Genomic DNA, 113,627 nt, shown 5'->3' on the forward strand with positions numbered 1-113,627 from the left:
TTCTGTGAGGAAAGTTGAAGGATATTTGCTATCGTAATCCACCGACAACGCCTGACAACAAGCGTCAGCGCATTGTCAGTGCATGTGCGAACATTACGGAAGGCGAACTACTCGCTGTTGAGAGGAATGTCGTTACACGTATTGCCAAATGAATTGAGTTTGATGGACATAATTTCGAGCATTTATTGCATTAATATGGGATTTACAGGTAATCACGCTGTAACAGCATGCGTTCTCAGAAATGATAAGTTCAAATGGTTCAAATGGCTCTGAGGACTATGGGACTTAACTTCTAAGGTCATCAGTCCCCTAGAACTTAGAACTACTTAAACCTAACTAACCTAAGGACATCACACACATCCATGCCCGAGGCAGGATTCGAACCTGCGACCGTAGCGGTCTCGCGGTTCCAGACTGTAGAGCCTAGAACCGCTCGGCCACCCCGGCCGGCAAATGATAAGTTAAAAAAATACATGTATCACATTGGAACAACCGAAATAAAATGTTCAAACGTACCTACGTTATGTATTTTAATTTAAAAAACCTACATGTTACCAACTGTTCGTCTAAAATTGTGAGCCATATGTTTGTGGCTATTACAGCGCCATCTATCACAAAGCGAAAAAAGTGGTCCAACTAAAACATTCATATTTTTTTACGTACTACACGAATATGTAATAAAATATGGGGGTTCCTATTTAAGAAGACGCAGTTGATATCCGTTTGTCCTATGGCAGCACCATCTAGCGGGCCAACGATAGCGCCGTCTGGTTGCCCCCTTCAAGCTAGACGAGTTTCGTTCTTGTAGTTTTTTTCGTTTGACGCTTATTTCGTGAGATATTTGGCCCGGTCACTATCAGTGGACCACCCAGTATAACGAGGGTGAACGACGGCTGCGGGGATGTGTACGGGCGAGCAGGCGTGCGACTGTTGAGCAAATAACTACTCAGCTGAACCAAGGGGCTACCAACAATGTCATCAACGCACGTTCAGCAAACGTTGTTAGGTATGGCTGTTTCGTTCATGCACGCATACTGACTGCTGTTCATTGGTTACGAAGGCTGAAATTTGCAAACCATTACCGCTAATAGAAGCATAGTGAATTGTGTCCCTTAGTTTAAGTACAGTACAAATCTGTCAGCGAATGTATTAGAAACTTTACACGAAATGTGTACCTATTATTTTACCGCATTTCAATGGTCTTGTAGAGGAAATATCATTCTCACTTTAATGTAAAAAGCTGTTATTTAACACAAGCAAGGCATAGTTCTTACATGCCTACTTGTTCCTGGTCGCTCGAGCCTGTACCTTTAAACAGTTGGCCTTCGGCTCTGGCGCGGTGAATACTTAAGTTATGCAAATATTGTTATAATTTTATATTGATAAGAGCCTTTACCAGTGAGCGAATACATTTGTGCGTTTATTCTGACGTGTGCTGAATGTTATCTGGCTGCTGTCTTAAGCCAATGAATGTGATATTTCTGGTTTTTACGAGGGTCGTCCACAAAGTAAGTTCCGCTTCTATTTCTATCCGCGGCACCACGGGGCAGCCTTATGGAAATGCAGAAAACCTGAAGTATTAGAGGCCAACTATCCAATGAAAACCGACTTACAACGTTTCTAGGAACAGTATTAAGTGAGGAAGCCACAAATATACTATAGCTCCCTACTCGCTTCTCCCATAGGGTCGCCAGAGACAATGTCAGGCTAATCACGCAGCGTGCAGATGTATTTAAGCAATCATTCTTCCAGTCTTCTATACATGAATTTCACTGAAAGGAACAATGGAAAGTACCGTCTGATAAACATTTCTCAGTAGTTTGTAATAGATGTAGATGTAGACTTACAGTTAATTCCGTTAGATAATTCACACTTAGCGATATTCACAGACAAGCCTGTTCAATAAAAAGTGTCTTATCTGTGTAATACACAATCCACCCAAATTCGGACAGCTCTGTAGCTTTGAATTCACACTCTCAGGTCTTGAACCTTCCTGCCAACACATAACAGAAGCCGCAAATATTAACACGTTTCATAAGCAGCGGTCCTACAGTTTAAAAATTCAAGCATATACGTTCCTTACACTGCTTCACACTGGGGCTAACTCATCATATTGCAGACACTCATATCTCTGTCGATATTTTCGCAACCAAGTCTCCAAACAGGATAATTCGCATTGATCGAATTTCTGCACCTGGCTTATCTACTCATGATGAAATATTAGTTATTCGTTGCAATCTCCAAATAACAAACTACGAGTGGGCAGACAGAGGATCTAAATGAGTATGTCGGCACGCATATATCACTACTTGACCAATGCACAAGGACGCAAACCATCGAATCCCTTGAAGTATCTGCGGTCGGTACAAACGAAAAGTTTTCTCTGCAGTCAGTAAACCTCAACACAGTGAGGAAGTCAATTGCGCGGATTCGTTTTGCAGCTGCAGGACAGCTGTATGTAGAGACACCAAATCTGGACACCTAGAAAACATAGGCATTGCCTGCCGGAGACACAGCGACCGTTTTAATGAAAATTCAGATAAAACAGCAACTGGTCACACTCAATTTGATAAGCTATTATTGATTTTGCTAATCATATATGAGAATCGTCACATGTTTGGAAATTACAGTATTTAACAACGGCGTCAGATAAAATCGATCACTTAAAGTCACAGTATGATAACTTACAATATTTGCCGTGATGCCCGCATCTGATGAGCTGTTTCATGTGAATATCTACTCACCAACGATGAAGCCACTCTTTCATAGTATAGTAACTGAAATATTTATTTTTATATAATTTGAGCGTTTTGGACGAATTATGTAAGAAATGAAAGGAATAAACTTATGAAAGGGAAGAGAAGGGTAATCAACCTCAAAAACCTGGAAGAACATTCCTCGAACATTCCTCCAAAGCAAGATCCACGTAACTAAAGATGGTGATTTGGCGGAAATGATTGTTTCAAGTGCACAAGATGTCGGTGGCCTATCCCAAAAAAATAAACAACCAAAGAAATTCAGGGCCAAAACTGAAACCCTTTTACAACAGAGGAGAGAAATGAAAATCCAAACCGATCGTGACATGGTAGCGTATTCCGAACTACGTAAGGCAGTGCGAAGAGAAATGAAAACTGACATACAGAAATTCACTGAAGACACCTTACGCTCAAGCTTGGAAAACACGACAAGTTTAAAGTCGGCCAAACACAAACTCACAATCGGTAAAAAGCAGATTATCGCACTCGACGGAAATGACAGTCGAATCACTGAAAAGGAGGAGGTTTTGAAGTTCATCAGAGACTTTTATAGCAATTTGTATAGCAATCCAAGGGAAAATTTGAGTGTATCTAAATTGAATGATGTACCTAGTGTTCCAGATATACTCCCATCGGAAGTCAAGTGTGCTCTGGATAGCATGAAGAAGGGAACAGTGTCGGGTGATGATGAGCTCAGTATTGACATCCTCAAACTGGCAGGAGAGGTAACAATAAATCACTTGGAAAAAGTATTTACTTCCTGCCTGCACTATGCTTCAATCTCACTATCGTGGAACAAGGCTAAGATTATTTTGATACACAAGAAAGGAAGTATTCACAATATTTAACTACCGTCCTATCAGCTTGCTCTCAATTTTGTACAAAATTTTCACAAAGATCTTGTTAAACCGAATTAGTTCCACCCTAGAGTCACCCCAACCTATAGAACAAGCAGGATTCCGGAGCAATTTTAGCACTATTGACCACATTCTGACCGTTAGTGAAGTGATAAGCAGAGCGAATGAAAACCAACTGCCTCTCTGCATTGCCTTTGTTGACTTTGAAAAGGCATTTGACTCCGTTAGCCATGTAGCTGTCCTCCAAGCTTTGAGTGAGCAAGGAGTGGGAGCAGCATACATTGATGTGCTCAGGAAAATCTACGAGAATTCTTCAGCTTATGTTAACATCAGCGAATCAACTCAAGAATTCCGTATCATGTGGGGTGTCAAGCAAGGCGATCCCATCTCCCCAAAACTGTTCTCTGCTGTATTGGAAATGGCTATGTCAAAGCTGAGCTGGGAATGTAAGGGAATTAGAATTAATGGAAGAAAGCTTACCAATCTGAGATGTGCTGATGATATTGCCTTACTGGCCAAAGTCTTCGCAGATCTTGCATCGGAATGTCAGCTGGTTCGCTTGAACACCAACCTTCCCAAAACAAAAGTAATGTCTAACAAATGGGTACCCGCTGGAGATGTGAAAGTCAAGGACAGTCTACTAGAAGAGATCAGTGAATATGTCTACCTTGGCCAGATTATAATTATAAAGGGAGACATAAGGCGAGAAATCTATCGACGCATCAAGCTTGGCTGGCAAGCATTTGGGAAGAATTCAACAGTATTCAGATCAAAAATGCCAGTAAATCTGAAGAAAGCAGTATTTGATCAATGCATTCTTCCTGTGATGACGTATGGCTGCGCGACATGGACACTGAACTCATTTACAAAAGGGAAACTTAAGACAGCGCAGAGAGCCATGGAGAGATCAATGTTGGGCTATACAAGAAAGGATAGGAAAAGGGCAGATGACATCTGGTCTGTGACGAAGGTTAATGGTATCTTAGAGGCAGAAGGTCCCTTGAAATGGCAAAGGGCTGGCCACGTCGCAAGAAGAAAAGACAACACACAGACGAAGCTAGTACTGGAGTGGAGTCCGAGAGAGCAACTGAGGCCTAGAGCAAGACCACCAGACAGATGGGACAAAGACATCAAGAAGACCGCTGGTAACACCTGGCAGAGAACTGCCCAAGACCGTCCCACTTGGAGAAGACTGCTGAAGCCTACCTGAATCCACGACTCGAAGAGGCCACATCATTCAATGATTGAATTGGCTGATGATGATGATGATGAGATGAGTTATTACGTCAATTTTTGTTTGAAATAACAAGTAGATGTTGCATTATTCAATGTTTTGTTTTTAGTAGAGTATAAGTTGATGTTTTAGGCCATAGCGAGATCTTCGGTTCTGTAAGCTCTCTCCCAGTTAGAATCTCGGGTACATTTATGTTTGTTGTTGAAAAGAGTTATTTGTGAAAGTTTCGTTTCGTAAGAGTTACGAATAGAACAGAATCAAAAGTAATTTCTGGTTCAGCTTCGTTATTTATGGAGTTTAATATGTACAATTATTGAAGTGTTGCGATTTTGCATCTAAGGCTGATTGGTTTAAAAATACTAGACTGCAATTACTATAATTTTGAAGTCAGTCTAAAGTCAACAGCAGTTAAACAATTTTCATGCAAAAGTTGACTTCCGATCGCAGCACAGAGCGATCGGCTGACTGTCATTTATTTAAAGAATTTCACCAACTACATTTCAGCAACCTGAAACTTCCTGACAGATTAAAACTGTGTGCCGGACCGAGACTCCAACTCGGGACCTTTGCCTTTCGCGTGCAAGTGCTCTACCATCTTCATTTTGTTCGCTTTAGTTCGTTGCATCTGCTCGGGGCGGAGATCGTAAGACATTCATTTAAGTTCGTTGTTGATCTGTTAACTCAGTTTTTTTATTACAAAGGGCGCATTACCCTCTGACCGAACACTCTGAGCTACCGTGCTGGCTGTCCATCTGAGCTACCCAAGCACGACTCACGACCCGTCCTCACAGCTTCAATTCTGCCAGTACCCCGTCTCCTACCTTCCAAACTTCACAGAAGCTCTTCTGCGAACCTTGTTGAACTAGCACTCCTGGAAGAAAGGCACACAGTTTTAATCCGTCAGGAAGTTTCATATCAGCGCACAATCCGCTGCAGAGTGAAAATCTCATTCTGGAGACATCCCCTAGGCTGTGGCTAAGCCATGTCTCTGCAATATCCTTTCTAGTTCTGCAAGGGTCGCAGAAGAGCTTCTGTGAAGGCTGGACGGTAGGAGACGATGTACTGGCAGAACTGAAGCTGTGAGGACGGGTCGTGAGTCGTGCTTGGGTAGCTCAGTTAGACGCCGGCACGGTAGCTCAGAGTTAATGGATCAACAACGAACTGAAACGGCTGTCTTTCGACGTCCGCCCCGAGCAGATACAACGAACGAAAACGAACAAAATGAAATTTTAAAAAAAGAAAAAGAAGTTAGTAGAGCACTTACCCGCGAAAGGCAAAGGTCCCGAGTTCGAGTCTCGGTCCGGCATACAGTTTTAATCTGTCAGGAAGTTTCACATCAGCGCACACACCGCTGAGAGCGGAAATCTCATTCTGGATTCCAGCAACCTCTCTGACTTTTAGCGTGTAATCTGACGTGAAAACTTAATTACGACGACTATAAGTTGTCAAGACATTTATTTTCAATTCTGAGTGCTTGAAATCAGTTCTAATTAAATACAAATAGTGTTTGCTCACCGAATTAGACTGACCTTGCTTAAAAACATGGCTTGTGAATAAACAATTTACGACGATGTCAAGGTACGTTACGTCCACTGTCATTGTTTCAAGAGATTTTAATAAAGTTTGTGACTCGTCCTCTCAGCTTTAAATAAAAGTAAACGGAACACGGCCCTGGAGATCGAAGACATCGTCAGCCGCCAACTTAATAAACTAAAATTTAGCATCCACGAAAGACTACAAAAACGAGGAGGAACCACAACCAGGATAAACACTGGTTCGCTTCCCAAATGCCTCCTGTCGCCTTTGAATGAACACCCCGTCCACGGCCAGCTCCTTGTCTGCTGCAGCTGGACACCCAGAAGCTGAGGACGCTGGTGGCCGCATCGTGGGTGGCAGTGCGGCCTCCCAGGGGCAGTTCCCGCACCAGGCCGCCGTCTCCATGGACAGCTCCCACCTGTGCGGCGGCTCGCACATCTCCACCTCTGCTGTCATCACCGCGGCGCACTGCGTCTCTGGGTGAGTTCGAAGACCAGTGACCCGACACTAGGATCAATAAGACGATCAAGTACATCCTAAATATGTCCCGTTTACATTCTCTGATCAAAAAAGTGAAGCACCCAGAAGACACGATCAGACGTCAATGTAACTTCGCATGTTGTTGTTATGGTCTTCAGTCCTGAGACTGGTTTGATGCAGCTCTCCATGCTACTCTATCCTGTGCAAGCTTCTTCATCTCCCGGTACCTACTGCAACCTACATCCTTCTGAATCTGCTTGGTGTATTCATCTCTTGGTCTCCCTCTACTATTTTTACCCTCCACGCTGCCCTCCAATACTAAATTGGTGATCCCTTGATGCCTCAGAACATGTCCTACCAACCGATCCCTTCTTCTAGTCAAATTGTGCCACAAACTTCCCTTCTCCCCAATCCTATTCAGCACCTCCTCATTAGTTACGTGATCTACCCACCTAATCTTCAGCATTCTTCTGTAGCACCACAATTCGAAAGCTTCTATTCTCTTCTTATCTAAACTATTTATCGCCCATGTTTCACTTCCATACATGGCTAAACTCCATACAAATACTTTCAGAAACGACTTCCTGACACTTAAATCTATACTCGATGTTAACAAATTTCTCTTCATCAGAAACGCTTTCCTTCCCATTGCCGGTCTAAATTTTATACCCTCTCTACTTCGACCATCATCAGTTATTTTGCTCACTTAATTCGACTACATTCCATTATTCTCGTTTTGCTTTTGTTGATTTTCATCTTATATCCTCCTTGTCCATTCCGTTCAACTGCTCTTCCAAGTCCTTTGCTGTCTCTGACAGAATTACAATGCCATCGGCGAAACTCAAAGTTTTTATTTCTTCTCCATGGATTTTAACACCTACTCCGAATTTTTCTTTTGTTTCCTTCACTGCATGCTCAATATACAGATTGAATAACATCGGGGAGAGGCTACAACCCTGTCTCACTCCCTTCCCAACCACTGCTTCCCTTTCATGTCCCTCAACTCGTATAACAGCTATCTGGTTTCTGTACAAATCGTAAATAGCTTTTCGCTCCCTGTATTTTACCCCTGCCACCTTCAAAATTTGAAAGAGAGTTTTCCAGTCAACATTGTCAAAAGCTTTCTCTAAGTCTACAAATGCTAGAAACATAGGTTTGCCTTTCCTTAATCTAGCTTCTAAGGTAAGTTGTAGGGTCAGTATGGCCTCACGTGTTCCAATATTTCTACGTGATCCTAACTGATCTTCCCCGAGGTCGGCTTCTACTAGTTTTTCCATTCGTCTGTAAAGAATTCGTGTTAGTATTTTGCAGCCGTGACTTATTAAACTGATAGTTCGGTAATTTTCACATCTGTCAACACCTGCTTTCTTTGGGATTGGAATTATTATATTCTTCTTGAAGTCTGAGGGAATTTCGCCTGTCTCATACATCTTGCTCACCAAATGGTAGAGTTTTGTCAGGACTGGCTCTCCCAAGGCCGTCAGTAGTTCTAATGGAATGTTGTCTACTCCCGGGGCCTTGTTTCGACTCAGGTGTTTCAGTGCTCTGTCAAACCCTTCACGCAGAATCTCCCATTTCATCTTCATCTACATCCTCTTCCATTTCCATAGTATTGTCCTCAAGTACATCGCCCTTGTATAGACCCTCTATATACTCCTTCCACATTTCTGCTTTCCCTTCTTTGGGTTTCCGTCTGAGCTCTTGATATTCATACACGTGGTTCTCTTTTCTCCAAAGGTCTCTTTAATTTTCCTGTAGGCAGTATCTATCTTACCCCTAGTGAGGTAAGCATCTACATCCTTACATTTGTCCTCTAGCCATCCCTGCTTAGCCATGTTACACTTCCTGTCGATATAATTTTTGAGCCGTATGTATTCCTTTTTGCCTGCTTCATTTACTGCATGTTTAAATTTCTCCTTTCATCAATTAAATTCAGTAATTCTTCTGTTACCCAAGGGTTTCTACTAGTCCTCGTCTTTTTACCTATTTGATCCTCTTCTGCCTTCACTATTTCATTCCTCAAAGCTACCCATTCGTCTTCTACTGTTTTTCTTTCCCCCATTCCTGTCAATTGTTCCCTTATGCTCTCCCTGAAACTTTGTACAACCTCTGGTTCTTTCAGTTTTTCCAGGTCCCATCTCCTTAAATTCCCACCTTTTTTCAGTTTCTTCAGTTTTAATCTACAGTTCATAACCAATAGATTGTGGTCAGAGTCCACATCTGCCCCTGGAAATGTCTTACAATTTAAAACCTGGTTTCTAAGTCTCTGTCTTACCATTATATAATCTATCTGATACCTTTTAGTATCTCTATGCTTCTTCCATGTATACAACCTTCTTTTATGATTCTTGAACCAAGTGTTAGGTATGATTAATTTCTGCTGTGTGCAAAACTCTACCAGGCGGCTTCCTCTTTCATTTCTTACCCCCAATCCATATTCACCCACTACGTTTCCTTCTCTCCCTTTTCCTACTACCGAATTCCAGTCACCCATGACTATTAAATTTTCGTCTCCCTTCACTATCTGAATAATTTCTTTTATTTCATCATACATTTCTTCAATTTCTTCATCATCTGCAGAGCTAGTTGGCATATAAACTTGTACTACTGTAGTAGGCGTGGGCTTCATGTCTATCTTGGCCACAATAATGCGTTCACTCTGCTGTTTGTAGTAGCTTATGCGCACTCCTATTTTTTTTCTTCATTATTAAACCTACTCCTGCATTACCCCTATTTGATTTTGTATTTATAACCCTGTATTCACCCGACCAAAAGTCTTGTTCTTCCTGCCACCGAACTTCGCTAATTCCCACTATATCTAATTTTACGATATCCATTTCCCTTTTTAAATTTTCCTACCTGCCCGATTAAGGGTTCTGACATTCCACGCTCCGATCCGTAGAACGCCAGTTTTCTTTCTCCTGATAACGACGTCCTCTTGAGTAGTCCCCGCCCGGAGATCCGAATGGGGGACTATTTTACCTCAGGAATATTTTACCCAAGAGGACGCCATCATCATTTAACCATACAGTAAAGCTTCGCATACTGACACATAATCAGCGGATTCGTGAATTATTAGAGTTGCTCTTTTCTGTGACTCGTAGAACGGCCGCTAGAGTTCATTAGTGTTCTTCGTGTTCAGTGTTGTTACCAGGTCTGGTAGTGTATATAAGAGTCGTGAACACCGCCACACATTGAGTCGTCACTGTGAAGGATACCGAGATTCCGCCTACTCGCCTGAGGTAGTATCATTAGCATATGACAGAGTCTCAAAGGGGAATCACTGTGGGTCTCAATTCGGCCGGCTAGTCGAATCGTGGAATATCCAGATTTCTGGGGCATTCGTATGTGACAATGGCCCAACGTTGGACTGCATAGGAACGTGAGGGCAGGCAAACAATCTGTCAACAGTGTCTTACTACCACAAGGTTCAAAATGGTTCAAATGGCTCTGAGTACCATGGAACTTAACATCTGAGGACATCAGTCCCCTAGAACTTAGAACTACTTAAACCTAACTAACCTAAGGACATCACACACATCCATGCCCGAGGCAGGATTGGAACCTGCGACCGTAGCGGCCGCGCGGTTCAAGACTGCAGCGCCTAGAACCGCTCTGCCACACCGGCCGGCACTACCACAAGGGAAGATGACCATTATATGCCCCAAAAACATCGTAACCATCTGCAGCCGCCATCCGAGAACAAACAGTGTTTAACATTTTTTTAAATGTTCGGATAATAAGTTGCCGTCTCTTTATCTAAGAACAGATGATGAATGGAGCTAGCCGCTATCTCTGTGTAATGTCTTGTCTGTATAGACGTGAAGCTGTTGCCTTTAAGATCCCTTCACCTTCACACATAAATCTATACAGTAAAGTAAGGCCTCTTGGCTGATCCGTGATAAGACAGGCGAAAAATTAGACTAATGGAGGATTATTAGTATTATCTCTATTTTCATTCGCTCTCTCTCTCTTTCTCTCTTTTATCTATGTACAGTTTTTAGTATAATATTTCATTACGTGAAATCAGCCAAATAGGATCTTTGGTGGAATCCTTCGTCTTGGTAATCAGCGGCTGGCTGGCTGTAAGAGATCCTTACATTTATTATTACTGTTAAACACTGCAGTCTGTCGGGAGAATCAATCGTTTGGACAATTTGTTCCTTTTACGAAAGATTGCGAATTCCAGATGTGTACGAAGCCTTTTTGGACGATTTATCACAGACTCAGTGATTGCAGGCTCTCTTCGACACAGCTGAAACTTCCCCACTAATTACAGGGCCAACGTGATCATCAAATGATTCAGGAAAATCTCATTCGTTCATTCACTCCAGAACAAAAAAGTCACAAACCTTATTTATGGAGGCAATTGTGTATTAAATCCATCTCCATTACATATCCAGATCTCCGGTGATTCCACGCCTTAATTATTTTCCATTTACAGTCTCTTTCTCCTCAAACAAACCGCTAGCGACACAAATGTTAACGGGCTCGCTTTAGCGAGAAGAAAAGCAGAATATGTATCTCTCAGAAACACGTCAATCCCTCAACAGATACTCCAGAAGCTGTCCTAGTTACCACTCTAACAACCATGGAGAATGTATATATGCATCTCTGTTATTTGAAAGAATAAACGCACTAGAAAATACTTTGGCGTCGTCGAGCTGTCGCCGCATATATTACGAGAAAATCAGATCAGATAACTTTTCCAAAGTGAATGAATGTGGATGGTTTGATTGAAAATGATTAATTGGTGCGTGGTAGAGGGTATTTTCTGTGGGGACATTACAAGTGGACTCCTTACAACATTCTGTATCATTTCGCACCATTGGTTGGAGACTAGAAGCAGCCAGACTAGGAAATTAACGTCGCATGCGTAGGCTGCCATTAACACCACAACAAAAACTGCTGTTTTCGAAATGGTACCATGACCAGGAAGCATGGATTGCTGATGAATAGTGCCGCATCGTGTTCAGCGATAAGTTGCCGATCTGCAGGCCTTCAAATATGGCGACTACCTGGGGAGAGATCTCATTCTTCCGAAGTTCTGACAGGCTCAGCGGTGTTACTCTTGGTATGGGGAGCCTTCGGATACGACTTCAGGTCACGGCTGGCAGTTATTGAGGGAACTCTAATCACACAACAGTATGTAGCGGATATCCTCATATGTTACCTCTCATGTGACAGTGTAGTTATGCCAATTTTCGACAGAGCACATGGGACGTGTCTCTATGAACAGTCTGCGTGCTTTCGAGTGACTCCCGTGGTCAGCAAGACCCCAGATATGTCATCGTTAGAGCTTGTGCGGGGCCAGCTCGGACGTCACCTTAGTCGAAGTGCCAGTTTTCGGGGTACTACAGGTACAACAGTCACAGCCTAGCTAGCCTCAGTATGGGATGTAACGCCTTCATGGTACCTTTCCCAACCGAATCGGTACATGTATCGCGGCCAGAGGGGCAACGTTATACTTATAAATGAGCTCCAACTGCAAGTTCTTTTTAAATTTGCCTCGATATTGTCCTTACCGAAATGGCATCACACACCCTCTCAACCCACGAAGTTTCATTTTTTTCTTCCTCCTGTTTTAGGTGCTTCAGTTTTTTTCACGAGGCAGTATGTTTGCAAATGTAGACCTTGACGCCAAATTTCGCTGACAAAATCTTCCCGTGTTATTAAGCTTATAAGTGTTGTTTTGTAGGGACGTTCTGGCAAGCTTCCTATTCATCAGTTTCAGGAGAAGGCTAGTTACCCTGTATGAGATCATCTTTAGTATACTATGAAGCAACGCAACACTGTGCTCTCCACCCTGAGATACAGAGCTTGAATATTTGCAACGAGAAGCGCCTATCTAACGAGCTATAGCTCGTCCGTGACGCCTCCCAATAAAATAACTGTTGGGAGATGTAAACGAGAAGTTTTCTCCCGAGTAACAGCAAAATTAAAGACATCAACAGCCGACTAGGTGTTTGCGATATTTGTTGTGCATGCATTAAATGGTGATCTGTCTTTTGCAGTACTGTATGTGTTGTACCTGAAGAGTTCCTTGCGACCGATGTTGTATAATACAGAAACAATGACAGACTCGTGTTCAGTTCAGCTTGAAACACATGAAGGTACTTTGTAGTCTTCTGTCTTGGGTTCTTCGGCTGATGTTTCGTAGCACGAGTAGCTAGCATTGTCGAAACTTCATCCTCCACCGCTGGTGGCGGACTGGAATCGAGCTCGCGGCCACAGATTACATGTACCTGGCGCGCCAACGTCCGTGGGCTTTTCCGTGATCATTACTGCTGTGGTTTACCCCTTACTATTTGCAACTGTCGTTCGCTGCAGCCAGTAATCCAGGATCTGTTAACCTCGAGTCTTTTTTCTTTCTTGTTGAAGCTACTATTTTTGTAGATTTCTGTACGGGGGTGTGCTACCTACTCTCCACAGCAAGTTCCTCAATGTCGGCGAATTTTCTTATGTGGTCCCTCTCATAAAGCGCGTACTGCGCCACGGCCGAATTCTCCACCTGTACCAACTGCGATGCCGCTTATATTCGGTAATTTTGGCGTTCATAGATCGTCCAGTCGTTGCAGAACAGACTCTCCCACATGCACATGCTGTGCGGTATATTCCCAAAATTGCAAGTGGGCACCTTTATTCCTTTCCCGATCTAGACACTCTTTGACCTGCTTTCCTGATTTAGGCCGTGTTTGTGCAATACGTCACCGATTCTGTACGTCACTTTAGGAATGTGTGGCAAGAACACCGCATCCAACACGCGTTCTTTCGACGTGTCATTTCGTTCAATGTTTGATTACGTGACACTTCTTATGTAACTCGTGCAGTATCCGTCTCTGCTTAGAACACTTTTTAGGTGCTGAAGCTCTCTTATACGTCTTGCAAGCAATACGATTGTATTCAAATGAAATGTCGTGTGACTAGGGCCACTCGCCTGGTAGACCTGTCGCCTGGTGCAAGTCATTTTAGGTGACACCACTTCGGTGACTTGCGCGTCGATGGGGATGATATGTTGATGAAAGATAACACAACTCCCAGTTCCTTAGCGGAAAAAATCCCAACCCAGCCGGGAATCGAACCCAGACCACCTTGCACGGCATTCCGCCGCGCTGATCAGTCCGCTTTCGAGGCGGACATGATAGTATTAATCACACCTCTTTTCTGGAGCGGGCAGTGATTTCACGGTTAGAGTAGGTGTCGATCAATGCGTTTCGCCGACACTGAAGTTCTTGCTGTGGAGAAGAGCTACCACACCCGCATATGCTGGGAAGATATAGAAATACACAAAAATGACAATAACTTCAACAAAAAAGAGGAAAGCCTCAAGGTGAAAGGATCCTGGCTTCCCGTGCTGCAGCGAACGACCGTTGCAGATAGAAAGGGGAGAGTAACAGCGGTAATGACCTCTCCAGGAGACACCGCATTAAAGAAGCACTGTCCGTGTGGGCGGAGAGGTTTGCGTGTTCAGATGACACTATTTCGGCAGTAGTGTAGCTACTGGCAGGGCCTCCCAAGTCAGACAGGTCTCAGTCGATGAACCAGACGAAGTGTGTCTCACAACGACCTATCTTTCCACTCTTTGTCCTTCATCGTTTCACATTTGTAAGAAAAGTGGAGATGAAACTCGACAGTTGAGGAGAAAGTAATTAATCGAGGGGAAGGTTACCCCAAAATCAAATACTCTGGTCTTCCAGGTTGAGGGTTGGCGATGGGTTACCACTCCATCACGGAAAATTTGTCCATGGTAAACAGACTAAAAGGAATTTGGTAATACAAAATAGACGAAAATTGAGAGAACAAGGTTTACGATTTAGAAGGTGGAATATTCGTAGTTTATATAAAACAGGCGCCGCAATCAATCGAGTCAAGGAGATCGAAAGATATAAGATGGATTTTGTCGCTTTGCAGGAAGTCCGTTGGGAGGATACTGCTACCCAAGATATCGAGAAGTACACAATCTTGCACGGAGGCTGTGAGACAGGACACAAACTGGGTATGGCATTTTGTGTGAATAAGGCACTGGCTGCTAATGTATCTGGATTTGAGGCTGTGAGCCCTAGAATAGCAGTTTTAACAATAGACGGAGAGAGATGTAAAATATCGTTTGTGAATTGCTTTACACACACAGAAGAAAGTACATTCCAAGTGAAGGATGAATTCTACGCGGAACTGGAGGTAGTCATAGATGCCATCCCAAATAATAATTGTAAAGTACTACTGGGAGACATGAATGCTAAAGTTGGAAGAGAGAACGTATTCCAGTCAACAACCGGAAGACACAGCCGTCATGAACTCAGCAATGACAATGGCATCGGGTTCATAACCTTTGCAACATCCAAAGAGATATTCATAAGCAGCACGAATTTCCAACGGAAGGACATACATAAAGGGCATTGGGTATCGCCAGATGGTAAAACAGTTAATCAGATAGATCACACTGCAACAGATATCAAAGCAAAGAACTGGGTGAGGAATGTAAACGCAGCAAGGGGTGCAGAGTGTGGGAGTGATCATTTCCTCGTTAACAGCTGGCTAAAAGTACAAGCCAAAGCCAGAGTTAGAAACAACCTTACAAAAACTGTACATTACCATATCGATGCGCTGAAAAATAACACAAAGAAAGAAGAATTTCAGCTCAGCAACCGCTTTGAAAATCTACAGGAAGAGGTTTCACAACAGAACCCAGATCAAATGTGGAAAGAAGTTAAGGATGCCGTAAATGATGCGGTGAATGTAGTCATCAAGAAGCGGATCAGAGGCAAAAGGATTTGGTTTGGGGATGAATACATTACGGCATTAGCAAAGAGAAGAGAAGCCAAGGAGAGCTGATCACAAGGGGCTGATTTTGTTCAAGGCAAAGCACAGTTCGAAGAAGTTGAAGAACTACTCAAGCAACCCCGAGAAGAGCAAAGAGAATGTACGTTAAAGGACTGGTAGATGAGGCTCAACAAGCTTTCTTGGGGAAAGGCGCGAAAGATGTACCAGAAAGTAAAATTCTTCAAGAAGGAATATTAAAGCCGCCAAAAATTCATTAACAACAATAATGGGCGCATACTCGCAAGTGAGCTTGACATTGCTGAAAGGTGGAAACAATACTTCAAGAGACTCTTCAACTGTGATTAACCTAATGATCTGTTTGAATTTCAGTTTCCTGACATTCCAGATTTAGAGTATCCTCCACCCACACTAGCGGAAATAAAGAATCAGATAATGAAGCTACAGAACAACAAAAGCCCGGGAGGAGATGGAATCCAGGCAGAAATCATTCAAGCTGGAGGGGAGGGACTCCACAAGAAAATCCACCAATTAATCAAGGGGATCTGGATTTTGGAGGATATCCCAGAAGATCGGAAAACAGCTGTCATATGCCTTATACACATGTAAGGTGTCAGGCAAATACAACACTTTCCATGAAAACCCTGACATGATAAGCAAATCCAGTAGTATGTCACATAGCTCCAAATAAATCGCGACATTAAATTAAACAAAGTAATACGAGTAACGAGTGAGCAAATGGAATACCACAGATTAACACAAGAATGCTTAAATGCATGTCATACCTTCCCACCGTGTGACAGACGCAGTTCCGAGGGGAGAAACGAGAACAGAAGCCGAGAGCAGAACCGTGTTAAGCTGGAAGGCCCTACGATAAGGGACGGACGGACACCCACGTCGCCAGCTAACCGCTAGGGCTACACCACCCGCAAGTTTTAGCTTGAGACCTTTTTCGCGTCTCTATTACGTTAGGACCACCCCCCAGCCCATGTTAAAAGATAGAGCCCTCCAGAAGAACAGTATAGATCTTACGATAACCCTAAAAGAACCACACCAGCTGCAAGTTTTAGCGTAAGACTTTTTCGCTTCTCTGTTACGTTGCAAACTTTAAAAACATTGCCCCACCACGAAAAGTATAAAGTTTCTCATTGGATGGACAGAATTTTTGTAGGCGGAGCTTAAGGTTAACATTGAGACCCTGATTGGTCAGATGAAAACACAGCCAGATAGTTTTTTTTTAAATCAACTTCGGTAAATTATAGTAAGGAGAAGTTAGGAGAGAGTCGCTAGGGAGTTGCTTCCGAGACAGCGAGGTGAGCGGAGCTGTGCTGCCCGCCGCCCCCTGACGAACACCGACAAGGTGACGAACGCACGCGATGCCGCATTTTTGAGCGCATAAGGCTTCACTCAGAACTGCAGAAGTCTCATCTGTTACATCCCCTTTACGTAATACTAGTGTCGATCGTCAATTAAAACTCATGGTGTTCACATTTGCCACTTGAAGTAAAAATCTGAAACGCGATGATTTTTCTGTTATTTAGTTATTGAGAAGCCACATTAGCCACTGTAATTTATGACAAGTTAGATAAGTAATTAAAGATAATTGAGGGTCACTGTAGACCATTTTGATAGTTTTCTCTTTTGTGAAACTTAATTTAAACCTAGATTATAGATGTTATATGGCATAGTTCATCCTTCGATCCATTGTAGAACTTGGAAACCCACTCAGGGAATATTCGTTCACATTTTTGTTGAACGCAGTTGGTTTTTACCATCCTGTATTAAAACATTTCCTTTTATCAATAGTGCAATTTATAAACGATGTTTTGTGAGTAGAATAAAATTCCCAATGGTAAACTTAATGCTTTTTCGGCGTTATTTTACCGGCTAACTAAAAATAGGAAAGCCTTGAAACCCTTCCACTAAATTTAATTAGTATTAAGATTCTGTTACAGGGAGTGCAGTGGAGCTGACGCTGAAATCATTAAGTATTTGGTTATATCATCGCTCGTCTCACTGAACTCTTCTGAATTCTACATGTCATGTGTGGTCTGACGTCTCCTTACCAGCAACAGGTCCCAGGTTCAAACTATTCAGTTCCCTAAAAAACACCCTCAGAGCATTATTGCGCGAAAGTGGTAGGGAGACACGATATAGAACAAACAGACACCATGCAGAATGTTTAGAAAATGGCGACCCTGCCAGGATGGTAAAATACCATGATTGAAGGTCGACCACATGCCTAACTAGGTCAGAAAAATATCCTGTTGAAAAATTTTCGTAGTAAAAAATTTATTTTTCCTAAAGTTTTAAATACTCTAAAACAGTAGCTGCAGTGATAGATAGTAAGAAAGATTCAGAGACAATAGCATAATTAAGTTGTGAATTTTAATATTGTTAGAATTAAGTTTTCTCCTCAATGCAAGTGCACAGGTGGCGGATACATCGTTGACAAGTTGGTTCTGACCCAACAAGTAAGTGAATGGATTGTCAGTCTTGGTAGCGTCAAGTCGTGTGAACAAAAATTCTATGAAACGCGTGAGATCGTATGAGCGCATGTTGACTCGAAGTAGGGCGCGTGAATTGCTTTTAAAACAGAAAATAAGGGATTCGGAAAGATTAGCAATGGCAGATCGAGACCTTGACCGAATTGAGGTAGAGACCCAGCATGAAAATGGTCAGAGAATAGAGGCCAGTTCAACAGACGATGCAGTATCGCGAGAAATAGGACATATAACGCACCATAACGAGTATAATGTACGCCAAGGCATAGAAAACGTAAGTCAGCATACGACAGAGGAGCAGGAAAGTAGAGAGACAGTCGATGAGGATTCTAACTTGCGTCTTGAATACGTAGAACCCATAGTACAAGTAATCAGAGCTCCCTCACCACAGAGTACAAGGAATGCGAGCAGAAACGTGTCACCGCACAGTTCAATGCAATCGGTTGCAAACCAACAATTGGGCGAAAACACAGAGCGTAGGACGTCGGAAGAAAACGCAATAGGACCCAACAATCTGGCAGAATTACTACAACAAATTACGGAAACCATGACAAGACATAATAAAGACATAGCGAACCAAATTCAAATTCAGAATGCAGAAACCACGAGACAAATGCGAGAGATTAAAGAACAAAACAAAAACAAAAATCAGTTACACCTAAGTCATATTGAAGGCGAGGCAAAAGAATCTCGAGAAGTGATAGGAAACTTAATAACAGGTTACAATCAATTGAGAACAGACATTGACAAGGTACAAGTGGACGTACAAACATTGCGTAGTGACACTCAGGACGAGATCAAAACATTACGTAACAACACCCAGGGAGAAGTCAAGAAACTAGAGAAACAGATAAACGTAATTACTAGACAAGCAGCAGGTACAGCGCGTGAAATTGTTGAAAACATTGTGTTACACAAACGTATGACAAAAGCAGCGCTGAAAAGATGTGATAACCGCATAGTCGAAATAGAAGCGCAAACGAAGCGACAATTTCAGAAATTGCGAACAGAGTTGTTGCAAACCATTGAAGAGAGTAGTGAACAGGACCGAACAAGCACAGAGTCTGCAACCACATCCGTATCTGCAACAGCACCGGAAAAACAAGCAATTAACGAAGATATCATGCATTTGCGATTCCAATCACAGGCGGAAAGTAACATACGTGACAATGGAAAGCCAGGTCGCGAAGAGTACAGTGCAATGGATTCAGCTACACGTACACAACCGATGGAAGAAAATTATTGCGTACCACTCCAACGATACTCCGCAAGGGTAGGCGAAAGTTACAGTGGACAATATCCAATGGATCTACCACAACCGGAAAGAACGACGGGAGAAATTATCAGAAACAAAAGTGGCGAAGAATCGCGAATTTCATATGGAACTATGACGAAGTACGACAACGAGCATTTCCTCACAGTCAGAAAATCTCAACACTTTCGAGAAGGAAACTCATTACATCCACGAACTTTTATTGATCAATTCCGAGTAGGATTACCAGAACACTGGACGCCAGCACACAAATTAGACTTTATATGTGCACACATGTCAGGAACAGTCGCAGAAACCATGCAGAATGTTGCAGCGACATGCCAATCGTACGAAGATTTCAGAGAGAAGTTTCTCTCACGATATTGGTCCAGCGAAGCACAGAACAGAGTGAAGTACGAATTATTACAGAACCCATATCTTGAAAATTCAGGAGACAAGAGTCCCGTGAATTTTTTCGAATTAATGGCAAAGAAAAATCAATGCTTAGATGTACCATACAGTGACGGAGAGTTGATTAAATTATGCGCGATGAAGTTACCATTGAAATACCAGCAATCATTAGTAGGTTGCGGAGGCAACGACGTCGAAGTATTTAAAGGTATTCTAAAGGAACTAGAGTTCATATTTTCGGAAGATGACGCAAGAAAAAGACGAAGCGCACGTGAAAACGAAAGCAAAAAGCAGTGGAATCCACAAGACACATTACGAAGAAACTATAATTACGAACGATGTGATAACTTCGCACCAAGAAACGACAATAGATTTCAACAAAGAACCGGTTATGGATTTAGAAGAGAATATGGCAATAACTATAATTCACCCAGGAACGGCAACAACTATTACAGAGGGAATAACGACAACCGGAAAGGGTACTGGAGAGCCAATAGACCGACAAATTATCAAGAAAGAAACCACTATCAACAAGCTGAACAAGAAAAGAGAATAAAGATAGAAGAGGTGGAGGTAAGACCACCAAACCCCGATAAACGTTCTATTTGACAGCTAAGTGCCCATGCCAAAGAGAATGACGCACCGACCCAGGACAATTGCAACAACTTGAACAGATAAGTAAAAATCTTATCACGAGAAGAGAAGAAGGAAGAAACAAATCCACAGGGACCAGATGAAAACGAAGACAAGAAAATAACAATATCGTGTTGGGACGAAATTAATTGGGAGAATACTGACGAGGAAAATGAATTACCAGAGGCATGCACAACGAATGTAGGAGGAAAGGACGAAGTAATGAGTATTGCAGACCTATTTGAGATGGAAACCAGGGAAAGCGAATTCAATGAGGATAATGCGCAGTCGACAGAAGTTGAAAATAAGTTACGAGTGGGTCCACAACCCGACGTATATAATGAAGGAAGTTATGAAGCGATAATTAGAGCATTTAGATGCGATTATGTAGAAGTAGCGACGAAGAAGGAGAAGATAGAGGATGAGGAAAAAGCAGAGGATGTTGAAGAAAGCGTAAATGAAGGAAGAAATAGAGAAGAGGAAATAAAAGAGAGAGAAGTAGCAGTCGAAGCTTATCCTACAGAAAGTTCGAATTCACAAGGGAAATTCCTAAAAAGACTCATGTATGATTCAGTGGAGGATTCGTTGATGCAAGAAGAAGAAGAACAGGACCAACCCTTTCAAATTCAACCAATTGTGAAGGCCATGGAAAAGCATATCCCAGTCAATATTGTAATTGATAGCGGAAGTGAACTGACTGCGATCTCAGAACATTTATTCATGCAGTGTAATGCCAATGAGGAATTGCCAGTTCTGAAAACACGTAAGATTAAAGTAAGAGGTCCTATTAGAAACAATGCTGCGGAAGTTACGAGAAAAACAAGGTTAACTCTTTCGTGCCGAGGTCAAAAGATCGAAGCCAACTTCGTGATTATACCTAAACTAACTATAGATTTGATTATAGGTGCAGATTTTTTAAATGAGAGACGAGCGATAATAGATATGGGGAAAGGTAGCGTAACATTCGGGAATGTCACACTTCTCTTTGAGCAAAAGCTAAAATTAGAAGAAATAGCAGTTACAAACAAACAATTAAGAATGACGCGAGATAAAGAGGATGAAGAATTAGAATGGTATGCACAAAAGGCGGACTCGCCTCAACTCATGTTAGAAGTCCATAAAGAAATCGACGAAAAATTGCAAGAAGTTCAAGTTATTTCGGAACACAGTAAAAGAGAACTAGAGGGTACTTTACGAGATAAAGCAGAGGTATTTTTACCTAAGACTGGCATTATTAAGCACTTTCAGTACAAGTTTGAAGATTAATTTTATTACTGGTAAATAATCAGCACAATATTTCAAGATTATGTTGCAGATAAGATCGTCAGGAGAAAGAAGAATGAAGAGAGAGAAAGGTGGGAAAAAGAAAGTAGTTTCAATAATAACACCAATAGTACCATAGATTAAGGTGAAAGGGTAAAGCGTAGATAGTCTAACAGCATGAAATACTAAAATGCTATACACCACGACACTACACAAAAATAAAAAACAAATTTGAGGTTTCTTGTATAAGTTAAGACTCAAAATATCTTAGAATTGTAACATGGAAAGGACGCCAAAATTTGTAAAGCTTTTTAAGAAAGTGTAAAATAATGTAAGTACTAGACATACGTCAGATGATTATAAGTAAAACTTTTTGTAAGAACCATTGTAAAAACTCCAGCAAAGACCAGATGCAATGACCCACAAGTTGCAACGCGAGAAGTATCAAGAAAGAAAAGGACGTAATTAGCAAGACACGATTCCTACAAGGCAGAAGCGTCGAGAGAAGGGAAAGGACAGCAAGACCAACAGAGGGCCCTCCTAGAGTGGGAAATAAATTTGACCACTAGGCGGAACCCTGCTGGGACGGAACACGGACCCGCACAGTAGCGGAGCCCTGCAGAGATGCGACGGGACACCAAACGCCGGAAGGGTCTCCGAGCACCCCCACTCAGCGGAGGGAGCAAAAAACGGCACAACCAGAAGACCGCTTGGGCAAGCCACCACCGGCAAAAAATATGTGTAAAAGTCACACTACCGCTATTAAACAGCACGCTGATGCACAAAACTGAAGAAAACATACACAAAGTAGAAATATCATGTCCAAACCATTTATCAAACTGTTACTAGGAGGAGAACTTCAAAGCGACTAGTTATCAATAAATATTTCCATATCCTGCCCAGAGAAGAATCAAGAATCAAGTAAGAAGCAGAGAAAAAGCAGGAAGAACAGAAGTTGAAGATTCGCAAATTGAGACCAAGAAAGAGTATGGGTGAAGAATAGACGACATACCTTCCCAAATCCCTATCCTATTGTAAACTAGTCGTCTGCAAAGTATTACAACGAAAAACGACCGCTTTCAGCGACACATAACGATGACTTTCACGCATACAAAGAAAGTAAACCACGAGATTCTGCACTCACAGCTCCATTCCATTATGGGACCTCCACAACAGCAACACACATTTGCAAAGCCAACAAGGAACGACGAACGAAGCTGTACATCAAATACTTGCTGACATCCATCTCGCTCAAGTCCATCACCTTCGTGCAAACGCATTCGCCAACCTCATGCTTAAACATTCGTAGGATTGTGTGAATGTGTGAAATCAAATTATGTGATGTAGGAATTGTGAAAAAGAAATGTGTGAAAAACTAAATAAGTTAAGCACAACAGACAGCTAATAAACTACAAAATAACAGTCATTGACTATGGACTTAAGTAAAAAATACACTATCGATAAAAATAAGTCATTAGTTCTGAAATGGACAGTATATAAAGAACAAAAGTAAGGCATAATAAACACTAAAACTATATGCCACTTATTTTCTCCTCATAAAAATAAAAGAATAACTATATTTTACTTATTTTCTTCTTATAAAAACAAAGAATAAAAAATTATCTTGCTGGATGTTTTCCTTTTTTTTTAACATTTGTACCATTTGTTAGGATAATATCTCAATACTTGTGTATGTGTATTTCTTTGTCAAAGCAATTCTTGGAAATAATTCTTATTTGTTAGTGTAACAATGTTGAAATGAGTGTCCAGAAACAAAAACACTTTACTTGTACATGATATTTAGAAAATGTGTTAGGAATAGATTTTACTTAATTACTACATTTATAAAAACAATATTTATAAGAAAATCGATGAGAAAGACTCATCACTTTCAATAACAAACTTTTAAAAAAACAAACTTCACACTTAAATAAAGAAAGAAAATAATTAAAAAATTAATAATAGCATAAAAATGTTCTTCTCTTGTCATTTTTAAGAATAATATGGAAGAATATAAAAATATAAATTAGTAATACAAACTAGCATAGAACAGAATAACGTGGCCGAACAGTAGGCAACAAAACTTAGACAACAGAATAATTTTTGACTGACTTACACATCGATTCAATTATTGCCTAAGTTCAGCGCAAAAATTAAGTTCGATGGGTGGTGATATGTAAGGTGTCAGGCAAATCCAACAACTTCCATGAAAACCTTGATATGATAAGCAAATCCAGTAGTATGTCACATAGCTCCAAATAAATCGTGACATTAAATTAACCAAAGTAATATGAGTAACGAGTGAGCAAATGGAATACCACAGATTAACACAAGAATGCCTAAATGCATGTCATACCTTCCCACTGTGTGACAGACGCAGTTCCGAGGGGAGAAACGAGAACAGAAGCCGAGAGCAGAACTGTGTGAAGCTGGAAGGCCCTACGATAAGGGACGGACGGACACCCACGTCGCCAGCTAACCGCTAGGGCTACACCACCCGCAAGTCTTAGCATGAGACCTTTTTCGCGTCTCTGTTACGTTAGGACCACCCCCCAGCCCATGCTAAAAGATAGAGCCCTCCAGAAGAACAGTATAGATCTTACGATAACCCTAAACGGACCACACCAGCTGCAAGTTTTAGCGTGAGACTTTTTCGCTTCTCTGTTACGTTGCAAACTTTAAAAACATTGCCCCACCACGAAAAGTATAACGTTTCTCATTGGATGGACAGAATTTTTGTAGGCGGAGCTTAAGGTTAACATTGAGACCCTGATTGGTCAGATGAAAACACAGCCAGATAGTTGTTTTTAAACCAACTTTGGTAAATTATAGTAAGGAGAAGTTAGGAGAGAGTTGCTAGGGAGTTGCTTCCGAGACAGTGAGGTGAGCGGAGCTGTGCTGCCCAGCGCCGCCTGACGAGCATCGACAAGGTAATGAACGCACGCGATGCCGCATTTTTGAGCGCATAAGGCTTCACTCAGAACTGCAGAAGTCTCATCTGTTACATCCCCTTTACGTAATACTCGTGTCGATCGTCAATTAAAGCTCATGGTGTTCACATTTGCCACTTGAAGTAAAAATCTGAAATCCGATGACTTTTCTGTTATATAGTTATTGAGAAGCCACATCAGCCACTGCAATTTACGACAAGTTAGATAAGTAATTAAAGATAATTGAGGGTCACTGTAGACCATTTTGATAGTTTTCTCTTTTGTGAAACTTAATTTAAACCTAGATTATAGATGTTATATGGCATAGTTCATCCTTCGATCCATTGTAGAACTTGGAAACCCACTCAGGGAATATTCGTTCACATTTTTGTTGAACGCAGTTGGTTCTTACCATCCTGTATTAAAACATTTCCTTTTATCAATAGTGCAATTTGTAAACGATGTTTTGTGAGTAGAATAAAATTCCCAATGGTAAACTTAATGCTTTTTCGACGTTATTTTACCAGCTAACTAGAAATAGGAAAGCCTTGAACCCCTTCCACTAAATTTAATTAGTATTAAGATTCTTTTACAGGGAGTGCAGTGGAGCTGACACTGAAATCATTAAGTATTTGGTTATATCATCACTCGTCTCACTGAACTCTTCTGAATTCTACATGTCTTGTGTGGTCTGGCGTCTCCTTACCCGCAACAGGTCCCAGGTTCAAACTATTCAATTCCCTAAAAAACACCCTCAGAGCGTCGTTGCGCGAAAGTGGTAGGGAGACACGATGTAGAACAAACAGACACCACGCAGAATGTTTAGACACAAGAAAGGTGACGAAATGAACTGCACTAACTACAGAGGAATCGCCCTACTGAACGTCTACTACAAGTTCTTGTCCAACTGTATACTGGTTAGAAGAAGTGATTGTTGAATATCAGGAGGGGATTCAGAAAGGGCCGTTCAACTGTCGACAACATCTTTACGCTGCGACAAATCACCTAAAAGTTGTTGTAGTATGGCGAAGTACTTCATGTGCTTTGCAAAGATTTTAAGAAAGCGTATGACTGCATCCACTATGAGTGTCTGAGGAACTGCCTAACGGAGTTTGGAATACCTAAGAAACTCGTAAGCCTAGTTGGAATTTGTCTCACTGATTCAAAAGGCAAAGTGAAGCTCGGGAACCAACTCACGGAGAGCTTCAACATGAACACAGGGTTGAGACAAGGAGATGGTGTGTCACCGGTTTTATTCAACCTGACACTTGAAACGATAATGAGAGAAGTCTCTCGTTAAAGCTTCAAGGTTGTAGAGGGTGAGAAAATCACACGTCTCGCGTTTGTTGATGATGTGGCCCTGTTGTCCAGATCTAAGGAGGAACTAATGCGGATGAGCGAAAGTGTAGAGGCGGAAGTAAGCAAAATTGGGCTCGTTGTGAATGAATCAAAGACGGAATATCTGGTGATGAGCAGGACCCATGCTTATTCAAGAGACACACTCCAGCCTTTGATAGTTGGAAACCGACCCTACAAAAGTGTTCGTGAATTTAAGTATCTGGGGTAATCTTTACAGAAGATGCAGCATGTGAAGCAGAAATCAAAGCGAGGATCCAAGTCGCCAACCGATCATACTTTGGTCTCAGTCAACTTCTTGCATCGCGTGGTCTCTCTAGGAATTTAAAACTCCAGCTGTATAAAACAATGATTAAACCCATAGTACCGTATAGTTGTGAAACTTGGAGTGTCCGGGAAACAGATTTGAACAATCTTCTTGTTTTTGAGTGGAAAGTCTTAAGGAAGATCTTTGGTCCGGTACAAAATGAGGTCACTGGAGAATGAAGGATCAGACATTATTGTGAACTAGACGAAATGTACAATAGACCAAACATTGTAGGACTGATGAGAAGCCGGTCGTTGTGGCCGAGTGGTTCTAGGCGCTTCTGTCTGGAATCGCACTGCTGCTACGGTCGCAGCTGCGAATCCTGCCTCGGGCGTGGATGTGTGTGATGTCCTTAGATTAGTTAGGTTTAAGTAGTTTTAGGGGACTAATGGCCTCAGATGTTAAGTCCCATAGTGCTCAGAGCCATTTGAACCTTTTGAACAGATGAGAACCAAGCATCTTGTATGGGCAGCACATGTCAGTCGGATGGATAAATGCTGATGGCCTTTGAAAACTATGGATTATACTCCCTGGGGAAGACGCCCATAGAAAGACCAAAGAAGAGATGGAGGGATGGAATCTATGAGAACTTGCTGCAGATTGGAATAGAGAATGATTGGCGCCAGGAGACACAAAATAGAGCCCAGTGGAGGAAGAACCTTTTAGCAGCGCAGGGTCTTCTGGGCCTGATCGCATAAAGTAATGTAAGTAAGTGCTGACCACGGAGAAGCCATCGGACGTTGGCGTGCTAGAAGAATACCGCTGTGGTTATAAACTTTGCAGCTACTCATGGAGGTACAGTGTGGGCTGTATTTATCATATATCAGCGAGACTTGGTAGATATGCTACTGTGTTAATGTGGAACCCATTTACGCTGAAAAAAGATTAATTCCAGTTTTGGCCACCAGGTTCAAATCTGGCGCTGTACACGATTTGTATGACGGTATAACATACATGCTAACATTTGACAAACCGTAACGTGAGTGAAGAGTATAGCTATCGAGAAGAGAGGCCGTACACTGTTAGTGAAACTGTTTGACATGGATGGCAGCAATTACATTGCTGCATTGAGAGAGTATCGTCAACTGAAAGGTCTGAGGAGACACCCGATGTCATTAAGCGGTTAAAAGAAGATGTTAACGAAATTCGAAAACACACGTCAGCTTGATAAAGCACCTGAAAGAGGAAGGCGTCCTATCCCATTGGAAGTTGTTAACGAGGTTCCTGTTGCTGTAACTAACCATTCAGCACATGTCCCAGGCGGTACTAGTGCTCGTACAGTGTCACGAGAATTGTCCATCCCGTGATCAATAGTACGGAAAGTTTTGCGGTGTGTGGCACAATGCTAACCGTACAAAATCTAAACTGTGCAGCAACTCAAACCTCATTCTGAATTTGCTCTTCGGTTTCTGATACGGATCGAGTTTGATGGCATGTAGCTGGACAATATTAAGTGGAGTGGTGGGGCACATTTTGCACTACAGGGAGCAGTGAATACACAGAAGTGCCGAAACCGGGCTACTTTTAAGTCGCGTGTTATACATGAAGAGCCATTGCAGACGCTCTATGTGACTGTATGATATGGATTCACAAGCATCTTTGTTCACGGTCCGTTGTTGTTTGAAGAGGATACCGTGATGTCTGTGTGTTGTCGAGGCCTTTTTGTGCAGCATGTGATTCCAGCATTGAAAGAGCGCAACTTTGTGGTAACCACTGTTTTCATGCAAGATGGGGCGGCACCTCATGTCGCTTGCCCAGTGAAAGATCTGCTTAACGCAATCTTCAATGGACGTCTTAGCTCTAGATGTTTTTCAGATGCATGGCCTGCAAGATCACCTGATTTGAATCCATGTGATTTTTGACTTCTGGGTATCCAAAAGAATACTTTTACCAGGAAACGCTCGGTCTTTGGCTGATCTGGAGAACAGAATGCAAGAACACGTTGCTCAGTATCTACCGGAGCTGCTGTGAGCAACTGTTGATCACGTTTTACAGATGAAGCATCTGTCGACGTCTCCAGCGCTCATATTGAGCAAATTGTTTAACTGTCGGCTTATAACAAAATCAACAATACACCTTACTCATTTTTTTGACCTTTTTTGCCCACGTCCAGTTCCTAACCCGTTACATATGGAAACATTTCTGTGCGTTTTCTTGCATTCGCAGGGAGAAATTTGAACCTCGTGGTCAAAACTGGAACAGTTTTTTTTTCTCTCTCCAGCGAAAATGTGTTCTGCATTAACGCATTAGTGTATCTACTAAGTTCGACTTAACACGATAATTACAGCCGACACTGGACGTCTGTGAGTAGCTTCACTTCAGATACAACCACCCGCCACAATCTGCATGAGCGAGCTCGATTCCAGCCCACCACCAGCAGTTGAAGGTGAAGCTTTGACAAAGCCAACCACTCGCGCTGACGAAACGTCAAAAAAGTCATCAAACCATTGTTAGCTGAAGAACCCGTGACAGAAGCGAGCAACTAATTTGTCAACAAATGGCCACGAAAATCTTAATAATTTTGTACTTTACGGTGCCAGAGGGTTTTCGGACTGTCATCAAGAAGACGCTGGAAGCAACAATAGACGGCTCTCTTGTCAAGTGATACAGTAGTTATCACCAGGGTTTCCAATAGGCATTCGGCAAGAGCTACATCGGCCCAAAGCGACACTGGCATCGGGCGGTTTGCACTATGAGCCAATGTGACCCATACTACCTTACACTCGTACACCTGTCGGATATTTCGTTATTTTCTATCCTTCTCAGTGTTGCAGTTATAATTGCGACCAATAAATTGAAATATAGATAAGAACAGAAACTTTTTCCTCTGAGTAGTTTTCTACGCTTGTTTAGGCAAATAGGCTGGTTTAGGCTCGTTTAGGGTCGTTGGGCTGGTCCCCAATTTCCGCCTCAGAAAACGCAATACAAAAACAGTTGGAATACAATCTGACGCAGGACAAAGTTTACACGATTCACGACTTCCTTCGCTTGGGGGGACGTGAAGGGTATCCGGCCGCAAAAGTCAAATAAATATAAACCCGTTAAATTTTAAAAATCTGTCAAATTTTGACAGCCGAGTCCGAACTAGACGGGGCTAACGCTAACAAAGAAGAAGAATAAGACAGAAAATTCTAGTGATTGCTGAGTACGAAAATAAAAAGTACATTTTTCCTTCATCGATGCTCATCTGTAACCGTAACGAGGCCTTCCGCTGCGACAGGTTCAGCACGTGGGCGGTGATCCTGGGAGGCATCCGCCGCAGCGGCAGCGAGTCTGGCCGCGTGACCATCAACACCAGGTCGACGACGGTGCACTCCGGCTACAACGCCAACACGCTCAACAACGACATCGCCGTCATCTTCCTGGGCACCAACGTGCAGCTCAGCAGTAACTCCACACGTGTGGCCATAATTTAGCGTACACACAAATAAAATTGAACTGTTTTTGACACTGCTTAAGAAAGAATATACATATATTGTCTGGTTTTTTGGACACGTCTAAAGAAAGACAGACACAATTTTTTGATCCAGCAGCCACTATGAATTAAGACGCCAAGGAAAGAGGGACATTGGCTGCAAGCGGGCATTGAGTTAAACAATGGGGAAAGTTGAAAATTTGTGCCAGACTGGGATTCAAACCCAGGTCTCGTGCTTACAAAGGCAGATGAACTGACCACTGCACCATCTGGACACAGTGGTCACACCACACGCCAGACCGAAAATCTCAACTTACACACCCACTACTCATGTAGTGCCAGTTGCCTATTATCCTCACTACTGCGGTATTTCGCTGATTCTTGGAAGAGTTCAAGTCTGGTATAAATCCACACTGTAGAGATTGTTGGCGGTTCTCATCTTAATCATAGATACGTGTTTTCTATTCTTCCTGACAATGATCTCTTAACAGGAATCGGCAAAATGCCGTGAGTAATGAGGGAAACGGGCAAGGGGCGCTACATTAGTAGGGTGTGGAGAAGTAGAGACTTTGGGGTTGACGGGAGGAGTTCTAGCGTACTCCGTGCAGCTGAGCTGGCTAGCTCTGTGTGCGGATGGTGTGGTGATCAGTGCATCTGCCTCGTAAGCAGGAGACTCAAGTTCGAATCCTGGTCCAGCACAAATTTTCATCTTTCCTCTTTGATTTAAATCAATTTCCGCTTGCAGCCAATGTCTGATTCCTTTGTGTCTTAACTACTTAAGAATGTTCCGAAGTGACATCTAACGTGTGCCAAGCAACCTATAATTATTATATTTAGTTCTGTACGTGGACATAAGAATAACACAGTGAAAAGTGCTTAACACGAAACTGAAGGGGTTGAAAAATCTTTTGGAGTTAAAGGAATTCCCTGTTAAACGATGAAACAAAAGAAACATTGGAGTTTAATGCGTGATCATTACAGATAGAGCATGGACTCGGATTACAGAATGAAATCGACAGTGCCCTTTTCAAAGCAACCATGTCGACATTTGCCTGGAGCGACTTTGGAAAATCACAGAAAACCTGAATGTGGATGGCCGGACGCGTTTTAGAACCGTCGTCTTCCCGAATGAAAGTCTACTGTGCTAAGCACTGCGATATCTTGCTCGTCAGAAATTCGACTTCCTGCTAAAGTTTACTCTTGTAGGTGCAAACTGTTTTTTGAAAGTTTATAGTGAGTATGTTACTGAATTTTGAAGTATCATTTCCAGCATCAAATTTTCCACGAATTATTCGATATCGTCCATCGTTTTATCCATTTCGCCACTCTAAAGAGCTTTCAAACAGCTAAGCATCTTTTTAATGATGTTCTGCGTTTATGATATGTTTGAGACAGGAACTGCGGTATTAATCGTCAAATTCGTTGCCGTCCCCTTAAAATCCTCCACGGTGTATTGCTTCATCATGTTACAAAATACTTAAAATGCTAAAATAGTAAAGTGTGAGACGTTTTGGATGTGATGTAGCGGCCTACCTCAAGGCGTTGATTCCTTTGAGAGGTGACTGCTTGTGTATGTTACGTTACTGAACCTATCACGATACCACCGAGGTCAAATTTCTTAGATTATTTGACCCTAAGACAACACTGCTCTGTTTTAGGAGTGACGCGATGGAAATGTATGCAGAACTGGCTTCGTGTTTCCGCCAGTCACAGCGGGGAAACGAGGTTCCCATCTACTGCATCAAGTTCATCGAACAAGAATGTAAATGTCATGTGACATTGTTGATTGGGAAATTCAGCCGCCTATCGACAAAGGTATTGTTAGGCTACATCGGCAAAGTTCTGTGAAGGTTCTTATCCGCCTTGGCTGCAGGACTACTGCAAAACCACTCCCGCCCCAAGGATATGGTATAATTCCCAAGAACAGCCTGCCAAAAATACGAACCCAGTGATCGCTTAATACTTCCTTTGCGTGTGCTGGCCCCGTTTCTTGCGGATATGCGAGTTGTGTGTGTATTAGTAGAGTGTTGGTGAGTGTAATGGTGATACTGAACGCCCTTGCCGGCCACGGTTCTAGGCGCTTCAGTCCGGAACCGCGCGATTGCTACGGTCGCAGGTTCGATTCCTGCCTCGGGCATGAATGTGTGCGAAGTTCTTAGGTTGGTTAGGTTTAAGTTGTTCTTAGTTCTAAGGGACTGATGACCTCATATGGTAAGTCCCATCGTGCTCAGAGCCATCTGAACCATTTTGTACGCCCTTCTAAAATATTTCCCAAAATATTTCATTAATTGTCTTTCACGTTAGTAACGTCCATTGAGATCGCAACATACGTAATGCACCCCCCCCCCCCTCCCATTTCACTGATGGAGAATTCTTGTGCTTCGATACAGCTACAAGTAAGTTTTGTGTAATGCCTTGATCGCGCGATTGCGGTTTTGTGTTCCTCGTAGGCAATACAGAGACTGCTCAGAAACATTCTGAAAAGCCTTTAAGCGCGTTGCAGGGTATTTGTGCTGTGAAATAACTGTTACGAAAAGAGATTCGATACGTTGCTCGTTTACAAGTTAATTAGCGTTGAAGTTAGACAATCAGGCGCAAATTCAAGCGGCTCGCCAGATACAATAATTAGTCGTTCTAAAGGCATAGGTTATAGCGCACTATACGGCTCAGCCTTTGGTTCGGGTTTGATCCTTACTACCCACGTCCAATTTTTGTACAGCTATCCTAATCGGGTTCAGGAAACCAAACGAAGAACATATTTAACGACATCGTCTCTGGCGGGCCCCTTTAATCTACGCGGGCAACGGACCGACAGGCTAACTTCATTGCTAATTAACTCGGAAACGGCGTGAGGTACCGGACTTCTTTCTAGACAGTCAGTTGCCAGCATAAGCTACCCTACAACACCCTTTCAAGTTTTCTATACTGTTTCTGCCCATCCTGTACAAGCTCTATAGCTATTAATTTAATATCGTGATGTTCTGGACTATCATCAACCATAACTATGACTTAATCTTTTTTGAAAGTCGAATTTGGAAATCCAGTCTGTCAATATAACAACCACCATCCACAACGTTTTACTGGTCTCTTATTACTTAAACATAATGGTTTTAAACTTGTCTCATGGAAAATTACTACCTTTTTGAGAGCCATCCGAATTGCATCCTATCAATACCATAGACCTATCTTTAAAGAGTTTTCTTCCCCGTGAATGATGGCTTTATCGGGTGAATGATTGTAAATGCAGCTCCTTTCGACTGTGTTGGAAACATTTTTCGCTTCATATTTGTAGTTGTAGTAAAAATTTTGAATACTGTGGTGTTCACTTTCTTTTACAATCTGAGCAGCCTGCATACGCAAAAAATTCAATATTAATTTGCTACACTAACTAATCAGCTTTATCCAGCAAAAAAGTGGTCTGATATGGGTGCATTCTGCGACCTAACGTGTTTGAACGAAAAAAGCAACACAGCGTGTTTAGCAGTTCTTATATTTCTCCTCCATGACTGGAATGGAAAATATTGCGCTCAAACATTGCCTTAATTTGATTTCTGTTCTTTTTAATTAACGCTGACAGTGTGCAGTTAACAAAGCCAATCTCTTTTCTCATTTTCTTTTCTGACTCTCATCTTTCATCAGTTGCCTTTGTAGCACTATTCTCATTTCAAGCAAAATTTCGATTTGTTCTGGCTCGATTTTCTACAATTGCGAGTGCAAAATAAAATTATAGCAGCTGTATACAAAAACAAATAACATGAGCAATTCTGACACAAAATTCATTGATTTCAACTCACAAAACATATAAATCGCCGAATTCTAAATGCTGTAGCAAAGGCAGTACCTAAAGACAAGTGATAACAGTAACAAGAGGAGACATCGTTTACTTCGTTCTGCCTAGCGAAAAAAAGTCAAGAACTCTGAGTATCGTCGCGACTGCAGAAATAAGGTGAGACTATATTTGTTCATCTGAAGATGAAGAGTTAAAAAAAGTATGAAATTACTCCGTATTTTGTCGTGAACGCAGTTTTATTTCATGCTAACTGATTTTCCGTGTTAAACATATTTGCGTAAACCTTTTTTCGCTGAATTTTAACTTTCAGAGAGCACACTGAAATCCAGAAGATCGTATGCAGAATCTTCCAAATGATTTTTCGTAATCGCAACACAACCAGCACTGTGTTTCGTTGCTAATACAGAGCGGTTCGGGAACAGTCTGAAAACCTTTTAAGGGTTCAAATGGCTCTGAGCACTAAGGGACTCAACTGCTGAGGTCATCAGTCCCCTAGAACTTAGAACTACTTAAACCTAACTAACCTAAGGACATCACATACATCCATGACCGAGGCAGGATTCGAACCTGCGACCGTAGCGGTTTCGCGGTTCCAGACTGTAGCGCCTAGAACCACACGGCCACTCCGGCCGGCGGGTTGTAAGGGTTTTGAAGGGAAGGTTGTGCTAAGAATTGTTATGAAAAATGCTATACGTGGCGCCGTTTCCGAGTTAATTGTTGGGTAAGTTAGCCAATCGGTCCGTTGCGGGGCGGAAATTCAAGCAGCCCACCAAAGACGGTGTTGCTAAATGTGTTCTTCATTTGGTTAGCTAAAACCGAACAAGAGAGCGATACAAAAATTGGACATAGGTAGTAAGGATAGAACCCAAACCAAAGCCTGAGCAGTCTCGTTCGCTATCATCTACGCCATGAGGACAACTGGCACTTAATTGCATCTGGCGAGCCGCTTGAATTTGCGCGCTCAACGGCCTGATTTGCTAACATCGATGATAATTAATTCGCAAAAGATGCGGGTGTCGAACTTGTTTTGTTCACAATGATTTTTCAGCACAACCTACCCTGAAACACCCTTAAAAGATTTTTAGACTGTTTCTAACCAGCCTGTATAAGAAGTCGTATGTTTTTGCTGCCACTATATTAAAAATAATGAAGTAAATTGTAATATTGTGGCAATATTGCTGGATAATAAAAACTCTGATTGAATATAAAACACGGATTAAATAAGTATCAAATGCCTTGTTACCGAGAAAGGTATAGAAAATCACTGAATAATTGACTATAGATATACTACGCACATTTCAAGAAAACTCGCCATATCTTACAGAAAACAGCTACCAATGTAGGCAGGAAAGACAAAGAAGCGTCATTCTGCACTTTTACAGCACCCAAACAGTCACTTTATAGCGCAGTACTCGATTAACACGTTAAGATGCTTTACTTCTAACGATAACGGAGCGTAGATAATTTATACATCTACCTCTTCTTTCTAGGATGCTACTGCCACCCTGCCACGGAAATCAGTTTCCTTTGTTGGTTGATACTTGAGAGTACTTTTACATCAGTTTTATAATTTTCAGCAGAGCATGCAAATTTAAGTGTTATTTCTCACTTTTTAAAATGTGGAAACTGAAACATCACACGGCACAAATTTTGACTTGTCACTAATAGATTGTACATACATCTGTACGTACTACAGGTGACGTTCAAGGAATTCGCAATCTGCGAACAAATTTCGTGACATTTAATACAGCCGTGGATTGTCAGCATTGCCTTTTCCTTCAGACATGCAAAACAAAATAAGGATTGCGTGTCTAGATGGGCTAAAAACTACGACAATAGCGTTGCTTTCTCCATGTTGCGGGAATGACATTATGTGCGTTAGTGATTGTTGACAGTGTGGCATAACGAGGTTTAAGTTCAAAAAATGGTTCAAATGGCTCTGAGCACTATGGGACTTTACTTCTGAGGTCATCAGTCCCCTAGAACTTAGAACTACTTAAACCCAACTAACCTAAGGACATCACACACATCCATGCCCGAGGCAGGATTCGAACCTGCGACCGTAGCGGTCGCACGGTTCCAGACTGTAGCGCCTAGAACCGCTCGGCCACCCCGGCCGGCTGGCAGTGGTCACAATGGTCTGGCTGATTAGTTTGTATCTACGAGTATATCTTGTACACCTGACATCAAACAAATTGGCAATCTGAGAACAAGTGTCGTAATGTTTCTATTTGAGTTTATTGTACCTTTACTCTATAATATATGCCTTTTTTGAAGAAAAAATTCTGATTCCTATGTCTTTTTCGTTATGTATAACCAACGAAATTCTTGGTTTGAGGCGTAATCCTTTTATTTTTGATGCTTGTCTTAAAAACATCGGCCTGCACTTGATTTACAGGTTCTGAGAATCATTGCTTATATTCAAAAAAACATTTGTCTTTTTCAGCAGATTTTAAAGGCTCATCTCAGTGTAATTGGTCTTCACGATTGGTTTTGACGCCCCTACATAAACAGGTCCTTCATGGCTATTTTTAGCTTTGTCCCTTGTTTGTTGGAATCCACTAACAGGTTCAAATGGCTCTGAGCACTATGGGACTTAACATCTATGGTCAGTAGTCCCCTAGAACTTAGAACTACTTAAACCTAACTAACCTAAGGACAACACACAACACCCAATCATCACGAGGCAGAGAAAATCCCTGACCCCGCCGGGAATCGAACCCGGGAGCCCGGGCGTAGGAAGCGAGAACGCTACCGCACGACTACGAGCTGCGGACAATCCACTAACAGGCACTGATTTTTAGATAGTTTAGCTGATCTAACTGATTTACACAGAAGTTCTATGAACATGAAGCTATTCTTTTAAACGAAACATCCAAGCTATGTCTTTTGCAGGAATATCAGTTACAAGAAATAGCACGACAAATGTCCATTGAAAATGCATCGTGTCTTTTAATTCATATCGTTTTATCATCTACAGTTAAGGTCGAAATAAATGGCATAGGAAATTTTCTGGACTAGTACTTCTTAAAAAACAGAGACCGTGCGCGATGGTTTGCACTTAACAGTATTTATTTAAGTAGTTAAAAAAGTTTGGTTTCTCACAAACTGTGAGTTGAGTGCTGACATTTTTCGAATTCATTGTAATTATTCCGATCAACGACATTTCAAAATCAAGTATATGCCGTACGTTTATTCAAGTACTAAATTCATCCGTATGTGTTGACTGTTTAGGTATTTTCATCACTAGAGATGTTTTCAACAAAGTATTATCATAGATTTTGGGAACTGATTTCTCCAGGGGTTCTAAGTATCGATTCTTCCAGGGGAATATTTGGGAATGTAAAAGCATTTTTAAACTTCCTGGTAGATTAAAACCGAGTGCAACGCCAGCACTCGAACTTGAGATCTTACCCTGTCGCTTGTGTGCCCTAGCGACTGAGCTATCCAAGTACGACTCACGAGGCCCCCCTCCCCTCACAGCTTTACTTCCTCTAGAACCTTATCTTCTACCTTCCAAACTTCACAAAAGTTCTCCTGCATACACTGTGGGACTAGCACTCCTGTAAGAAATCCGGGGCATGCGAAAGGAAACTTCCTGGCAGATCAAAATTGTGTGCAGGACCGGCTCGCAGTTTTAACCTGCCAGCAGTAGCCCACATTCCGCTACAAGGTGAATACTAATTCTAAAAAGATTTTGTTTGAATCATTTCACTGTATCTGACAAATTTTTCTATTCTTGCAGGTTACATCGCTCTGGTGAACCTGCCTTCTCGCTCACAGGCGGGCAACAGCTTCGAGGGCCAGACCGCTACGGTCAGCGGTTGGGGTCTGACTGCCGATTGTAAGTACACACTCCCGTTCACAAGTGGCGGCTTCTTGTATGCTTATACTTCATTACACCTCACCACTAAAGTCCTTGCAGAAGAATCGTAAGGCAGTTAGCGACAATAAGTCTGTAAATGTAAGACTACGTTACAACGTGTAAAATTTTGAGTGATCTGAGTAAAAGTAGCACGCCTCTGAGTAACCTCGTCAGTGCCACAAGTTTGCTTGAGGTACCTTCTGGATCAGCAAAATCAATGAGGCCCGAGAGACGAAATGTACTACTACGGTACCAGAAAGATACTGTACTCAACCTGCCGCAATAATTACAATCAGCTAACGCTAGGAACCACCACATGATCAACTGGACATGGCAGTTTCATAATTTGCTGACTGTATAAACCTACAGAAAAATACAAATGAATACTCATGAGGTACTGGCAGATAGCCAAGAATAAGTCGGAATTTGCATTTCAAAATTGATTAATAAAAAAACGTCACGTATGTAACAAGGAATACTACAGTCAGAATTGCGAAGTTTATAGAATACGGTACAGAGATACATGCTTAAGTATAACTTCTGCAAAAACTGAGTAAAGCTAACTAATATTAAATAGCGTGTAGGAGAGGTGCAGTTCATGAATACTGCCAGTTAACTTTTTGTGGAGAAGGGAACGGCGAATGCGAATTCACGCTCCAGTCAAGAATACAATAGTGTCATTGAAGAGGTATGAAGGTGAGATTCTTCTCCTAGAAGAAACTATACATGTAGTATGTGTTTTTTCGGCATAGTTATGGAACGTCTGAAGCAATTTGCACAAAATTTGGTACACATATGGCTATGTATGAGGAGACAGTTACCGACAGGGTGTAAAGTGATAACGTTTTAGTTCAGGAAATTTCAAACCAAGCTAGATACGAATAACTCATTATTTAAAAAATAATGCTGTAGCCTAAAACACGCGTAGGGCAAGGGTGTGGATCTTAAGGGGATGACAGGAAAAAAATAAAAGTAAAACGAACGAGACTAGTGTCGATACCACAGTTTCCGGGGTTCCTGGACTGATTGGTGACATTCTGAACGAAAGTTGACCATTGGAGTTGGGGGTAGTAGAAATAAGTGACTTCTGTAGCTCTGAGAAAATTCAACTAAACTTATGTCTTCCTATATCAGTAAAAAAGACCTGTGATACCAGGATGCCCCCATAGTTCTCCGGGTAAGACATGAACATCAGAGTAGTGGAATAAACTGTAAGTAGAATGTGACGATTGTAGTGTCTAGGGTGAAATACTGGAGTTGTAAGGTGGAAGCAAAAGCCACATTAGCATATAGAAGGAATCTATTAGTGTCAACAATTAAGCTAGATTTGGAGAAGACTGTTCTCAATAGTGCTACAGTTTAACTTGTTCATGTAAGACTGCAAAGAAAAGAACCATTAATTTTTTGTAGCAGGTGCCTCATAAGGATGTTACAATTTAAGTTAACAAATGAAATAGGTAATGAGGACGTGTTAGAAAGGATAAAAAACAACGAAATAAATCTGTAGAATATTGATAAGAGAAGAATCGTCGGATGACAGAACATGTGATCGGGCATTATTAAAATGTAAAAACTGAGGAAAATTGGAACCTTCAGCGCTGACTGTTGATAAAGATCGGTAAAACAAGAGTATACAGAAACAAAGATAAGAATATGAAGACTGCGTCCATGTAAGGCTTATGACTGTAAAAATGAGATACTAACCACTGGTTTTGGCTTTGCGGCTTCAGTGTACACATCGCATCTACTTCGTGCTGCTTATAGAATAATTCTTTTCTGGAAGATGCAGTGTACATTTCGCATTGGAAGGTCATCAGCTAGCGTAGATTAACCAGCAATCTTTAGCGGATAATCGCCTCTGTTTAACACATGAGAGAAGTTTATATTGTATATTCGAACTCGAACTCAAACTTATGATTCTCTGTTATTGCACTACCAGTTCAATAACAAGCCTCATACCTTGAACTTGTCATTATTGGTTCTGTTAATACTCACTTAAATGTTAGATTTGTGAATAAAACCTAATATTATGTGACCCCTGTTGGTCTAATAAAGCAATACAAACAAATTATGTATGTGATGGGAAATATATAATATGAATACATCACATTGATTTATTGACTGTGTTGGGCCCGCTAGCTGCTTTGCATTATCTGTGAAGTTTCGTGACGTAAAATCATAAAGAACTTATGTAATAAAATGGAACACTTGCAGACGTCCATTCGATGTTATTTATTGTGTAATTACCAGTTTCGGTGATTCATTATACCATCTTTACGCCTTAACTGTGTAAACTCCAATCCTATACACGAACCCATCAGTGGCCAACATCTACGAACTGTACAGACAGCGATGTTGTGTCTGCAACTAATAACTAAGTTGTTGGCTGGAGTCACGACATCGCTGTCACAGAAGTCTACAGTAAAGGGTTCATAGATGTTGCCCACTGAAGGGGTCGTGTGTACGACTGGAGTTCACACTCTCAGAGTCAGTTACGGTCTGAATATGGTGTATTGAATCACCGAAACTGGTAGCTATATAATAAGTAACATCTAAAGGACGGATGCAAGTGTTCCATTTTATTACGTAAAGCAAACCTCCAATCAGAAGGACGGACAGACAAAAACCATAAAGAACTGTCTTGGCAACTGAACAGTCAAACGGCAGCTTGATGCCACTAGTGAGGCTATCACCTGTGACAGCATTCGGGAAGGGTAAGAGGAGGCCGTGTGGTGTGTTTCCAGACGGCAACACGGCCAGCACGCTGCAGTACACGACGCTGAGCGTCATCTCTAACTCGCTCTGCCAGCAGTTTTTACAAGCTGACTTAACAAGACGTTTTCGATTACCGTTTTCTTATCAAGTGCCTTAAGCAGCCCCATCTTTATTTTAAGCGAAATATCAATTTATTTCGTCCCGATTTATTTCGAACTGCACGCAGAAAACAAATTTACAGTGCCTGCATCCAAAAACAGAAAGCACAAACGATTTCAAAATCCACTGATTTCGACTCACAATTTACCGACATAAACACAGTAATAGCGAATTTGAAATCAGAGTGAAATGTTTTGATAATGGCAGTACCCAACGACAAGCGCTAACAGCAAAAACAGATGCGATCATTGTTTACTTTGTTCAGCCTTATGAAAAGAAAAAGTCAATCTGGGTCTCACGATTGCAGAAAAAGAGTCTGTCAGCATATCACAAAAATTTCCCTTTCAGAGTTAAGAGAATGTGTGAAATTATTTCGTACTTTGTCGTCAACGCAGTATTCGTTTATGCTAACTAAACTGATTTTCCGGGGTCAGCATTTTCTCATCATTGTATTTTAACTCTTCAAAGACAGGCCCACTACTGTGAAATGCAGGTGATCTTATTTACAGTCTTAGTCACAACACTACCAGCGCCGCCGTGTGCTATTAATGGCGCTTTCTTAAATCTACAGGGTGTTACAAAAAGGTACGGCCAAACTTTCAGGAAACATTCCTCACACACAAATAAAGGAAAAATGTTATGTGGTCATGTGTCCGGGAACGCTTAAGTTCCATGTTAGAGCTCATTTTAGTTTCGTCAGTATGTACTGTACTTCCTCGATTCACCGCCATGATTTCATACGAGATACTCTACCTGTGCTGCTAGAACTTGTGCCTTTACAAGTACGACACAACATGTGGTTCATGCACGATGGAGCTCCTGCACATTTCAGTCGAAGTGTTCTTACGCTTCTCAACAACAGATTCGGTGACCGATGGATTGGTAGAAGCGGACCAATTCCATGGCCTCCACGCTCTCCTGACCTCAACCCTCTTGACTTTCATTTATGGGGGCATTTGAAAGCTCTTGTCTACGCAACCCCGGTACCAAATGTAGAGACTCTTCGTGCTCGTATTGTGGACGGCTGTGATACAATACGCCATTCTCCGGGGCTGCATCAGCGCATCATGGATTCCATGCGACGGAGGGTGGATGCATGTATCCTCGCTAACGGAGGACATTTTCAACATTTCCTGTAACAAAGTGTTTGAAGTCACGCTGGTACGTTCTGTTGCTGTGTGTTTCCATTCTTTGATTAATGTGATTTGAAGATAAGTAATAGAATGAGCTCTAACATGGAAAGTAAGCGTTTCCGGACACATGTCCACATAACATATTTTCTTTCTTTGTGTGTGAGGAATGTTTCCTGAAAGTTTGGCCGTACCTTTTTGTAACACACTGTATAGCGGTAAATTTTCTTGTTGTGAGCCTGTTGCTGGATAATGCAAACTCTGCCTGACGACAAAACGTGGATTAAATAAACGTCAAGTGGCTCATGTCTGAGAGACAATCACAAACGTAATTGGTGCTCAGTTGACTGCAGGCAGATACATATTTCAAGCGTGACATCTTACAGAAAATAGTTACTGCCGTGAGCAGGAAAGAGAAGAAAAGGTTATTCGAATTTACTCAGCAGTCAGGCAGTCACTTAGGTCCGCAGTTCTCGATTCCACCACGATTATATGAAAACCTTTGTTTTTGCATTTAGAGGGAGTTCTCAGCCAAATCGCTGGGGCACCGCCTCCGTGCCGCTCGTACCCAGCCTCGGTAAGCTCCGACATGTCTGTTTCTCTCACTTGGAGTGCTGCTCTCAAGTTTGTACTTGCCGTGCTGCTAGTGTTCTCTAGTTGCGTTAGCATCACCCCTCCTTCTGTTGTGCAAATAAATTCCTCCTTTGCTTTTCTAATCTGTTGAATTACTCTTCGGTGTAGTAGTTAGTATGATCGCAAATAAACAGTGCTAATAAGACCCCTGAATTCCATGAGTCTCCGGCTGCAAGTATACTGTCAGGCTATAAAATCGGCGTCTCTCGTAGATGCCCTGTGATAATGTTTGGCGCTGATCCAAAGCATCAACCTGCCTTCACTGGGAATTTGTCTTACTGCATACGCTGGGAAATTGCAGACTGACCCTAGACCCCCTGCCTTCCCTCTGTCCTGTGTCAGGACACGACAATTATAAATGAAATAACGCATTACACTGATGTGATATTCTATACTATTTATCACACCGTCTGACGAAAAACTTGAAGCACCCAGAAGGAGAGCAGCAAACGAAATGAAACTTCACGGATCGAGAGAGTATGTGACGGTATTTCGATGATTACAAAATAGTCAAAAAGTACGAGCCTACGTAACAGTATGACGCTGCACCCACCCTGGCCTGGTTGCACGCACTCATTCATTTGGGAAGCCATTGTACCCTCCCCTGGGGTACGCTGCCCCATAATTGATGTACACTATGTGATCAAAAGTATCCGGACGTCTGGCTGAAAATGGCTTCGTGGCGTCTTCCATAGGTAATGCTGGAATCCAATATGGTGTTGGCCCACCCTCAGCCTTGATGACAGCTTCCATTCTCGCAGGCATACGTTCAGTCAGGTACTGGAAGGTATCTTGGAGAATGGCAGCCCATTCTTCACAGAGTGCTGCACTGACTAGAGGTATCGATGTCAGTCGGTGTGGCCTGGCATGAAGTCGGTGTTCCAAAACATCTCAAAGGTGTTCTATAGAACTCAGCTCGGGACTCGGTGCAGGCCAGTCCATTACAGGGATGTTATTGTCGTGTAACCACTCTGATACAGGCCGTGCGATATGAATAGGTGGTCGATGGTGTTGAAAGATGCAATCGCAATCCCCGAATTGCTCTTCAACAGTGGGAAGCAAGAAGCTGCTTCAAACATCAATGTAGACTTGTGCTGTGATAGTGCCACGCAAAACAACAAGGGGTGCAAGCCCCTCCATGAAAAACACGACCACACCTTAATATAACCGCCTCCAAATTTTACTGTTGGCACTACACACGCTGTCACATGACGTTCACTGGGCATTCGCCATACCTACACCTTGCCATAGGACCGCCACATTGTGTACCGTGATTCGTCACTCTACACAAAGTTTTTCCACTGTTCAGTTGTCCAATGTTTACGCTCCTTACACCAAGTGAGGCGTCGTTTGGCATTTACCGGCGTGATGTGTGGCTTATTAACAGCCGCTCGACCATGAAATCCAAGTTTTCTCGCCTCTCAGCTAACTGTCATAGTACTTGCAGTGGATCCTAATGCAGGTTGGAATTTCTGTGTATGGTCTTCCTATTACACGTTACGATCCTCTTCAACTGTCGGCGGTCTCTGTCAGTCAGCAGATGAGGTCGGCCTGTTCGCTTTTGTGCTGTACGTGTCCCTTGACGTTTCCACTTCACTATCACATCGGAAAAAGTGGACCTAGGGATGTTTAGGAGCGTGGAAATCTCGCGTGCAGACGTTTGACACAAGTGACATCCAATCACCTGACGACGTTCGAAGTCCGTGTTCCGCAGAGCGCCCCATTCTGCTCTATCACGATGTCTAATGACTACTGAGGTAGCTCATATGGAGTACCTGGCAGTATGTGGCAGCACAATGCACATAATATGAAAAACGTATATTTATGGTGGTGTCCGGATACTTTTGATCACATAGTGTAAGTCGTCCTTGATATCCACTGGGTCAGAGTGGACGTCCGAGCTGGTCCCATACTTGTTCTATCGGGGGAATATCTGGGGATATTGGTAGTCGCGGGAGTACCTCAACATCACGGTGATAGTTCATAGAGATACGGGCTACGTATGAACGAGCATTGTCCTGTTGCAAGAAATGGTATCACGATAAGGTCACATGAGCGGTAACACAAGTCCGTGGCGTACTGTTCTGCCGGCAGAGTTCGCTCGATCACTACCAAATGTGTCCTGAAATCATAGGCAATTGCTCCCCACATCATGACGCCAGAAGTAAAACCACTTTGTTCCCCAGTATGTTGAAAGATAGGGGCCCCTGCCCAGGTCAAAATCATACTCACCGGCAATGGTTGTCTTGGGTAGTGGATGACCACAATGCGACGCTGAACATAATGAGGCGTCATTCATTAGCAGTCCATGATACCCGGTCATGACACCACTCCAAAACCGAGCCGTTTGTGTTGTGGTGTTAATGGCAGCCTACACATGGGACAAGAATTCCCTAGTGCGACTGCTGCCAGTCTCCGACCTATAGAGTGGGATGAGACAGAACGTTGCAGCGGGTCCATTGCTTGCTCTCGGACCGCAGTATTTAACGAAACGTATTCTGAAGTATAAAGTAATTACGCATAATATATTTTGTGCAACTAATTTTTTTCTTAAAACAATTGTTTTAATTTTTCATGTAGTTTATCATTTCATTTGTCACATATTTTACCTAAGTTAAATGGTTTTACATGGTATTTTACGGAAAAACTTCTCTGTTTTTAGTGCTAAATCACATATTACCAACTGTCATCCTTGAAAACAAACTTAGATACTCGCTAGATACACCACACTTCAAATATTTGACCTTGCACACCACACGTATTTACGCATGTACCTGACAATAGAGTAACAGCCGAAAATCGATTTGTATGACAATAAATACTATGGAATATTACACCATTGTCGTCGATTATTACCTACAGTTATAGACAGCATAATGTATATTTCAGCCGATTTTAATGGCTCGTTTTCAGTATAATTGAACAGTACGATTAGTTTCGACTTCTCTACTTCAGCAGTTCCTCCACGGCAATTTTTAGCTTAATGTCTTGCTTGTTAGAATGCTTTTCTATGCATAGATTTCTGCATTATTTGTGTGAGCCAAGTCATTTGTACAAAATTTCTCTAAACATGAAGTTACTTGTTTTAACGAAATATTAATATTGTTTTTTAGCGGTAAGATCGGTCACAAGGAGTACCAAAACGAATGTCTGTTGGGGGCATCATTTGTCTTTGTCGATAATATTCTGCGATTCACTGATAATATCTGAGTAAATGCCATGGTAAATTTTCGGCAAAAGCAGTTCTCTACAATCAGATAGGGACCACACACGGTGGTTCGCACATAACTGTCTTAATTTTACCGCCAAGTACACTTGGTTTCTCAGAAACCGTAGGTCGAGTGCTCATATTTTTGAAGTCGTCGTAATTATCCCGATCAACTATGTTATTGGGACGTCCGTTCATTTACGTACTAAATTCGTCCATATGTATCATGATTACTAGAATCGTAGTTCAGAGAGTATTTACATTGCTTCTGTGGCTTCATTCTTCGAGAGAGTCCTACGTCTTGATTGTTTCAGGGATATAACGAGAAATATAAAAATATATGTTTCTATTTTTACAGCTTACATCGGACTGGTGAACCTGCCTTCTCGTTCACAGGCGAGCAACAGCTTCGAGGGCCAGACCGCTACGGTCAGCGGCTGGGGCCTCATTACCGACAGTAAGTACACGCGTTCTACGTAGGTGGTGACTTCTTTTTAAACTTTTTATTGATTCCGTCCCATCCTAAAAGTTGGTGTAAGGGAATCGAACGTTGTTAGCGGTAATACGTTTGAAAATGTGAGTCTGCATTTATTGTATAGGTTGTCTCATGTCATACAATACGTCAAATTTTGCACGATCTGAGTAAATTTAATATAAACTGAGTACTGGCCTCAACGCAACAAGTTTCATAGAAGTATCTTCTGAATCACTAAAATCAGTGGCGTATGAGATATGAAACGCGCCGTTAGGCTTCCACGAAAGCAATGTACTCATACTGCGGCAGAAATTAAAAGCAGATAACGCTAAGAGCTACCACATGATCAACAAGGCATGGCAATTTCATAAGATGCTGACTGGATGCACCCAGTGAAGAATAGAAAAGAATGTCCATCACGTAGCGCTAGATAGTCACGAGCTATTCGGAATTTACATTTGAATATCTATCTTTAAAAAATCGTCATATGTGTCAGCTGGAATATGATCTTCAGAATTATGTAGATAACCAAATGTAATACAGCAGAGACGCTTTAGTCTAATATCTATCGAAACCGCATAAAGCTAACTGAAGTTAGTTTGTAAAAGAGTGCTACAGCTCATTAACATTGCAGCATAAATTTTTTGTGGATAAGGGAAAGACGAACCTCAATGCAAGTTCCAATTAAGAAAATATAGGTGTCATTTATGAGGTTCGTGGATGACAGTCTTGTCCTACGAGATATTTCACATACTGCGTTTGTGTCCTGTTCGAGCATAGCTCTGGAAGGCCTGCAGTGCTTTATAAAGACTTGATACATATGAGTTAGTACAACGGGACAACTACCGTCTGAATATGAAGACACATGCTTAGCACTGGATCGTCTGCAAAAAGTTCGAACCAGATTTGCTACATGTGATTTATCATTTAGTTGAATTTGCTGTGGGGTAAGACACCCCTAGGGCAGAGCCGTAGGTGGTTGAGGAAAGGACGTTAAAAATCCCGAAAATGATCTATATTATTATCAAGTCCATAGTTTTCGAGATTTCCGAATGGTGACACTTCCAGTGACAGTTGACTCCTAGAGGTAGAGGTGGCACTAGGCAAAATTGACATGTCATGCTTATCTTCGAAACGCTTCGAGAAAATTCCATAACATGTGACTTATTGTTGTTTCAATCTTCAGTGGCAACACTGCTTTGATGCAGCTCTCCATGCTGCTCTATACTCTGCAAGAATCTTCTTCTCCGAATAACTGCTGCAACCTACATCCTTCTGAATCTGCTTACTCTATTCATCATTTGGTCTCCCTCTACGATTTTTATCCTCCACACTCCCCTGCAATAATAAACTAGTGATCCCTTGGTGTCTCAGAACCTGTACTCTCAACCGATCTCGTCTATTAGTCAAGTTGTGTCAAAAATTTCTTGTCTCCCCAATTATATTCAGTATCTACTCATTAGTTACGTTATCTACCCATCCAATATCCAATAATTTTCTGTAGCACCACATTTAGAAAACTTCTATTCTTTCTTTGTCTAAACTGCTTATCGTCCATGATTCACTTCCACACATGGCAACACTCAAGGCAAATACTTTCAGAAAAGGCTTCCTGATGTTTAAATCTATACTCGATGTTAATAAACTTCTCTTCTTCAGAAATCCTGTCCTTGGTATTTCCAGGCTATACTTTATATCCTCTCTACTTCTGCATTCCTCAGCTATTTTGCTTCCCAAATAGCAAAACTCTTCTACTAGTCTAATTTCCTTAGCATTACGTGATTTAATTCGACTACATTTCATTAACCTTGTTTTGCTTTTCTTGATGTTCATTTCATATTCTCCTTTCAAGACAATGTCCACTCCATTCAACTGGTCAAGTAATTTGCTGTCTCTGACAGAATTACAACATTAATGGCAGACTTCAAGGTTTTTATTTCTGCTGCCTGGATATTAATTCCTACTCAAAATTTTTCTTTTATTTCCTTTACTGCTTGCTCAATATACAAATTGAATAACGTCGGGGATAGGCTAGAAAACTGTCTCACTCCCTTCTCAACCACTGCTATCCTTTCATGCCCCTCTACTCTTATTACTGCCTTCTGTTTTCTTTTGTAAATAGCCTTTCGCTCCCAGTATTTTGTCCCTGCTACCTTCAGAATTTTAGGGAGACTATTCCAGTCAATATCGACAAAAACTTTGCCTTAGTCTACAAATACTATAATCGTAGGTTCGTCTTTCCTTAACCTTTCTTGTAAGTCATAGGGTCAGTACTGCCTCGCGTGTTCCTACATTTCTCCAGGATCCAAACTGATCTTTACCGAGGTCGGTTTCTTCCAGTTTTTCCATTATTGTGTAAGGAATTCCTGTTAGTATTCTGCAGCCATGACATGAAACTGATAGGTCGGTTATTTTCACACCTGTCAGTGACTGCTTTCTTTCAAATTATTACATTCTTCTTGAAGTCTGACGGTATTTCATCTGTCTCATGCATCTTTAACACTAGATGGAAGAGTTTTTTAATGGATGACTGTCCCAAGGCTATCAGAAGTTCTGACGGAATATCCTCTACTCCCGGGGTCTTGTTTCGACTTACATCTTTCAGAGCTGTGTCAAGTTCTCGCAGTATCATATCTCCCATCTCAACTTCAACTACGTCCACTTCCATTTCTGTAACATTGCTTTCACGTTTATCTCCCTTGTACAGACCTTCTATGTACCCCATCAAACTTCCAGCTTTCCCTTTTACGCTTAGCACTGGTTTCGCATCTGAGCTCTTTATATTCGTACAGATGCTTCTTTTTATCTGTAATGGCCTCTTTAACTTTCCTGTAGTCGGTATCTATTATTCTCGTAATGAAATAGGTTTCTAAATACTTACATTTGTCCTCTAGCCATACCTGCTTAGCCATTTTGCACTTCCTGCCAATCTGATATTTTAGAGTTTTGTATTCCCTTTCGCCTTCTTTATTTGCTGAATTTTTATATTTTCTTCTTCATTAATTATATTCAATATCTCTTGTGTTATCCATGGATTTCACTAGGGTTTGTCTTTTTACGTATTTGATTCTCTGCTGCTATTTCATCTCTTAAAGTTATCCATTCGTCTTCTACTGTATTCCTTTCCCTTGATCTAGTCATCCGTCGCCTAATACTCCCTCTGAAACTCTCAGCAATCTTTGGTTTTTTCAACTTATTCAGGTGCCATATCCTTACTTTCCTACCTTTTTCCAATACCTTCAGTTTTAATCTACAGTTCGTAGCCAATAAATTGTGGTCAGAGTCTACATCTACGCCTGGAAATGTTTTACAGATTACAACCTGATTCCTAAATCTGTCTTGTCATTACATACTCAATCTGAAACCTCCCGGTGTCTCCAGGGCTCTTCCACGTAAGCACTCTTCTTTTGTGATTCTTAAACCAAGTGTTAGCGACGAATAAATTATGCTCTGTACAAAACTCCACCAAACGACTTCCTCTTTCATTCCTTTTCCCCAGTCCATATTCACCTGCTGTTTTTCCTTCTCTTCGTGCTTTCGAATTCAAGTACCCCAACACTATTAAATTTTCGTCTGAATTTTCGTCTGAATAACTTCTTTTATCTCGTCATACATTTCTTCAATTTCTCCTTCTTCTGCTGAGCTAGTCGATATATAAACAACTTCTACAGTGGTGGGTATGGGCTTCGTGTCTATCTTGGATACAATAATGCGTTCACTATGCTGCTCATAGGAGCTTACCCGAATTCCTACTATCTTATTCACTGTGAAACCCACTCCTGCATTACCCTTATTTCACTTTTTATTTATAACCCCGTATTCAACGCACCAGAATTCTTGTGCCTCCTGCCACTGTACTTCACTAATTTCCGGTATATCTAACTTCAACTGATCCATTTCCCTTTTTAAATTTTCTAACATACCTGACCGATTCAGCGCTCTGACATTCCACGCACCGATTCGTATAATATTCTCCTGATGGTGACATCCTCCTGAGTAGTCTTCGCCCGGAGATCTGAATGGCGGACTATTTTACCTCCGAAATATTTTACCGAAGCTGTATGAGCACGGGAAAAATTACAGCCGTTCGCAGTACTAGCACAGCACGACCGTTTAGGTTGATGTTACAATGCCAGATCGGTCAATCATCCAGACTGTTGCCCCTGCAACTACTGAAAAGGCTACTGCCCCTCTTCAGGAACCAAACATTTATGTGGCCTCTCAACAGATACCCCTCCGTTGTGGTCTCACCTGCGCTACGGCCTTCTGTATCGCTGAGGCATGCAAGCCTCCCCACCGATGCCAAGGTCCATGGTTCACTGGGTGATATGACTTATTATCCCGATAAAACTGTGGAACCAGGACGTCCCCTAGTAATCCTTTGGGTGGGGTGACACGCTTTTTCCTATCTTTTTTAGGGTTTCATTCATCAGTCAGTAAAAGTGGAGCCCTTATAGCATTGTTTTCTTGTCCGTCTGTCGTTCCGATTCCTAAGACACCTTTTTGTCTGGAATGGATAGATGTATCAAGTTGAAATTTATGTCACATACTAAGATCTACGGTCCGTCGGCGGTGTAAAATATTTACACTTGCAAGTCAAAGAAATCAGAATATGCGGCCATTTATGTCATAGATTTAATATTCGTAGACTCACTCATCAAAACCTTAGGGCTACTTTCCGTTGACCTAGAAACATGAAATTTGGCAAGAAGCAAGGTTTCACAGTACAAATAAAGGAAAAATCCTAAAATTGTTAAACTGTAATTATATCACATATAAAATATCTTTTTGTCCTTAGAACTTACATTGTATTCATCATCCGTTGAAAAATAATAGAAAAATATGACTGCATTCAATATAAGATGTGGGTCGTTTGTTTTCTTTCTGAAAAGTTGTTACAAGTTGACCTCTTGTGTAGGTTATTTTGCAAGATGCCATCAATGGCGTTGGTAGTGCATTCATAGGTATCTGACTCTGGCTTTGTTTTTCGCGACAACACTGAGGTATTCTTGGCATGAAAAATTAATTTAATTGACCGTTCCATTTATATCTATTCCTTGTCTAGTGTATTCAGAGTGAGAATAAGGACAAAACCCAGTTGAAGAGAATTCTATTAATGAATGTTTAACTGTAAAATAAAAATGAAAGTGCAAAACACACAACATGAAATCCTAACAAATATACAATTATAAATCCTACTATTTACCCTATCCAAGACTGGCACAACACTTAGCGGTCAAAACGCGTCCCCTGTTACGTTCGTTAAGAACACTGCAAAGGTTGATATTGTAACCCTTTTGTTAGTTCTAACCACCACCTAAGCTGGCGTAGACAACGAAAAACTCAGAGACGAATTAGTGGGACTGCATGTATGTGAATTTACTCTTCTCTCTTGTTCGATGCGCAAATGTTACCCGAGTGATCAGCAAAGTGTCGATCTTCCGCGTCGTAGAAGACTGGTGGCGCCTTGGAGATTCAGTGTGACGTCCATAAAATAAATACGGCTACTCAATGGACTTATTACTGCGTCGGAAAACTCCTATGATTGAAGATACTCAGTTATCGCAATCGTTTAGGAGACTGCAGTCTCCTTGCCTACTCTGGCCAGGAACAGAAGTATGTCTCTAGTGCTCGAACATAAATGAACACTTCTCAATACGAACAGCGCCGCAATAAAGTACCAAACCGTTCCTCTGTTAAAACATGAAGAACATCTCCCTAAAATCTGGGGAAACAAGGTGGACAGATTACAAAACCTTAGAACTCTAACCACATTCGTATCAATGTCACTTAAAACGGAGGGCAGAACTGCTGGCAAATCTTCCGCTGCCCTCTGGCCCGAAGACAAAACACAGTCTAACAGAATGTGGCGTACAGTGATCTGTACACCATAAGCGCCACACACTGGAGGGCCGCCGCGCTGGAGCAAGAAGCCAGGCGTGAGAGGACTGTGGCCTACGCGAAGACGAGCAAGGAGAAGCTCACCCCGTCTTCGTGGCTGAAACACCGCAGCGTAGTGCGCTTTACTAGATGAAGCATGTTACCTGTCACATCCAGTTACTCCCATCGCGGCATGACTCAGTACCTCAACAGCGAGGCTATAGTGTGCAAGGGGACGGCACAGTGAAATAACTGAGGATCACGACATGCCTCCTTCGCTGCTACATCTGCGCTTTCGTTGCCCGCAATATTCATGTGCCTTGGTACCAAGAAAAAAGACCTTCCGCCACAGCCATTGTACTTAGAGGAAGGTGTCTTGTATATTCTGTCCTACTTTCTCTGCTGGGTACAAGCATTATAGAGAATGACGATCGCTCAGAGAAACTGAATAGACAAGGAATTTTGCACTTGAAGCAGCACCTCATCTGCTCCAGTGCCCGCAAGATCGTATGAAATTTGACGTCGAAGGCAGTTAAGTCCCGAGGCTTCCGGACCTTGAGGACTCGATCAACAGAGCAACCAACGCAGTCCTGTTTCGACGAATCCGCAAAGACAGCTGTAGAGTTGTGTTGCCCAGTTTGCAATGTCATAAAATGATGTGGTTAAAAGCATATGCAGGAGTGCAAACAGTCCTGTACGGCACTAAATCTAAAATTGTTCTGGGCCTCTGTAGTAACCGTGGTGGCAATCGGATAAACCCTGGATTTGTGGTTGTACATGCTCCATACGTAGTGACTGCAGCACAAGCCGCGCACGAATGCCAATTGGTCATTGCGCTCGTGGGCGCTTGGAGAGAAGGTGTAATCAGTAACCAAAAGTCGCCAAAACATCACTACAATTGCAAATGCAATCATTTTCTGTATATCTGGTTCCAAACTTCCTGCACGTTTGACCCACATGTGCAGATTGATTGTAATTGTAATCGATACATACTAGACCGACTATATTTATCAGCGTCGGTATTATGTCTTCCAAGTCTCTTCCGTATTGTGTTGTTTTTACGGTATCTTTAGCATACTGCCTAGTCAGTTGCTGTAAGACATTAAGTGCCTTTTGTTACTTACTATTTGCTGACAGTATGTGAGTAATGTTGCCTATCTCCCTCTCTCCCTCTCCCCACAACCTCCCTCTCTCTCTCTCTCTCTCTCTCTCTCTCTCTCTCTCTCTCTCTCTCTCTCCCTCTCTCTCTTTCTCTTTCTCTGTTTGCGTTTGTGTGTGTGTGTTTTATGTCTGTTGTGTTACGTGTTCGCTGTTTTTGTATTTTCTTGTTTATTTTTTCTGCTGGCTTTGCATCGTACCGATTCTCCTGTGCAGTTCATTTTATCACGTTCAGTTCTTCTGTGTAGTCACGTTTGCTCGTAGATGTACTGTTCAGTCTGTGTAATAATTATTTGAAACTGGCTTCTTTGTAAGTTATGGAGTGATTCGATTGGTTTTGAAGGCTTGCGCTGGTGCTTATAGATTTCATATAAATATCGACCTCAGCCTTATTGTTTCTCTTGTGTATGGAGAGGTTTAAGACATTATGCTTTTGATTTGTTTGCGTTTCAATGGTGATTCGTATTTGTGGGTGGATAGTGTTTATGACATTATAAAGTTCTTCCTACGGGAGTGTGATTCATCTTTTAGGCAAATTATGTCATATATAAACGTTCACCCTGTAAAATTAAATTCTCTTCCCCATACTCAAGACCATTCACTCTACTAGCTACCCATAACTCTCTCACTTCCACCCCGCTCTCTCTCTCTCTCTCTCTCTCTCTCTCTCTGTCTGTCTGTCTTTGTGTCTGTCTCTGTCTCGTTTCGCACGCGCGTGCTCACACGCACACACACACACACACACACACACACACACACACACACACACACACACACATGACATAAGAATCACGAACGTCAACGAAGCACGTCACGCCCAAATAAATGAGCACTACACAGCCACAAAACGTGAAATGGCGGTAGAAACTCTGACCTTGGCAAACGAATCATACAAAACGCATGTGTAACGACAGCAGCAAAGAACATCACGCAGAATCCGCAGTTTTGAAGCATTATATCAAAATAAAGGGGGATTAGTGGATCACTGTTGTCAGCTGCAGCGGGATGTTACGCGGAATCAGCGCCGACGAGCGAAAGTAAAACGACACTTATCGCCGCTGATTCCGCGTAACATCCCGCTGCAGCTGACAACAGTGATCCCCCTTTAATTTAAGAAATAACTTCGTTTATACGACACAAACGAGATAAAAAACTCTTCAACATTAAAAACCGTAACACGCCAAATAACTCGATATATATCGATTTCCCAGTCGGAATAAACAACAAACAAAGAAAATAAAAAGCCGTTTCGTTGTTTGCAGATGAAAGTTGTAGATTGTACAGTAAATTTAAAGCTACCGCCATACGCAATTAATAGCTTCGCGTGAGGTATGTAAACACATGTACATATTTATGTTATTTCCAAATTTACTGTCCGCAGCTCGTGGTCGTGCGGTAGCGTTCTCGCTTCCCACGCCCGGGTTCCCGGGTTCGATTCCCGGCGGGGTCAGGGATTTTCTCTGCCTCGTGATGACTGGGTGTTGTATGCTGTCCTTAGGTTAGTTGGGTTTAATTAGTTCTAAGTTCTAGGGCACTGATGGCCATAGCTGTGAAGTCCCATAGTGCTCAGAGCCATTTGAACCATTTGAACCAAATTTACTATAAAACTAAAATCTTTATGCATACAGTAAATGAACAACTCCTAAAGTCTCAATTCTGTGATATACACACATAAAAAAAAAGTTTTTCATCACCTCGATTCCGAGAGTTCCGGAACCGGTACAGAAAATTGGAATAGTGCTCGACATAAACAACATTTCTGACCTTGTTATTGTTCATGAAAACCACACACTGCATGTTGTACCACCATGCAGCGCGACCTCCAGAGGTGGTGGTCCAGATTCTTGCACACACCAGTACCTATAATACCCAGTAGGACGACCACTTGCATTGATGCGTGCCAGTATTCGTTATGGCATACTATCGACATGTTCATCAAGGCACTGTTGGTCCAGATTGTCCCATTCCTCAACGGCGATTCGGCGTAGATCCCTTAGAGCGGTTGGTGGGTCACGTCGTCCATAAACAGCCATTTTTAATCTATACCTGGCATGTTCGATAGGTTTCATACCTGGAGAACATGCTGGCTACTCTACTCGAGCGATGTCGTTATCGCGAAGGAAGTTATTCACAAGATGTGCATGATGCGGGCGCCAGTTGTCGTCCATGAAGACGAATGCCTCGCCAATATGCTGCCGATGTGGTTGCACTATCTGAGGATGGCATTCACGTAACGTACAAACCGTTACGGCACTTTCCATGACCACCAGCGGCGTACGTCGACCCCACTAATGCCACCCCAAAACAGCAGCGAAATTCCACCTTGCATGCACTCGCTAGACAGTGTGTCTAAGGCATTGAGCCTGACCGCGTTGTCTCCAAACGCGTGTCCGACGATTGTCTGGCTGAAGGCATTTGCGGCAGTCATCGATGAAGAGAACGTGATGCCTATCCTGAGCGGTCCATTCGGCATGTTGCTGAGCCCATCTGTACCGCGCTGTATGGTGTCGTGGTTACAAAGATGGACCTCACCATGGACGTCGGAAGTGAAGGTGTGCATCATGCAGCCTATTGCGCAAAGTTTGAGTCTAACATTACGTCCTGTGGCTGCACAAAAAGCATTATTCAACTAGGTGGCGTTGCTGTCAGGGTTTCTCAGAGCCATAATCCGTAGGTAGCGGTCATCCACTGCAGGAGTAGGCCTTGGGCGACCTGAGCGAGGCATGTCATCAACAGTTCCTGTCTCTCTGCATCTCCTCCATGTCCGAACAACATCGTTTTGGTTCACTCCGAGACGCCTCGACACTTCCCTTGTTGAGACCCCTTCCTGGCACAAAGTAACAATGCGGACCCGATCGAACCACGGTATTGACCGACTAGGCATGGTTGAACTACAGACAACACGAGCCGTGTACCTCCTTCCTGGTGGAATGACTGGAACATATCGGCTGTCGAACCTCCTCCATCTAATAGGTGCTGCTGATGCATGGTTGTTTACATCTTTGGGTGGGTTTAGAGACGTCTCTGAACAGTTAAAGGGACTGTGTCTGTGATACAATATCCACAGTCAACGTCTGTCTTCGGGAGCTCTATGAACCTGGGTGATGCAAAAATTTTTCGATGTGTGTATGTCTCAACTCTGTGCTGTATGCAAACTAATGAAAAACGATTGACACTTATCAATCGCTCCTTTTACAAATCTAAATACATTTGTACCAGAAGTTCAAATAATCCTCTTGAGAGGTTAATATGAAACAATACTTTTTCAGAAAGAAAATAAACAATAATCCACTGAAGATAGCACAAAAGTGCTGAAGCATTTTTGGGTAAAAAAACTATAAAGCAGTGTCTTGAATAACGCGGAATTCGTCTCCAGTTTTTCTTCCAGCACCCAAATAAGAACTGCAACATCCACAAGATCACTACACAGCCAACGTCTTTCAGTTTTCTTAATTCTTCACTGCCACATTAACATTGCCCTCTTGAACTTTTGGCTTTACGGAGGATTTTTGCTGTCCGCTTCAGCACTTCTTCGTATTCTGAGAGCTTATCTCTTGTTTTGTCAATGTCCAATGTTTTACAAGCTACTTTTATTCGGCAGACTGCCTTATCACAGTCTTCAGTCCACCAAGCATGTTTACATCTCCTTTGTAACGCTTTTATTTCCTTTTCTGTAGGTACGTATTTTTTCAGGTATCATGCTAGATTCCTGTTTCCCTCTGCTGTAGCAGCTTTTGAAAATTAGCTATGCCTGAGCTTTTTCATAGTCGTTTCTTATAACTTTATTCACAGGCAGTGTTTTCTTATTTAATGATAGAAGTCTAACCTTACACGGGTCAGGAAGTGATAAATTGGGAATTTGAGGTAAGTTCCTTTGGGACCAAACTGCTAAGGTCATCGGTCCCCAGGCATACACACTACTTAATCTAAATTAAAGTAACTTACGCTAAGGACAACCCACACACTCATGCCCGAGGGAGAGCTCGAACCTCCAATGGGGGAGGCGCGCAAACACTGGCAAGGAGCTTTAGACCACCCGGCTACACCGCGCGGCAGAAAGTGATAGGTTAAAACTGCCACATTTCCTGACTTCTACATTCCCTATTTCCCTAACATCGCGTTTAGCTATTGCGACATAGTCCAGTTGAAATTCACCAAAATATTTTTGTGGAGAGCGCCAAATTTTCTTTTTCGTGTGAAGTCTTTTGAAATCAGTAGACACAAGTATAAGACCAAACGTGTCACAACTGCCAGTAAGTTTTCTGACATTTAAATTTGTTCTATTGTGAACAGGATAGTTCCCAGTCATATTCCTAAACTGTCGTTCCTTCCAGTTTGCGTGTTGAAACTAAAACTGCGAGTTGAGGTCCCTTGTATTTCACCCTCTAGCTGGTTCCAAAGCAAATCCACACTTTCAGGGTTTCTTTGGTTCTCAGTGCGTGGGCACTGAGCAATCTGCACATTTTCTTCGCACGTTTGGATGTTAGAGTAGAGAGTCTGTCAGAAGGGGAGCTGCAGTCTGTTGTTGTTATTGTGGTCTTCCATCCCGAGACTGGTTTGATGCAGCTCTCCATGCTACTTTATTCTTTGAAAGCCTTTTCATCTCCGAATAACTACCGCAAGCTACATCTTTCTTCATCTGGTTACTGTATTCATCTCTTGACCACCTTCCAGTTCTAAATTGGTGATCCCTTGTTGCTTCAAATGTCCTATCAAACGATTCAACTTCTAGTCAAGTTGTGCCACAAATTCCTCTTCTTCCCTATCCTGCTCAGTACCTCTTGTACCCATCTAATCTTCAACATTCTTCTGTAGGACCACATTTCGAAAGCTTCTATACTCTTCTTGTCTAAACTATTTATCGTCCATGTTTCACTTCCGTACATGACTACACTCCACACAAACACTTTCAGAAACGACTTCCTGACACTCAAATCAATACTCGATGTTAACAAATCTCTCTTCTTCAGAAACGCTTTCCTTGCCATTGCCAGTCTACATTTTATATCCTCTCTTCATCGACCATCATCAGTTATTTTGCTAACCAAATTGAAAAACTCATTTACTACTTTAAGTCTCTCATTTCCTAATCTAATGCCCGCAGAATTGCCAGATTTAATTCGACTACATTCTATTATCCTCGTTTTGCTTCTGTTGATGTTCATTTTATATCCTCTTTTCAAGACACTGTCCATTCGGTTCAGCTGCTCTTCCAGGACCTTTGCAGTCTCTGACAGAATTACAATGCTATCGGCGAACCTCAAAGTTTTTATTTCTTCTCCATGGATTTTAATCCCTAGTCGGAATTTCTCTTTTGTTTCCTTTACCGCTTGCTCAATATACAGATAGAATAACATCGGGGATAGGTTACAAACCTGTCTCACTCCCTTCCCAACCACCGATTCCGTTTCATGCCCCTCGATTTTTATAACTGTACAAATTGTAAATAGCCTTTCGCTCCCTGTATTTTTCCCCTGCCACCTTCTGAATTTGAAAGAGAGTATTCCAGTCAACATTGTCAAAAGCTTTCTCTAAGTCTACAAATGCTAGAAACGTAGGTTTACCTTTCCTTAATCTATTTTCTAAGATAAGTCGTAGGGTCAGTATTGCCTCACGTGTATCAACATTTCTACGGAATCCAAACTGATCTTCCCCGAGGTGGGCGTATACCAGTTTTATATTCGTCTGTAAAGAATTCGTGTTAGTATTTTTCAGTCGTGGCTTATTAAACTGATAGTTCGGTAATTTTCACATCTGTCAACACCTGCTTTCTTTGGTATTGGAATTATTATATTCTTCTTGAAATCTGAGGGTATTTCGCCTGTCTCATACAATTTTTTCACTAGATGGTAGAGTTTTGATAGGCCTGGCTCTCCCAAGGCTGTCATTAGTTCTAATGGAATGTAGTCTACTCCCAGGGACTTGTTTCGACTTAGGTCTTTCAGTGCTCTGTCAAACTTTTCACGCAATATGGTATCTCCTATTTCATCTTCATCCACATTGTCCCATTTCCATAATATTGTCCTCAAGAACATCGCCCTTGTATAGACCATCTATATACTCCTTCCACCTTTGTGCTTTCCCTTCTTTGCTTAGAACTGGGCTTCCACCTGAGCTCTTGATATTCATGCAAGTGGTTCTCTTTTCTCCAAAGGTCTCTTTAATTTTCCTGTAGACAGTATCTATCTTACCCCTAGTGATCTGCGCCTCTACATCCTTACATTTGTCTTATAGCCACCCCTGCTTAGCCATTTTGCCCTTTCTGTCGATCTCATGTTTGAGACGTTTGTATACCTTTTTGCCTGCTTCATTTACTGCATTTTTATATTTTCTCCTTTAATCAGTTAAATTCATTATCTTATCTGTTACCCAAGGATTTCTATTAGCCCTCGTCTTGTTACCTACTTGGTCCTCTGCTACCTTCACTATTTCGTCTCCCAAAGCTACCCATTCTTCTTATGGTGTATTTCTTGCCCCCATTCCTGTCAATCGTTCCCTAATGCTCTCCTTGAAGCTCTCTGCAACCTCTGGTTCTTTCAGTTTATCCAGGTCCCATATTCTTAAATTCCCACCTTTTTGCAGTTTCTTCAGTTTTAATCTATAGTTCATAACCAGAAGATTGTGGTCAGAGTCCACATCTGCCCCTGGAAATGTCTTACAATTTAAATCTGGTTCCTGAATCTCTGTCTTACCATTATATGTGTTGTGGCGTAACAAGCTTGCTACGCCACACTGGGAAGGGAGCCGAAAGAAAGGCACGCGTACACACACGCCGACTGGCGTCAAGTCTGGAACAGGATAACTATTGAATGGTAGCAAGAAAAGTACGTAGCTGCTTTATACTTAACTTTTATTCTTTGATAATACAGCGTTCTTCTTGAGACATTTATACGATAACTCTCAAACTAGGTAAGGCTAATGGCGCCTTGCTAGGTCGTAGCCATGAACTTAGCAGAAGGCTATTCTAACTGTCTCTCGGCAAATGAGAGGAAGGCTTCGTCCGTATTGTCGCTAGCAATGTCGTCCGGACAACTGGGGCGAGTGCTCTATCGTATATCGAGACCTGTCTTGTGGTGGCGCTAGGTCTGCGATCACACAGTGGCGACACGCGGGTCCGACGTGTACTAAATGGACCGCGGCCGATTTAAGCAAGTGTGGTGTCTGGCGGTGACACCACATTCCTCCCCCACAAATCGGCGAACGGTCGTGTGATAAGGCTTCCGCCTGCCATGGGGAGGACCCCATGTTGACATATGCGATGAGGTGCGGAGCCTAACAACAGGCGACGCTGTGCCACCCGCACCCGGCCATTCGGTCCGAGGGGATCTAGGAAAAGCCTGAAAACCTAGTCCAGGGTGCACGTCAACAGGCAGTGTATGCGCCCGTAATGAGACAGGAGGGGCCGAAGGGTCGACCTCCATTGCGTCGGGGTACCCGACGCGCGATGACGTCATGTGGTCCGGAGCGGGCAAGAGGTCCATGGCGGAGGACGGCTGGTCACGGGAAGCGATCGGCGGGGCGTGACCCAGGGAGGCGCTTGGCGGCTGCAGCGAAGCGTCGAATGCGGGCGGCGCCGGCGGGAGAACAGGCGGCGGCGGCGGCGGCGGCTGCTGCGGCGGCGCGTCGCCATGGGGCAAAATGGAAGGCATCGTCGGTAACACCTGGGGATGAGGCGAGCCAGTAGATGGGTCCCCAGGGCGCTGACCAGACGGCACCGTCGCTGAAAGCAGACGGGGAGCGGCAGAACCCAGGCGACGACAGAGGCACAGCTGATTGAGATGCCGACGCACCTCACCAGCGGCCCCCAAAACCAAATACATCGCGCGGCCGAGGCAGCGAAGAATGCGCCCTACGAGCCAACGCCGTGAACCTCGATAGTTGCGATAAAATACAACGTCGCCTGGAGCAAAAGCAGGAGTCTGCTGCTGCACAGGAACCTGATGCGGCGGATGCAGCAAAGACATCAAGGTTCGATGAGGACGACCGTGGAGCAACTCAGCCGGCGAGCGACCATCTCGGGGCTGAGAGCGATACGAAGACAGAAAGAGCAACAATGCGTCCTCCCGAGAATGCGACTCTTTCAATTTCAACATCTGTGACTTGAAAGTCCGGACCAATCGTTCAGTGGCACCGTTTGACTGAGGCGAAAACGGCGCGGATGTCAGATGTTGAATACCATTGGCCTGGCAGAATGACTGAAATTCTGCAGACATGTATTGTGGGGCATTGTCGGAAACAATAGTCTGTGGAAGACCTTCAATGCAAAAGATAGCAGACAACGCTTGGATGGTGGCGGAGGACGTCGTGGAAGACATCCGGACAACAAAAGGAAAATTACTGAAGGCATCGACCAGAACCAACCATCGAGCATTCCAGAACGGACCAGCAAAATCGATGTGCAATCGTTGCCAAGGGAAAGTGGCTTTTGGCCATGCAAAGACTTTCCGCGGCGGTGCGGATTGTTGTTCGGCACACGCCATGCAAGAAGAACACATATTCGTAATCGCAGCATCGATTCTGAACCAAGTACAGTGCTGACGAGCAAGTTGTTTCGTTCGCACTATACCCCAATGTCCTTGGTGAAGAAGCCGTAAAACAGAGGACTGTAACGAACGTGGGAGCACGACTCTGGACTGATCATTATCAGAACGCAACAACAAAACACCACGTCGAACAAAAAGTCTCTCCCTATGCGCAAAAAATCGGCGAACCAACGGATCCTCGATCCACGACTTTGACAAAGGCTATTGCGTAGCAACAAAACGCAAAACGGTAGCAAGGACAGGGTCAGCAGCGGTGGCTGTAGCTACACGACGAAAATCAATCGGAAGCGATTCGACCACTTCATCGGTTTCCGAATCAATGAACATGCAAGCAAGTTCGGAAGAATCGAATGCTTTATCCTCAGCAACAGGCAAACGGGACAACGCATCAGGGTTGCCGTGCTTAGCAGTGGACCGATACAAGATATTGTAGCGGTACTGCGAGAGGAAAATAGACCAGCGAATGAATTTCTGCGCTGTACGCGGAGGTACAGGCTTGTTCAGATGAAAAAGCGACGTCAAAGGTTTGTGGTCTGTGATGATGGTAAAGTGACGACCATACAAGAAATCATGGAACTTTGTAACACCAAAGACGAGAGCCAAAGCTTCTTTCTCTATCTGGGAATAATTTCTTTGCGCAGACGAGAGCAATTTGGACTCAAAGGCAATAGGGCGATCATGCGAGCCAACTTTGTGCGCAAGCACAGCACCGATCCCGAAATCCGATGCATCTACCGTCAACAAAAGGGGTTTCCGGGGATCGAAAGGCGTAAGGCAAGTATTAGAAAGCAACGCCGATTTCAACTGGCGAAAGGCGCGTTCGCATTCTGTCGTCCACAGAAACGGAACACCTGTACGGCGTAAGCGAGGAAGCGGAGCTGAAATGGAAGAGGCATTGCGCACATTCACTTACACCTTGTGATTCTATATCCTTTAACGGTCGTGCGACCGCATCACGCAATGCGTGGGGAACATTGCGCGCTCGGAAAAATTTCGGTTGCGCGTGGACTTTCAGTTCCAATTGTGCTTCATAGTTCTTAGCGCAACCAAGGCCCGTTGCAAAAATGTCTGCAAATTCGTCACATAACCTAGAAACACTGTCTGAAGGCACAGCCTGATTCACTGATAGGACCTGATTTACAATAGACATGTTAAACAACTGAAATAAATCTAAGCCAAGCAAGTTCACTGCAGTAGAAGAATGAAGAACGTAAAATGACACAAGTTTTGTATGTCCCTTGTATGTTGCAAGAAGAGTGCACTGTCCTAACACAGGGATCGGCTGTCCTGAATAACTTTTTAGCGTAACATTTGTGGCACGCAACGGAGGTTTGCCCAGTTGTTTGTACGTGTCGTGATTGAGCAATGAAACTGCAGCTCCGGTATCGCGCTGGAATGGTATGACCTTGCCATTAAAGTCCAAATCTACAAAAAGTTTATTGTCCTGCTGACGACAAGAGCGACTGTTTTGTGCAATTTGAACAGACACTGGTACTGAATCACTTGCTAATGGACATGATTTCCGGCGACGTCGACACACAGTTTTGTGGGACGAACACAGTCACTGTCAGAAAGAGTGGCACTGGACGAAGCGGAATTAACGACATGAATGTCCATGGGCGAAGGTCCACGAGTCCGAGTGTCCTTGGTTCCATTCCGGCGCGAAGCAAAGGGCCTGGAATGATTAATAGTGTCTGATCGGAGCTTTTTCTGGCAAACACTTTGAACATGTCCTTTCCTATTGCAGAAAAAGCAAATAGCTTGGCGTGACGGGCAATGTTCACGCGAATGTCGAGTAGCACACCGCGGGCATGATTTCACTGCATTTGTGCGCTGGCGAGGCACACGTGGCTTAGAGTGCGGCGGCAGCTGCTTCGACGTGCGTGAGGGCAATTTCTCGGGCCGCGCAGCTCGCCCGGCGGGCCGGTTAATGTTACACTCGGCTGGCGAAGTTTCAAAAGATTCCTGAGCACATTCAAGTGTGTCTTGTCTATCCAATATGTCTATCACATGTTGAAGGGAGGGATTAACTAGTTTCAAAATTTGCTCCCGTATGCAAACATCAGAAACGTTCTGTGCAATTGCATCACGCACCATTGTATCTGAATAAGAAAGACCACAGTCACAGTCAAAAGAACACTCCCTAGTAAGTCCTTGCAATGTTGCTACCCACTCCCTATTAGTTTGACCGGCCGTACGTTTTGTACGAAAAAACGTATACCATTTTGCAACCACATTAACTGTTTCTTTGAAATAGGCATCTAAAGCAGACAAAATTTCTTCATAGGACAGAGTTGCTACGTCGCGTCCGGGAAACAATTTCACTATCACACGGTAGGTGGACACACCGACACAAGAAAGCAAAAACGGCTGCCGCTCATTACCTTGAATTCTGTAGGCGGCTAGATGAAAGGCAAACTGGCGGGACCATTCCTGCCACGATTCGTGCGCCGCATTAAAACTGCGAAACGGCGGTGCAACTGCATGTTGTGGCTGCGGTAGCGGTGAAGCGGCGGCTGCCGCATCGCGTTGCAGTGCACGTTCACCCTGGACGAGCTGTCCAAGGGCATCCAATAACGCCTGCGTCTGCTGATTCTGCAAGCGATAAAATTCGGACAGTACATCTGGAGATTGTGGCGAAGCCATGACACAAATAAATGTAAGCAATCAGAAAGAACAAGACCCTTTCGTCGCCAATCTGTTGTGGTGTAACAAGCTTGCTACGCCACACTGGGAAGGGAGCCGAAAGAAAGGCACGCGTACACACACGCCAACTGGCGTCAAGTCTGGAACAGGATAACTATTGAATGGTAGCAAGAAAAGTACGTAGCTGCTTTATACTTAACTTTTATTCTTTGATGAATACAGCGTTCTTCTTGAGACATTTATACGATAACTCTCAAACTAGGTAAGGCTAATGGCGCCTTGCTAGGTAGTAGCCATCGACTTAGCAGAAGGTTATTCTAACTGTCTCTCGGCAAATGAGAGGAAGGCTTCGTCCGTATTGTCGCTAGCAATGTCGTCCGTACAACTGGGGCGAGTGCTCTATCGTATATCGAGACCTGTCTTGTGGTGGCGCTAGGTCTGCAATCACACAGTGGCGACACGCGGGTCCGACATGTACTAAATGGACCGCGGCCGATTTAAGCTACCACCTAGCAAGTGTGGTGTCTGGCGGTGACACCACAATATAATCTACCTGAGACCTTCCAGTATCTCCAGGCATCTTCCATATATACAACCTTATTTTATGGTTCTTGAACTAAGTGTTAGCTATGTTTAAGTTATGCTCTGTGCAAAATTCTACCAGCCGGCTTTCTTTTTCATTCCTTAAGCCCATTCCACATTCACCTACAACGTTTCCTTCTCTTCCTTTACCTACTATCTAGTTAAAGTTACCAGTGACTATTAAATTTTCGTCTCCCTTCACTATCTGAATAAGTTCTTTTATCTCATCATACATTTCATCAATCTCTTCGTCATCTGCGGAACCAGTTGGCGTATAAAGTTGTACTACTGTGGTAGACGTGGGCTTCGTAAATATCTTGGCCACAATAATGCGTTCACTGTGCTGTTTGAGTAGCTTACCAGCATTCCTATTTTCCTATTCATTATTAAACCTACTCCTGCATTACCCCTATTTGATTTTGTATTTACAACCCTGTATTCACCTGACCAGAAGTCTTGCTCCTCCTGCCGCTGAACTTCACTAATTGCCACTATATCTAACTTTAAAGTATCCATTTCCCTTTTAAAATTTTCTAACCTACCTGCCCGATTACGGGATATTATATTCCACGCTCCGACCCGTAGAACGCCAGTTTTCTTTCTCCTGATAACAACGTCCTCCCGAGTAGTCCCCGCCCGGAGATCCGAATATGGGACTATTTTAACTCTGGAATATTTTACCCAAGAGGACGCCATCATCATTTAACCACACAGTAAAGCTGCATGCCATCGGGAAAAATTACGGCTGTAGTTTCCCCTTGCTTTCAGCCGTTCGCAGTACCAGCACAGCAAGACCGTTTTGGTTAGTGTTACAAGGCCAGATCAGTCAATCATCCAGACTGTTGCCCCTGCAACTACTGAAAAGGCTGCTGCCCCTCTTCAGGAACCACACGTTTGTCTGGCCTCTCAACAGATACCCCTCCGTTGTGATTGCACCTACGGTACAGCTATCTGTATCGTTGAGGCACCCAAGCCTCCCCACCAACAACGTCAAGGTCAATGGCTCATGGTTTTTTTTCATGTAGTTCAATAATTGTCACCCAGTACATGTCTCAATAAACGCTAGTATTATGTGGCACTTGTTACCCTAACAAAAGTTTACAACGAAGCTATGTATGTGAAGAGAAACATGTAATACAAAACACACAGAACATGTTTAATGTTCGGCCTACTAGTTGCATTACATTATCTGTGTAATTCCGTAACGTAACATGATAAAGAACATTCTTGGAAACTGAACATTCGCACATTTAGTGAAGCTGTCACTCACGGAAGCATTTAGGGGTACTAGAGGCCGTGTTGTTTGTTTCCAGACGGTGTCATCCCAGACACGCTGCAGTACACGACACTGAGCGTCATGTCCAACACGCAGTGCAGCCAATACTACGGCGGTCCCATCTACGACTTCACACTCTGCGCCGTCGGTTCCAGCGGACAGAGCACCTGCAACGTAAGTACCTACAGTCATTTTCACTGTAACAGATATTGATTCCACACGGTAACTGAAGTGACCAAGTAGTTTGACCACCAAGAGAACCATGTCCAGTCGGGACAGTGCGTGGATTCTGGGACAGAAATCAAAAGAACTAGTGAACACCATCACTCAGCGTAATATTGTATTACACTTAACTTTGGAACAAAGTGTCCTTGTTGAAATCCATATAAAAGTCTTTAGCAAAGCAGGGACAAGTTATCACGTTAATAGTTCACTACATAGAAACATACGTACTGAAAGTCTTGGTGCCAGTTTGATGCACTACTTTCGTAGAGAAAGTTACGACTGCACTATATCTATCCTCGACTGCTGCTAACCCGAGCTATTCGACAACTGGGTGACAACTATGCCAGAACTGGACTACAACTCAGCAGGAACTGGCTAGAGCTACGGTCGGGCAGTCTCTTACTAAGATGATCTTTGGCGTCGGTGGCAACTAAGCTCAGGGTGCGTGGCACTCGTGCGTCCGGTGGCTGGGCGGCGAAGGTTGCGTCGCTGTCGCTGCCAGGGACCTCGATGCCTCTCTTTGTGAGGGCGCATGCTTCAATGGCGAAATTTTTATTGTTGGTAGAACTCAGCACCGTTTTGAACTTTGTTCGTAGTCTTCTATCCATCGAATTATCCCTGGAGATTATGCTATATAGGTGCGGGAAACCGTCCACAAACTGTAGCTGATGATGTCCTAGTCTCACAATCGCGTGATGCTCGTCTACATTGAATGCTGTCGCCTCTGCCATGGTCTCGCTGATATGAAGGTATTCTAGGAGCTGATTTCCACACGTTGAATCTGTTCTGAACTCCTTCTTCTGATTTGCCTCAGATCATGATATCATCTGCAAATCCAATTGCATTAATTTCAATAAAACTTTTCTGGTTGTTCTTTATTCCATCGCACATAAAAGTGATGAACAGTACTGGAGACAGTGCACTGCGCATCTGTACTATATTCATGGTCTGAAATCATGAAGATCGTTCCTCTCCACCGAATGATTCACAATACCGAATTACTAACGATCCTCAAAATACTTCACAACATTCATCGTTCATGAAAAGCTGATGCTGCGCCCTCGGTGTCCAAAGATATTAACAACATTTGCGAATCTGATACACGATGCTGAGCTAATATTACTCACGGTAGGAGTTTGCCCTGCCTTATAGGCTACACTGTGTGTGAAGCTAAACGTACTGCAGATCTTCCATAGTAATAAGCTCATCTAAGGGTTAAAGGTAGGGAAGTTTCTATTTCTTTGATGAGGATGCATACTGTTATCCGTGGTAAAGAATGAGAAATGTATCAATTTCAGGTATTGGACTTCGGTACGGAATCAACTAAGGAAAAAGGCGTAAGTGTAAATGCCAAATTTCATTTTACCAATTATGGTCTGCTGACGATGATAACAATTTGGGGTCTCCCAGATTCTGTGCTGGCATCACTTTGTTGCATAAAGAAGCGAGTATTCTTAAATATCCTCTTCACTGGTAATCTGTACCATCATCACAGTCAGAACCTGTAGAGGATATTTACAGACTGCCATAACACTTCACAATAAGGAATGAGCATCTAGCTCAAGCAAAGGCATTCAGTTACATGGAAACAAACGAATGTCAGTGTGAACGCGATTTGATATGACAGCGGTGCGAAAAGGGAAATGAGATATTTGCTATGGAAACCTTGACTCGGCACAGTTCCACATCATCTGATGACAATTATCCGGACACCCCTCCGTAATGCGGGACTGACTTCTGAGTGTCAGGTGGATGCGAGTGTATAAAAGGAGGTGGAGAGTATCGTGTTGTCAGCAGAGAAACAATGACAGACGAATAGGTTAGGCAGAATACCTCTCTTACATCGAGCATGGAATAGTCATTGGATGTTTCCTGAGAAGATCCATTGGAGATATTGAAGGCTTCTCCAGTTGCCCAAGTCGAGTGTCGTTGACGTCATTGTAAAGTGGAAACGTGACGGTTGAGCCACAACTGAACCAAAGCAGGTAGATCTACTGAAGTGACGGACAAGAACGGTCGAGCATTGCGGAGGATGTAAAAAATCGCATCAACTCAGAGCACACAATTATCGAGCAGCTCCTCAGAAGCGACAAATTTCTGTAGTTATTGCTAACCAACGCTTGTGGAGGTGCAAACAGCGATGCCACTGGGCAGTGTACGAGTGGAAAGCAAACAGATGAAAGTGGATTTTAGTTTGAGAAATGCGTGGAGAATGTTACCTGTCTGCGCCGACAGTGGAGTGCGGAGAAAGTGGCGTTAAGATATTGGAGTCTTGTTAGGGTGTGATGCCTGTATTTTGCTTAAGTAAACACTAGATGGAAAGGATATGAACATAGGCTGACAAGAAAAAAAATCGCAACACCAACAAATAATGTAGTGTACTGAAATTTTTCTAGTACACTTGTCTAGGTAGTATATGTAAGAGATTAATACTGCAAGATTGCAGGTTATTGTAAGCACAAGATAAGCCATTGTAAATGTGAAATTCTGGAGCATTAATAACCGGTGTAACTGCCACAATGTTGAATGCAAGCATGGAAACGTGTATGCATTGTGTTGTACTGGTGCTGCACGTCAGATTGTGGGATGGAGTTCCATGCCTGCTGCACTTGTTCGTCCAATACCAGGATGTTAGTGCTGTTAGTAGATGTCGCTGGAGTTGTCGTCTGATGATGTTCCACACGTGCACTATTGGAAACAGATCTACTGATCGAGTAGACCAAGGTAGCATGTCGACACTCTGCAGAGCGTGTTCAGTTTCAACGGCGGAATGTGCGTGAGGGTCATCTTGTCGGGAAACACCCTCTGGAACGCTGTTCTTGAATGACAGCACAACAGGCCAAATCACCAAACTAATTTACAAATTTGCAGTCAGGGATCTTGGGATAACGACTGTCATACGAAATCGTACCCCAGACCATAACTCCAAGTGTAGTTCCAGTGTATCTAGCACACAGACAGGTTGGTTGCAGGCACTTAACACGCCGCCTCCTATCCAACACAGGACCATCACTGGCACCAAGGCAGAACTGGCTTTCACCAGAAAACACAACATACCTCAGTCTGCCCTCCAATGAGCTCTCGCTTGATACCAATGAAGTTGCAAATGGCAGCGGTTTGTGGTCAGTGGAACGCACGCTACAAGGCGTCTGGCTCGGGGCTGTTCTTGAAGTAACTGATGTGTAACAGTTCGTAGAGTCACTGTGGTGCCAACTGCTGTTCAGTTTGCTACTGTATGGCAAGACGATGAGCCAGAGCCATACGACGAAGACGGTGGTCTTCCTTCCCGGTAGTGCCACGTGGCCGTCCCAAGTCCGGTCTTCTCGCGACTGTACATTCTCGTGATCACCGCTGACAGGAATCATGCACAGTGGCTACATTCTTACCAAGTCTTTCTACAGTATCGCAGAAGCAACATTCAGCTTATCGCAGCCCTATTATACGACCCTGTTCAATATGGCGTCTTTATCGCCTTAAAGGCATCCCTGACTGCAATCAACTCACATTCAATCTCAAAGGTAACTAAGTCTCACGACCTTTACAGCGTGTAATTAAAGCAAACCTGAATTGCATGCTCACAGTGACGCTACTAGCGGCGCTCTTATGCGAATAGATCGAAATTTGAGTAGACATCGTTTTTCAGATGTAGAAACACGACTACCAGTTTTCGTGTATGCCGCAGGACACTTTCGTGTTGCATTAGCTTTTCGTCAGTGTATTTTATAGCATCGTGTACTTCATAGTGTAGAAGAACAGTTAGCAGACGATGCATGTCTCAGCACGACGATGCACCTTATAATAAAGGTGCTGCAGTGAGGCAATAGATTGTGGACAATAACATTCCTTAATTGGATTAGCCTGCACAGAGATCCGACCTGAACACAATGGAACACTTTTTGGTCGACTTCCATTACTTCAAACTGCAGCGTCCTAGAGCACAACCTCCTCTAGTTTCGGGGAACCATTATTCCACAAACGTTCAGACACCTGACTGAAAGTGTCCCAGCACAGTTTCAAGCCAACGTAAAGGCGCATGGCGGACACGCACGGGTACTTTTGAGCAGATAGCGAATATCCGCCACAATGGCAGTTGCATTCGAGGAAAAGGATTTCAAGAACTTATGGAGTTACTATTTTAGAATGTATGTGTTTACCTTCAGCGCTACATCTTGAGTGAGTGACACTTTACTATGTTGGGGAATACCTGATTGAGGCTCCCACCAGCCAGAGATTATACTGTGGTCACGTTTCAGGGCGACAGCGGCGGCGCGCTGGTGGTCGGCTCACAGGGAAGCTACACGCAGATCGGGATCGTCAGCTGGGGTTCGGGCAATGGCTGTGCGAGCGGAGACCCGGCCGGCTTCACCAGGGTCACCTACTTCCTCGACTGGATCTCAAGTACCGCCGGCATCACCATTCCGTAAAGGCAGCACGTTCATCACAAGCTATTTCCAAATTCCTCGACAGAAGAAACTGTGAACAATACAGAGCCCCAAATAAATAATTCAGTATATGAAGTGTCTTATTTATTAATTTCTTGATCCTTAATTAACCAGAGTGTGAATGCGTCAATTACACACACAGTTCATCTGTAAACTTCTTTATGAGTTCCATTATTTCAGTTCCATGTATGAAACATATACACTCCTGGAAATGGAAAAAAGAACACATTGACACCGGTGTGTCAGACCCACCATACTTGCTCCGGACACTGCGAGAGGGCTGTACAAGCAATGATCACACGCACGGCACAGCGGACACACCAGGAACTGCGGTGTTGGCCGTCGAATGGCGCTAGCTGCGCAGCATTTGTGCACCGCCGCCGTCAGTGTCAGCCAGTTTGCTGTGGCATACGGAGCTCCATCGCAGTCTTTAACACTGGTAGCATGCCGCGACAGCGTGGACGTGAACCGTATGTGCAGTTGACGGACTTTGAGCGAGGGCGTATAGTGGGCATGCGGGAGGCCGGGTGGACGTACCGCCGAATTGCTCAACACGTGGGGCGTGAGGTCTCCACAGTACATCGATGTTGTTGCCAGTGGTCGGTGGAAGGTGCACGTGCCCGTCGACCTGGGATCGGACCGCAGCGACGCACGGATGCACGCCAAGACCGTAGGATGCTACGCAGTGCCGTAGGGGACCGCACCGCCACTTCCCAGCAAATTAGGGACACTGTTGCTCCTGGGGTATCGGCGAGGACCATTCGCAACCGTCTCCATGAAGCTGGGCTACGGTCCCGCACACCGTTAGGCCGTCTTCCGCTCACGCCCCAACATCGTGCAGCCCGCCTCCAGTGGTGTCGCGACAGGCGTGAATGGAGGGACGAATGGAGACGTGTCGTCTTCAGCGATGAGAGTCGCTTCTACCTTGGTGCCAATGATGGTCGTATGCGTGTTTGGCGCCGTGCAGGTGAGCGCCACAATCAGGACTGCATACGACCGAGGCACACAGGGCCAACACCCGGCATCATGGTTTGGGGAGCGATCTCCTACACTGGCCGTACACCACTGGTGATCGTCGAGGGGACACTGAATAGTGCACGGTACATCCAAACCGTCATCGAACCCATCGTTCTACCATTCCTAGACCGGCAAGGGAACTTGCTGTTCCAACAGGACAATGCACGTTCGCATGTATCCCGTGCCACCCAACGTGCTCTAGAAGGTGTAAGTCAACTACCCTGGCCAGCAAGATCTCCGGATCTGTCCCCCATTGAGCATGTTTGGGACTGGATTAAGCGTCGTCTCACGCGGTCTGCACGTCCAGCACGAACGCTGGTCCAATTGAGGCGCCAGGTGGAAATGGCATGGCAAGCCGTTCCACAGGACTACATCCAGCATCTCTACGATCGTCTCCATGGGAGAATGGCAGCCTGCATTGCTGCGAAAGGTGGATATACACTGTACTAGTGCCGACATTGTGCATGCTCTGTTGCCTGTGTCTATGTGCCTGTGGTTCTGTCAGTGTGATCATGTGATGTATCTGACCCCAGGAATGTGTCAATAAAGTTTCCCCTTCCTGGGACAATGAATTCACGGTGTTCTTATTTCAATTTCCAGGAGTGTAGATAACGGCACTTAAGAAGGCAGCCATGTTGTTTTGAAGCCGCAAATTAAGCCAAAAAAAAGTTCTTACGCTATTCGTCATTACCAATCACACACACAGCTAATCTTGGAAGCAGCCAGAAGCAACTCGATTGTAATACTTGCCTGGTGGTTTCGTAAATGATGTACGTACTGTGTTTTGTTTGTTGCTGTTCTATGAGAGCATTTCGAAAAGTAAAGATACAATGGCTCGCAGTCCATAAATAGAAAATTAGTTCAGAAAACGTGTTACATGTTATTAACTGGATTATTTGTTATTTTTCGACATAATCACCCCCGTTATCCAAACATTTGTTAAGTCGGTGCACAAGCTTTTGTATCCCACAGTCATAGCAGGTTGTCGCCTGTTGTCGGAACCACATTTCAACTTTACCTTTGATCTCTTCATCGTCGTGGAATGATTTTCCACCAGGATGTGACTTCAGGTAACAGAAGACATGGAAGTCGGTGGGCGCAAGTTTCGGGCTGTATGGCGGATGGTCCAATACGTCCCATTTGAATTGTTTGAGTAGTGCTTTGGTTACGAGCGCTGTGTGAGGCCGAGCGTTATCATGAAGCAAGCGCACTGCACTTGTCAGCATTTCCCTGCATTTGTTTTGAATTGCCCTTCGAAGACGTTTCAAAGTCTGGCAATATGCAGCGGCATAATTGTCGTTCCAGGAGGCATAATTTCCAACAGAAGAATGCCTTGTCTGTCCCAAAAAACAGAAGCCATGACTTTCTTCGCTGAAATCGACGTTTTGCATTTCTTGGCTTTTGGTGAATTCGAAGGGCGCCATTGCATTGATTGTTGCTTGGCTTAAGGTGTGTGGTGATAAACCCATGCCTCATCACCTGTCACAATGTGATCAAGGAACTCGTCACCTGCATCAGCATAGCGTGTGAGGAAGTCGAGTGCAAAGCCCATCCTTTTCTTTTTGTGTTCTTCCGTTAAAAGTTTGGAACCCAGCGGGCACACAATTTCCTGTACTCTAACTTGACAGTCACAACATCATAAAGAGTTGTCATTGACACATCTGGTATGATCTGATGCAATTCTTTCAATGTGAGACGTCTATTCGCACGAATTGCTTCCTCCATTCTCCGAAGAAGGTTATCAGATATCACAGATGGCCAACCTGTTCTTTGTTCGTCATGAACATCGGTCCTACCTTCAGGGAAATGACGACACCATTTCGTTTTATTTTGTCGATTCATAATGTTCCCATAAACAGAAACAATTTCTTTGTGAATATCCGCTGGTCGCTGACATTTTGCATGAAGAAAACGTATGAAGGAGCGCACTTCGCATTTGGCGGGATTCTGAATCGGCGCAGCCATTTTAAACACCACCTACTCCAACCAGAAGCAATGTTCAACTGCCAAACGACCGTGAGGAGAAAGCTAACGGTTCAAGGTTAACACCAGTGTTGCCAACTTGCTCGCCAAAACTCTTCTGTTCCCCTGGCATACGGTGTATCTTTACTTTCCGAAATACCCTCGTATATGTAAACTGTCTCCCTCTTCTTCAACTTTCGTGCATGTCTTTGTTTTAAGGTAGACCTGAACAATGTTTATGTAAACGCTTTTTGATAAAAAAGAGTCGTCAAATCCGTCTGAAAATGTATAACTGTATTACAAATAACTTTTACCAAAATTCATTATAAAACTTAAGTCTGTGTGCTAAATAAGCTATCCTATGAAGTTCTATACAGTGCAGTGTAGAGTGCTTCAGTGTGTGACGTCACAGTGCTTGTCTTAGAGTCAACACACGAAACAAACAGAATAAATATTCTATGTAAAATTAAAAAATCAAAATTTGAAAGCATAAATATCCAAAATGCTTTTATTAAAATACCCTGTGTTTTTACGTAAGCATACTGGTTAAATAAACAGTCGGAAACAGTGGGCTTAGGGATGTTTAGGAGTGTGGAAATCTCGCCTACAGCCCTATGACACAAGTGACACGCAGTCACCTGACCATGTTCGAAGTTCCTGAGCTCCGCGCTGCACCCCATTCTGCTCTCTCACGATGTCTAATGACTACTAAAGTCGCTGATGTGGAGTACCTGGCAGTAGGTGGCAGCACAATGCACCTAATATGAAAAACGTATGTTTTTGGGGGTGTCCGGATACTTTTGATCACATAGTGTATGTGTAACTAGAAACGTGCGGTCTTGTACACGTCTTAATGTTTTTTATCACGTGACTCGACATTAGCTGTGAAGTGAATAGTGAACTATTTCATATTATAAGCATATGAAATACTATTCAGCGCTTCTGCAGACTTCATTGATTACGATATTTAAAATGAACACCAGTCACGATCCTTATGAGTGTTTATGAGTATAAATTAAAAAGGTTGCAGAAAAGTAAACAAACGCAGTAATAAAATGAACTGAGAATATTAGTTCGCAGAATGTTTGCACGCTCGACGCACATATCCCTACCACGTTTCAGGCAAATTGGCTGAACACATATACTGCACTTACGCCACTGCTTATACGCCCTTTTCCTTCTTTCTGACGCAGGACACTTGATGCACGTCTTGCTCTTTTCCATTCTGTCAGTTGGTGTACCTCTAACATGTCGTCATCAAATAATTCTCCTGTATTCAAGATTTGGTAGGCGCCTGCACCCAAATTCGATTTTTGCTTTTAGTCCAAGTATTCCTCCTTTAAAAATGTTGTCTTGAGGCGTTGTTGTTGCTCTAATGGACTTTTAACGTACCCACTTGAGATTGTCTTTGTGATGAAAGACTGTGTTTGCTGTGAATAATTTCTGTGGTACAGGGCACAAGTGGCTCTGCTTCCAGTGGAGCATTTTCTTCACTAGTATCACACACTGTTTCATGGTGACCACCAACAATCACAAAATGAAATCGGCATCAGCTCTTAGAAAATCGCTCCATGGTATAGCTAAAAATTAATGAATTCACACATAAAATAAAAAGCTGTTACACAAAAATTCTGAAAATTAATTGAAATGAAAGTAAGCATTAATTAGAAACATGTAGACTATTAGACTTATCTAATTATTACAAGTGATGCGAAACGTGCGGTCAGACAGGCAATCTATTCCGCACTCAGTTCTAAGTAATATACTTTATCGTTACACTGACAGACTTAAGCTGATTGCTGAATGTTGCTTTACACACAGCATGCATTAAAGCGAAGACACTGAAATATTGTATAATGCTATTAATGAGATTGCAGGAATGGTTTCAAAACCCCTAGTAGATTCTATACTGACGCTGAGTTAGCTCCTCTTCTCACGATAACCTATCGCAGATCTCTCAAACAAAAAAGCCCGCCAAGTAGTACGAATAATGCACATGTGATTCCCGTTTACAAGAAGGGTAGTAGAAGTGATCCAGTAAATTATCACCCAGTGTCCTTCACATTCGTATGTTGTAGAATCTTAGAATATGTTCTGAGCTCAAAAATAATGAGGTATCTTGAACAGAATGACCTCCTCCATGCCAACGGGCAGCGTGGATTCCGACATGTGAAATCCAAACCTTTTCTCACTTCACACAATGAAAACTTTGGATCTGGCAGTCCGGTAAATGCAGTATTTCTTGAATTCCGAAAACAAGTTGACTCAGTAGCACATTTATGTTTACTGTCAAAGGTACGATCATACGGTGGATCAAGCGAAATTTGTGGCTGACATGAAGATTTTTTGGTAGGGATGACGCAGGAGATTACCATCAGTGGAGAGTCATCATCAGATGCAGAAGTAACTCCGTGTGGCCCGTCGAAGTGCGTTGGTGTCCTTGATGTTCATGTTGTATAATAATGACCTTGCGGACAATATTAATGGTAACGTCAGAATTTTTGCAGATGATGCAGCTATCTTTAATGAAGTACTATACCACAGAGTCTGCATAGATATTCAATCGCATATTCATAAGATTTAAAAGTTGTGCAAAGATTGGCATCTTGCTGTGACGTTCTGAAATGAGTAGCTGCAGACTTCAAAAAACGAGAAAAACTTCAAGGAGTCACTGTTGGAATCAGTCAACTCATACAAATACCTGGTTGTAACACTTTTTAGTGATGTGAAATGGAGCGATCATATAGGCTCAGTCGTGGATAAAGTAGGTCGTGTAACCTCCCCCCTCACTTATCGACCTTAATGACAGTGAAAAATTAAACCGCGTGTACCTAATGGAAATTTGGGAAAAGCAATCGTCACCGAAGTTAATCTATCGGTAAAGAGGGAGGAAAGGGTTACATCTAAATGAAAGGAAAAATGCAAATGAAACTGGTGGAAATTAATTTTGAAAAGGGGTAAAGTTAATAAAGAAAGTAAATGTGCGGCCATTACGTTAACAATTAACTAGCGGTAATTAGATATTTGAGATTTGGGGGAAATCACAGTCGCCAGTCCTAAGGACAATTACTATAGTAACTGAAAAAGAAAGGTTATTACACATATAATTAACACTAGAAGCGTGGCAACTGAAGGTTGACACGTGTAGTGTGAAAACTGAAAGTTTGTCAGAAGTAATAAATTTCGCTACACTCTGACTTAATTTAGCAAAAGAATTAATAAAACCGGAAAATCGAAAGTTAATTTAGTGACTGAAGTTAATTGTGAGCTTTCTTTCTGAAGCACATCGAAATCCAGTAAAATACGGTTAGTCTTGGACTACCTCAACAATCATTTCAAAAGCAACTTGACTCTACGCAATTTAGAAACAAGAGATTTTACTTTGAACTTGAATTAAATGATTCTGAACTATTAACAATAGTAAAATTTAGTACGTACCAAGCTGAGCTGCAGTCACAGGTAAGCTAAAATATGCTAACAAAACTCGCACTCTAAATTTGTGCTCGTGTAACCTAAATATTGTAGCCAGCTACTGAACTTTGAAATTAAAGCAGTGAAATCTAATTATATTATTTTAATGCTGGCGTTTGAATTTCAACGACACTCGGGTTCATTTCGGAAAAGGAAGGGACCCTGCTTGGCAATGCAATTGGGACAATGAGCAACAAAGGTTCATGCTAAGTGCATAAATATATATATACAAACAGTAAAACAATTACAATATATAAAGAGACATAAATGTCATATCTTGAGGTAACAAAACAAGGAAAAAAAACAATAGTACAATAGATGAAAATAGGAGGATATGCATTTCCGGCGTTACAAGACTTCGTTTTATTGATCGAATACTCAGGAAAAGCAATCAGTCTACAAACATAATTGCTTAAAGATCACTCGTCCGACCCATTCTGGTATACTGCACAGGTGAGTCACACCCATACTAAATACGACTAACAGGGGATGTCGAACATGTACAGAGGAGGGCAGCACGAATGGTTACAGTCTGTTTGGCGCGTGGGAGAGTGTCACGGAAATGCTGAAGAAAATGGACAAGGAGACTCTTTAAGACAAACGTAAACTTTCCCTAGAATGCCTGCCTACAAATAAAGGAACCATTTTTGAATGATGAGTCTAAGAATATATTACAAACCCCTTTGTATCGCTGACATAGGGATCATGAGGACAAGATTAGATTAATACAGCACGCAAGGAGGCATTTAAACAATCGTCCTTCCCGCACTCCATACTTGAACGGAATGGAAAGAACCCTAATAAATGTTACAATGAAACTTGCCCTCTCCCATGAACTTCACATTTGTTTGCAGAGTGTTGATATATATGTAGATGGAGATTTAGGACTGTCTTGCTGTCTTCGTTCAACAATGCCTAAGTGCTACCGATCAAGCGCCAGGAAACGAACTAGGTGTCGCTATTCGGGTTTCGGTAGGAAAGGTGGCGTGCAGCTGAGTGGCACGATAACTGGTTTGCAGTTGTTATGATATATGTGTTTGCAAGTGTTTTCGTCGATTAATAGATCAGTAGTGAGTAATTATTCCGTTTATTCGTGTTGTAACGCTACCGCCCTGGTCGGACGTACGTTATCTCTATAAAGCCTGTACTGTAATAAGTTCACGGGCTTCACCTTATAAACAAGGATTTTAGTACATAAGTTGACCGCGTGTACCTAACAGAAGCAAGATCGGACTTATAATCAGTCAATAACTACAGTGATGCATCAAGCAAATGTAAAGTATAATTACTCTTTTGCATGGACAAGAAGTACACACAGTAGATGCTACCTATAATTAAAAATTCGGTCGCCAGCCTACTTAGGCAATGAGTGAGTTTTTCCTAGTATAAGTGGGTGTATGTACAAGCATAGTACACGTAGTAACGTTGCGTTATATGGCAAAGTTTGAAACCGGAAAAATCCACTGAACTAAAGTTTTCTCTTTTTGTACTAATTTGGACGAGCTAAATTTACACAACACCACTCAGCAATGATTACTACGAACTGCATTTTGTATGTTGAGCAGACTGAAATCGGGCATAGATTGCCCTAGCATCGACAATCTTGAAAGTACACACACAATATCACTATTAATGATGGAAAAACACTAATACACTTAGGATTAATATAGACTTAGCTTTACTGGTCAAATCTGATCAAAACATTTCAAGGTTTGAAAGAATGGACAAGAGAAGGGGGGGGGGGCCCTGAAACTGTTATGGTCGTTATACTGAAACTATTAAGTACTGAAGACAAAGTTACACTCAAATTTATCAATCTATGGATAACTACTCTTTTGTCTCACTTCTGAATTATTTAACTGTCATTATTTCTGTCTCAGATTAATTAAATAACATCGCTAACTCAATCCAACAAAAACTCTCTTCCAATTTAGTCACACTTTTGTTCTTTCTTAACATTTGCAATAACACATAGAATTTTAAACTTCTGTATAGCATAGATTAATCTGCCAATAATTTTCATTAATACTGACATTAAACTTTCAGTTCAGGATACTCGGGTTGCACAATACGAGGTAAGGATCCTGTATAGGTCAGTGATGAGGATAAGTCATGGCTAATGCAATTCTGGTAAAAGTCACGTTATTATTGAACAGTCAGAAACATTTTCGACACTGGTCCACACAGATACACTTCTAAAGATGAAATAAATGTTTGACCTGTGCAAGTCGGTGCGGCGGATGGCGGGCAGCGAGATAGCGGGCAGCACAGCACACATACAAGCACGGCCAAGGCTCACGCTACGTCGGCACTTTCCATCTTCTTAGCGTCGTAATCTTTCCAATTTTGTGCCTCAGAATATAGCCATGCCAAGTATTCGTCGGAATCGGTTCATCCGAGGCTCAATGGAATTCACTTTTCCTGGGTAGCTTCTTCGGTACAGTACGTTTACTTCCGACTATTGCTCGCCTCCGACTGTTATAGTGTGCCCGTTGGCCCGTTGTGCCGAACCACGCCAGTGTGCGTTTTCCCGCCTCGCCTGCCTCCACCTTTTCCTGCTTCCCTACAGGTAGGGTATTCACCACAGGTTTTCTACTACACATATCCTAATGCATTACCTACATATGGACCAAGTGTATAAATTACTATTTTCACATCTTACAATAGTTTTAACATTAAATACACTTTCCTTTGATTACCACATTATTTGAAATCTAACATAAATAATAATATTCATCTCAAAAGTTACTCACAGTTTCTTTAACATGACACGAAAAGAATCGAAAAAGAAATTCAAAACATTGCTTGTATTAATTTATCTAAATTCATAAAGAAAAAAATTTTTATATGTACAGTTGTCGTTACACATGCCCCTGTTTCCAGAAAATTTTCTTAAGTCCAAATTTTATGGGAACACTAAATCTTACAATTATACAGGGGTTCCGAATCTTTACTTAATTGTCCAAAAAGATTTACACTACATATTTCCTTTTACTCACTGTATATAGGTTTACACTTTTTTTTTAACACATCAAGAATAATTACTTGTCATTTACTCAAGTGCCTTTTGCACAGTCCAACTTCCCATCATAATATCACTAAAATAGCAATTTAATCATTTTTTCTAAATTTCTCAAAGAAATAATTTAAAATTCTGGAATACAAACATTTAACTACAAAAACAATTGCATATTTTGTATACACTATAAGATAATTTGTCGCTGCTTGCTTTGATAGCAGTCCATTTTCTTACTTACTAAACAAAACACACACACATATATTCAGAAAATTAACTACACATATTTGCTGCCTATTATGCGGATTTGGGCAGTCCTTTTCACTTCATATTGTCACATCTCCTGGATCACATTTACAATTTTCCATCGATTATTTATCTGCCCTCATTGGTATTTGGCAGTCCTTCATATTATGGTTCATACACTGCCCATTTTTATTTTTGACAGTCCCATCTTTTATCTGGCTGATAGCATTTATCCTTTCTTTTCAGTCCTTTTCTCCATACATTTTTACAGTTACAGTACAATTGGTAATCTGAAACTCACATAACTACATTAGCACACTTTCAAGGGTATACAGACTTTTACAAAGATTAGATGCATTTAGAATAACTTGGGTTCAGCATAAGATACAGCACATTTACTCGTTCCTAGGAACATACAGTTTCAGGTCCACAATATTTCTTACACCTAAAGGTCTTTTGGATTTTGGGTAGATCAGGTAGTAAGCATTGTTGTGTGGAATATTCTGTATTATATACGGTCCATTATAAATATATTTAAATTTTGAAATTTCATGGTTTAGTTCACTAGACTTTTCGTGGGTTTTTAAAAGAACATAATCCCCAATTTTAAATTTTGAAACTTTTAAATTTTTATTGTGTCTTTTAGATCTAGATTCAGCTTTTTGCTTTGCCCTTTTTATCACCAACTCTTTCTTTTGATCCAATCCCAAACTTGTACAAGGTGGAAACTCTAGTTTTTCTTCAATTAAACTTTTACTACTTCTGCCTAACAAAATTTCTTCCGGTGGAAATCCTGTAGTTTCATGATGTAATGTGTTCATGACATTCTCAAAATCCGATATAAACCTGCCACAGGCTCTAAATCATGCCCCGGCCTCTTCTTTCCACAACGCACCTTGGTCGACTGTGACATTGTCCCAAGATACGTTTCTGACCTGTAAACCATTTATATCTGGCGGCTTTTTCGGTTTCTGGAGTTCAAAGTCTTTACTTACTTGAACTCGTTGTAAAATAAACCCTGAGTCGTCCGGTGGTTCTTTCTTTCTTTGTTCGGTCTCAACGTCTGGATTTTGCTTTGAAGTTTCTTCATCATTAGGTACAATACCGCAATTAACTGCATCCCTATTATTTTCACTGATTTTCTCATACCCTCTTTCAGTAAAAGTATATTCATTTTCCTTTACACCTGAAAATTCATCTTCACTAGAATCACCACTACTCTCTTCCTCAACATCAGATTCACTTAAGTACGCTACTTTTGCACAATAGGGAGAGTTAGTACATTCATTTTCGTCTGTATTTGTGTATCTTTCATCATCCGAACTATCGTCAGAATCCGACCATTCCGGATTGCTTTCAGGTTCTAACATAAAAGCTTTTCTGAGACAGGCACTAAGTTCTTCCTCTGTATGGTCGTCAGGCTTGGATTTTAATTCAATCTCCTCTTTTGGCAAAACGGCCTCATCATCAGCTTTATTTACATCTACTGTGACTTCATATTTAGTGTAATCCTCGTGGACTTTAATTACTTTCAGGTAATCATCTACCCCTTCTCCACGGTGCCTCTCGGTAGCAGCTTGTATTATTGGTGGACTGTTAGCAGAAGCTATTTCTTCGTCAATGCTGAGGATTTCATCCTCCAAATCCTTCCTATCATTAACCTTCCTCCTATCGGCAGCACGCGTACTTTGCGCGGCGCTATTTATTCTCCCCTCTTCAAATTTGGGCCACGTCACTTTATGGACGTCCCTACTATCTCTCTTTCCACCAACTAATTTCTTCGCCTCATACTCCCTTTTAAAATCCTCCCACTCACATTGCTTTAGGCCCTTGTACAGATCATCGATCTGCACACGCCAATCAGTTACTTCTGCTAATTCATCCTCGCCTTTTATCTCATTGCAAACACTGCTAACCGCACCTCTCTGTGTATTCACAGTTTCATTTATTGTTTCCTTTGCCACGGAATTATCACTCCTAAAATTTTCCTCAGCTCTTACGGCTACGTTCGTACCTACTGCTGCCGTATTGCTAGCGGCTTCTTTCCGAACAGATGTTCTGCTAGGCTGGGCCGTTGCCCTCTGATGCTCCACTCGCCTGTTAACATGTAGCGCTCTGTGCGGCAGAGATGACTCATTCTGGCTCGCACCTGACGCTTGTTTCCCCACAACACTTTGCGGCGTTCCATGTCCGTCCCTAGCCTGTCTCATTACATTACGGTCGGTCCGGTATCTTTTCTTAAATCGGGGCCCGTATGTATTGTCCGCTTCCGTTTGGCCCGCAACGTTTGCAGAAATCAGTTTCCCGCGTCGTTATTATTTTGCGCGGTATACCCTCTACCGCGACCTGGATTATTTCCTCTGCCTCTTCCTCTGCCTCTTCCTCTCTGTATTATATTGACGCGAAATCCATCGCCGTCATTTCGTTCGTCATTGTGTCGGTTATTATGGTTACCAAAGTTTTGATAATTGGCACGACTTTCGCGTCAATGATCCTCGTCTTCGACTCTTTCAAGAAATGCTTGGAAACTGCGATGATTGCTTCCTACATACCTCTTTGAATCCTCTGGAAGCTTTTTATATAACTCCCAGATAATTTCTGAATCTGATCTTCGGCCTTTTAAATGCGTCAATTTCCGGTACCAATGCTCGCAGAAATCTTTCAAAGAATTCCTGCCCCTGTTATCATGCTGTTTGGCCATGATGAACTCCCGCCATAAATGGTCCTGCTTTTGTTCAGACCAATATTCTTCCATAAATCTCTGCCTAAATTCTTCGAACGTCATTCGTTCAGTATTTAAATTTATTCCCCAGTGCTTAGCATCACCCGCTAAGGCGCTAATTACAACGTTTAGCTTTTCCTGATCAGACAAGTGCTCAGGAAACACTCTCTCGCAATTTTTGATAAAATCTAACGGATGCCACCCGTTATGTTTCTTGGCTGGATCGAAGCGTTCCTCGCCTTCTAACAGCTTCATAATTGGTGTGCCATTACAGACAACACCAGGCCTATCTTTAATTTTGCTTTCCAGATCGAAAATTCTGCCTTGAATTTTCGTAGTATTTTGTTCACAATTTTGAACACATCCGGTTACTTTTTTACTTAAATCCCTTTCAGTGTCTAAAACTACCTTTTTCAATTGTGATATCCCATGTTGACATTCGTTTACGATCTCAGTTTTGAGACCGAACACTTTTTCGTCTACCTTAGTTTCAACCAGAGGTTCTACTTTCTCTTGGATGTTGAGAATTTCAACATCGAATCTACTATTAATGTTTCCAATTTCCTCCTGCATAGTATCCATATTTTTGTTAACGGTATCAATTTCAAGTTTCAGTGTATTTACCACAGAACTTAAATTACCCACTTTTTGTTCTACCTGTTCTATTTGTTTACTAATTTTAATTCCCTGTCCTTCAACCTGTGCTTTAATTTGACCCACCTGTGTTTTGAGTTGCTCGTCAACGTGTGTTTTAAGCTGTTCATTCTGTGTTTTGAGCTGACTTCCCTGTATTTTGAGTTGCTCGTCAACGTGCGTTTTAAGCTGCTCATTCTGTGTTTTGAGTTGCTCATCAACGTGTGTTTTAAGCTGCTCATTCTGTCCTGCAATTTGTTTGGTTAATTGTTCAAATATGTTGTTCATACTTAAAATTTTTATACTGTTTTGTTCTACAGGATCGATGTGTTCCGATTCTACTTCAGAAGTGTCTTTCGGTTCTTTCTTTATCTGTGGTGAATCAAACATGTCAGTGGATTCGTTTACGTACCCACTATCATCTAAAAAATCACCCTCTACTTTCTGTTTTATTCCTTGCTGTGTCCGAGGCGATCTCAACCTTTCAATCTGTTCATTGACATGTTCGTGGTATTGTATGTACGCCAACTGTCTTTCGCTAACGCCATCTGTTATCTGGCCGCGTAAACTCCGGCTACTGCCAGCCGCATTCTCCATTTCACTTGGCGCATCTACCCTGCCCACGTTCCTGTCCATATTGAATGCCAACTATACCACACTATTATACTTGACTCACACTGCAGTTTCTTTTACTGAACTTTATTGCTATTCGTGCCACTGAACATCCACTGTTCGATCTTTACATTAATGTGTAACTGACAACAGCAGGATATCCTGTCACCGGGAAGCCACCTGTAACGCTACCGCCCTGCTCGGACGTACGTTATCTCTATAAAGCCTCTACTGTAATAAGTTCACGGGCTTCACCTTATAAACAAGGATTTTAGTACATAAGTTGACCGCGTGTACCTAATAGAAGCAAGATCGGACTTATATTCAGTCAATAACTACAGTGATGCATCAAGCAAATGTAAAATATAATTACTCTTTCGCATGGACAAGAAGTACACGCAGTAGATGCTACCTATAATTAAAAATTCGGTCGCCAGCCTACTTAGGCAATGAGTGAGTTTTTCCTAGTACAAGTGGGTGTATGTACAAGCATAGTACACGTAGTAACGTTGCGTTATATGGCAAAGTTTGAAACCGGAAAAATCCACTGAACTAAAGTTTTCTCTTTTTGTACTAATTTGGATGAGCTAAATTTACACAACACCACTCAGCAATGATTACTACGAACTGCATTTTGTATGTTGAGCAGACTGAAATCGGGCATAGATTGCCCTAGCATCGACAATCTTGAAAGTACACACACAATATCACTATTAATGATGGAAAAACACTAATACACTTAGGATTAATATAGACTTAGCTTTACTGGTCAAATCTGATCAACACATTTCAAGGTTTGAAAGAATGGACAAGAGAAGGGGGGGGGGGGGCCCTGAAACTGTTATGGTCGTTATACTGAAACTATTAAGTACTGAAGACAAAGTTACACTCAAATTTATCAATCTATGGATAACTACTCTTTTGTCTCACTTCTGAATTATTTAACTGTCATTATTTCTGTCTCAGATTAATTAAATAACATCGCTAACTCAATCCAACAAAAACTCTCTTCCAATTTAGTCACACTTTTGTTCTTTCTTAACATTTGCAATAACACATAGAATTTTAAACTTCTTTATAGCATAGATTAATCTGCCAATAATTTTCATTAATACTGACATTAAACTTTCAGTTCAGGATACTCGGGTTGCACAATACGAGGTAAGGATCCTGTATAGGTCAGTGATGAGGATAAGTCATGGCTAATGCAATTCTGGTAAAAGTCACGTTATTATTGAACAGTCAGAAACATTTTCGACACTGGTCTACACAGATACACTTCTAAAGATGAAATAAATGTTTGACCTGTGCAAGTCGGTGCGGCGGATGGCGGGCAGCGAGATAGTGGGCAGCACGGCACACATACAAGCACGGCCAAGGCTCACGCTACGTCGGCACTTTCCATCTTCTTAGCGTCGTAATCTTTCCAATTTTGTGCCTCAGAATATAGCCATGCCAAGTATTCGTCGGAATCGGTTCATCCGAGGCTCAATGGAATTCACTTTTCCTGGGTAGCTTCCTCGGTACAGTACATTTACTTCCGACTGTTGCTGGCCTCCGACTGTTATAGTGTGCCCGTTGTGCCGAACCGCGCCAGTGTGCGTTTTCCCGCCTCGCCTGCCTCCACCTTTTCCCGCTCCCCTACAGGTAGGGTATTCACCACAGGTTTTCTACTACACATATCCTAATGCATTACCTACGTATGGACCAAGTGTATAAATTACAATTTTCACATCTTACAATAGTTTTAACATTAAATACACTTTCCTTTGATTACCACATTATTTGAAATCTAACACAAATAATAATATTCATCTCAAAAGTTACTCGCAGTTTCTTTAACATGACACGAAAAGAATCGAAAAAGAAATTCAAAACATTGCTTGTATTAATTTATCTAAATTCATAAAGAAAAAAAATTTTATATGTACAGTTGTCGTTACAGTGTGCGTAATTAATTACATATGAAATCAGTTGACAAATCAGTATCGTCGTTCTACAAGAAGTATTCGTTCGTGAGAAACATTACTACAGGGTGTCCCAAAAAGAATTACTCAATTTTAAATAGAATTATTTATTTAGAAGATGGGCTTAACACAAACAAATTGCATACTAAAATACTCACAAAAGACAGAAGTTTATAAAAATCCATCACAAATGTTCAATATGTCCTCCATTGGCAGCACGGACGACATCTAGTCGATAGCCGAAGGTGTCTTCTGTCACTGATGCTATAGCAGCTGATATTCTGGTTTTTAGTTCATCAATGTCACGAGGGGGGGGAGGAACGTAAACACATTGTTTAACATATCCCCACAAGAAGAAATCACATGGTGTTAAGCCAGGGGACCTAGGAGGCCAAGAGTGTAAAAGCCTGGTCACTCGGTCCTGTAAGCCCTATCAAATGATGAGGCACGTTGGCATTGAGGAAACAACGCACGTTATTGTCCCAGTGCGGTAGTGCTCCATCTTGCTGATAGATGAAATTGTCAGAGTCAAGTTGTGGGAATAACCAGTTCAGTAGCATTGCAAGATATGATGGTCCTGTTACGATTTCTTCCTCAAAATGTAGGGTCCGTAAACCTTGCTTTGCGAAACAGGACAAAAAACATTTACTTTGCGCGAGACTGGCTGCACGCTCTAGGTCAGTGCTCTTTGCGACATCTAGCGGATTTTTTTCTTAAACTCTAGAGCATGCCGATTACATCTAGCGCTGTTTCAATTAACTTGTGATATTTGTCTCAACATTATTACAAGTTAAAATCAGGTTATACTTTTAAGGACACCCTGTATTTATATGGTTAGAAACGTTATCGTGGACTGTCATAAGAGTGCGTATATTAATCTGCAAAAGCAATCCAGCGGTGGCAAAACTCATTGTGAACGTGCACTAACTTCAAATGTTAATTCGAACTTTGTTGGCTCCACACAAACTTAGGAAATGTATTACTTGCGAATCCAATAAATGAAGGAAAATGGTGTGTACCGTTATCCTCTGAAAGCATCATTTTTCCACTTTACTATGCAGCCACAGTTGCAGTATGTGCTGAAGAGCCGGCCGTCGTGGCCGAGCGGTTCTAGGCGCTACAGTCTGGAACCGCGTGACCGTTACGGTCGCAGGTTCGAATCCTGCCTCGGGCATGGATGTGTGTGATGTCCTTAGGTTTAAGTAGCTCTAAGTTCTAGGGGACTGATGACCTCAGAAGTTAAGTCCCATACTGCTCAGAGCCATTTGAACCATTTTTTTTTTTTTTGTGCTGTAAATGGTTTCCACGTGCCTCAACGTATGCGTCTACGTGTCGTAGCATGTTCTGTCTGACACGTTCTCATCGGCCAGGCTGCATCTGAACAATCCCAGGCAGCATGAATACGCTACTCCATTGTATCCACATCTGAAATGGGCTCTGCATACAGGATACTTTTGAGATGGCCCGATAACCAGAAATCGCAGCACGGGTTGTGAATGAGCACGCCATGCCTGGACCCCCTCGCCCTACCCACCGGCCAGGGAAGACATGACTGAGATGCGTCTAGGCGTTAACGGCGAAGTGGGTTGGACCACCACCATGCAGCAGTTCCACATCCCTTCGAATCATCAGTGGCACATCTTTCAGCAGGAGAGGCAAAGTCACCCGCCAGGAACACCGATATTTCCGGCCTGTTAGGAAACTTAAAAAGAAGTCTTGTCCCAAAATACGATCGCCAGTCATCCCAGTCCACACATTCCGGCTGCACTGATGCTGTTTCACTGTCACCATACCATGAGAGTTCTGCATATTATCCCACCTATGAATGTTATGAAAGTTGAAGATACCTCTCCGCGTAAAGGAGGCCTCATGTGTGACTAGGATGGATGACACCAATCCAGGAATCGTTGTTGCCTGGTGAAGAAAGAGTGACGAAACTGCTTCCCATGTGGAAATTCTGTCGCTAGTAAACTCTGTACATGCTGTAAGTGATAAGGGTAGTAGCAACTATCACGAACAGTGTTCCACATGGTCGTCTGGATTGCCCTGTACTGGCGGACCAACTGCCTGGTACTGACAAGGCGGTCGCACGTCCACAATGTTAATCCATTTTCCTAGAAGTCTGGTGTCCGAACTTTTGGGGTACGTCCTTCATGATTTCCTGCTTCCTGAAACGACCCTATCTCAGACGAACGGCGAAACACTAGTGCGAACACGAATGCTTTCGTTGTTGTCGGCGGGGATAGATCTCCTGATACAATCTTGCTGCCCGCCGCCCGCTGCCATTTGCCTTTCCGTAAGTATACTCCAAGTCGGCAAGCTCTCGATTAGAATACGGAGCCATTGTGTCTAACGCTGTATCACATCCACAAGGTGAATCAGCAAGAGAAGTGAGCGGGACACACTGCTTGGTGGCTAGCGGAGTATATATGTAGATGTAGATAATTGCTAATTACTAAGCTTGAGAGAGCGCTAGGGCATGACGAATAAGGAACAGTACCGCCCTCTAGAAGGAAACCGTGCATACTATAACTGCGGGTGCATGGCACAGCGCATATTAGACCGCAGTCTGTGTAACAAAGTATGATTGAATAAATGGTCTCTAGCGTGGAAACTATGCATTTCCAGTCGTAAGTTCATTAGACCTTTTTTGTTCCGTAACCTTTCATCGATCAACCCCTAGAGTTTGTGGAAAAAATCACCCTGTATATTAAACATGGAAAGCTGAAAATTGGTATGGAGCCTCATTTTCATGTAAAGACATTAAATATGTGTCACCAATGAGCTACCTCTATTAGTTTTCAAGTTATTTACTAAAAACCAAACTTGGAACGTAAAAGAGGTTGGTGATGGGTAGATTAGTTACAATTTGCATTTGTAATAGAAAGTTCTATGTACAGCAGTCGATTACATTCATGCAATAACACAGCTGTACCAAGGTTCAAGACTGTATTGTAAATAACAATGTTTACAAGGATCGTTACACGGGCAGTTCAGAGGTCATGTTCTATTACCGTTTCCATCCTAAAAATTGTAGCCGGCAATGCTGCCAAGCAACAGCTTTTTCAGTAACTAGGGCAAACGTAGGTCTATTTACATAAATATTAAGAAGATTGTAAATTGTTAAATGATAGAGCTATTAATTAATGTGTCCGAGAAAGGGGCATTTAGATAATGCTGCCTGTGTCTAGGGTGGTTAATAGCAGATGTTCCATTTGGCGGTCCGCTGCGTGTGAACTTTTGCAGATTATATACATTAATAAGTTAAATCTAAACTTTTATTTATAGTCATGATTCTTGATCCTTCATAGTAAATAGCTAGTAGGACCATTTTCATTCGGTGAGCACAAAGAATAATGTGGAATTCCTGAATGGAAATTATCGTCAGTAAGTTCTCCATCGCTTTCTAGCTGCAGCAAAAACAATCTAAAGTTCTTGTACATGTCGAAGTTTGGTGGAAAGCTGACACAGTCTTTTCATTATAACATAATGAAGTAATGATCATTTAGTTATGACGCACATCCCCACAATCCACTACTCAATTCCGATCGCCACAAGCAACTGCTGAAATGAAGCAAGAGTAAAAACCATAGGCGAAGGGAGGCTGCAACGTCTCTCATCGATTGGAAACATCATGTCATACACTGAGGTGATGAAAGTCGTGAGATACCTCGCAGTATCGTGTAGGACCTCCTTTTGCTGGCGTAGTGCAACAAATCGACGTGGCGTGGACTCGACAAGTCCCATACGGAAATACTGAGCCATGCCGTCTCTGTATCCTTCCACAATTGCATATGTGTTGCCAGTGCAGGGTTTTCGGCACGAACTGACCTCTCAATTATGTTCCACGAATGTTCGATGGGAGACATGTCGGTCGATCCGAGTGGCCACATCATTCGCTAGAACTACCCAGAATGTTCTTCAAACCAACGGCGAACAACTGTAGCCCGGTGACATGGCGTATTGTCATCCATAAAAAATTCCATCGTTGTTTGGCTGCAGATGGTTTCCAAGTAGTCAAACATAATCTCTTCCAGTCAATTATCGGTTCGGTTGGACCAGAAGACCCATTCCATTCCACGCAAGCACAGCCCACACCATTATGGAGCCACCACCACCATCTTGCACATTGCCTTGTTGACAACTTGGGTCCATAGCTTTGAGGGGTTTGCACCACACTCAGACGCTACCATCAACTCCTACCAACTGAAATTGGGACTCATCTGATCACACCACGGTTTCCCAGAGGTGTAAGGTCAAACCAATATCGTGACGAGCCCAAGAGATACGCTGCATGCGATGTCGTGCTGTTAGCAAAGGCCCCTGCGCCGGTCGTCTGCTGCCATAGCCCATTAACGCAAATTTCGCCGCTCTGCCCTAAAGGATAGGTTCCTCTTACGTGCAACATTAATTTTTGTGGTTATTTCATACCGTTTTCCTTGTCTGCTAGCTCTGATAACTCTACGCAAACACCGCTGCTCTCGGTCGTTAATTGATGGCCGTCGGCCACTGGATTGTCCGAGGTGAGAGGTAATGTCTGAAATTTGGCACTCTCGGCACACTCTTGAGGCTGTGGATCTCGGAATATTGAATTCCCAAATGCGTCTAGTTTCAACTACCATTCCGCGGTTAAAGTCAGTTAATTCCTGTCGTACGTGTATAATCACGTCGGAAACCTATTCACATGAATCACCTGTGTACAAATAACATCTCCACCAATGCTGCCCTTTTATACCTTGTGTACGCGATACCGCCGCCATCTGTACAAGCGCGTATCGCTATCCCACGACTTCTGTCGCCTCAGTGTACATCGCCGACAGAGCGGCATGCCACCACTCGCCAGTCACCATGAGACATGGACTCTCTAGCACAGATCTGAAGCAGCAAGGATTGATGGACCAGTATATGTACTCCCGATGTTAGTAAAGCCTTCGGGCTTATTTATCATGATGTTCACTTGCGTAAGTTAAATAAATATAGAATAGAGCCCAACGAAAAGGGTTGACCTGCATATACCTTGACGGGCGCCAACAGGTCACAGAAGTAAAATACAAAGACAGTGAAACACAGAATTTCTAGATATACAATAATGAGAAAAAAAAGTGTGGCGGTCCATAAGTGTCACTTCTGATGTCAGCCATTTTTCTATGTGTAAAATAGTTGTGCGAAAATCTAACTGACGGAACCAAGGTACTATTTGCAGATGACACTAATTATCAAATTATATCAAACAGTGAAGGAAATCTGCAGGAAATTTCAGCATCGATAAAGCATAGTTTAGCTCAGAACCAACGGGCTCATCACAAAATTTGAAAAAAAAATACGACACTTAACTTCCGCACCACGTAAAACCTCCATCCTGCAGATCCTGTTATCGTTGAGGAAGAAATTGCCTCAAATGTGAGTGCATATAATTTAACACGATTTGCGATGGGAGATGCAGCTTAACAATCCAGGTGGAAAGCTCAATAAACTTAGGTACGGTGTTAGAAATATCATTGAAAGTTCAAGCTACTCGTCACTAGTGAAAATATACGGTGGCAGTGAACAGACGCAACTGATGAAATATTACTTTGGGGAATCCTACAATTAAAAAAAATCTCTTCATATTATAACCTGTCGTTGAGAACAAATGGCACATCAACAAAACGTTAATATTAGTGCTACGAAACTGATGTAGGTATCATAAGTCATTTTTGGTGCTGAGCATGAAAGATATCAAATTAATATCAAATTAATTCTAAGCTGAGAGTGTAAGGGTAACATTCATCATTTATCGAAAGAAACTGTCGAAATATTAACAGGCTCTTCAGTCGTATTTTTTCTCAGAAATTCACACACTTGTCACATCAAAATTAAATTAATTTATTGTCAAATGGGGTTATGTAGTTTTCTGGGCAGTTGTGAGTTACTAAAATTTCAAGCTGAGCTACTGTAGTGATTTAACTGCGTTTTTACTTTCCCTGTAATACATTTTTCAATTCATCTAACCAAAATGTCTTAAATTCTGACTTAAACATTATCTGTCACAAAGCAAAATAAGTGGTCCAACTAAAACATTCATATTTCCTTACTTACTAAACAAATATGCAATAAAAAATGGGGGTTCCTATTTAAAAAAAACGCAGTTGATATCCGTTTGACATATGGCAGTGTCATCTAGTGGGCCAACCATAGCACCATCAGATTTCCCCCTTCAAGCTAGACAAGTTTCGTTCTATGTAGTTCTTTCGTTTGATGCTTATTTCGTGAGATATTTCGCCCGATCACTATCAATATATATATGGTATCTGTCCTAAGAGTTGTTTCGCCAGATATCTGCAATTTCGTTTTTTTACAACGTCTAACTGGAGTCAGCCCAAACAAATGCTACTCATCACGTCTCTCATACGACGCCCAGCTTCAACGGAATGCGTCGGGTTTTTTGAACTGGAGTTTTACGTGCTCATTCGATAGTGCGCTACTAGATTAGTCTAGTGCTATATTCGTTTTACTGGTTAAGTATTAACAGGAACAGTTCTACACGAAGAATAGCCAGTACTGCAGCAGCAACTGAGCAGCGCGCTTCTGCATGGTCGTAGTAATCAGCGCCGGCCAGGGCGGTGCAGTTCAAATGGCTCTGAGCACTACGGGACTTAACTTCTGAGGTCATCAGTCCCCTAACTAACCTAAAGACATCACACACATCCATGCCCCAGGCAGGATTCGAACCTGCGACCGTAGCAGTCGCGTGGTTCCGGACTGCGGTGCAGTTGCTGCTGGACTACTGGTTGTTCTTTGTGTAGAACTGTCCCTGTTAATACTTACCGGTAAAACGAATATAGCACTAGACTAATGCAGTAGCGCACTATCGAATGAGTACGTAAAATTCCAGTTTAAAAATCACTTTGTTTGTCACTGGAAGCAAGCCGACGCTTTCTGTCAACGCTGGACGTTACATGAAATGCGTGATGGGCAGCACTTGTTTGGGCTGACTCCAGCTGCACTTTGAAAAAACAAAATGGCAAATATCTGCAGAAACACCAGTGGAAGTGCTCCTGACGGCTCTTAGGAGAGACACCCTACTCATACAATCTCGTGTGTAACGTTGGAAGTTGCATGTGGCTATTCGCAGGTGACGCAATAGCTCGCGTGAATACTAAAATGCCGCAAAACGGTAGCAGATTTCATAAAGACTTTCGGGGGACCGACGACTGGTGCACAGACTGGCCGTCGATCGTAGACGTAAATAAAAGTAACGTGTTGCGCGCAAAGAGGAGAATCGCGCAAACGAAGTAGACACTTGGCGCAGTGGCTGATGGGAGCAACTGTAAATGGGAAATGACGTTACGGTCGCTCCCATCAGGCACCGCGCCGAGTGTCATCTTTGTTTGCGTGTGTGCAGTTACTGTACCATAACGTTGTTGTCGATAAACCACTGGAACAGTATCAACTGTAAACAGTGTCCTGTTCCGCCCCTTAGCTCTTGCATGCGAATAGATTTCAAACTATAAATTTCTTTTTCTTCTTCTTGTGTTTCCAGAAGATGCGGACTTACATTACAAAAACTTATATACAGCAATGGGATGTCAGATTAATGGAAATGTCAGATTCAGCAATTTCATCTTCTGAAATGGAATTTTTAGAACCATGTAAGGAGTTTGTTGACGTAACCAAATCTGTGGTGGAAAGATATGTTCTTAAATTTAAGAATAATCCTGACTACAGGCCATCTAATCAGATGGGAAATTTAAAAATGTGTTAACTGCAGACTGCAGAACTCGTCACAAAAGCTGGCAACAGCCAGCAGAACGGTATGCGACCACATGGCGCTCCAAATCTGCATCCTGTGATGCCTACGACTCGGCTGCCGGTCGGTACTGTTGAGCCTTCCGAATTCTGTTCGGACGGAATTTAGCTTTTAGTTCACTGCAGGAGATACGTCTTATTAACAGATTCTCGTTATACGAATGAACAACAGAATGCTGTTGCAAACACAGAAAAGAAAGAAAGAATATGCATAAAAGGTCAAAAATTCCAATACTGAGAAATCAGCTATAAAGAACTCTTTGAGAAAATTAGAGCTTAATGATCAAGATGAACACAAAAATCAGTATAGTGCAGACTGAATGACGTATTAACACATTCTCGTCACGAGAATAAAGCACGGAAAAGAAATAAAGAGGGCAAAAAGAGGTGAAAAATACCTGGACAGGAAAGTCAGATGAGAAAAAACCTTGGAGACAGTTAAAGCTTGTAATTTCAACGTTTATGCAGTATTTTCGACGTTTACGATACAATTTAACAAAAAATTTCCTTATCCCACTCTGCCCTGTAAGTGCAGCATGTAGCCTGTCGTTACGTATCTGGTCTTTTTTTAAATTAAACTTTATCCCAACTGGCTTGAACAACTCCCAAATTTCATTCAAAATAATCAATTCCAATATAAACGTAGGAAAAAATAAATAAAAGAACGATAAGAGCCAACTGAAAAGAGTATTACGCGCAAAATAACAAGGGGCTCTATTCACAGAGTTTCTAATGAACGTCCCTTTTGTTTCACAACTACTACATAAACCCCACGCACGTACTGTTAACATCTTTAGCATCTGGGAGTCTTAAGCGTCTGAGGTTCTTTAGAATTTGGGGGTCTTTAGAATCTGAGAGTCTTTGTGTTCGAGATTTTAGTGTCCGAGCTTCTAGCATTTGAGTCATCAGTATTCGTGTCTCTTATGTTCATGCGCCACTGTGTGAGATAGCTAACACTATTGGAAGCCAGGTTAATTAAAAGTAAGCCGGCCGGAGTGCCCGTGCGGTTCTAGGCGCTGCAGTCTGGACCCGCTAGACCGCTACGGTCGCAGGTTCGAATCCTGCCTCGGGCATGGATGTGTGTGATGTTCTTACATTAGTTAGGTTTAACTAGTTCTAAATTCTAGGGGACTAATGACCTCAGAAGTTGAGTCCCATAGTGCTCAGAGCCATTTTTTAATTAAAAGTAAACGACCGTTTGTCAAATCGAAGGAACAAATGACAAATTTTCTTAATATCGGAATCAGGGTCTCTTTCACCTGATCTAATCCACGACTAAGCTGCAGCGTTGCTCGCGGAACGCAGGGTCCTTTGGAACCGAGACAGAAGGAGCTGTTAGTTTGACCGAGAAAAGCACTCTTAAATACAATCCAAGACGAAAAGAACAGAGGCACCACAAAGTAGTTATGCAAATTGCTCATAAACTGATGTTCATACACGTATGTTGTAAACTTTGGTGGTCGATGGATGAATGTGTGAGCTCAGTTTCACCGTACAGCTGGCAAAGATAGTAAACAGGGGACATGTCGATACCACGCCATAAAGTCTCGGTAAACATAGTTCCTTGTACTCGGTTGGTCAGTAACTATGCCTCGCAGACGGTCTGATGTCAGAATTTGAGAAACGATGTGTAGTTGGACTCACGGAATCCGGGTGGTGTAATCAGCGAATCGCTTGACATTTGAATGGGAGCGATGCCAATATTCGATGATGTTGGAAGTAGTTGGTAAACCATGGCCGAACACGGTGCAAGAAGGAAGCAATCGACTTAGACAGACGACTGAACATGAAGATCGAGAAATCATCATCTCAGCTGAGCGTTCATTTGTGGCAAGTAGTAAACAACTGTTTATCACAAGAGATTAGGAGTCTGGTGATGGAGGAGAGCCGCCGGCGTCAGTGTGAACTACTTAAACGGCTTGCTTATCCCATGGTGGGAGCCAGCAGCAAGACAGATAACGCCTTTAGCTATAGGTGTCGTCCACTTTAGATTAGATTACATTTGCAGACTAATCAAGGTTACTTAGGTTGTTCAGTTTATCTGTGAGATCGAAATAAATTTGTTGTAAAGAAAAGCAGTGAAGCGAGTGACAGCTATTTAATTACTTGCTGATTATATTACCTGAGAAAAACAATGACGCGCTTCGAAGACAAGGACAAAGAGTGTAATTTTTACATTTGCACACCATCTGCTGATATGTAAATAATTAGAGCTCCAACTCTTCGTACAGGAGAACTGCTGCCAGAAGGAGTGTTGTATGAGTTTAGCGTTGTAGCCAGGCCTGGTAGCGCACATAAGAGGCGTGAACAGAGTCAGACGTTGGTTGACAACTACGAAGAACGTGGAGGTGCAGCGTGCTCATTTGAGACAAAGTTAACAGCACCTGACAGAGTCTGAAAGGGACCTCATTGCAGTGCTGCGATCGGGAAGAATGGACTGCTAATGACTGGCGCAACTGCATTGCGCGGCTCCAAAGCGTTCGGCTACGAATCACTGCTCTGCACTTCCGTGGACGAACATTCGAGGAGGTCCCATTCTTGCGATGCTTTGGAAAAGCACAGCGGTGTTACACCTGGTGTCACGGTGTGGAGAGGCATCGGGTATGACTTCAGGCTGCAGCTGGTATTGATTGAGAGAACTCTGACGACACAATAGTATGTCACACGGACATCCTGCGCCCTCAGGTGTTACCTCCCACGCTATAGTACTGTCGCACAAGTTTTTAACTCGACAATGCTCGTCCACACATGTTGTAACACAACCGAGGGTGCAAAAGGCGGGGGGGTCTCTTTAACTGGTAGTCGTTTTTCGTTTTGTGACCGCGCGCCCTGTCCACACCACGTACCTGATAATCCCGCGACGGTCGTATTGTTCTGCTCCACACTGCCGCTGGCTTGCCTCAAATTATGTATTTAAATATGCAAGCGGATTTAGGAGAGACACTCAACGTTAAGCACAACACTGTCCTACGTCTGATATGAACATCTACACTGCTGGCCATTAAAATTTCTACACCATGAAGATGTGCTACAGACGTGAAATGTAACCGACAGGAAGCAGATGCTGTGATATGCAAATGATTTGCGTTTCAAAGCACTCACACAAGGTTGGCGCCGGTGGCGACACCTACAACGTGCTGACAAGAGGAAAGCTTCCAAACGATTTTTCATGCACAAAACAGCAATTGACCGGCGTTGCCTGGTGAAACGTTGTTGTGATGCCTCGTGTAAGGAGGAGAAATGCGTACCATCACGTTTCCGACTTTCATAAGGCTGCGTTCACACTGCCGGCCGGGCCGAGCCGAGCCTGGCCGGGCCGCCGCCCGCTTCGATATCAAACACATGGTTTTGAATTGCGGTGTTCACACTGGCGGCCGGGCCGCGCCGACACGGCGTGAGCCTCCCGGAGCCGAACCGACGACATTCCGAGTGTTTAATATTGTCGGCGCGAGCCGACCGCAGGCGCGAGCCTGTGGCGCAGCACTACAGCTTCTGCAGTACACGCATCACTCGTCTCCCTTCTGCTTTCTTCACAAGTGTGACTGCACACGTCTTTTATTTTAAGATGTTACCTCACATTTCACAATCAGTGAGGAAAAATTACTTTTATTATGACGATACATGCGAAATTACTTTTATTTCATTTATTTAATCTACCGTATTTACATGCATTTACAACAATAGCTTGCCAGCAATCGCGGCATTGCCGCCACTGAATAGTTCGCATTTGCTTGTAAACGGAGACAGATATGAGTGTCACTGAGGGACGGAAATGTGTCCCTACCAGATGATAATGCATTGTAAAGTCATGCTGTGGCAGTTCCTTATCAGTGGAGATAGAACCACTGAGTCAAAGGGCATTATCTCAAAACTCTTCGCCTATCAATCTGTCTATCTTACAAGGTAATGAAAAGAATTCTGTGAGGTCATCAGTGGCTCCACATGATGAACCATCACCACTGCCAAGCGCTGCATCATGAAGAAAAAAGAAGAAAAAAGTTGGAAAATTCTGAAGGAGTATTTCTGCGATTCTTCGTTGAAGGCACAGCAAGACATTACCCAAAATGACGAAGCTAATTACTTCCTAATGATTCTCAGGAGTCCCATAAACTCTCTTCCCCTCAGAGGTTAGCGTTTGTGAAATTTAAAATACAAAAGCATGACTACAATTAACTGGAGGTAGCGAATGCTGTACAAAGTTCTACTGCAAACCAAAAAGTCCAAAAAGTGTGTACTAACGATTCTTACCTTATCGTTATACACAATTTTTCTTCTGCTGTTATACTTCTGCGAAAATTTGTGTTCTGTTTAGAAATTTTGTCTTGAATGTTCTGCAGCACATACTGAAATGTATTATGATTCAATCTGTAATTTGAATAAAATTTTTCAGGATAGTTTTTAAAGTTCTTCATATAAAGAAAAAAACTCTCCTAAATGTCTGTCGCTATTCATAGGATGAATCCATAACCTCCTAGTTCTTCTGTACTTCAAAACTCGACAAGTTACTGCAGAGTCAAAATAGTACCAATAAAAGAGTGAAGACATTGTTCTACACGACAGCACAGACTAGCTTAAGGCGAGCAACTGTTGACTGCAGCTGGGTTTTCTACTGACTTGCTTGTCAGCTGTCGAAGGGTGGAGATCTTTTTAAATTTATTTATTTGGCCTCCCGCCAGCCATTTAGCCAAAGAGTGGGGATTACCTTGACAGTGCAGCGCAGCCCGCCAAGGAACAAAAAAAAAAAAAAAAAAAAAAAAGAAAAAAAAACAATGAAGAACAATGAAACTCACATCTGTGCCGATCTACAGTAGTTACATTAACTCTCCATTATTTTTTATGTCAAAGTAGACAACGAGACTACAGAATTGCGCTTCAGTTATCTTTTAGTTCGAAATACGAAATGTACATCATACTAATTGTAGGATGTCGATGACAAATAATTGTTTGTCTTTTGTGATGCAACGTGTGGCCAATTATAAAAGCATAGCAGATGAATTGTCCAGTAGCCGAGGGAAAAAACCTTATACATTTGGATTTATCTAGAGAATGAGACCATTAAAATAATAAGAGGGACCGGCACTAGGTCTGCGCTGATCACTAGTAATTAGTTTTTTTCTGTCCTGCATTATATGACTACATTAAACCAAGCTGTAACCGCTCGAACTCCGTGGCTTGCGGACGCGGCACTGACGCCACTGAATATCTCGCATTACTTGTGACCAGAGACAGATATCAGTGTCATTATCATTTCAAAAACTTTTTGGTACTTTTAGCTACATTTCATTCGCAACAATGTATGGTCTAAAACGGATCTAACAGTAAGCTACCCGCTACATAACTTTTTCACTACAAGATTTGTAAATCAAGTGCACAACGTTGACAAATAGCATCATTTCACAATGACTGTTAAGAAATATGAAAAGATAAATGATTCAATACGAAGCTAAGATGTTACACTAGCACGTGTACAAAAATCAGATTTTTTAGCCGCATACTTTCTTCAAAATCGGTTGGGAAGCGTTACGAAACTAAGAAATCACGCGAAACGAAAAGTAGACTTTTTCTTTTTTCACGACGTAAGTAACGCTTTTAAGGAAAAAATGAGTTCATAAAACGATGTGGCGCAGTCTTATATACCGCTAAGAATTTTTAGAACATGAAAATGGAGAAGTGGATTTTCCCCCATTTCGCCGTCCCGGCTCGGCGCGGCGCGCAGTGTGAATGCACTACACGTCGGCCTGAGCTGGATAGGCACGAGCCGAGCCAGTACGCGTCAGCCCGGCCCAGCCTAAAGGTCGGATTGTAGCCTATCGCGATTGCGGTTTATCATATCGCGACATTGCTGATCGCGTTGGTCGAGATCCAATGACTGTTAGCAGAATATGGAATCGGTGGGTTCAGGAGGGTAATACAGAACACCGTGCTGGACCCCAACGGCCTTGTATCGCTAACAGTGGAGATGACAGGCATCTTATCCGCATGGCTGTAACGGATCGTGCAGCCACGTCTCGATCCCTGAGTCAACAGATGGGGACGTTTGCAAGACAACAACCATCTGCACGAACAGTTCGACAACGTTTGCAGCAGCATGGACTATCAGCTCGGAGACCATGGCTGCGATTACTCTTGACGCTACATCACAGACAGGAGCGCCTTCGATGGTGTACTCAACGGCGCACCTGGGAGCACGAATGGCAAAACTTCATTTTTTCGGATGAATCCAGGTTCTGTTTACAGCATTGTGATGGTCGCATCCGTGTATGGCGACATCGAGATGAACGCACATTGGAAGCGTGTATTCGTCATCGTCATACTGGCGTATCACCCGGAGTGATGGTATGGGGTGCCATTGGTTACACGTCTCGGTCACCTCTAGTTCGCATTGACGGCACTTTGAACAGTGGACGTTACATTTCAGAAGTGTTACCACCCGTGGCTCTACCCTTTATTCGATCCGTGCGAAACCCTACATTTCAGCAGGATAATGCACGACCGCAAGATGCAGGTCCTAGACGGGCCTTTCTGGATACAGAAAATCCTCGACCGCTGCCCTGGCCAGCACATTCTCTAAATCTCTCACCAATTGAAAAGTGTGGTCAATGGCGGTCGAGCAACTGGCTCGTCATAATACGCCAGTCAATACTCTTGAAGAACTGTGGTATCGTGTTGAAGCTGCATGGGCAGCTGTACCTGTGCACGCCACCCAAGCTCTGTTTGACTCAATGCCCAGGTGTATCAAGGCCGTTATTACGGCCAGAGGTGGTTGTTCTGGGTACTGATTTCTCAGTATCTATGCACCCAAATTGCGTGAAAATGTAATCACCTGTCAGTTTTAGAATAATATTATTGTCCAATGAATACCCGTTTATCATCTGCATTTCTTCTTGATGTAATTTTAATGGCCAGTAGTGTATATTCTGAGACGATATGAAAATCACAGGTTGCACTGTTTCCATTCTGAGTCATAACTGCTTATCCCAATTAACGTTATTGATGTTTATCTGTCCACAATATCACTTGGACGAGCGTACGCGAAACCGACGCGAAGCGGGTGACTGTTAATGATGCGGAAGCCTTATGATCGAACGTTAGTTCTTACGCTCGTCACGCACTTTCGGTTCCAGTCTTCCTTGTCACTAGTAATGATATAACACTGCTCATAAAGTTAAACTACTGTTCACAGTTCACAATCGTACGAGCGTGAGCGTAACCGTCGCGGCGCGGCTGATTGTTGATGATGCGGAAACGCGATGACACTCGCTGCAAGACACTGGCACTTGATTGCACTTTTTAATGGTAACTAATTTTTACAGATTCACGTTAGTTCATTCTGAGAGCCAGAACACGGCGCGGATGTTTGATGCTGTGCGACACGCAACGGGAGGATACACAAATACGTTATCGGCTTCACTGCTCATTTTGTATTACGTCATTACGCACTTTCCTCTGAATCACATCCATATTTCATTACCTTACTGTAATAGCACTTGTAGTAACACTTGAACTCCCATAATAACTATGCCTCTCACATGCAGAGTTACCCCAACACAACAGTTCCGTGTCCCGTGCTCGACTCTGCAATCGCGCTGCCCGCAAAGATACTCCGCAACTAAGCCAGCAATATGACACTACGCCTACAGTGTCATGTGTCTCTTTGAACTATCTGTTTGTTGTTGAGGTATTACCATGGCCAGCAAGTTCCCAAAATCTGTCCCCGATAGAACATGTGGGAGACTGCCTCGCGGGTCTACATTGTCCTAGTGTCAATAACCTCCAGATCAAGAACAAGTTACAATAGTTGTGGGCCAACTTGCCTCAGGAAAGGATAAAAAGGCTTTATGACACTTTCCCCAGTCGAATCTTTTGCTTACATCCAGGCAAGAGAGAGGTCCAGTGTCAAGCTGATTATTAGTCTCACACTCCCACATGTTTTGTAAACTTCTCTAGCGTTTGTAATCACTAACATAACATCACATACTCTGTCACATACCCTCATTCCTATGCTCCTGCCACTCTTGCCAACTTCACTTCATTGTTAGGTAATGTAACTGGTTTCTACACGTAGATTCGGCTGCTTAATGCATTGTTTTCTTATTAGGGAGGAGCCGGTTTCAAATCTCCGTCGGGCTGCCCCGATCAGGATGCTCCACGGTTTCTCTCAATCATAGCAAATGCATATCAAATAACAATGCTGTTGACTGTGTGCTAAACCAGTAAATCACTCCCTGTTCTTTCGATCCTGTACCACGACCTGTTATTTGGAAATCACTGTTATCTTTCCAATTTTACAGATATCAGAGCCCTCTGAGAGTTTCAAAGTATGTTTTGTTAGCTTTATCTTGAAATCTGAATCTGAATTTGTTAACTCATTCGTCAACAAGTCTGCACAATATCGAGTATAAAACGGAGCGATGCGTCTGATACTCATAGGTGCGGGTGGAAGACCACAATGAAGACATTGGCTATATTGCTTTTTGCCGTGGCCGCTGCCGTTCAGGTAAAATGTGTTGCAGTCACGTTAGCACATATACTATAAGTGCAGCAAAGAGACTGAGTCATTAAATGGCGATTTTGAACATTGTGTAGATTATTCTGAGGCTACCGTCAATGTATTCACTACGTTTAACCAATCTTACCACCCAACTTACATCAGAGCTTATGTAGACTGGTTCAAACAATTACACAATAGAACATTAAACTTCTAAGAGATGTCAGTGTGCATCGTAGAGCGGAACTGTAGTCGAAAAGCCAGTTGTGTACTGATCGGCTGTGCTGAAATACGTCGATTTGACTATGGTTAAGGTTATACCTGGTATATTTTTTACAACAGGGTTTGATTTATACTCCCAAGTTATTAAGTAGCTATCCTAATTGATAATCTCATGGAATTTTAATTGAACTACATTGAGGTTCATTGGTTAATATCACATAAATCATACTTACATGATAATCATAATAAGAATCTCCAGAATGAGATTTTCACTCTGCAGCGGAGTGTGCGCTGATATGAAACTTCCTGGCAGATTAAAACTGTGTGCCCGACCGAGACTCGAACTCGGGACCTTTGCCTTTCGCGGGCAAGTGCTCTACCAACTGAGCTACCGAAGCACGACTCACGCCCGGTACTCACAGCTTTACTTCTGTCAAAAATATGCAAAATACGCAGTTCCATAGAAACACAGAGTTCAAAGAGACACAGAGCATCAAATGATATAAATTTGTCAAATGCTAGTGTGCTTGCTAGGAAACATCTATGACTATAGAATTTTGTTCATCTAAGCCGGAACTACAAATTCTGATCCATACTTTACGAATTTAATCCAAGAGTAAGAGAAAATGTAGCTTATCTTACGAAAGTATTGTCCTTTTTCTAGTTTGGTGACATATAATGCAATTTTTTTATCTTTTTTCTCCAACTTCCTGAAGTAATTCACATTCTAAATATTAAAATACCACATCATATGAAGAGAGCAGACTTTGTTGTGTACAAAGTCCAGAATCAATATCTATGATAAAGAATGGAAACAAGCGTGAATCTGCAGCGGCAATGTAATATGTAATTATCGCCATTCAACGAGTTTTTCTGAATGTGGTACAATTTTTAACATGTTCAATAATTTCCGAAAATTTTATTATTATTATTGTTTCAATTTTTCAAATTTCTCCAATAAATTTCAATGTTTCTTAGGAGCAAATTGTGTGAATACACTATGTATTCTATCTTAAATAATTTGTTAGAATATAGTGATTCAGGTAGTTGAATAACTTTAGTAGCACATCAGTTCTAAGAGAACTGAATGAAAGCTTACAGACTTTATATGCACACTAACAACATTTGTAATGTAAACCATTTCATATGTTGCCATAATTTTCACAACAGAACACCTGATTAACGAATGCTTTGTTTCTATTGAAGCATATGTCCTAACTGGCAAAAGTGCAACCCCCAATCTCCCATTTTATTATCGAGTAATTCTGTTTAATTACATTTCATGACCGCCATCAATCAAGAGCCTAAAGGAAATGTTCTGAGTATTGCAGATCCTTTGCACCAGAGTGAGACAAAGTTTCGACTGGATATCCACAGTCATTGCGATTCCGCACTTGTTAATACGTTTTGTACATTAGATCTACTGTTATTACTTCATGACAGGTTCAGTACGATATTAATTTCCTTAATTTAGGTTCCCTCATGTTTGTGTTGAGCTTCACATCCTTTACAGATTTACCTGGTCATACAACCACATCAATTTTAATGATTTTGTGTAAACAATTTACTCATAGTGTTTTGACTTCATAAATTCTGGTTGTTTATGAATATGTAGAGTGGTAATGCATGTAACTCGCAACAAATTGTAAAACAATTTGTCACCACAGACGCTATCCTGCTCTATTCTAGTTCAGTATTAATATACCAAATAATTTCCTACCTTAGTTGATTGTTTGTAAACTAGCTGTTTCCTCTGCCTGTGCTTGCATATCAGTAGTTTTGTTAGGATGAGTGATGGAGAGTAAGCTACTGTACATGAAATAACCTCAGCTACCCTCACGTGTCTGCTTGTTTGGGTAAGTTTAGCTCAGGATGTGTGCCATACACGCCGCACACCCTCCCCCTCCCTCCATCACATCCCCTACTCCAGTTCACAACAAGGCTGCACGCACACAGCGTTGTTGCTGAGCGGTGCAGGCGTGTTCCATCCGTTATTTCCCGTTATTTCATGATTTTAGGTGCAGAAATTTTTTTAATTTCTTAAATATCCTATGTTCTTCCTCGGAATTAAAGCTATCTCTATATCACATTTTATGGTTCAGTAGTTTAGTCGTAAAACCATAACTCAGACACTTTTGCTCATATTATGGTACAGCACGGATTAAAAACAAAGAGGATTCTGTAAGCATTGTCTACGTTATATTGAATCGTATTTCGTAAAACATACCAACCAAAAAAACATTTTCTCAAGTACGATGAAGTTCATAAGTCAAAGAATAAACAGCTTTTTCAAAGAGCAAATATTTTCTCCTAAATTGCTTAATATTTTTCAAATCAATAAATTTCTTAAATTACACACTTTTTTATAGTATCCTGCGTTCTTCCATAGCGTTCAAGCTATCTCTATACCAAATATCATCAAAATCGAATCAGCGCTTAAGTTGTGGAAAAGTAACAGACAAACACACTTTCGCATTTACAGAACCTTAAATTACGATATTCTTTATTGATCCGATTTGACAGAACACAGCCTGTATGTTGCCACAGTCTACGCTCAAGTTACCTGTGAAAACCCCACTAAAATTCGTCTTTAAAATAGAGACAACCACAACGGTCTTACAGCGTCATTATTAGTATAGATAAAGATATAGAAGATGACGTATTTTCGTCGTATGGTTTTGCTGAACGCGATATCAACAAAAATGTATAAAATTCCTTTGTTGACAGGCGCTGCCCCAGTATGCGACGATACACCGCAATCTTACACCTATGGTGAAGACAAAGCCACTTGTGCGTAAGTATTTCTATAATGTACGAGTACCAGAGAAAAATTATGTTTCACAGCAGTATTTAAATCACTCTTACTTAATCCTCGAATCCGTGACATTTTATAACTAGTTGATTGCTTATTGGCGACCTTTAAATCGGCTTATCACAGAATACGCATTTCTCGTAGCAGCAGAGTTATACGTCGCAAATTGTGTGCCATTGCGTATCGCCATAGTTCTGTCTATCACTATTTAGCTCTTGTACATCTTTCTGTTCTGAAATGATACGTTGTTCTAAATCATATTTATTGAAACTAACATAAATTTTGAAATTAACTGCACATACACTAGTTCAGTACATAAAATCTCCTTTAAGTCTTTTCTGCCTGGTCATTCTAGCAAACGTTCTTTGCATATGTGATATTCACGTCCAAGGTATTATACAAAGTACCCGTGAAATAACTGTAGAATCTTCACATGGAGCTACCTACCTCCCTACATTATCGATCAATTGTTATTTCCGCCAAGTCCTCTGAGCGGGAAACACAGTGTGTCATACCTCTGTGGCACGTGTGTAGTATCCTGGTGCCTATAGTACTATAAGTAAAAGCTGGGGGCGCTAACCTCACAACAACAGTCATATGGTATGATGGCAGGCCCTTGATGGAAACAAAAGTACAAAAGTGAACACAATGTGGAGCAAGGATTTTCTGCGACATATGTAAGAAGCAACTGACAAAAAGAAAACAAACTCTGGACAACGCTAACAACATGATAATGTAAGAAGTGAAGGGGACTGGATAAGTGGTACTATTGTTTTACAACGTACTTTACGCTGTGGTATGACGTAGTAAGCCAGTTCGCTTATTGAGAACGGAAAAAATCCATCTCCATCAGGAACTAGATCGTCTGATCCCTCCGAGAGTATTGATCTATTATCCACCATAAAGCGAAAACTCTGTGCTTATTTGGCTGTTAGGTTAAATGTTTCTATTAGTTACCGATTAATACAGGTGCCATCTTCGTCAACTCGGAATGCGCCCTTCTTACATAACATGCTGATAGCCATGTATGAAGGCAAATGCAGTGTTTCTTAACTTCAGAAATGCTTCTTACTCATTACTACACAAACAGTTACTAACGAAATTGCTATTGTATAGGATATAAAGTGAAACTCGTATCTTGTTTGAGAATTTGTTGGTCTAAGGCGCGGCAGTCATGGACTGTGCGGCTGGTCCCGGCGGAGGTTCGAGTCCTCCCTGGGGCATGGGTGTGTGTGTTTGTCCTTAGGATAATGTAGGTTAAGTAGTGTGTAAGCGTAGGGACTAATGACGTTAGCAGTTAACTCCCATAAGACTTCACACACATTTGAACATTTTTTGAGAATTTGTTAGTATGGAGGGCACAGCATCTTACCTTAACAGGACAGTCGTCTATAGACGTAGAACTCCAAGCATGCCGCAGGGAAGTGCGTGGAGACCATTACTGTAAATATTGTTATCTTAATTACCTGGCTGTCAAATTTAATAGTTATCTCAGATTTCTGTAGATGATATACTTACCTTTAATGAAGTACAGTGTGGAAAATGTCGCACACAATCATGTCAGATATTAATAAGACTCCAAAGCTGTGCTAAAATCGGAACCTTAAATGTTCAGAACGTTGAAATTGGGAATTTCACAAAATGGGAACAGGTAGTATAAATATAGAGTGCGGCAAAAAGACCTCCTGTTTTTTCAGAGGCCACTGTGTGAGTTGTCATGGGGTTACTGATGTGGACGAGGTATCGATCAGTAGCGTACATGCCATTTTCAGCAGGCGCCTTCTCTCTTCTTGAGGAGAAATCGCCTGCCCCCTACGTCACCTGATATATTACGTTCTGATTCTTTTTTTTTTCTTTGTGGACACTTGAAGGCTGAAGTGCACAAACATATACCCACAACTCTGCAAGCACAGTAGGAGGCAATAACCCAGGAAGTGGCTACCATTACACCGGAAATGACACGAAAACGGACAGCTCCTGAAAAAGGCTTCCTCAATGTGTCAGCAATGGAAGACAACACGTACTAACTTCTTTCTTTATTTGTAGCTACCTTTTAAAATACGGGAGGACTTTTTAACAGATCCTGTACAATGACTCATGATCGGAACCAATAAACTCATACAAATATATGGGCGTAACAGTTTGCGAGTTGTTAAATAAAATCATCGTATAGGCTCAGTTGTGAGTAAAACAGGTATCAGACTTCAGTTCATTGATAGAATATAGGGAAACTGCAATTAGCCCATGAAGTATATTACTTGCAGAACACCCGTAATGCAACCCATCCTGCGATATCACTCATGTGTGTCGGACCAATATCAGATAGGATTGAGAAGGAGTATCTGCCACTTGTAATGCACTGCGGGTCGTATTTCCACAAAGCAACAGGAAGCTGTATTCAACTGGAACTAAGTATTGGCATCAAGATATGTAAGGCAGTTCAAGTCTTTTCAATAACTGCTTAAATTAAATGTCATATAAGAAAGAAAAACACTCAAAACTCTTACAGGATGGTCCTTCATTTGTTGATCATCTACACTAGTCTCGCAACAGATGACTTACTGTCAGTTTTTGATCTTTACCACTAGGGCAGCTCAGGGTTAAGGAAGTTATGTACTTCTGGCTGGTACTTCAGGCTGGCCCTGTCGCAGAATTATATGTCTATGACCTACGGTAGTGAACTGCGACACCGCCACTTCTCTAGGACCGGAGTTCTAGGCAACCCATAGTAGCCCCTAACTATTCCGCATCCACATGCGTCAGCCATTAGAATGGATGACGGGCGAGCTAGCGCCATCATCACAGCCCCTCTGAGATTAACCAGTGGGATTTAACGGATCCGCCAGCCCAGTCCCATAGCTTGCTCTTGGTGGGAGACTCTCATTGTTCTCAAAGCTATCATTCATTCTGCTGGTTCTGCCATAGATGCCACGTTGTTACTACATATCGACGGTTTCTGGTTGTCTTCTCAGCAGGAATTAATTATTGCGTCGATGAATCAGCACTTGCACGTACAACACTTGGACATTCTCTTAATGTGTCTCTACAGTGAGGTGACTCATTCGGTACCTCCTAATATCGTGTTACCCGGGATAGTGAAGCAACAAATCGTTGTAAGTCCAATGAATAAATATTGAGCTATACTGCCTCCATAGCCATTCATAATTGCGAAAGAGTTGACAGTGTAGGATTTTGTCCACGTACTGACCTCTCTATTATGGTATAAATATTCTATGGGGTTCATGTCGGGAATTCTAAGTGGCCAAATCATTCGCCCGAGTTGTCCAGAATGTTCTTCATACCAGTCGTGAACAACTGTGGCCCGGTGACGTAGGGCATTGTCGTCCATGAAAATTCCATCGTTCTTTGGGAACGTGAAGTATATGTATGGCTGCAAGTGGTCTCCAAGTAGGGGAATATAACCATTTATAGTCAATGATAGATTGAGTTGCGGCAGAGGACGCAGTTCACTCCATGCAAACACAGCCTATACTACTGTGGAACCACCATCGCTTCCACTCTGCCTTATTGACAACCTGTGTCCATGGTTTCGTCTAGTCTCTACCATACTCGAACCGCACCAACCTATATGATGACGAGCCCAGGAGAGGCGCTGCAGGCGATGTCACACTGTTGGAGAAGGCTCTCGAATCGGTCGACTGCTGCCATAACCCAATAACGCCGTATTTCACCGCACTGTACTAACAGACACGTTCTTCGTGCGCCCCACATTGATTTCTGCGCTTATTTCACACATTGTTGCTTGTCTGCTAGCACTGACCACTCTATGCAAATGCTACTGCTCTCGGTCCTTAAGTGAAGGCCGTCAGCCACTGCGCTGTCAATGGTGAGAGCCAATGCCTGAAGTTTGGTATTCTCGTCACACTTTAACACTGTGGATCTCGGAATATTTATTTCCCTGACGTTTTCAGGAATGGAAAGTCCGATGCGTCTAGCTGCAACTAACATTCCTCTTTCGAAGTTTGTTACTTCTGTCATGCGGCCATAATCACGTCGGAAGCCTTTTCACATGAATCGCTTGAGTGTAAATGACATCTCCCCCAATACCTTCTGCACGCTGTACTACCGCCATCTGTATATATGTGCACATCGCTGTCGCATGACTTGTATCACCTCACTGCACTTCCAAATGGCCGAGTGGTTGTAGGTGCTTCAATCCGGAACCGCGCTGCTGCTACGGTCGCAGGTTCGAATCCTGCCTCTGGCATTAATGTACGAATGCCTGTTAGTTGTGTCGGATAGAGAATCAAGTCTGTATTGGATTTGTTTGACGAATAAAAGCACATCTGCAGTTGCATGGTTGCCTTACTTCAAATGCACGACCAGTTTCGTAACGTTAGTTACATCATCAGGTGTAACGACTATACTGCGTTCACCTTGATTGAACCTGATGCAAACATTGCAGTATGTATTCTTCCGAGTTTGCCGGCATCTCATTAGATTTCATTTCACGTGGAGGGGAAGCCAAGCTGTCTGCAGTACAGTCAGACACGATAATAAGGATACGTACGTTTTATGCTGTACATTATGCGAACATCGACTCAGCGATAAAACGGGACATCTGTTTTGCCTGTACATTTAAAGCCGGCCGAAGTGGCCGTGCGGTTCTGGCGCTGCAGTCTGGAACCGCGAGACCGCTACGGTCGCAGGTTCGAATCCTGTCTCGGGCATGGATGTGTGTGATGTCCTTAGGTTAGTTAGGTTTAACTAGTTCTAAGTTCTACGGGACTAATGACCTCAGAAGTTGAGTCCCATAGTGTTCAGAACCATTTGAGCCATTTGTACATTTAACTTCTACAGCACTGGCTAGCCAGCTTGTCCCTCTAACGTAATGTGATGTGAACAGTTGCAGCTAAGACCTAAAACCAGACGACAGAGAAACCATATAGCTTCGAATGTTATTTAATTTTTAAACCGAATGAAAAAAATTTTCGGCAAAACTCTGTAACTATGCTCCTAAGGGGACTAGACTGAAAACAAAACATGACCTCGTTTTTAACTGGCATATTACTGTAATTAAAAACAAGAGTGATGAAAATTGCTAATTTAAACTACGAGCAGTCTTTCTGAGTGAGCTATGACGTAAAAGCAAACCGCAGGGATTTCACAGAATTGTTGAATGTTGAAGCCACACAAGGTATTATTTATTATCAGTCGTATACATTTCAGTGCTGGAGCGGACATCTGCTACGTTGATAACGAGGCGAGCAACAACAAAATCCTCAAAGCCACCCAAGTGCCACATTTTCTCCTGGTCTTTTATGATATATCGTCCTAGTTTCCACCAACATTCGCGAGTGACCTACGGCAAAGCTTCGTGCATTAGTTCTAGTACGCCTGGCAGCTTAAATGCATTGTTATTTCTCGCAACAAATCCCTTAATTAGGTTTCAGATCCATTCTATCTCTCTTAAATTGCAGTTGTACGACAGAAACTGTAAAAAAGCAGCATTTGTACGGTGTGCTCGATGCCACGAAAAATATTTTCCATGTTTCTACAGCGCTTATCACTGTGGCTCATGTGTGACCACATTTGTGATATAAAACAATGAAGATAGTCTAGATAAAGAGCATATTTAACTTTTTTGCAAAAATTTAATTTGTAATGTTTTCTTAATATAAACAATCCTGCTTAACAATTCTTTATAAAGTGTCGATGGTTAAGAAATTACATTTGAAAAGAAGAAGACTTGCATTACTTATAAATAATGATGATTAGATATGTTGTAGGTAGCATACATTTGACGCATTTTATATTTAAAAGATGTAGATATTCGAACTAAACAAAAAAGAAAGAAAACGAAAAGGAGACTTTTCAAAGACTGGAACAAAAGTCTACACAATATCCAATTACCGTTCTTCCGCGCCACCGATTAAGCCAAACATTACGCTTATCTCAAGCCCTCAACGTCAGTAAATACAATTTCTTGAGAAACTTAATAGCCGATTTTTTCTGTAATGTTGTGAAAAATGTGGAGAACAACTAGTTTCTCGCTATTTTCCGTGCACCACGCACGTGTTTCACTAGGGAGCAGGAAGCGGCTTCAGCCATTTCCACAGTATGTGTTAACAGCTCGACAATCAGAGTCCAAGTGGCGTTTAGGTGCACGGCGACCGTAGATGTTTTCTTAAATAAAAGCTACATAGCGGAAGGGTGATTAATAAAGACGTTGATGGCTGTTAATTAGAACACTAATGATATGTAATATATACTGTAGTGGTAAGTTACAAATAATTGTTCCATATCCGGCGACACTGAATGACCGGGTCGCACAAAGTGCTTCAAGATTGCAGCAAGGAAGAGGAATCCAGAGGGAACGGACGTGGATACTCGTTGGAGTGTCAACAACGCGGTTGAAAGCAAGGGAACTGCTCCAAATAAGCGTATGGTTAGAGTTTAAAGAAATCTGTCTATGCAAAGAATATGCATCATCAGTATCAACGGGTGTTAGAGATTATATGCATTGCTTAGGTGCTTTAGCATTTTCGTGCACTGAAAAAATATGTGAAACATTTCACTGTATACGTTTGCTCTAAGAACGTGGCAAACTATTTTTGTAAGCCTTGAGAACCAGTGGGCTAAGCGTTATCGTATTTTCAGAATAATGGAAAGGGCCATCCAATGATGAAGAAGACAGTATGTGTCAGATTGTCAATGAATTCGTGTTAGAGGATTTGAGAATGAGGGAATTACAAGAAGAAAAGCAAGACGGGGTTGTAAAACATTGTAATTCCGATTACAGTCATGAGGATCCCTATTTTTCCCCAAATGAGGAAGAAGACGATGAAGATGAAAATCCATTACATAGAATATAAGAGACGGAAAATGGGAACAAAATAAAGGAAGAGAGATTCTTCTGCAGGTACCATTAAAAAAGGAATAAGTAGCTTTTACTTTTGCTACATTTGTAATGAATAACGAACTGTCTCTATTTCTCTTTTAAAGACTGAGAATAAAGTGTTCATTGGAAAAACAGATTAACGCCGGAAATTACAACCAATTAGGCGCGGTGGGAAAACATCAAACAAAAATGTACCGCACATAAGTCCTGGACCCACGAAAAACATTGATCCTAAAGTCGGTAACAGTGAATTACACTGCATGAGAAAATGACACAAGCACAAACTTCATGGGTTGAGAGGGTTTGTGATGTTATTGCAGTGATTACAATTTCAAGTCAAATTTATAAAGAACTTGTCAGTATGGCCCGCGTATCAGTGTGACGTTGCACCCCCTCTCGCCTCGATGCAAGCAGTGAATCTGTTAGCAAGGTTGCATAAAACCATTGTATTCTCTCCGAGAGACAAGCTGGTCCGCACATTTAAACGAGCATTGTCTTGTTGACAGCTGGCACCAAGCAACTGTCGTATGAGAGATAACCCATGAAGACGAAGTGGCCGAGCGGTTCTAGGCGCTACAGTCTGGAACCGCGCGACCGCTACGCTCGCAGGTTCGAATCCTGCCTGGGGCATGGGTGTATGTGATGTCCTTAGGTTAGTTAGGTTTAAGTTGTTCTAAGTTCTAGGGGACTGGTGACCTCAGAAGATAAATCCCATAGTGCTTAGGGCCATTTGAACCATTTTGAACGAAGTGGTGTTCCTGGGCATGGTTCGCCTCCAGACGCAAATGACTATGTTGTGGTCATCGCTGGTCACTGACCAAACCTCTGGGATGACACAGAATGTTGGAGGGAGTCTATTACCTGTGCTCAGATGGCAGGCGCTGATACGAAGGCGTTTCAATAAGCTCGGTTCACAAGTTGGTCCTCGCTTGACATGGTCAGATGTCGTCGACCAGAGGACTGAAGACAAGTATGCCTACCCTTACATTTCCTTTGCAGGCCAATTTCGGGTCACTGTCATACCTCAATGCCCCACAAATTTAGACATTACACGATTCGACCAGCCGGCCAAATGGAGACCAACAATGACGCCACTTTCAAACTCTTTCAGCTGTTCATAATGGCGTCTCACGCGCGTATATAGCATCTCAGTGTTCTTCTTAGTGCTCACTCAGCATCTGATGCTGATCCCGATTCTTGTATACCCTACCAACAATACCAAACACGAAGAACACTAATTCACTTCATTCCACTTGTCATTTACATACATGCCGATAGTTTCTATGTGTATGAAGCTATATTGTCATCCCACCACCTCTTCATGATATTTCATTTTTTAAGTTGGGCAGTGTACATTTTGTGTGACTTGT

At 42.4% G+C, this 113,627-nt stretch overlaps 1 protein-coding gene across 1 annotated transcript; it reads left to right on the forward strand.

Annotated features, from left to right (window-relative positions):
• Positions 1–6,654: 6,654 nt before the first annotated feature.
• On the forward strand, positions 6,655–70,421 carry LOC126456223 (brachyurin-like). The gene is made up of 6 exons (XM_050091976.1): positions 6,655–6,863; positions 29,518–29,684; positions 37,248–37,346; positions 45,571–45,669; positions 65,810–65,946; positions 70,251–70,421. The coding sequence occupies exons 1-6, from the start codon at positions 6,655–6,657 to the stop codon at positions 70,419–70,421; spliced, it is 882 nt and encodes a 293-aa protein (XP_049947933.1).
• Positions 70,422–113,627: the final 43,206 nt, after the last annotated feature.

The sequence above is a fragment of the Schistocerca serialis genome, chromosome 2 (assembly GCF_023864345.2).
Source record: "Schistocerca serialis cubense isolate TAMUIC-IGC-003099 chromosome 2, iqSchSeri2.2, whole genome shotgun sequence".
Classification (NCBI taxonomy): Eukaryota; Metazoa; Arthropoda; class Insecta; order Orthoptera; family Acrididae; genus Schistocerca; species Schistocerca serialis.

Coding starts and splice junctions, on each gene's coding strand:
- LOC126456223 (XM_050091976.1), top strand. CDS start 6,655: ATGAACACCCCGTCCACGGCCAGCTCCTTGTCTGCTGCAGCTGGACAC. Junction 37,347..45,570: donor TTGGGGTCTGACTGCCGATT/GTAAGTACACAC, acceptor CTATTTTTACAG/CTTACATCGGACTGGTGAAC. Junction 45,670..65,809: donor CTGGGGCCTCATTACCGACA/GTAAGTACACGC, acceptor GTTTGTTTCCAG/ACGGTGTCATCCCAGACACG.